This window comes from Gymnoscopelus braueri (genome assembly GCF_963280865.1).
Source record: "Gymnoscopelus braueri genome assembly, chromosome: 1".
Lineage (NCBI taxonomy): Eukaryota > Metazoa > Chordata > Actinopteri > Myctophiformes > Myctophidae > Gymnoscopelus > Gymnoscopelus braueri.
Window position 1 is genome coordinate 38477987 of NC_137603.1, and position 144179 is coordinate 38622165.

Consider the following 144179-nt stretch of genomic DNA (forward strand, 5'->3'; position numbering starts at 1 on the left):
CTGTTTAATTGCTCTGTTGGGATTAAAATCTTGTTAGCCTAACATTTAATTAACCCCCGGATAACAAAGCAAAGGTGTTTCCTGTTTTTCGTTTTCTGCAGAATTTGAGTTACAATAGTAATACAGAATGCATGGTGTGCCCACAATAGCGTTTTCCTTCATGGGTGTATTTTCCATAGGGGTCTTCAACGTTTTTTTTCAGGCCAAGGACCCCTTATCTGAGAGAGAGATGAAGCAGGGACCCCCACTACATATTGTGTAAAATGATGTTGCAGATTAAATTTATTCATAGATTTCATAGATAGCTTCATAGACTTCTTTGACAGCACTATCATCAGTGTTCTGTAAATTAATGTTTTTTTGTTTGTTGACTTATCTTTTCTATTAGTATGTTGGATTCCTGTTAATGTGTAGACCTTTAACCACTTAAACCCTTCTCAATACTTAGTAAACTTGACCTTTGTCTCTGTACTTGTTGTTGTTGAATAGGGATGCTAGGGTTCAAGTGGTTAACGTAAAAAAAAAAAGTAATGAGTCTGAGGACCCCCCTATGGGTCTCGGAACCCCCTGTTGAAGACCCCATAGAGTATGATTGTCATTGGACGTTATCCTTATTTCCATTGGACATCTCACAAACCTCGGACTGTCTCGCGGTAGCACAGGTTCCCTCCCCGTGAGAAGTCGACGCTCGTTTGTGTTCACTACTTGCCTGAGCCTCAGTGTTGTGGCAGCCGGACGGACAGACAGGCGGTGGAGCCTGGTGCGCTCCTCTCCGAACAACCCTACTAAAAAAACACAGAAATAAGCGACCCAGTTACAGAACCCAACACGCAAACCCGTCAGCAGCTCTGGATACTGGATAGGGCTTAACGCTGGACCTCGCAGTACTCTGGTAAGACATCATAGCTCGATACATACGCCTCGGAGCTTGTCTCTGCTTGCTTCCTCTCCAGCGTTGCCATGTCCGCTTATTATAAGCCACTTTGGGCTTGTTTTTCTTTAAAGTTGCTTGTAAATATATTGGTATTGGTAGTTGCGTTTTTTGGGGCTTGTTTCTAAGTGTAGTTGCTTATTTTGGGCTTGTTTCTAAGTGTAGTTACTTATTTTGGGCTAGTTTCTAAGTGTAGTTGCTTATTTTAGGCTTGTTTCCCAATGTTGTTTAAACCAGTGGTTCTCAAACATTTTCATGTCAAGCACCCCCAAATTAATGTATTTGTCTGCGGACGCCACATTTACTAGACGCCACAAACACTTTTAGTTTTTTCAAGATATATATATTTTTAAATAGCCAATCTACAAGGTTGTAGATCTGTTATTTTCAAACAGCCGTAGCCTAGTTGCTTCTTTTGGGCTTGTTTTCATAGACCTGGTAGCTTATTTCTCTCGCAGAATCTGGCAACGCTGTTCCTCTCGTGCAACGCTAAAGCTGATTTTAACAGTCCTTTTGTAGTTCGGTGTCGCCAGCATTTCGCTAGACAAAAATCACGCACGTTTACCAACGACCAAAAGTGTAGACGCGCGTCACGTCGACACTTTATTCAGATGAAAACCACGCGATTACTGTCGCCAGGCTACACGCTTCACGCGACGACTTATAGATTAGCCGATAGATCCCACTAGTCACCAATAATTCTTTCATCTTTACTCCTTGTTCTTCTAGGACATTAAGCCGTTTACAAACGCTTAAGACGATGTCATGTGTCAGTTGTTCCGCGTGTGTCATTGCACTGTGTGGAACTGACTGGAACTTCACAGCTGACTTGTTTGTCTGGGATTTCATTCACACTTAGGTTAGCTTACATGCTAACGTTATATATCTGCTTTAACGTTAGTGAAATCTCTTCGCTAACTCGTTGTCTCAACTCGGACGTTAACAGGCTTGACAGCACGCTAATATTGACTGCATCCTTGTCGGAAAAAAAAAAGAAGCATTTTAAGCGGTGTCATGCTTTCTATGAATGGAGCACAGCAGAGAATGTTTACTTGTGCTACACAGGTCGTCATATGAAACCTGTGCGTTCTCTCTGTTATTATGAGGTTCAAGTGTCGTGCAGTCTCCTGGGGACGTGCGAGGTCAGGCTGCAATTTGTATTTCAGGATAATTCCAACTGGAAGCCTATCTAAATCTAGAATTGTTCATTTTAAATTCCATGCGTTTCATAATTATGTAGTCAAGCATTAATCACTGTACTGGTCCTTCCTTTCTTTAAATTGTGTGGCTTACTGAAGCTTCAAGCCTCAAACCTACTGCACATTTTAGTACTTGTACAGCCGAGCCTGATGAAGCTTAAATGAAGTGTTTGCTTTTGAAAACATCACAGGAGACCAATTCTTTGCACAGAGCTTTTGTCCATCTCAGAGCAGTGAGCACAACCAGACTTAGATCTCTTTAAGGCATAGTATGTAACTTTGCCCTATGTTTACATTATATATATATATATATATATATATGAGACTCAGACTGCTGGTATTGAGGGAAATGATTGGAGATATAATATGTGTGTGTATTTAGTTTTCACTGCCCAAAAACGGTCTACCAAAACAAACCGTGAAAACACCAAAATACAGTGAGAGGGCAATGTGTTTCTGCAGGTAAACACCACCACAATACTACAATGGCTGTTAACTGCAGGTATAGAGGGAAATTGTGTGTGTGTGTGTGTGTGTGTGTGTGTGTGTGTGTGTGTGTGCGCAGGGAAAAGTTTAATAGATAGACAGCTGACATAACTGTTTAGTCTTAGCATGGTCATAATAACAAAGCTTTAAGGCTCCTTTACAATATCATCTTCATATTATAAATCAGCAACATAGTAGAGAACTATTTGACAATATTGTGGTTTTTATTGTGGCCTGAGGCCTGAATTGTAGGAAGTGGATAATGGAAATCTTTGCACTGTAGGGTACATTTCAATATGCACCTGCTGCCAAAACATGCTTTAGATAGAAAGTGTATGTCTTTTAATTTAAATTCTTATCTCCGCCAGCCGAAGGGTCTGTCTGTGTGTCTGTGTTCGTGGCTTATCTTTGTAAACAATATGGTATATAAAAAAAAAAAACGTTTTGTTACATGAATCATGAGATCGTTGTACAATAATTTGGTGGGGAAGAGGGGATCATACTTGTGCATTGTTTGTAAAATAGGCCCCTCCTGCAAATTATGAAAGCCAATTATAGCCAATCAGAAAGAAATGTGAAAAATCCATACAGTACATGTGCTTTATATATATGTGTATGTATATATATATGTATATATATCTATATATATATTGATTATATGTATATATTGAACACAAGTTACACTCAGAATATGCAAGCAGCATCATGACGCTGCCAGCACTGTGTTCACACTTGCTTTCCGCAAAGACTTGCAAAGGCCTGCAATGTCGTAGGTCCCAATGCAGAAATAAGATTGCTGCCACTCAAAATGTGGCGCACGTTCACACATGACACCAAAATCAAATATGCAGACACATTGCCTGCACATTTCATATATCTGAACGGGGCTACAGATCAGTCCAGTGGTTACTTACAGCTAGACTCTCTCACACTCACACATGGACATGGTCAAAAACATAATATCCGCCTTCTGGCCTGCCGGAAATAAAACATAAGGAGTTGGAGTACACAAAATAATTGATGGAGCTTAAAAACGCATAGCACATTAATTCAGTGGGAGAGCATAAAAACCTGCTTGAGATAAATGTTAACATGTCTGCTCTGTTCTGTTGCAGTCTGTAGTCTCTGTACTCTTATTGGTCAAATTGCTCTCCAGTTTCTGCTGTGCAGTTCCCTTTAATGATTGTCTTTGTTTGCATAATTATAATATATACACAGGAGTTTTGCTTGGTCTGTCACTCCGTGCCTGTCTCAACAAGAATGAACCTCAGTCAGCAAGATTATAAGATTCAGCTCCGTCTTGTGGCTTAAACACTAGGCTGGTTCTAAATCACTGGCTATTGTGTCTGTGGCACTTGAAACAGAATATCTGTCTAAGCAGGTGCTGATTGCAGTTGGTGCATCCAGGTTCTCTGTGAAGCATGGAGAAAATGGGTCTTTCGCTTTACTGTCAGATGATGGCTCTAACCTAACAATGACTTTCATCTTTTGTGCCTGGCTCAGGCTGTAAATAATGACTTGTAACAGTCTCAAGGTTATAGTTGGGAATGATTGTATTTTGACAAAATGATGTCTTCGTGGCAGTTTTTCTTTATGGCCATACTGTAGAAATGGCTATAAAACCGTTTGCAGAATTGCTTATGTGTTAGCAGTTGCTACTGTGGTAGGGGTACAGCGGTTTTCGGTTTAAACCCGAACCGTACGGCCTGCACGGTTAAATCCGCCTTTAGGAACCGCGGTTTTTCGTTTTTGCAAAAAAAAGAAGAAAAGAAAACATCACTCCCAGAGTTCCCTGCGACCCGCGAGTGAATCTGTTAATTTATATTCTTTATTATTCTGCTTTTATTTATTTTCATTTGAAAGTGAGCCTACTATTTGCTAAACACTGATTTAAGTTGTATATTTTGTAAGCCTATTGTCTATTTTATTTGCAGTTTGCACTGCTGGGTGGCATATGGATTATGATATGTGAATCGTCTCATTTATAATGCTATTGCGCATATAAAAAATGTTATAATGTTATAATGTTTTTATGGGTCACACAGCAGACATTTGTCAATGATTAATGATTCATGAATCAATAACATCAATTTGATTAACGATTATGACATTTAGGAAAACTGGTATCCCTAGCCATCACAGTTCCAACATAACAAGGTGTTTGTTTATTTTTATTTGAATAGTTGCTTTTATTTACAAGGAACAGAAGAAGCTTGTTGCATAGCCTAAATGGCTTTGCCGTAACTCCACAAAGGTTAGGCCAGCGTTCTGCTCCACTAGCCTAACCCTATCAGTCTGCCCATTTGTGTAGGTTAATCTGCCTCAGTACTTGAGCTGTCTCACGCTGAGGTTTTTGTTTCTAACACAGGCAGTTGAGCGCTAAGCCAGGTCCTCCTATGGTGACTAATAATAGGCCAATGCAAGAAGGGCTGCCCCGCATTGGCTCCTAGCTGGACACTTCCTGGAGCCCACTGCTTTGAAGCATGCAAGTCACACTGGTCGGTGGGAATGCTGTGAAGCCTTGAATAAACTGGGTTACTAACTATCCAGCATTACTTTCAGTGAGTAGGCTAGCAAGATTAGAATCATCCGACTCAGTTAATTCCTCTTAGTTAAGTTAAGCCCAGGTCTGTGAAAACAGTGCAGTGCAATATGTAACTCAAATAGGCCATGCATATAAAAGCTTTTAAGTCTGAATGGCATTTCATAAATGTTGCCTTTATAATGACTACTTTGCCTGCACAGCTGTGCTCACTTTATAGTCGGGTAGTAGAACAACAACAAAACTTGGTCATAGCTCTTACTTGATGCTTGTTTGTCCAAAATGAGAGAGGCAAGTTCATGACAATGTATTGTGCAATAATGAGCCCTGTGTGATAGTGAACATTGCCTGTTGATTACATCATCTACACGAAATCAAATTTTGGTCTTAAAATACTGTGTTGGTGGATAGGGAAAGGTGGGAAGAAACTTAAATGCAAGTAAATTTGTATTGCTCACAATAGGGTTCGACCGTGAGAACAAAGTTATGACTGACATAACATTGTCTGGATATTCATGCATGTGTTTGGTCTGCTGAAACTGCAGCCTCAACCTTTAATAAGGTAACGCCCCACAAACACTCTCATTCACTAAACACAACATAAATTATGTAGTGCATTGTAGCCTAATGTATAGTACGACGGTGTCGCTTGCCAAAAAGAACAGATGTACATGCTAAAACCGCATCTCATTGCAGCCCTTTGTTAGCTTGTAATCCTGTACTTTTTGGCAAGTGTGAGATTAATTGTAATTAATTTAAATAAAAAATAAATGAAATTAAATAAAACATCTAAGTAATAAAATTATGGATTAAATGATTGACAGTAGTAAATAAAGTCAAAAGCAAAAGTGTGGATGTGTTAACGGAATCTGCAATATGTTTTAAGCTAAATTATTTGTAATATCTTTTGTTACTTTTATAGCTTAGCATGTGGTGCTATGGGTGAGGGTTCCTTTTTTCCCTTGTAGGCTATTGGCCTACCCTAACGTCTGTGAACCGTTCCTCACATGGTTGTGCAACCTATCATTGGTTGACCCTTGTAGCAGGGTTGACCATGGCCCCATTCAAAGGCACAACCCAGACAGCAAAAGTCTCTGGACTCTGTAGTCCTAATCGTCCCCCATAGACACCCCCGTCCACACCCCTCCTCTTTGTTAAATACCATCACCCCCAATAACAAAAGAACAGCCACAGTTGGCCTGGATTCAAACTTCAAAGACAAACAAATATGGAACTCTGCACTCATTCCTTTATCCCTCTGCTCCAGTTATGGATGGTGCTGAATAGAGAGGGCTTTCAGAAAGATTTCTCTGCAGCACTGGCTTGAGTGGCTTCCTACAGTGGATGAAGCCAGGCATTTGTATAATAGGAAGAATGTCCAGACATGCTCTCCTTAGGGCTGTGGTGCTCCCCAATAACGGGACTGCTCTAGCATGAACTGGCTTACTGTTTGGTTGCCTCGTGATGATCATGTATAGAGGACATGGCACTTTTACGCCCAAGTGTCCATACCATCACACACTGTTGTCCCAACCACACTTTTGTAGAGGTTGTGCTCTGCTGCTCTCCTCAGCCTGAATTGTCTTTTGTGGTAGGGGTGGCATTCTGGCCACTAAATTTGTAGACCATTCAATGGCTGCGAAAAGAGAGGAGAGGAGCCTCTGTGTTGCAACACAGCTCTTAAGCTCTGCAACCAGATAATGCCCCCCCCCCCATGTTATACTAACTGACTGAATAGCTCTCACTTCATATCAGAATCAATCTAAATTTTCCCTCAACTGATTTTCCGTGCCATTCAGTTGTTCAAACAGGAAAGAGAGAGAGACCATAATGGGAAATGCTTTGCATTCGCTTGTGGATCCATGTTTGTCTTCTCTGTACTCTGCAGTTGCTGTTTGCAACTGTGAGGGAGTGTACTTTGTGTGCTGTCTGCAGTTTCCCTTTATTCTCTCGACATATGTTATGACTTAAACCAAAACAAAGCACGATGAAAGATGGATTGTGTACCCATAAAGTTTACAATATAAAAATGTTAAAGTGGGCATTTTATGCTGTGTAAAAAAAAAAGTATTGTACCGTATTTGTTGAGGTCCTTAATTCGAGTTTAAGCTTAATAAAGCTTAAAACCCATTTTCAACCTATCTTCATATAATCATGTCCTAACTATGCTCATTATTACTTTGAACAATCTCCCATCCCTTGTGAGGAGGGCTGTGCACAGTTCATAAACCTGCTGCCTACCAATGATATGTAGGCAGGTTTGGTCATTTCAAATCCAAGAACATGGCTTATATTTCAGCATGTTAACTTTCCAAGCAGAGAAAGTCTATTGGCTTGGATTCCTCATTGATGATGTCTTTGGCAGGCAGGTTATTCTGAACAGTCCATAGCCCACCAATGAGATGCAGAGAGAGTAAATGGAACTTGTGCCATCTTATAAAGATAATAAATGAAGACCAACAACTATATATATGAAGATAAGATTGAAAATGGGTGAAGTGCTCCAAAAGTTATATCTTATATACATGTAATAAGTTATATCTTTACAGCATGCAGTATGCATGACGATTGAACTAATATGTGCATCGGTAGACTTAACAAATCACTTATTGTATAACCTATAAGGTAAACCCTAGTGAAAACTTTGCGCTTGTTATCGATCTATTTCACCATGCAATTAATCGGATATCGCCCGAGAAGTTCAATATTAATTAATTTAATTTATTATTAGTTGGAGCTGACTGCAGACGTTCAAAGAAACTGTCAGATCATCATCATAACCTTTATTTCAACTCTGAGTACAGTCAGATAACATTTGACTGTTGTTACTGTAGGCTTGTGATACTCCCATACCCTGAATTCCTCTCGTAGCAGGGACATGCCACAGCAGATCATAAGTAGTAATTAAAATTGTCATCTGGCTGCGCTTAAAAATTTACTCACTTTGAATATATGTCCTTCATTCTTTAATCATAAAAATTGTTGGCATTTTTTACTGCTCAATCTGGGTGATAGACTGAGCTGTGGATGCTAAACTGAAATGTATGTATTTATTCATTAATGTATTCATTCATGTTTCACACAAGTATGACCTGTGTCATCATGGGAAGGACATGTCCTTTCTCAAAAGTACATTTCAGGTGGCTTCAAAAGCTAATAATGACATTTCCATGCAGAGTGAGATCTGTAACATGGAGACACTATAATGAAATGTCCCTGGGCACCCATTTTGCATCCACCATCATGAGAGCCACCCACACTTACAAGCCGTTGCAGAAAAAGGATGTCTCGCTTAATCGTTTTAATAGCCTTCTTTACAACTTTATGCCTCGAGAGCTCCCTTCAATATTGCAAAACTGGGAGCCTCTAAAGCTTTCTTATTGTCCTTGAACAGAAAAAAAAGCATCCCTACCCCTTCTGTCAGGATGCCTTCAGCGACATTCACACTTGATTAGGCTTGCAAATGAAGTTTTCCTCCTTTGAGGTAGGAAGCACAACCTTGGCCCCCGAGACCTGGTAAGTCTTTATTGTGTTAGCTGGGGCTGATAAGCTAAAGGGTATCCCAGCAGGCTTTTGCTGCCGACAGTACTCTTCCTACATCAGCACTCTCTTAAGCACTTCTTTGTGGCCCTACAAAAGCATCTTGGACAGTCTTTGTACCACTCCAGAGTTGCTAGAGGAAGGAAGTATGTTAGGGTCAAGAGAGCCACCCTTTGTCATTGGACTCAAGCCAAGCCTACTGTTTGTGCCAATTGCACTTCAACCCTTAATTTGTACGCAACCACGCACACACGCACGTACACAAAAAAGGCTGTCACAGCAAGCTGCTACTTGCTAATGTTTACTGAGTCGGCATTGTGCACGACTCGACCATCATGCTGCGCAGTGCCCATGTAGTATCAATTTGACACAAAACCGGAATTTATGACAGTGACCGGCCAAGCACCGATATTGGCCGATCACCCCAGAATCGGCGGCCGATTGCCCGGTGCATGTCAACTTTGAATAATCTCCCATCCCATATTAAGGCAAGCCCCCATTGATAATTTGAAATACAATCTTAAGACTCAACTTCTTTCTCACAGTTTGAGGTCATTGTTGTTGTTTTCCTGTTTACGTTATATGCTTAATTGTTGCTTTTGTTAATGGACAATGGTCTACATGTTGCTATAGAGCACCGCAGTCTGACGTAATTTACGCATCCTACCTGGCTCACCCCCCCCCCCCCCCCATTCAGAATTCCCATAGACTTGTTTAATATCGCGTCAAATAAGAACTGTGTTACAAAAATAAACAATTGATCCCGGAGGTTTGACTGAATGGATATGAAGCATCAACTGACGGCGAGAAATCGCTAACATTACTGCTGCCAAATTAGTACAATTTTCACCAGAAACAGACTATCAAATATGAGTGACTGACTATCGTAAATGATACAGAGCCACCTCCCTGTCAATATCGGCGGGACAATTTGTTTCTTTTTGGACCACAATTCTTATGAGACGATTCCATTTCACTTCCGTGAACCAGGGATGAACGAATGACGTTCGTTTTGGAAAGCACTTTGGGTCAACTGCTGTTGTTTTTCAACGTGCTATATAAATACACTTCACTCACTCACTCACACTCTCTTTCTTTTTTAAGTAGATTACACGTCATCTGCTAAAGAACCCACAGAGAACATGTTTATTTATAACAAATACAACATTCACATTTTGGTCAATTGTTTATTATTTACCCATGGCATTTCTGCCATGCTTGTTCTCCCCATAAATGCCTCATCTCTTGTTTTGTTTACATTTCTCTTCTATTTATGTATGTTGTTCAAGTCTGGGCATCTGCATTAAGCCCTGGTAATGCTGACTGCAGAGAAATTGAGTGAATCAACCATCTCTGTAGAGTTGCATATAAGGAAGAGCAGCTGAATAAATAGGCTTAGCTGTACTTCTCCATGAATGTTATCCTCTCAATGCAGCTAAACCTTCTGCCCGTCCCTATGCCTACTTTAGTAGTAAGTTTTCCAGCCTAATTAACAAGACCTTGTCATCACAGACAGATTTGACCGTGTTTTTTACATCCCGAACCTCTGTTGTTCATTTGTGTGTGGTTATAGCAGTTATACTGCTGTTGTACAAGAATACTTTTCACTTAATTGAACTCAACCTGGTTTATGATCATTTGTCAAACAATAAGGGTTAGCCTAATGGACCTGTTAGGATGATTTATGTTTTCACTATTATTACCTGCCTCTGAAGAACCTTTTTGGAAGCTCAAAAATGTAGGCTAGTTTAATAAGTGCGTGAAAATATGCTATTTGCCCTGTTGCTTAAGAAAGGGTTATTTTCACGTCAGTTATGAATACACAATAAATTGAATTCAAGCTTAAGTCCAATATAAAGGTTTGCAATGTCTTAATTGCACAAAGCTGCAATTACATTTTGGCCTAATTATTGTCAATATACCAACAGTCAGTTGCATTGCCACACACCTTGGGGAGAGCTTTAGAATCACATGCATTGGCATGGCCAATTAGAGGTAACCTTAGTAAACAATCAGAAGCCAATCCAAAACCAGTCAATAGGAGTATTGAATGGGCAGGCTGAGCAGAAAGAAAGAAGATAGTGAAGACAAACATGAGACAATAGAGATGGGATCTTGTTGAGAAATTGCTACAATTCTTACAGTAAATAAGGGTGTTTTGGTTGCAAAAAATAACAAAAACATGTGAAGATGTAATCTTGCACAGTTGCAAAAAAAAAAGGTTCCACTCCGTCACAAAACGCCACCAACCTGCCTAAGAAAAGTATGGTGACTAAGTCGCAACATGTGGGAAGGGTTCTGAACAACTGGGCCATATGCACAACTTGAGATTGAAAGGGCCATGTGTGTTAATCTACATTTTCACTATTCCCTCAAGTCTTCTGTTGACACATTGCCTCCATTACCTGACATGTTCAACCTTGTTGCAGGGTAGCCCGCGGACCGTTGACATTCTATTGAATTCCTGAGATTAGTGATCTAGGCTGTCGTAGTGTCAATGCTTGCACATTGGCACACCTAAATTGAACACACCCTGACCCATAATTCATTTTATTAGCCGCAGCTGCAATTGCTTACATCACAGTGTATTATAAGGTAAGCCTTCCATGTTTGTACCCTTCTCTTTTTATTTATTTTTACCTGTACAGGAAAACCAACTACAAAATCATGCCCCTTTAACTTTGCTAAATGGAAGTGCAGTGATGTTGTCTGTTTCTCTGAGGCATAGACATATGAAACGATGCATTAAACTCACTGTTGATGTGTCCAGGGGATACACCCGAATCCCGATTCGTACCCTGATAATGTTACATTGTGAACTCCAAAAACTAAAACAAAAATAATGTTATTGAAGACCCACTGAATTTCCTTAGGACCCATTCAAATGATTATTTGTGGGTCCGGGCACCCACCAAATTGAAAACCTAGCAACATGACCGAAGTTTGCTCCAGCCCAAAAGGCTAATATTCTGACCATCCATCATCATCCCTGCCGCTTCTGTTATGATTGGGGACGGTACTTTTAGCCAGACCCAAGGGGTCGGGCTTACATGAGGCTTTGTACCTGTTTCGTCCATACATGGGCATGGTTCATGGGCATGCCCCAGCCAAAAAAAGTTTGTGACGTCCCCTTTCGTCACGAACTATTCATGACATCATGAACTTCAGTTATAAAGTGGTTTGTAGGTGTGTTACATACTAGGACTTCATTCTGGGTCTGGCAGAACCAGGTCTCCTGGTCTTGTTCCTAATATTGCACCGATCCAGATTAGTATTTTTTGAGCGGTGTAGCCGCTCCTATAAGTGGGGTTGGGACCCATGACCCATCCGTCGTGAAAATGTGTCTTTCGCTGTACTGTGATTGGCTGATAAGTATTCAGACCCTTTGCTAGCCACTGTGATTGGCTAGCGAGACGCATGATGAAATTCATAACCTATAAATAGCACCACGCACTTCAAAAAATTACTTTTTTTTAAAGTGAGCTTCATCACTGTGATGACCACTGTTCTAAATAACACACCGCTCACTTCACACTGGGTGTGATTTTTTTTTTAATGTTTACTACAGTCCATCCTGCAGTGAGCGAACCCAACCCATGTGCAAACGCGACTATAGATAGCTTCACTAAGGTACAAAATGCAAGAGAATGGGACCACCTGCAGTAAGTGACTTACTGTTCCGTCCATTGAGCTGTTATGTCCCTGTAGCAGCTGAGTGCTGTGGAGAGTCTCCACAGTTGTGCGTTCTTGCTGACATTATTGATGAGCTCGTCTTGTAATAATGCTTCTGCCCTTTTATTAACTACACTCAAGTAGCTATGGACTGTGCTGCTTGCTCGTATGTGTTTAAATCAGTCCTTTGTAACTTTCACACGTTTCACACATAAAATCACAGTCCTAAAATGCTGATGTCCTCACATTTATAGTAATACAAACTTGTGTCGTCGCGGTCCTTTGTGTCTATTACTGTACATAATTGCGTCTATTACTGTACATATTGGCTGTTATCAAACCATACAATTTTATATTTGAAGAAAAGCTCAAATATGTATTCAGATAACGGTGTAATTCTGTACAAAGACGGTTTTGAAATGTATCAAACTAACTTCCTGTGTCCGTAAGGTTTATTTTTCCCTGAGTTTCTGTTGGTAAGGCATTACCATTGCCTGCTGTCATATAGTCTGGGAGGCATTGCGTCGGAGCTTGGACAGCAGGGGCGCGGCCACTGCGTTGTGATTCAAATCAACAGCCAATGAAGAAAAGGGGGCGGGATCCACATGCACTGGGTGTTGCATCTAAATAGGATCGACGGGAAGCAATTTCCCCTTGAGAAATTGCGGCCGCCATTGTTGTGTACTGCTGTTTGCCTCTCGTCGGACTTTTTAGACGAGTTGCACAGCTCTCAGACCGGTAAGAGGCGTGTCCGCTCAGATTCTGAGCGTAAGTTACATCCCGCCCACAAATACCAGGGCTCTGGCCCAGAAGTTCCTCGCCGAGCTGGCGAAAACTTCTGGGAACTCAGATTAGCTGTCATAATGCTGTTGTACATTTGTCACATGGCGGCTGATTACAGGCATCCCTTTAGGGGTAAAAAAGTACCTTTGTACTACATTTTTGATAAATTACAATAATAATATAAACATTTAACCTTTTAGTATTAGCTGGCTACCATTTCCTTAGGGTTACAGGTTAAACAGTTAACCATGAACAACCCCTCTTTGAATTGAAATGTAAGGCATTTGTTGTACATTATTTGCTATTTAATTAGAGGTGCTGTGTGTATTACAGCCTTGTGTAACATTACACAACAAACGATATTAATAATATGACTGCGCTTTCTTATTTGAAGCCTATCCTATCCTTTTATTTTTTGCTACGTAATTATTGGTAATCGGGAAATATCCAAATTAATATATCAGATTGGAATTGAAAAATCGGTATATATCAACCTTTTCCCCTAAAGTGGCATTTGGAGACAGCCACTGTGTTCTAGCACTGGAAACTGCATAATTGTCCCCTTAAAAGACGTGTTACGGGTAAATAAGGTACCTTCTCCACTTAAGGAAGTTGGAGGATCAGCATCAACAAGCTGTGACTGCTGTAGACTTTTCCTTTCAAAACAATGTCTTTATGCAGAATAAAAGCATGAGCCAAGAGGGAGTCAGAGAAATTGAAGAGGTGGGGGAAAGTAACAGTAACACAGCGATAGTCACTGAGCAGTAGAAGGAACAGCAATGTGAGTATGAGCTTGAGAGATGTTATGGGAGACATCGCTTTATTTAGAATTTGAAAGTCGTCATTGTGAATTAAGCTTTGAAGTATTTAGTACAGCCCTAATTGCAAGTTAGCTGTGTGGGTATAAGCAGGATAATGCACCGAGTCAGTCAGTTTTGAAAAAATAATAACACTTAAGCGGGATGAGCGTAGCACAGACCCTGCCGTGTGGTTATTTTCACATAACTAAACTGACTTGCTCACAGTAGCTTATCCCTTGCATATTACGAAATGAGTTGCAACTACCTTAATACAACTGCTAGGTGTCTTGACCAAATTAGGATTACCATTTTAACCATTTTAGAAGCTTTTCAAGTTTAATATTTGCTCTGGTATCTTAAAAAAATACTGTGTTTAAACCTCCCTCGATGGCCTCTTCTCATGTGACTGAGGGAAGGAATCCGAGAAGCCTCATTGTGCTAATTGTAATTTATCCAAAGTGTGATAATACATTTTCTTCCTGCAACAGGATTACTGTTATTGAATCAACATGTTTGTCACATTATGAAAAGCCACACATAAAAAAGAAAAACGCTTTAAGGCAAACTGTTTGTGTCTTTAATTAAACTGGCATATCCTGCTGGTGATCTAATCATTTCATTAGACCCCCTCCCGACCTTCCATTTCCTATTGAGAACACAAGCTGAAAAGCTCCCACACACAAATCATGGCAAGACACTCTGCTCTGCAACCCCACCTTCTGTCTTCTTCCTAAGGGAACATCTCTCCATCTACATCCTCATATTGCTGTTCCTTCTCTTGCATTGACTGTGTCTTTGAGTTACAGTTACTTTCCCTCGCCTCTTTCACTTTCTCTGGCTCCCTTCTCTCCCTCATTCAACTCGCTGTATCAGCACACTACAACTACAGAGAGAAGTTTGTGGAGTCTTTGCTCGTTCCAATCTGAAATGGAGCTGCATGTAACTTTTAAAACATGTTTATGCTAATGCTGTTCAAGTGGACTGTATTGAAGCTTATTCTCGGTTAGGTAACTGTGAAACATGGAGTCATTGGAGGCAGACAGTTGAGATCAGTGTCAGCCATGGAGAAATAATAATGAAATGTCCTGAAAACCTTCCTAGTGTCCCACTTTCCCTTTCCCTTCTCCCATGTCTCTCTTATCTCACTGATCCCTGTCTTTGACTTATATCACGCCATTGGTTTTTAAAGGCAAGCCTTTGATTTGAAGAATGTCATAGGCATATGTTGGGTTTAGACGGGGGAAGAATAATCCCCCCACCCTGTACTTTCCAAAGCCCTTTGTTCCCCATCTTCATTATTTCTCTCTGTCATACTGTATATGTGAGAGATGGAGCGATATATACCATCAAAAGCCTTTTTGATGCTTCCCACCCGCTTTCAAAATCCTTTTGATTTCCAATGGCTTCAGCTGCTTAATATTCCAAACTAGTCAGTGGCCTTTTCAGAGAACTAAGAAGGTTCTGAGGATGCAAGTCTTGTCTTCATGCAGGAAGCAGTTGGGGCACAGCCCTTTTTCCCTCTCAGGGTCTGAGAGGAATGGTGGTATGGTGGCCGACAGTGGTACTACAGTTTCGCTCAATTTCCCCCCACCCATACACACCTCTCTCGAAACGGTTTTGAAGGTACCTTGGAATCTGCATGAGGGCAAAAAAAAGGATTTTGAAATCGGTCATGTTTGTGTGTGTCTCTCAGCTGCTAATCTCGCAAAGGATTTGGCAGATCACCATCTATCGCATTTGTGCATGCTGCCAGCAGGCCAAGGAATTTCCTAAATATATTTCGGTCAAATCGGTCAACAACAACTGTCATTGTGAATTAATAATCTCAGATCAATTGTCCTTTCTTTTTTTTTTCTTTTTTTTTATCCCACGATTTTGTAACCCTATTTTTTTACACCCAGTGCCAATTGTCTATGTAATCCTGGGCACTACCTTCCCTCTGCCAACCTAGGGAGGCCAGGGCCGAGCTCATGCCTCCTTCAATGCATGAGAGCCAACTGACCTTCTTGTCACCTGACAGGGGAGAGTTTCCCTGGTTGGACGTAGCACGTTATTCCCATAGATATATATAAAGGCTAGATGGCTCAAGGGGGCGGCGCAAGCGTAGCTCAACCGCGGCCATCTTAAAACAGTCATTCATAACATTATGTCCATGGTGCATATACTTTGAAATAACCATAGCGTGCTCAATTTTCATCCGATTTTCAAACGGTTTGGTGTGTTGTAAACACCAAAGATGTAGTTATGATACTGCATACTTATAATTATAATGTTTTTTTTTTTAATATAATTCTAAGTATGCAGTATCATAACTACATCTTTGGTGTTTACAACACACCAAACCGTTTGAAAATCGGATGAAAATTTAGCACGCTATGATTATTTTAAAGTATATGCACCATAGACATAATGTTATGAATGACTGTTTCAAGATGGCCGCCATGTGGCAACGTCGTACTCCATTGGCCAGCAGCGCGGGTGAGTCATCTAGCCTTTATATATATCTATGATTATTCCAACCAGTTCCCTTCCCCTCCATCAGGCGCCCCGGCTAGCCAGGGGGAGGCAGTATAGTGACCAGGATTACTGCATGTTTTTGTGAGGGTACCTACCCTAGGAGACACGGGGAGAACATGCAAACTCCACACAGAAAGGCCCTTTGGCCAATTGTCCTTTCAGCCTATGGATTACGTGTCTGAGCGTATGGAGGGGAATTACTAGTCAGTTGGGCACAATTTGTACATCCAGTGTATCGATTCAGTGTTTCCCCAAGGATGGAGTTGTAACGGCGGTAGTGGAACATTTTGCACTGGCTTTGCGACTGCGAGCAAACTTTTTTTTTCTTGTGCTGGCAGATAAGCCTTTGTCGTAAGGCTTAAGTACACATACAGTACATTTTTGCACAGTAATGAACAGGGAAATGTGCGTCTAGTTTACATAAAAAGTGTAATAAAAGTATAATCTTTAAAACTGACATTCATTGAACGAGTGAATAACAAACAAACTTTTGTAGTGGAAATTATAACAGCGGATGCCCATGTGGATGCACATGTGGATGAGATTTGAAAAATAAAACAAGAAAAGTTAGATTTATTTTTTCCGGACAAGTCTCATATGCCATTGTCTTAAAATAACTTGTCCATAGGAATGTCATCTCTCCATTCAGTAGTAAGATGAGCAGTACCGTTTACACGTTGCTCTAGTCTGCTCATGCGTATGTGACTAACACAGCCTTTGACTTTTGCGAATTAGAGACTAAGGAAAACTCTTGTTTCAGAAGTTATTTCGGAGTTGAGCCTCACACGAACAGTTTCTGGCTGTTTCTTTTGTATTTATGACAGTGATATGATGTATGTTATCATCTTTACTGGCATTCTAATGATTATGAAAGTTGACTAAACACATTTCTTAAGGGATAAAAAGAGAGAGAAAGAAACATCAACAGCTGCTTCCAATCAGTGTAATCCACAACAGAGTAGCTGGGACACTCAGATTCTTTCACAAGCAGCAAAAGAAAGAGGCAAAGCTAAAATATATGCAAAGCTTCTGTGAAAAACATTGAAATTTACTGACTATATTCCTGAATACTTGTGACAGCCACGACACGTCTCTCAGTATTTGATGCATGCCAGCTGAAGCCCTCTTTGTTCACTAAATCCACTGTGAAGATTACCCTCATGCCTTGATATGGGGTGGAGGACTGTGCTACTAGAGTAAAGGACTAGTTCGAGAGTCTATTTTGGGGCATCAGTGTTTTATGGCCTATATTATTTCCCCTCTTGCCACTTGTGTAAATCAATGTCTGGTTTGCCCTGGAAATTCAATGCATTGATTGGACGATAGTGTAAATGAATGATGTTGGATTACTATGGAATCACAAAGATTTCATGTGTAGCAAAGGCTATTGGCATACTATATTGTAAATGACCAGTGGAGTTTTGGTCGCTACACTGGAAAATATAATTTTCACCCCCCTAAATTCACGAGCCAAGTACCCAAATGTCTACTTTGCATAACAGGTTTACCGCTGACGGTGAGTGCGCGTGCATGTGACGTCATTAAAACACTTTTCCCCTGAAAAGAAAATCACCATTACACCACTGTAAATGACAGACCTTTATCTTGATAATTTCTTGAAATGTTCTTGAACACTGCGTCATCATTTGTTGGATACCCTTTCAGTCTGAAGAGCAGATGACAGCTTCCTGTTTTCACCTTTCATCGGGCGGAATTACAGACTCTTATAGCCTTCAAAGATTGTGGATTTTGGAAGTCTGGCTTGAGAGACTATTTTCTGAGGAGTGCTTTTGAAAGGCAATTATGAATCAGGCATGAGCAAGAGATTCCATTAACTTTTGAATGTGCATATCAATTAACCTGGGCTAGTACATGCAGAATGGAAATTAGCCTGTAAGTACACACTTTAAAAAAAATATATGACTGATAATGAGAGTACTGTATTGTGATTGTCTGCTGATTGTCTTCTGCAGGAAGAGTGTTTTATTGTTTTGTATGTTTTGGCACATTGATAATTCAGCTAATACAGTGTGTCTGTATTTGTGTTATGGGTGTAAGAAATCAACTGAAATTCGCTAGCCATGCCCATGGCCCTCGTTGCCCCTCTCTTTGGCCGTGTGCCCCTCAAAAATATAGATGCCCCACGACCACAGTGGCCTTGATGCCCTGCCTGCACTGCCCCACCTGATTTCACCGTTTTCAGCACTATTTTCTGTCAATATGTTTTTTTAGGCACCAGTTGTCTGTGGTTGAGATCTAAATTCTTGTTGGACAACATCAATTGAAACGTTGCTGTGCATACAGTTTGATTTCGAGGCTGATATGAATTGGCGCAGCTTAAAATGTCTCGGAAGCTGATGCTTTTGACAGGGGGAGAGAGGGAGACGAGACGGAGAGATAGCTGCTGTTTGTTTTAACGTTACCAACTTTGTAGCAGACCTTAATGTTGATTCTACCTGAGCTGTGGCAGCTGTTGGCATAATAATAATTGGTAAAAAAAAAATGAATTTGATGATATTGTATAACCGCTCTGATTTGCACACCAGCATGCCACAGGTACATTGATCACTTTAAGAATATTTTCATTATGATCCTTGACCCTCAAAATATAGGTCTAGACACCTTATTTGTTCAGTAAATTGCAATATTGAAAATAGATCTTTTGAAATGGCCTCACAAATGTTTTGGTAGATGGGACATTTTGACTTTTTAACATAGCTCTTCATTTCCAGCAATTTTTTTTACAGTCACGAAACATTGATTAGAAGTATATTTCCGGGGGTGCATGATACCCCCTCGGCCGATTTTTGTATTTTTTAAAAAAATATTACTCCTATAGATTATGTCCAAACATCACACAAATCGGTACACATTATCTCTATAGACATGTGATCAAGACCTTTTGGCTAAGATTGCCCTCTGAAGTTTGCAGGAGTGGCCCGCTTTGAACAAAATGCCTCAAATCATGAACGCTGAGTCTGATTGCTGTGAAACTTTGCACGCACATTCCCACTAGGCCAAGGATGAAATGCCATCCCAAATTTCAACATCAACATCTTTTTTTCCTTGGATCATGACACAACTTTTAGGCCCTGTTTGTGCCAGATTACATTTTCTGGGGTCAGGTGAACAAGATGTGCAACTTAAGTTTTTCAGATCACATTCCAAGTGGCTATGACCAATGTTTGCGGGCCCTGGGTAGTCAACCCGGCCTGGTGGAGACCTGTGCTCCGAGGAGCACACTTTCACCTTCCTATGAAAATGACAGCAGTAACTGCAGTGAGTCTTGAGGAGCGAGTGACTGCTGTCAGAGGATAGATCTTGAAGAATATATGCTCTTTGGTCTCGAGCTGCTTTTCCCCCTCTTCACCTGCTCCCACATGGGGATCTGTGTTTTAAATGAAAGCTCAGTTGGTGTATGTGTGTGTGGACAAAAGTCAGAGATAGATGGTAAAAGCTGTATGCTGAAAAAATTAGTGGCATGAATGGATCAGCCTGCAGATCTAAGCATGCCTATTTACTTACCTTCCTTTTGAAAACTCATCAGATGGCCAGGTGTGCCTTGTGCCATACTGTATTAGCTTCAGTGTAGGGGTGCAGCAGTTAATCGAATTAATTGATTTTAATTGATCATTAAAAAAAATCGATAATGAAATCAAATGGATTTAAGGGGAAGAGGAAATGATTACCCATTTAACAGCTTCAAATTTATAGTGTTCCACTTCCAATTCTTTCTGCTCATTTCTTGTTTAATCTTATCTATATTCAGTTATCTCTCCTGATAGCATAAAATGGGTATCTAGTCCTGAAAAAGCATTTTCTGTTTACTAAAGAGCAGCAAAGATGGGGAGACCCCTGTTACTGAACAAACACTCTATAACAATGATTACAGAATATAGAGCTATTTAACACTTATTTTTAACCCCCCCAAAAAAATATATTTGCGTGACGAAGTATAACACAGGGCTTAAGTGGCTAATTAATTGATTATATATAGAAAATGTAAACAAATGCTGTATTTTACAGGCTTTCCGATTATCTGATTACTCGAAAAAGTAATCGATGGAATATTCGCTAAGAAAATAATCGATAGTCGCTGTCCTACTTCAGTGATGTGATCAGTCAGTGTTTGGCCAGCCAATAAACCCCCCCCAGAGAAAATGGATGCATTGTGAATGCTCAGCAGATGGGTCTCCATCTCTCTCATCACCACACCCAAGGTGTAGTACCTGATGGATGACTGCTTGTGTCAGGATGGCAGCAAATGAGGAGAGACGGGAGTAATTAATAGGCTAATATAATTTACAGTCCAGCTTCTCTAGAAGTTATATCCTTTGCCTAATGTTCTAAAGCTACTCGCACAAGAATCGTTAAAATGGAGGATCACAATTTGTATTGAATATGTCAACCCCTTGCATCAGGAAGGTCGACTGAAAAGGACACTGTAACGGCAAGGGAAATGGTGTCAGCTCAGTGCTCAGCTTGAAGAGACGCATGTTTAGCCACCTTGAAGCCATGGTCATTAGCAGTTATCCAAGCCGTTCTCGTCTTATAGTTCTTGATTGAACATCCTTAGTAATTAAGATTATTTTCCGTCTGATCCCAGATACCTGACTGGATTAATTTTGCTTTTCAGGAAGTTTATTTGAAGCTTTTGGCATGAGAACGTTGAGGTTGTCCATTATATTGTGAAATCATAAACTCAAAAATGTAATAATTAATATGATATTTGCTATAACTATTAACTTTAGCTAACTTGTCTTGCTATAACTATTAACTTTAGCTAACTTGTCTTGCTATAACTATTAACTTTAGCTAACTTGTCTTGCTATAACTATTAACTTTAGCTAACTTGTCTTGCACGAACTTCAAATACTTATGTAACAGATATCACTGACACAGCACACTTTTAATTTATTATTATTATTATGACATATATTATCCATTCTCTTTGTTACACCAACATTGTTCTTGTGAAGCAGTTAGTTTGTGCTTAATTATTAACATTATAAAGTTTGCTTGTGTCATTTTGACAGCAGTCTCGCCACTGTAGAGCTACGCTTTCCATAAAGTTCTATGTATAAAATATAGATTCCCTATCAAATTCCTTAGTTACACCAACATTGTTCTTGTGAAGCAGTTGGTTTAAGCTTACTTAAGATTATAAAAATCGCTAGTGTCATTCCTCCCTGCCTGTCTGTCTGTGTGCTGGCTACGTTGAGCCACGGTGGTGTGGACGGTACTCCAGTCTCCTCTGTGCCCAGGTGCGGGGGAAAAGTACAGACGGCTCGTTAAGGTCATTTGGCAGCTTATTTATTAACAACCTATACATTTTTGCGGATAAATAGGTCATGTAGTCAACCAATATTGATTCCTTTCTCATCTACAGCTGCTATTTCTTTTTTATTATTTAAAAACGCACCCCCGTCCATTTGTTCACCACAACAAGCAGACACATGAGTGACAGCTGCGACACTCATAACCTCGGACATGCCCAATTATTGCTTTCAGTGGCATGCTCGGCTTCATGCTTTTGCACCATGCTTTTATGTGTGAATTGTGTGTAACCCTCCAAAGTGAAGATGTAAAAGAAAAACAATGTTTGTTTGACATAAAGCAAAAGGCCTGTTTGAGGAAACCCATTTAGCAAACAGTATATTTAGGCCACAACATTTATTTTGTTCTGTTATACAGATATCTAAAAACTGCTTTGTTATGACCTGAATTAGGCCTTCTGAACACTTCAATTTAATTTAAACAAGCTGCGAATGAGAAATATGATCGCATTATGCTTCATTGCTTTTGCAATCATTTTGTCCAAAATGTAGACCTGCTCTGCATCTCTGTGCTACAAAAATGTGGAAAAGGGCTATATTTCAGTATATGTATCTTCAGGTGGCTTTTTTAACGGGAGCTATTTTTCCACCGACACTTGTACGTGGTTGGCACATAATTAATGAACCATCATCTGTGCGACATACTGTCTGGGAATTATTTTTGATATCTGTCCGATACCGATAATACATTTCTAAGTAGCCTAATTATTGGTCAATATGTTTCAAAGGAGTTGCACATGTGATGTCAGTGATAAACAAAGATGGTTAATTATCTTTGTCACACATTTTGTGGGCATGGTTGTTGTGATTTATTATGTTGTGATAATGATCAGATGTAGAACATTTCTTACCATGTCTGTCAGTTCATGAAAACAATATCTTGCATCTGGACATATTGGTTAAACAAATATAACATTGTTCTACTTTCACTCAGCACTGTACAAGTGGGGGCGACCTAGTTTAGAAACGAGACATCTTCATAGTTTTAATGGTGAAGACTTAGAGCCTCATGTTTATTGGCATGGCACCAAAGCACTAAAAGACTTGCAGGACTGTGAGATTTGTGAGTTAGTGTCGATTCCTTGCTCTGGTCAAGGTCTTGATCAATAGCTGTAGATCAAGTGTAATCATATTGATCAAGTGTAATCAAATATTACAATGTGATGGACATTTTACAACCAGAGTTACCAGACCTCTTATCACAGTCCATCAAACCAATGTCCACACTCAAAGAAAATGTTGGCATTCACAAATCCTCCCATGTGACTCAGGCACTTGTCTGCCCTCTCTGCCTTGTATTATTCTTGGCTCAACTCACTCCCTTTGTTCCTCTGCACTGTGTGAAACTGCAGTGGGTGCAACAGCTTCTGTTGGGTGACCAGCTGGTATAAGCTATATAATATCTAATTTAATTGCTTTGTCAATAGCCATGTTTCATAAAAAAATTAATCGATAGGCTCTCGTTGACATTGTGATGTAGCACCATCTTTAGTTTAACAGCCACTTTAGACAGGAGCTGATCGGAAATGTATATGGCTAAGATTAATCGCAGAGTAAAGTATTAATGTCGCTCTCTGCACTTTGGCTGTGATAAACTGGCAGCGGTACGTTAATGACCTCATTTTTAAACGCCTGTAAATTGATCATTTTGACAAAATAGTTATGCATTTGTTTCCTAATCATCATTTACTGGTGCATTGTGAGTATCGATGTATTGGTATAATTCAGACCTGGTCAAAAAGGATTACAGCAATCACTTTTGCTTCCCTGACAAAACTTGGTGTGTAAAAAGCTTCTCGGCATGGAATAGTGATCAATGCTTTGCGTTTTACCCTTTAGCTTTGTCAAAGGATTTCATTTTACATCATTTTAGATTTACACTAGTATGAGGCTTGTAGCCCAGTGTAAGGCTGGATGTTTTATGGACAATGTGCAGAATTGAGGGACGTTTCTTAGAGGGATAATAGTCAGTGGTACTAGTGGATTGTTTGAATTCATTGGAATTCCTGGGGAAATGTTCATCTAGAATTTTCTGTAGTGGGCTGAGTGTTGTTAAAGTGTACTGAACTAGCATAATAAGCATATCACATGACATGGTTAAGCTACATTGGATAAAAACAAAAAACGTTATAAATGCATGTGCAAGAGCAATAATTTCCACAAACATTTTGAGTTTTATTTGAAAGAAGTTAACTAATTGTAACTATTCTAATTATCTGTTGATTCCCCCAGCTGTTTAAACTGTTTTTATTTTTATGACGTCATACATTGTACATTTCTATATATTGTGTGTGTGTGTGTGTGTGTGTGTGTGTGTGTGTGTGTGTGTGTGTGTGTGTGTGTGTGTGTGTGTGTGTATATGTATGTATATATATATATATATACACATATATATACACACACATACATACATACTGTACATATACGCACACACTATATTCTATGTTTGATTTATGTTCTCATAATGTCTGCGTACAAAAAGTGATACATCTTTCAGTTGCCGGCTTTTTGTGATTTCTTCTAGAACTGTAGAACATAAATGGTGACTTTTCTACTTCTGAAAAACCAAAACACTAATGCAAGTTGTTTTTGGATAGACTGGAATTAGCCTAGTCAGTTCCTCAGCCATTGTCTTCATAGGAAAAACAAATGGCCAAAAATGTGTTTGCCTTATTCACCCAACTTTCTTTGTAGATCATGCTTGTAATGTGTATCCCATAGCCAGGCATTAAGCCAAGTGTTGGGGTTGATTAAGGAAGATTCTTATTTGACAATCACTGTAATGAAGTTCACTTTGTTCCTGTTATAGGTTCACATGCTTTGTCTGCAAGTTTAACCAGAGGAGCCAGCGCTGGACAGAGTTGGGGTGGTCATCAACAGGATGTCAAGCTAGTTAACAGTTTCTTGGTAAATGGAATAGGGGTGAGTACCTGCACAATGCATAATGCTTTTCCCCAGTCTTATAGCTGTTATGAAGTGAACTATGTCTCTGTCTCTTTAACTGAACAAATGTAAAAAGTTACATGTCCTCTGAGCCCTGTGTTTTCATTTTCTTATCTGTTAAAACGTTGGTAGCATAAAGGAAGAAGGAAGTCTTTGAACCCTCCTGGAGTCATTAGGCTGTATCAGGCCGGTAATTGGGAGGCTGCGTGCAGAAAGAGTTTTACTTGTGCAAATTCATAGACACTGATCAAAGCCTTGCCCCTCACAATTCCTTGTAGTATCCTCATAATCTCGGCACGCCATCTAAACTTTTCAAATCTGCTTCATGGTGGCCCTAATAACTGACCACTTTACACTTTGGTCTATATCTCTTGAACCGTAGGTCGTACAATCAAAAACAAAATCCCCCTGGATTCTTTCTTCAGGAATGAAGGAATCCATCATGACACAACTGCCCATATAGGCCATTTCCACACAACTATATTTTCCGCCATTTTGCATTTTCTTCAAAACACAGATTTTGTAAAGAATTCACACAAATTAAACATCTCTGGAGTCATGTGATTCAGATTTTTCATATTCCATTTCAATTGGATATGATTGCCTTCCAGAGTTTGGGGGAGCCGCTTATTTTACAAAAAAATGCCAAAAAAGCATATCAGGCTTGTATAATTTTTGCACATTAAATATTTATTGACAGTTTGTAAATGAACAAAACAATCCTTAACAGCAATCCGTGTCAGTCTGTTTAACAATATTGAAAGGAATTTGACTATATTGCCTTTTCACTACTAGCCTGGCTCCAGCCCCTGAATCGCAAGCCACGGCCATTACATTTTTTTAATATTGTAGCGATTCAAGGGTCTGGTGACGCTGTCCAAGACATGGGTTTTGAAAATCTAACCGGCCCGATGGGGATGATCCATTATGAACCAATCGCGAAAGAGTCCCACTTTGGCCACGCCCCCATCCCAGAAAACTGCTGCACTGAGAGAGCTTTCAGACTGAATAATGGAGTGACACGAAATGAAAATTCAGGCTGAGGCTGTTTAACTGCTGGTGGTAGGTTATTTTTTGCAGATTTAGCGGCAGGTGAGACAAACCTATTCATTAGAGGAGAGTTGCTATACAACACTGGCAGCAGACTAAATGAAGGCCATGCCTTCATTTAAAACATATTTTTCTTTTTTTCCCTTTTCTTTTTCTTTCAGGATCTGATTTATTACAATCACATTTGATTCTTGTGGATACCTAAGAGTTGAATTCAAGCATGTTCATCACAGGACTGCTTTCAGTCAACACAATATAAGATTTTACTTTGGTATACACTGTAATTAAGTGGTCAACTAAGCAAACTATAATTAATGCGGATGGATGATTAATATGTACGTGCCGATTCTGGTGACGTCCGAGCCCATCTGCACATCTCTAGTGAGCATGGTCATAAAAGGAAAGGCCTACGGTTCAGAACTGTGGTTGCTTGATACCGCGTTATACCTTAAAGTGCTATACCTTACTTTACATCTCTATACATTACATTTCCAGTTCTTGCATACGGAAGGACAGCCTTGAAGTATAATGCTCCCAGCTACGGCTATCGCCGGTGGAGGCATAAAATGAGTGAGAGAATACTAATATAAACAATTCACCTCCCCATTTCTCTGACATCTGTACAGTTGGAAGCCAGCAGAGTGGCCAGGGCCCCCACAGCCATGAATTATTAACAAGGCGTGGAGTCCATCATCAGGAGGATAGGGTGTTAAGAATGAAAATCATGCTGGTTCATTCCGTCGATCCATCTCTTTCTCTATCTGTCTCTCTCCCTTGATCATTCAAAATGGACCCATCTACTGTAGCAAATGGCAGTGAAGGAAAGTAAAGGAATTATTAAGAGCTACTTAGAGCCATCGGTTCACCAAACGGCTTTTCTTTTGTGAAGAGGCTCTGCCTTGACTTCACGCCCCCAAGTTGCTCTTTAGATGTTCCCCTCCACTGATTTTTTTCTGTACAGTATATGTTCCACAAGCACAGGCTGTCGTTCAGATAACCAGGTACTGTCTCATTTTCAGCTGGCTACATATTCACCCCCCACCCCACACATTTTCCCCCTTTTTTGTTTAAATGTGGGCTGCTTTTATTGATTGAATACTTAACAGTTTGTAAAAAAGTACAGTTATACAATAATGCTAAAAGATAACACAAAAAGCCCTGAGGGCTTGTTTCCATTGTGGTCCTGTGTATTCAATTCATCAAGACATATACAGCAATACAACTTGACGGCTGTATAGAGGAAACTTGATCATATCCCCTGCATATTGTACTGCATCCAACTGGATGGGGCTTATTGACATCTTTACTCATCCAGTGCTGAAGCTGAACAGAAACTGTTTTATTATACAGACGGTTCTTCTACTGCAATTACTTACTATGCAGTCAGCCATCCTAAGCCTCAGACATGATTTAAACTGTACATTTTATATAAAGGGAAAATAAGGGGGGAAATGCATTCGATTTTTACTTTACACATCATGTTAAGCTCTCACATCTTTGCCACAATATTTAAGGCCACTCGTTGTAATAAAAAGTATAGTACGTAAGTATTTTACATGCTTTAGTTTTACAGTTTATTGTAGAATCTATTTGTCCATCTGAAAAAAAGCAATGTTAAGACATTGAACAAGAATACAAAACTAAACTTTATTATATTTTCAACATTTCTTAAGATGGGGATCTTCACATTTGAGGTTTCTTTCCATGTTTCTTGCTCTTTTGTGTGGTTGTAGTATGCGATAGATAATTTGCATGTTGGGTAATGATACATGATTAGTAATGATTAGTGCTGTGTTTCCACTCTTGGGAGGCCCCACCCAACCAGCTCTTAATCTCTTCACAGTTGATATGTGAGTAAACACAACAGACGGAAGAAAGAAAAGTGAGACTCACACTAAGCGGATATCTAAAGATGCAAAAGCTGTCTTCTACAATGAGTTGTTTCCTTTGCCTCTGCCTCCCGCCTACACACACACATACCACACTCTCTCTCTCCCTCTCTCCCTCTCTCTCTCCCTCTACCTCCTTCCAAGCTAACAGCCCTCTCAGCTCCAGCATGAGCTAATAATTTACAGGCAGTCTGAAACCCCCATGTGATTTCACCCATAGAGGAGAGTGTACTGAAAATGTCAGGAGTTTAGTTAGGGCTGGAACACCTGCGCCGCACGCAAACACCAAGCCTCTACTCCGACGGCTCCCCAAGGGCAGCTCACTAGCACTAGGCTGTTATTGCAATGATGGCTGCTTGTGATTTTTACACCAGAGGACAGCAGGAGAATTAAAAACAACTCTGTCTGCCCATCCCTAAGCCCAGTGCTGCAGTGGGCTTGTCATGTTGAGTTTATTTTGCACTGGGAACCAGGAGAAAGGGATAAAGCCTTTCAACAAGGTCACTGATGAATTATTATTGTTCTTTAGTTATGTTTAAGCAATCTAATAATTGAAAACTGCATGTTTTTTCTATGCTGGGAGCCATTTGATAAATTACTGTAGGAGAGAACTTTTTAAATAAATCTTTAACATATCAGGAGCACATACTGCATCCATTGAGGAAAAGCTGGTAGGACTGCTTCAATTATCTTTGTGTGGTTTTGCCAAGTCTTAATAATGAGCTACTTACCAGGCAGCAAAATGAGTATCCAGTTCTATTGGTTGTTTGGTTGCTATACATCCACACGGCATAGTGTCATAAAAGTGTACTGATCTAAAAGCAGGCGTCATGGCTTGCCAGATCACAGGCACAGAACGCTGTTGCCACTCGACAAGGAATGCTACATTAAGCAAATTAAACAAGAGTCCGATTGGAATGTTGTCCTGACTGAACAGAGGATACAACACAACACAATGGCCCGAGATTATCGGATTTAATCACCTGGTAAGAGACACTATTACATTTTCTATAGATATGATCAATTAAACTTATCATAATATCAAAAAGCAAAAGCCATTCATTCATCAATGATGTTTATAGAACACGTTTTAGTGAATTCCAAGTACAGGAGACATCGACTCCATTGCAGTTTGGAAACGCAACATGCAGCGATTTACACACAAAACAGCCAAACCCTAGACTATCCTCGTTTAAAAACCTACAGAAAACACAATTGTTAATCTGGCAATGAACACGGAGCTAAAGCAGTGTGTAAATCCTGCATGATATTAAATGACGCACTTCGCCAAATGGTAATGGCGACGGTACGTGCCGTTCACAAAACAGTCTCTAAACTGTACTTCAAATTCACTATAAACATTATTGATGACTTAATGGCTGTTGGGTTTTGATATTATGGTAAGTTTAATTGATCATATCTTGTAATAGTGTCTCTACCAGGCGATTAAACACGGTGCATATGTAAACATGTTTTGTAACAAGGAGCGAGACGAGAGGTAACCAGAAGACTCGCACCAAAACACGCTCGCCCCCATTTTTCTCACCGACCAGCGGTTCTTGTATTCTTGTATTTGTTTTACGGTTTGAAATAAGTTCAGGGTTAGGCATAGTTTTACTGAGGTTCAGTTTAGGAATAAGGTTATGTTTAGCAGTTTAGGCATAGTTTTACTGAGTTTAGGAATACCAGGTGAATACCGGCGGGTTTGCCCCAGGGCGAGTGTGTTTTGGGGCGAGTGTTTTGATACTCAGACGGAGATGGAAAGAGGTAAACAGATCTCCGGTCTCAGTGGCGCTTGTGCTGAAACTTGACTAATGCAATAAGATATAAGGATAATCTGATAAACCACATGAACCCCAGTTTACGTATTCTGGGGGGAACATAAACCAAACATTGCCAATCTAGCTCACAGTTACAACGCGTCGCGTTCCGACGCGCTGTGAGCTCATAGATTGTCAATGTTTGGTCTTTTTAGTCACATATATCTTAATAATAAGTCAACTTTTCCGAGGGCGAGTGGACGATTGTGTTCCAGCTGTCCTTCTGATGGATTTTTCTTGGCTGACAATGTCTCCATCGTCCATAAAATAGCTCTGAAAGTGATCAAACGATCGTGTATGATGTAACTCTATGAGGCAGATCGTTCTGTTTTCCCCTGGGACAAAATCGAATGGGCGTTCCTGGGCGTTCCCGTCTATCTCCGTGTGTATCTATTGGTTCATCCGTAATTGCGCATAACCATCAACTCATGGGAAGGAAAAGGCTTCAAACTTGGTTGGCTCATGATCATTTCTTTGTGTTGTGTTTATGCAAGCTTTGTTAGTTTCTGGCAAAACATTGTGTGTTTTGCCAAAAAAATAATAATCTGGCAACCTTTAAAATCGGATTTATTAATTCTCATGAATTCGAATTTCTTCTTGTAAATACTTCAATTAAACTTGTGTGTGTGTGTGTGTGTGTGTGTCACTTTCCTTTGCATATCTCTAGAACCACTCAACACATCATCTTCGCATTGGCTGACATCCCAATGCAGCATCGAGTGTGTCAGTCGGATCAGTGCCACGAATGTGTGCAAATTTGCACCAGGTCTTGCCTGCAAATTACGCAGTGCAAATTACGCAGTGCGATTGGTGCCAACGGCGGGCATTGCAAAACAACAAAACTGTGTCCAATAAATTTGTGACTCCCTTGTGGATCTCTGACATCATATTAATGATGATGTCAGTCTAGCCCAAATATGGGGAGACAGCAGGATGCAGCAGGACTTAATGCATGTAGTATGGACCAAATGTTACAAATCAACTTTGTCCGTCGGGACAGTATGATCAAATAACCCACCCCTAGTATTTGCACAGTAATGCTTCCGAACAAGACCTTCTGGTATGATGTGCTTTCTATCATCTTCACAGTCGGTGAACACCACCTCTTCTACTGATGTCTTGAAAAGCCCCTAAGTTTTGAAATAGAAATAGATACTGTTGAGCCAGGGAGGGGATCACTCAGTGCAGCTCATGAAGCATCTATTAGAGCAAGGGATTCCTGATATGTTCAACAATGTGTCGCACAGCTGCTGCCAGTGCGCGGCCTCACAAGGAAATGCCTGTCATCTGAGCCAGGCCAGTGACTGATCCCTCAGAAGAGCAGAAACACTGTGAATGATCGGACCTCAGAGACCTAATTCCTTATGACCTCTGTGCTCTGTTTACATTTCTCTGGTCTTCAGATCAATGGCCCTGCCCCTTTCTGCATTACCTTGCTAAAGTTTCTTTTCAACACATCTCTGGGTTAAACCTGCCTTGAATACATCATCTCCAATGATGTGATGCAATATTATTTTGAGCATTTGCCATGGCATTAATGACGGTATTAATGGTGTTCAGCTGTGGTCGATGGTTAAATTGTGTTTTATCTATGAATAACAAAATGACATAATTTGTGTATACATATTTTTCTGATTTTGTGCTGTGAGAAGAGTGAGGTCAAGCATACTGTATAGGCCTTTATTCAGATCATGGTGTCTTTTGTAATATTAATATCACCTGTGAGACTTGTGTGGGACCAACTAAGAGATGGCCTCAGGTCCCTATTCTAGAAGTCTAAATACATTGACAAGCTGCAATCTTCTTAATTTTGCAGCAACGTTACCGCGCAGAGCAATAAAAACAGGCGAAATCGTAACGAGTAAATTGGATCCAACAACCATAAGGCTAATAGAGTTAAACCATCAAGCCCCAAGGGCCATAAAACCTTAAAGCAGTCCATTCAAGGTCCTCATGGCTTCCTGCGCTAGAGCCTGTCTTATTATCTCTGCACCCCAACCACCACCCTTTTTTATACAATTAAATTCTCTTTCAAGTTATCCAAGTGTCTGTTGCTCCTTTTGGCTTTCAGACTACATGTTGCGGACTACAAGTGCTAGCATTGTCGTAATTGGTGTGATTGTTATGAATTAGAGAAAAGTGACGGTTGGGTACTGAAATTCTATTCTATTCTAAGTAGGAACCAAATCCAAAATACCAAGTACCATGAACCCTAAAAATCATTTAATTTACGTTCTGCTTAACGGTTACTACACTAGATGCACTGATAACCGTTCATTATTGCAAACAAAAGGCTATAGGCCTACTGTAATCTGCAAAGACGTAGGTAGCTATACCAGGACCTGTCAGTGGCTACGTCACAGAGTGAAGAGTTCCTGTGTTGCATGCATGGCAAACGCTACAATCTGTAGCATTGAGGTGTAATCAGAATATTAACTTAAGTATGTAGTCCTTTCACCACAAATGCAGTTACCACTCTGCATGTGTCGTCACTGACTGCCGCTGGCTCTACTGGAAGTGCTAGCGAGATGCTCCATTTGCTATTTGCTAGACACATCAACACATCAAACTACTGTAGATTTATTCAGATCAACGCCATACCATCTCATTAGTCTAACCACCTTCCATGGTGTTGAAAGTTGCAGTCGCTAGGTGTACTAAGTGTGAAAATAATTGTCCCCCATCCTGATGATAAACACTTATGGCGGGTGTATACGTGCGCATGCATGTCACTCAACCAAAAATCATGTTTTTGTGTGGTTAATGTTTTCAAGCTTACCTATGAAAATCACACTGTTTTTTGCACTCTGCATATCACTAAAGCATTAACTCTCTCAGTGCCACGCCCCGAGATATCCCGAGTTTTTCCCGAGTACCCTCCGTGCCAGCACGAGAAATCCCGAGTTTTTACTTTTGACTGTGGTCGCGCTATTCTGTTTATTTTTCATGATCACTTTCGCTTCCTGACTCCTTCAGACTCATTGGGTTCCGGTTTCATGACGCAGATTCCGTTTCCGGTTCTCATTTTTTTCCCGCGATCATTTTCGGCCAGAATAGGGAAAGTCACGGTTTTTCACACGGTATAAAATACAAACGGAGAGGTCCACGTCTACTCTCTTTGGTCTGGGTGACGATCAGTCATCGTAGTCGTGTATCGCATCGTAATTTAGCCCAATCAACGATTGTCAAAAATGTCAACATCCGGTTATGACGGATGTGACGTGAGCCTGTTTGGGAGGGGTCGAGTGAGCCAGCGAGGTCATCAATGTGTCGATTTGTTGCTCTCTACTGGTAGAACTGTATTATGGGTTTAAACACCCAATCAGATAATTTATTTGAATGAAAAATTACAAAATTAAAAAATAATACGCAAATTGCTGGCACTGGGGGAGTACTTTATGAAAAAACTCTTGGCACTGAGAGAGTTAATATGGATTTTTACTGGGCTTTTTTTCTCGGTTGCCTAAAGGCACTTCCAGGCGCCCACAGAAAGAGCTGCTCTGTAAATGTATTTTATTCTTTATTTTTTTATATTCTTTTTACAAATGATTGCTAAAAGTCATACTGTGTAACTTTTTTTCAATTAAACAAAAGTATTTAAATGGTTTTCTCTGTTCACTGCTTATTCCTTCATCTGTGCTGGAAAGCTTTACAAGGGGCCTATACACTATACAGTATATATTATGTCCAATCAGACTATGCGCATTTCCTCTATATTCGCTTATTAGACACTTTTCTGGCAAACTGCTTGCCTTCATTAGATGACACAACTGTCCTTGAGAGAAAACGTTGTTACAATCACAATAATTTGCCTGGGCAGAATGCTCCCACTGGGCAATTAATTCATATTAATAATGCTGACCTTTATCAGAAGTTGGTTGTGGTATTGAGATGAACTTGGGGGCGACTGGTTTTCCTCACATCCTCTTGTTTTGTATGAAGGCTCGACTCTGTCACTGCTGTGTTTGTAAATTCTTCAAGCTGTGAGTTGTAATTAGCAAAGGGAGGAGGAAGCCCCCTTTTGCCTATTGATTTCTCTCTGGGCTGATGATAATGCCAGAGAAACATGGCAGACGTGGACTGCGGAGCCCAACTGATTGGCTCTGTAAGCTGCCTAAACCACTCAATGTCATTGTCAGGCTGCCATCCATCGATACTTAGTCTCTGGCATCCCCAGACTCCTCATTTATTAACCGTCTCATTGACTTGACTCTTGAGTCATCCAATGAGATAAACACACTCTTCTTAGTTGACAATTGGACAAAATGTTGTTTTTGTCAGAGCCTCCAAAGCAGCTCACCCATACAGTGATCATGTCTCAATATTGTTTGCTCCCAGCATTCAGAGCCCCATATCCCTTTGAAGGGACAATTACTGGAAAACTGCCATGCATACAGCCCCATTCTACATACTGATGAAAAGATTTGCATTTGGTTTGCGATCAGCTCATTTTCAGATCATTAATCTAAAATGATCTTACTATTTTTAAATTGTGTGTAAGCAATGCTCCCTAATCGATCTTCACAGACGCTATGCTGTCTGACTTTAGCAGTGTCTATTTTGATAGAATCGTATTAGTTTAGGCTTTCACAGACATGAAAAAGGCAATTCTCCTATGACGGTTGAAGGTCAGACATGGTGCAGCATATTGAACACAATATGCAATAAGAATGATCTGTATTAAATCTAAACCAGATTCCACAACATGCTGTCAGTTTAACCTGCTGAATGTTAATGTTTATTTTTGCCCTCACTAACATGACCCCTTTTCTGTGTTTTTCTTTCCTGATCCAGGAGAGCTGTCACCATGCGTTGCCTCGCTGCACGGGTCAATTACAAGACCCTCATCTTCATCTGCACCCTCTTTACCCTCATCACTGTGCTGCTCTGGAACCGTTGCTCGAGTGACGCCTCCCTGCGCTTCCTACCACATATTCTGCCAGTTGCCCCAAGCCCCAAGGAGGGGGATGCTAGTATCAGCAGTCAGCAGCAACCGCCACAGCCCCCTGAGCCACCGCCCGTAGTGGGTGTTGTTGGAGGGACCAAGTACGAAGAAGTCGACTGCCTGATCAATGATGACGTGACCATCAAAGGTCGCCGAGAGGGAGGAGACATCTACCTGCCCTTCAGCTGGATGGAGAAGTACTTTGAAGTGTACGGCAAGGTTGTCCAGTACGATGGCTATGACCGGTTTGAGTTCCAGCACAGCTATTCCAAGGTGTATGCCCAGCGGGAACCCTACCATCCGGATGGTGTATTTATGTCCTTTGAGGGGTACAACGTGGAGGTGCGCGACCGTGTCAAGTGCATCAGTGGAGTGGAAGGTAAGAGTTGCTCCTTTTCAAGGGGAGGGGTGGGGGGGGGAAAGAGTGCTGCTGAAACATTCCGGCACTGATACAGTGCTATTTCAGCACTACTCCGGGGACAATATTTTTGCGTCAATATAGTCAGCTTATGTTAAAGTCCCACTCCCCCAAAGGTTTCTGAAGCAATAGACTTTGCGTTAAAGGAGAATTCCGGACATTTTAAGTGTTATCTTTGATGTGTCGTTACTCACCTACCGACGTAAACAGTGGCATTGTTTATTTCCAGTTATTCCCCTGTCGTCATATTTTCAACCCCCTCCGTTGTCATAATGGGAGCGCGTGTCATAGGGAAATTCGTCTATTATAACCGATGCAAAGTTATTTTTTTCTCTACTACTACTCATTGTGGAGTCTTATGATAGTCAAACATGCAGTGAAAGTTCCTGAGAGGCTACCGCTAATGACGAACGAGCTAACGCTAGTTGCTTGTTTCTCTCCCAGAACCTGGCAACTTGGTGTTGCCATGTTGAGAAACAAGCAACTAGCGTTAGCTCGTTCGTCATTAGCGGTAGCCTCTCAGGAACTTTCACTGCATGTTTGACTATCATAAGACTCCACAATGAGTAGTAGTAGAGAAAAAAATAACTTTGCATCGGTTATAATAGACGAATTTCCCTATGACACGCGCTCCCATTATGACAACGGAGGGGGTTGAAAATATGACGACAGGGGAATAACTGGAAATAAACAATGCCACTGTTTACGTCGGTAGGTGAGTAACGACACATCAAAGATAACACTTAAAATGTCCGGAATTCTCCTTTAAGCTCCGCCCCTTATAGCTTAGCAACCGTTGGCATTGCTGCTGCTGCTGCTGGGGGACCTGCAGCAGTGATTCCAAGTATCCAGAGCCGTTGGAGGGGGCATTTGTCATTACTTTCCCCAACTCAAAACTGCACTGACAAAACGCAGGCTGTGGCTGTGTTGTCAAACACACACACACAGCTTAACGTCAGGGAAATTACATATCTCCCCCGCCCAGGTGATGACAGTAATACTAATGATTATAATTTTTTGAAGCTCTGGTTCCAAAAATGTATGAATATTTTATGTGGAAAATCTGTGATATTCCCATTCAAATCAATGAGCAAGCTGTCTGTGTTGTTCGAGTCTGGGGGGCGGAGCTTAGAAAAAAGTCTATTGATGTGTGCGTTTCCATGCACGCCGCACATGCTTGTCGTGTTAAAGACCCACACCCCCAAAAATGTCTGAAGCTCATCTGTGAAAATCCAGGTAATTTATTGCACTCTGCATAACTCCCAACGCATTATTAAAGTGTTTTCCAACTAAACTCTGGTCTTCAGACTAGCATTCACTGAAAACGGGGTTGACGAATAGAATGTAACTCGGGACGATCACATCACACACAAAATGAAGTATACAGAGACGTTTATTGAAACAAAACAAGCGCTCCCCCGGGCCGTAACCCAGATTACCCAAATTCTGGAGGATCAAATGAATGCATAATTCATGCGCTATGGAATACTAAATGAAGCAAAGATAAAGAAAAGAAAAGGGTACTACTGTATAAAGCTCCTTTTTTAGGGAACTTTTTTTGGAAAGAGAAAGATTATTGACAATTGAACAGAGATGATTTTTCTGAGGATGTAAACCACACGATTTAAGTGTTCTTTGGATTTAAGAAGCCTGTCCATTAGTAGACATTTAATTTCACAAAGCGGTTTGCAGGATTACCTACGGAGTCGCATGCAAACGGACAAGACAGCCACGAAAATATGATTTCCTTCCCTGGCCTTCGGCCTATTGGATATAGTTGAAGTGTAATTGGTAGTGCCGATTACAGGGTGTGATTGACTAGTGATGCACGGCTGCCCAACTTGTTGGAAAGCTGGTCAAAATTCTGGACCTACTTGTGCATCACTACAAGTGAACATCACCCTAAACATAGGATAGGATACCATTTTATACGGTTAAAGATTAATGGATCTTCTATTTTTATGACGTTTAATAGTTGGTAGAAATGTTGCTGAGAGTAGTAAGCAGTAATGGGAAGCTGTCTCTCAATAGACTAGAAATTGAGTGATTGAGTATTGCTGTATCACTATATCTGTTAAAATGTGCTTTACTTTAATTGTGCTCAAGAGACGGCCCATATAGAATATTGTGGAGAACCTTTACACATGAGCCACAAAGGGATGCAGGTGGTACGTTTCTCCCACACTGTCCTGGATTGCAGAGTACTTCATCAGCAAGCCTCAGTTTGCAAGACGGTAGAGCTGTGTAGGTGATAGAACTGAGTAGGAACGCCCTAAGACACCATTCTGTCACCTTTCCTGTACCCACTAGACCAGAGATGCACAAACCTTTTAAGCAATGGCCAAGAAATATTGATCAATGTTTTTCACAACCCAACAGAATATAGTTTTTATTCATGATAATTCATTGACAATTAATTGTTTGACATCTGACAACAGCCATGTTATTAAAGCAAAAGAAAACATTTGCGCACACTAAAAAGCCACCAAAAATACATAGTAAAAAAAAAAGTACACAGGAGCCGAGATACAGGATTTTTAAGTAATAAGTTAACCAAGAGGTGAATGGATAGCGCTTACAAAACAAATAAAAATAAACGACTTTATTAGGAGAGAAATAGTTAAAAGGCTAAGAATAGAGCAAAGAGAAAAACATTAAGCTAAGACTTAAGGCAGAAAGAGAGATTTGAAATGAGTTAGGCGGGGAAAGCAAGTCTGAAAAGGTGGGTTTTGAGGGAGGCTTTGAACACTGCAAGGGTGGTGGCGGCTTTGATGTGAGGTGGGAGTGGGTTTCAAAGGGAGGGGGCTGCAACTGAAAAAGCCCTGTCACCCTGAGGTTGGCTTACATAAACAAGCACATAACACATACAAGTGAACATCATTATTATCAGCACATTTATTTTAAAAACAGATTTTTACAGTCAATTTAAAGACAGTGATTTTCCAGCTTCCAGCAGGTTTTTTTTCTGTCGGCTGATTGCTGGTTTGGTACAGCCCCGCTGGCGCATGTTGGACAAAACATGTGGTCGAAATAACGTTAACTTGGGTCCGAATTGTTATACTCTGGGGTGTGGTCGCTGGGATGGTACCTTTTCAGGGTCAATGCCGGAGTTTTCGCAACAAAACAGTAGTGGATGGTAGGTGCAAATGTAGCAAAAGTTTTTAAATGAAAATGTAAACATCATTAAGGGGAGAAACTAACCCTCTCTACAACACTCTCTTAAAACAACATATTAGGTTTTTTTCTGTTTCTTTAAAACCATCTTCATCATAATTAAGCTTTCCCCCTTTCCACTCCTGACAACTACTTTCATACCACTTGAGGATTTGCATATGCACACACTAGTACTTACTCAGACACAAACACTTGTATCTTGTGCACACATTCACTAATAGAACAGACAGTCTGCATTGCGTGTACATTGTAGGGCTGAATGAATTACTTGGAAGCTCGATGCCATGCGGGGATTCAAATGCGGAAAATAAATATTCATATGTGTGTATACAGTTACATATAAATCCACTATCTCATCTCGTCTCACTGTGGCAAGATGAGACCTGTTACTCCCTCAAATGCAAATTATATGATGCTCTCCTTCCCCATGCTCTCACCTTTCTCTCGTCCAGGCATGCCGTTTTGGCACATTCTGCTTGTGGCTAACGGCTAGGCTAACCACAGCAAAATGCCTTATGACCAGCTTCACCATAGATCTGTAAACAAATGGAAGTATGCAATAATACAGCGCCAGAGAAAAGTGTTGATGGTGCTCGACATGCAGCTCACATGAAACCTAGATGCTGCAGGAGTTTTCTTTATAGTCTAAAGCTTAGTTTTTAAGTTTTTATTTAATTTTTGGTGGATATGTTTGCAGGTTAGAGCAGCTACACAAGCTAAGTGAGCAACGCATCTTCAGCTCCACAACTCATTAATTCCCCTATTGTTGTACGTATGGAATGGAATCTTGCTCCAGAAGTTTCGACTTCCAAGAAAAACTTGGGTCAGCTACTGTCAGCTCTATACTACTGTACATTGGCCCTCTGAATTAAATGTGTACACAGTCACACAAGCATTACTCCCACAGGCACACTTCCAAGATGAGTATGGTTCTTTTATCAAGTGAAGAGAGGACTGAAGATAATATGAATAGAATCTAGGGCAGACACTATTTTATTTAGCACTGACTTACCAAAAAGGTGGATAGGGAAAAAATAAAGACACAAAGGAGATACCACTGCTTCGTTGGCAACAGATCCCCCTCTGTAGGCTCAGGGCCCACTTTGATTGGCATAAGACCTAGTTTTTATGATTACTGGGGCAGTCTCTTCTCTGGAGTCACATATATGGAGGCTTAAGAGCTAATTATTCATGGCTTACTTGGTGTTATTTAGAAAGTGAGAGAGTGTTGAACTTCTTATCAGCCAGTGATGCCAGTCTGTGCAATATTACTTTGGCTGCCCCTTGAAAGTCGATGATTCGACTTAGCTGTCAGAGAACCCCCAGTCGACTGAGATTATTATTATTTAAAAAAAAATCAGGTTCAAGAACAAACACGACTGGTTACTTTTTCTTGTCTTTTTTCAGTGAATAGTTTAGCTTAACGAAACCAACAGCGCTCCTGCAATTTTCTTTTTCAATCAAAACCAGTTGCAGAGGCTCTTACCATATTCAAGCTAACACCATGAAAAGACCCGCAATAAGTGAAGTGGAAGAGAGAAGAAGGGAAAGGGCTTAATTTTGAGTCCTGCAGACAATTTGTTCATTTTCCAGAAATACCCGTCTCATTATTCCAACACATTATTCTGACAAATCCACACGCAGGCTAATGCATTGTCGGCAATTCAAATCAGCCATCTGCCATCATACGCCTTAACTGATTCGAGACCTATTGATTTTTTTGGGGGGCTTTTATGCCGTTTATTGACAGGAGATGGAGAGTGACATGCAGCAAAGGCCATCGGGATCGGGACTCGAACCCGCGACACGCTGTGGGGCTACGCTGAGTGCGTGGACTGCTATGCCAGCAGTCCAGGCCAAGACCTATTGATTTTAAATGCTCAGAAAATGTTCATATGACAACTAACTAAGTTGATCTAAACTGCACTGAAACGCAGGCCAATGCACTATTGCATATAAAACTAATTGTCATTGAATTGACAAATCGGATTCGACTAACAAAATTCTGGGCACAGTCCTAAATATGACAGGTACTGACATTAGTTATCTTATTATCCATAGAGATGAGAAAACGCCTGGCAGTTTTTTGTTTAGTCTTGTTTTTTCTCCACAAAACAGCAGTCATGCCATTGATTCAGTTTGGTAAATTTATGTGGTGCTTATTTCTGTTAAGGGTATGGATGCCACCCCATGTAGGAGATTTTGGGAGATTTTTCATTGTAATGAAAAAACTGCAACACATTGGATTTTTCCCCCTCTCCTGGCCCCAGGCTGACATCGTTCAGTTTGCTACTGGCTTCACATTCATTTTTTACGTAGCTGCACACATTCACATCTGAGACCTGTCCAATATGTTTGGGAACAATGACATGGTGAACGGCAGCGTGACAGTATTATTAAATCATGTGGATTTGGATGTTTAACTTGGTAGTTGGTACCCTGTAAGAATAAATAACACTAATAATGTCATTAAAACTCTTTTCAAATGGGTGGAGTAAGTACAGCATACTGTTTGATATACTGTTATTGACCTTCGTATTCCACCTCACATCAGGCTTAAGGCTTGTGTGTGTGCGCTTTTTGCCGTCATGACAAAACATCAGATCTTCTCCTTTTGTGTGTCCTTACTCAGACTGAATACATTGTGCTCTCCTTACCTTCACTCCTTTCGTCAGGTTATAGGCACCTATGGTGTTTTCATGAGTAGTACATTGTGTCGTCTCTTTCATGGTCTTTAAACTATCTGTTCATCGCTCCAACACAGGCTATTTCTGGCTGTCTGAATAGGGAAGCTGTCCTCCAGTGCAATGGGAAACGGATTAGCTTAGATTTCACCATACTGTCTGTGTCCACTTACTTACTTTAGCTGGTGCTCATTGAATTCATTTTCTGTCTCTTGTTCTTTTATTCCCATTTGTCATTGTTCCTAAAATAGGCCTACCTTCTTCCTTCATTGCAGCTTACTCACTTTTATTCTGCTGTTCATGTCTTTCACTTTACTTCCCGTTGCTCCATCCCTGTGTCCTATTCTCCACCCATTGCTCCATCCCTGTGTCCTATTCTCCACAATATTGCTCTCTATCACTGTCTCCAAGGTTAGAAATTACTTCTTTCTTTTTTTTCCCCCGGGGGCATCTTTTTTTTAAATTATAATCCACAAATGTGGCACACTGAACAGTGAATAAAAATAGGCCAGAAACCTGAGTCCTGTGGTGTTAGTGCTTGCCTCGCGACGTCTGATCCACAAGGTGAACTTTGTCATATTGGATTTATATAATAATAATAACCAATGTACAGTATGCATCACATTTGATGCGGTGGCCACAGAATCTATAATATATAACTTGATATAACTTCAAAACAAACCCGAAATTTAAGGCAGAAAGGCAGCTTTGTAAGAAAACCTCAAGACAGTGGGAAACATTTCCAGAAAGACCGATGATTGATTTTATATTAATGCTGTTCACTTTGTAAGCTCTATTGTATGTCTGTACCTAGATGGTTGGCTTGTCCACTCACTGCTTTCAAGTAATTACTTTTAGTAACTTTTGATGCATGCAACTCATTATGTGCACTGCCTATCTTTTTTTTCTTCAATCAGGACATCTTGAGATGTCGATGTTATGAGAGACGTACTGTGTTCATATACAACAATGTCTCCATGTCCACATTAATGATGCCTACAATGCCAAATAACTTACTACACAAAGCAAGTGATTTCTTCTTCCTCTTTTTTTCTCCTCACCAGTTCTCAAATTAAGTAAATTAGACCTTCCCCTTCGGGGGATATGAGCACCCAAAGTGCGTCATGGTCTGCTTGTTTCGCGGATGTGGCAACACTGGCTTTGTTTCACGCGCATGATTTGGCAACCCGGGAGCCAGCGAACACAAACGCTAATAAACAGCTGACATTTTGGGAAAGCGAAAAACGGGCTTCGGTGTTCCGTGCACATGGTAATGGTCAATGGCTGTGTGCAAATGCAGATCAATTGCTCCAGCCACTGAGGAGAACCGGGCAGAGAGATTTTGGGGACGCACGCACGTACGCACTCACAGAGCTTTGCAGCTAGAATTATAGGATGATGTCATCATGATGATAATTAAGGTGGTGGAAACTTTGAAAAGTCCATAGTGAAAACTTTTGTCGCACACTGATATGACTTTACTTTGCTTCTAAATATTATTTAAATATAATGCATTCCGTCGTGTTTCTGTAGACCTGAGCATAGAAATAGGTGAAGTCATTTCATTGTCTTTGTAGTGGATCTTTTCACTACATAGATATTTCTGTTGACAATTTAATGTGCCTGAGAGAATAACTTCACCTTGCACTATTGTGTGCTCTGTTAGTTTAAATCCCTTTTCCACACTGTTGGAGAAAGCTTAATTTCACTGCCTACAGTGTTGATTCTGGCTGTATTGTATGTGCATGTGACCCCAAAATACCTTGATTTTGAATTTCATCTCTCCAAAAAGGCCTCAATGACAGGACCATAACAGAGTCCTGCACATTTGAATAAAAATATGTATTTGTTATGTTGCAGCAGGAGCCCTTCTCAGTGTCATGCGGATACGGTAGCAGATGACGGGTATCTGCATTAAGCCGTCCTGAGAACGGCTTCTCTCTGTCAAAAAGTGATGCAAATTACATGATTGTTTGTCTCCTTTATTAAGTATTTTTCTTCACAGAGCTGTCATCCAATTTTTTTATTTTTTTTGTGTTGATGCGGCCTGCCAGCACCTGATTATAAGGAGCTGTACATTGGCGACTCCACTCAGCCTATATTAGACCTAATTAAATGGGAAAATATGTTTTTCACACTTTTAGAGCATATCCATAGTCATAATGAGGACATAACTAACAACCTATGGCAAAATCATTTAACAAAATACATTATTGTGTGTTTTTATGTCATAAGTCTAATTTGATTTCCTTTCAAACGCAAACCTATTGCGTGATTACATCAGCAAACCCTTATGAATCATGATTTCATTCACCAGTGTGATTCCCATATCTCATGTTCGTCCATACGCACTTGATATTCATTAGGAGACACTCTTGGGGTGCTATGTTCTTTTACTTCTTTATCTAACTCAAGATGACGGCCGGACAGTGCATTACTCGTTTTAAACTTAAACGGTACATTAACTCATATCCCGCCAATCGCGCATTAATGCGCATCTAATAAATAGCGCGCTTGTCCGCCAAGATCGCATTAATGCGATCTAGTGATTAATTGGGGTTTATATCTCTGATCGCGCTATTCTGCTTATTTTTCATTCTAGGTTTCGAGTTACACTTACTTCACCCACACTGGGATCCGGTTTCATGACTCGGGTTCCGTTTCCGGTTTTAATTTTTTTCCCCCAGTCATTTTCGGCCAGAATAACACGGTTTTTCACACGGTATAAAAAACTAACGGAGAGGTCCACTTCTATAATCTATGGTCTGGGTGACGAACAGTCATCGCCGTCGTGTATCACATCGTACTTTTGGCCGATCGGAGAATCTGAGAACACGTCACATCCGGTTTGACGTATTTGACTGTTTGACTCTGTGTGGGGGGGGGGGGGGCGAGCGAGTCAGCGAGCTGATCAAGGTGTCTATTTGCTGCTCTCTAGTGGCAGATTTGTCGTATGTGTTTTAAACAGCACTCAGACAATTTATTTGAATGAAAAATTACAACATAAAATAAACACGCAAATCGCTGGCACAGGGGTGAGTACATTAGGAATAAACTCTGGCAGTCAATGAGTTAAAATGTGTTGTATCGTTACATTAAAGTTATTTTTAGTTATCTGATATTTTCCTATTTTCTACATTAAAATATGTATCTGAAAATATTTTGAGGTGAGAAATGGGCAATGCGGTAAAATAAACGTGCCTCAGCATTGCCTCTCTCTCCTTGCCTCGCACTGCACAATGAGACACAAACAGTTGCACTCTGAGCTGTGTGTACTGTATAGAGCCCATTATCCCATAGCCCGAGGGGATGTTTGGCTAAGACTGTGATAGGTTGAAGCACAACACGTCTCCGCTTCAGAGGAAAGTTTAGCAAAAAAGGTAGCAAAAATGGCATTTCATAACATCTTTAAGAGTGTGTGAAATACGTTGAGTTGGTTCACCCAGTGGAAGCCAAGAAGTATTCTGTGTTTTTATTTCAGATCATTGGTATTAGCATATTGAGCCCCTAGGGACTTGATATTCACTCAAAATTGGTCACTCAAGACACATTAAGGCATTCTGATGCAAGGTGTGAACAGCCATCCATCTTAAACTGGATCTAAACACAAGCAAGATATATCTCAACACAAAACACCATGTCTGAACACTGCCACTGTTCACAGAGATGCCACGCACACCAGTCCTCTTTGTTGTGCCGAAAAGATCACTAAAAGCATCAAAGTGGTTGCACACACAGCCCAAGTGCCAAAGTTTATTTGAGGACGCAGAGAGATAAAAGACCAACGTTTCGGACAGATACAACTGCCTTCTTCACTGAACACTGCCACACACGTCAGATCTGTAGTGTCAAGTGGTTTGTGACTTCAGTATTCAGGGATTTTTTTATAGTCAGCTAAGCTAACATCTTTTCCTGCTCTACCTTTCCCTGTCTGTCAATTTCCCCTCTCTCTGTCTTTCCTATTTTGCCTTCTTTCACTCCCTCACCTCATCTACTGTAGGTGTGCCCTTGTCCACCCAGTGGGGACCTCAGGGTTACTTCTATGCCATCCAAATCGCCCAGTATGGACTGAGCCATTATAGCAAGAACCTGACAGAACGGCCACCCCACGTGGAGGTCTATGACACGGCCGAGGAAAGAGACAGCCATGCCAGCACGCCAGTCTGGAATGTCCCCAAAGGCTGCAGCCTCAGCCGCGTCCACGACAAAGCCCGGGCCACTTCTGTGCGACAGTTCAGCGCCCCAGGTAAGAAAGCCTTCTTCAAAACCAGATGGCCCAGAGCGTAAAAGCTCATGTAATGTTGATTTTAGCTTGAGGCAGCCTGATGTGTAAGCTTGCTGAAAAAATGCCTGTCCGAGGCTGGGCCTTAGTGACAAAGACAAACACTGAATGGACCACCACATGAGTGTTTCCGTTAGCCGGTATTTATCGGCCATTGACCGATAATAAAATGTTTAATTGGCCGTTAATTATAAACATCACCGGCCACTGTGGCCGTCTGGGAAAATGCTGTTGATAGGCTATTTTATAATTTAACCCTATTATTAATATTATTATTTAGATAAAGTAGTACAACCATTAAAACCATCATAATCATTTAGAGTTTTTATCATGATCTGACCATGTCAGTGTGTGTTCATTCCCGACAGCCGCTGCTGCTGTGTGCCTCACAGACAGTGCGCTGCAGTTATCTGATAGATCAGCCTATTCTTCGCACCATGGTGTTGCGCGTTGAAAATATCAGACCTACAAGCTCACAACACGTCGCAACGCACCGCGTTGTGAGCTTGTATGTCTGATATTTTCGATACACAACAACACCGGCATACGGCGAAGCACAAATTAAGCTTTACACAGCTGCATCACCTAATCAGCGCTGCGTACGGGTGGTTCGCTCGACAGAACCAGGGTCCCGAAGTGATAGAATCTGAACCAAGCCGGACTCCACTCAATTGACGATTATAAAACCAGCAAAACCAGAATTAACTTGTATGGGTCGTGGATATTATACAAGCAAGCACAGTGACTGTCTGTCTGCAATGGATAAAGTGGTAAAAGTTGGTGACACACATTGCAGGCAAGTTATCAACCTCCCTTGCGCCATCATTGATATAACATTAACAAAACAAAACAAAAGCTGTAGGGTTTGCATATAGGTTGAATGAGATGTAAAGCCCAAAACATATATTAATTTGTTTATACTATGTGACGTACGGTGTCGCACAGCAGTTCACTCACGGCCACTTATTCACTTATTGTTTGGCAATCTCTGCATGATGGAGCAGATAGATATTATTTAGTTAACTATAAAAACTAGATTGCATCTGTGACAAAGTGGAAAGAAGCGCAGCGCTAATGTAACGAGGTGTAATTATCAGTTGGGTGCATGCGTCTGCAAACATGCATGTGACGTTAATTATACTATGGCCGATAAATGTATTCTTTGGCCGGTAAAATATAAGGTGGCCGGCCCAAAAAATGCCTAGCGGAAACCCTGCACCACATATATTATTGATGTGGTTGCTGTCACAATTGGCCAAAAATGATGTTTGATTATTCCCTCTAAAATAACATATAGGTTCGAACTATTCGGATATCTATTTCTGTGCATTGTCAATATAAGAGGGCAAACAAATACAGAGAGATGTTACTATTTATTTCAACATAAACATGTTTTAAAAGATCTATACCTACACATTACAAAATAAGCAAACAAAATAATGTCCTATTGTAAACTTTAAAAAAAAACTAAACTGTAGACCTCTTCTCTCTTTGTGCACCGTGGTTGCTGCTAGAGTGAGAACACGCTAACAGAGACTAATTAATTAATTAATTAGTAATTGATATGATTTAATACTCAATTTTATACAGGTTATGTAATCATACTGGTTTAAATAAACAATTTGATAGTATTATTATTCTAACTTTGCTGAGCAAGAGTTTTGTGCGAAAAACTGTCCCAAATATATGCCTATTGATAAATTTAAGCAAATAAAAAGCCCAGGCTATTAATTTTAGTTTTCCTCCAGTCCTGGTTGGTAATTAATATGTATGATCACTAAGATTGTCAGTGTGCTATCAGAATAAGATACAGTGTGCGCCGGTCACATAATGCTAATATAAAAATGACAAGAAGAATTTTTACTTTTTTTCGTTACTTGTTCAGTAAGGGGAGAAATAGAACGCCATCACTAGTTCCATAGCATAGATTTAATAGTCAGTACGACTACCATAACTTTAGATACTGTCAAGTGTCAACGCAAATTGATATTTAAAGGACCATGCCAGTGTTGCATGTTTAGCCCACTGACTACAATTTGCATACGATACTGAAATGAATAGAAACCAATGGCTTCTTGGAGTCAAGAAAACTGTTAGCTGCAATGTAAAGTATACAGTATATGACTTCTAGACAGCAGTGACGCCACCCAGGATTTACATTTAGGGCAGGCGAGAATTTCGCCCCCCCCCCCCCCCTCTATTACCCCCAAAAAAGAAATTTCAACTCAATCGAAAATCGGTGATCGAAAACTGGCGAAAGTGGCCGTTTTCAAGATGTTTTGCCCATTATCTCTGGAACAGAATGTCCAATCTGCTCAGTTCAAAGTATGTTGGATGTGTGACTTTGAGGACATTAAGCACGCAATGACACCTTTTCGGGTTATTTGTTTTTTTTAGGGGAGGCGAGATCTCAGTTGGGCAGGCGACCGCCTGCCCTGCCTCTACAGTGGGTACGCCACTGCTAGACAGTGAGCTAAACAGTCCTTATACTGTTTCATGCATTTAAGGGTGAATTGGGTCCAAAAAAATAATTCTCACCAGTGCATTCAGTATAGTGGCCTAGGCCCACGTGAGAACTCAACAGGCAGACAGACTCACACATTCAAATATACATTTTCAGAGTCACACGTCTGGTTCAGTTATATGATTGAATTTGCAGCCCTTTTTTGTATATGTTATTATAAATATATAAACTAAAACTGTGGCTTGCTGCTCATCCCACACATTCACTTATAATATGTCAAGTCATATATAGTTGGTTAAAACAGGTTTCAATTATGTAATTGAATTTAGAATATTCATATTTGGCCTTATGGTGATGCTATGGTTTTGAGCTGTAAATTGTGAGAACAAATAATTTCCCCCTCGAATCCTTGGATAATGTGGGCATGTACTGTATATGCAATCACAACCATTTGCATAGATAGATAGATAGATAGATTTTTATTATAGTGTCCTGCACCACATGATGCCCAGCCCGCACAGGCTTATAAGACACTCACACAATGTACATACACCAAGATACACCACAAACAGAATACATAAACATTTTGATTGTCCAAGCTGCATAAAATAGGATCACTGGAGTCATGTGATAATGGCTTTCATACAGAATTTTGATATTAATACTACTGCCATGAATTATAAAAGCATTATTTGACCTTGCCATGATGTAACTCCAAAGGTGGGCGAGGTTATCAAAATAGTTGCTCCATTGATATGATTAGAAATTGATGATTCAAAATATGCTCTGCATTAACTTACATTGTACGGTGAAACAGCTCTCAATGTCACTGTTTAAGCCTGTGAACAGACACAAACAAAGCTGATTCTGACATAGCAAAACCTGGTGCTGTTTCTTCTCTCTTTTAATTTTTTTCAACTTCCTGCTGTTTTTACTATTTGAAGATTCAGATCCGCAGATCCAGTGTAGCCCGGTAGTCCCAATAAAAATAACACGGAAGTTGACATTTTTATTTTAAAAAAATCACACATCAGCTTTGTTTGCGTTCGTTTACAGGCTAAAAAGGTTACTTTGAGAGCTGTTTAACCGACGACCGTACAATGTAAGTCAATGAGGAGCATATTTTGAATGATAATTTTTTCATCAACGGAGAAACTTTAAAGTAAAACCAAAAAATAATGTGTAGACTGGAGATGGTAGAAGGATCACATTTCTCTTTCAGTGCCATTGCTTTTAGTTTCATCTTTGTCTAAGAGACCTAGTTTCTTCCACCTCACCTCAGTGTATCCAGACCTCATTTCTTATTGAGGACTCTCTACCCAACCTGGCCTTTGACTATACTCTCATTTATTGTAGCGGCAGTGACTCACGAGGTAGAGCAGCCGTCTTGGAACCTGAAAATTCCCAGTTCAGTCTGGCTCTTAACTTCTTGTCGATGTGTCCTTGAGCAAGACACTGAACCCCTAACTGCTCTCGATAAGTAGACAAGCACCTTGCATGGCTGACCGACTGATATAAAGGCAGTCCTTTTACCTATATAACTTCCTCACCCTTACAGGAGAGAGGGGGAAAGTGTTTTTTTGCATTTATAACATGTCTCAAGATCATTAAATGTTTTATAGGATCAAGATAATTGAGAATTGATGCAGACAATGAAATATCTATGCTATTTGTATGTTCCGGTGAATGGAACTTAAGGCCTTGTTATCAATACGGCAGTCTTTGTACTTTTGTTATCTTTAGTCCTGATTTTCCCTAGTAACTGTTCTTGCAATGCTGTGATTGACCAAGTGATCTGTGTGACTGCAAGTGATCAGGAAAGATCTGTATTTGAATATTGAGCTGTTGAATACACAGTATATGTTGTTTTCAATTCAAATAGACTAGAAGAACATCTATTTTTTATTGATAATCTTTACCCGAGTGATCCATTTTTCACCCCAACCCTGCTTTATTGTTAGATGTGAGGTGTAAGCTGTGTGTGATAGTGGTGTTGAATGTGAAAGCTGAGAGTTGTTTTTATTAAGTGGTTTTTAGTTAACGGTATTAAATGCCACTGCATACATACGTATACAAGTCGGATGACAGTACCGTTAACATTTCTTGTCTGATTTGGAGCCACTGGTTAACCCATTTTGGGCGGGAACTCCGATTTGCAACTATACCTTTCAGGACTGGAACCCCTTTTGGGGTTCCTGTTGCTATGTACAGTATATACAGTAGCAACATACATGTTTTGTAATTTTTGAATAAGTATTTGAAGTTTTTCAGAAAAGGATTTAGAAGGTGTTTTTAGAATCGGCCTCAGGTCTAAATGGGTTAAGGCTACCACTGCCATGTTTGTACTGTAGCCTCTGTATGCCTAGAAGCTGTCATTGATTGATTGATTGAATACTTAACAGTTTGCAAAAAGTACAAAGGTATAGTTAGTTATACAATAATGCTAAAAGGATAACGCAAAAAGCCTCAAGGGCTTATTGAATAGAATCCTTATTTCACAGGCTCTTGTCTGGTTGATATGTCAGACAGTTCTTATGGTGACATATAAAGTAGTGGTAGAAATTGAAATGATAAAAATGCCTTCCATCTGACTTTTACAGCTGTAAAATAATGTAGGCTACAAATACAAACACATTCAGAATCAGAGAACCCATCCTGATGAATCCTATCCCCCACCTCCGTCTTCAGGGGAGGGCTGATACTCACTCAACTGTTGGTGTAATAGTTAGAGTCTAACTGATACCATCACCTCTCTTTGAATGATACATTTTTTATCAACAGAGAAACTAAAGTAAAACCAAAAATAATTTGTAAACTGGAGGCGCTCGGGTGGCACAGTGGTAAAGTCCCTGTCCACCACCACCACGGAGGTTGTGGGTTCGAATCCACCGTGGTGCTTCCGGCTTTGTCGAGTGTCTACACGGACACAATTGGCCTGTGTTCGGGGGAGGGAAGCCGGGCGGAGAGGGTGATAATGGTCATTGCATGTACTACTACGGGCTGGGGCGGCACCTGTCAGCGGGGAGTGTTGGGCGGGAGGAGTAGGACAAAGGCTCTACGTCCTCCTGGTGGGGGCTCCTCACTGGCAGGTAAGTCGGTAGGATACGGCTGCAGTGACTGACAACACAGAAATGTGTGTAGGGAGGAATCAATTGGCATAACGACTAAATTGGGGAGAAAATGGGGTAAAAAATTATTGGCTACTCTAAATAAAAAAAATCACCACTCTTGTTTTACGATGCTTTTTGTGTTATGTTGATTCCTTCCTCCACTGAGAGTCTCACTGTTTGTGTTTAATGTTCTATGCTTATCTATGGTGCTGAACAGCCTTTTAAGTCCTCTGACCAGTGGATCAATCGCCTATTCCCTGACAATGAAAACATCTACCATCCACTTTCTCCAAAGCAACCACCACTGTCAGTTACTTAACACATAACTTTTCATTTATTGAACAGAATCCTTATTTCACAGGCTCTGCAGCTTGGTTGGTCCCCCATTATCTCTGTGAGGAGATGTAGTGGAATAATTGCTATCACAAACTGCACCCTGCGTCTAGTTTTCTTAGACAGGCCGGGAGGCGAAGAGTGTGTGTGTGTGTGTGTGTGTGTGTGTGTGTGTGTGGGCCTATAACGCTAGGCTGTACAAAAAAACTCCTCATATAGGCCAGGCCCATTTCTGCCTATTTAGATTTTCCGCCACTTAGTATTTTCTTCAAAACACACTTTTAAATTCACACAAATTGATACACATTATGTCTGGAGAAATCATGAGCGCAGTGTTCGATCTACCCCAAATTTGAGGGGCATGTCAAGGGGCCTCTATAGAGCCCACCTCCAAACCACTTTCTCTTCTGCCTGTTAGGTGGGGGTGCCACAAATATGAAAAGTTCAACTGTATGTCGTACAAACGCAATTCCCCCCCGCAGCTTCCTCGCCTCTTGCCAGCTTCTTAACTGACAGCTCTCCCCAAAACAGCCCTGTGTAGGCCACCCAGCCAGGCAAATACCCTTTTATAGTTACGTGTGCGTGTGTGTGTGTGTGCGTGTGTGTGTGTGTGCGTGTGTGTGTGTGCGCGTGCATGCGTGCGCACGTCATTCCGTCCTCATAAGTGTATTGACCCCTTGTGTCTATACTGATACTCCACATGTACACAGGTTTTGCATGCTTGTGTACACACATATGCTCCTTCACACATGCATCATGCACACACATCCGTCTGCAGTAGCTGCATGTCATCTCTGTCTCATCCCTCATTGCTAAGCAGCCAGAGAGCAGGGGAAAGGAGATGGGATCTCGTCTGTATTCCCTGCCCATCCTTTATTGATGGCAGAGTAATCACGGGGCCACAGTACAAATCCACTTACTCTCTGGATTGCCTTAAGTAATGGATTTATGAGTGCATTAAAGAGCCGTAGCCAACCAGAGGCCCCTGCCTGACTGGCTCTCTCTCCTTCCTCCTCCTCTCTCTGGCCCGACTGTCTTCTTTCTGTCTCCCTCGCTCTTTCTGCTTTTGCTTTCTCAGCTCGTCTGTCTTGTAATGTGAGATCTCCTTTTCTCTGCTCTCTTTATGCTCATCTCACTACTGACTCATTTTCACTCTCTCGCTCTCTTTTGATGAAAGTAAATGAGATAGCCTTCCTTAGCCTCGTTCCTACTCTATCTCTCACTCCTCTCTTTATCCTATTGAAGGTGCTGATGCCTTGATGAGAAAGGCCCTGGAATGCTGTGGAACGTGGCTGTCTTAGACCTAATTTGTACCTCATTGCATGAGGGAGAGATGAGTCTAAAAGCTGTGGGCACTTTTTGGAAATAGATTCAGACTGTGTGTGTGTGTGTGTGTGTGTGTGTGTGTGTGTGTGTGTGGAGTTTTGGGGATTGAATACAGCTTGAGTAGGTGTCTTTTGTGTGCCTGCCTAGTCTGTGAGGGAAGAAATGCAGTTATGTGCATCTCCTTTTGCACTCATTCCGATTCCTTCTTGCTATACAGCCCCTCTCTCTTTCTCTCCCCCCCCTTCTGTCTCTCTTCCCTTCTGCCTCACTTCTCCTGGGCTGACATTCATCTAATTAAGCCCACTGTGCAGTGACACATCTGAACTGCCATCTCATGGGAGACCAGCGTGCCTCTCTCTAACACATTCACTCACACACATTTCACAAACAGAGAAAAGAAAGCTCTGCAGCTTGGCCAAAGCCACAAGAGAGTCACAGGCATGAGACAGCTAGGTAGGCACTTCACAGGCAATAATACCAGATTCACAGTTTCTCAGAGAACAATTTTGACAGTGGAGAAATTTACCTCATGTTTGCTGGAGAATTGAGTGTTAATCATGTGAGTAAATCTTAGCAACATAACTAAACAACGGAAACTGTCAAACAAACAAAGTACCATAGGGTTCTGTAGCCAGACTGACTTCACTTTAAATCTTGACGTGAATATAAGCAAAGATAAGGAATGTCTAAGGCATTCAGAGTTAACTTGGACTTTGCATATGGCTATATCCAACTCAAAACAGCACCTTTTAAGAAAGTGTTTTATCGTTTTTATTGCCAGACCCAAGGGGTCGGGCTTACATGAGGCTTTGTATCTGTTTCGTCCATACATGGGCAGGGGTCATTTGTCCTCCGGCCCCAGCCAAAAAAGTCTGTCCCCCTTTCGTCCATACATGGGTATCTGTTTCGTCCATACATGGGCAGGGGCCATTTGTCCTCCGGCCCCAGCCAAAAAAAGTCTGTCCCCCTTTCGTCCATACATGGGTATACACAGGCTGACACGTCATGTGAAGTCCGGCTTAGCCGTGACGTAGTGCATGTTTTGTACCTGTTTCCTCCATGTATGGAGGCTTTGTACCATGAGGCTTTGTACCTGTTTCGTCCATACATGGGCAGGGGCCATTTGTCTTCCGGCCCCAGCCAAAAAAAAGTTTGTGACGTCCCCTTTCGTCACGAACTATTCATGACATCATGAACTTCAGTTATAAAGTGGTTTGTAGGTGTGTTACATACTAGGACTTCATTTTGGGTCTGGCAGAACCAGGTCTCCTGGTCTTGTTTTTGTTTATACATAGGACATCAATATATGCAAGTTGGAATTGCATGCCCCACCCAGTTATGTAATACCCTTTTATGCCCATATATGGACAGTGTCAAGTATGCCCAAATATAGTCTAGGCCAGTGTATAAATGTCATATTGATGATATCAGTGTACCCCATATATGGGGATTTGCGGTTTTATCGATGTTTTTTCTTCCCCTCTCATAGAGTCTTCAGAGGGTGTCTCTCTCCCCTTGGGGAACTCCAAGGATTTCATCCTGAGTTTGGACCTCAAGTTCACCTCCAACGGCAGCATATCTGTGGTCCTCGAGACCACTGAGAAAGGACCACCCTTTGTCATCCATTATGTCACCAGCACGCAGCTCATTGCCTTCAAAGACCGGGACATAACCTATGGCATTGGGCCGCGTGTTGCCTGGAGTACACTGACCCGGGATCTGCTCACTGACCTCAGGAAGGGCGTGGGTCTGTCCAACACCAAGGCTGTCAAAGCCACAAAGGTGGGTTTAAGTTTGATATATTTTGCTATCAAGAGGCCCTCTGGAGAAATGACAGAATTGCTGTTAATATTTATACACTGTGAACCCAGTTAGTTTATTTACTTTCATTTCAATAAAATGTATTGGTTCCAAAGGAAGTGCGAGTCCAATAGAAGTGTAAGAACTGACTTGTAGATGTCTTGTTGTGACCCATGTCATCCTTCAGATCATGCCCAGACGGGTCGTGCGTTTGGTGTTGCGTGGGCGTGGATTTGTCGACAACATCACCATCTCCACCACCTCTCACATGGCTGCCTTCTTCGCAGCCAGTGACTGGCTGGTTCGTAACCAGGACGAGCGTGGCGGCTGGCCCATCATGGTGACTCGTAAGCTAGGCGAGGGTTTCCGGCCACTGGAACCTGGCTGGTACTCGGCCATGGCCCAGGGCCAGGCCATGTCCACCCTGGTGAGAGCCTACCTCCTCACCAAAGACCAGGCTTACCTCAATGCTGCCCTCAAGGCAACGGGACCTTATAAGATGCCTTCAGCTCAGCATGGGGTGAAAGCTGTGTTCATGAACAAGTATGACTGGTATGAAGAGTACCCTACCACGCCCAGCTCCTTCGTCCTCAATGGCTTCATCTACTCCCTGCTGGGTCTCCATGACCTGACAGAGACTGCCGGGGAAAAGCTCGGCAGAGAGGCTGGACAGCTGTTCAGTCGTGGCATGGAGTCGGTGAAGGCCATGCTGCCGCTATTTGACACAGGCTCTGGGAGCATTTATGACCTCCGCCACTACATGTTGGGCACAGCGCCCAACCTCGCACGCTGGGACTACCACACCACGCACATTAACCAGCTGCAGCTGCTGGCATCCATAGACAATGCACCCATCTTCAGAGATGTGGTCAAGCGCTGGAAGAGCTACCTGAAAGGGGTCCGTGCCAAGCACAACTAGGTGGAGGTCTAATCAATATATAAATATATATATATACATTATAAATATACATACGTGTTGATGCCTGGATGCAAATGAGAGGAGTGTGTCTATGTGGGTCATGTGTATAAATGAATGTGCAGCGGATGCTCACATTGTGTGTCTGCGTGTTTTGTCAAGGCAGAGGAGATAAAGAATGTGTTCAGTCAATTGCAGTTCTCGACAGTAAAAGTGTCTGTTGAGCTCTGTCGCAGTCCCGGGTTTTGAATTTTCTGCAACAATAATTGCAGCTCTCGCATTCTTTTCTGAGCTAGTGTTTGTAATTATGTATAGACCTAGTTTCAGGAAGTGTGTGTTTGTGTATTTGGGGGGGAGGGGCATCCATTCATGGATGTGTGTCTGCATCTTCTTTGTGTTTTGTCTCAAAACAACTTATAATGCTAGATGGAAAAAGTCCTTGAATGGGGATTTATTGAATCTTGTCTTTTCCAACATTTTTTATACTGTATATCCACTGAGTCTCTTCTCCAATTATATTTTTTTACCATCTCACTCTAGATTTCCACAGCTTAATGAGAAAGTATACCATAAATAAAGAGTATTATATTAATTATTTGGAGCAGAGACTTTGAAAACGAAAGCTGAATCAATCTTCTGAAAATAGTTGCAGTTGGGTCATGTTTTTCCCCCTCTTTTGTATTATTTCTTTTTAAATTCGTGGTAGTGGTTTTAATGTTTGCACCAAGGAAATTGAAATCAGTGAGATCTTTCAATGGATGGTGAATAGCCTTATACACCATCTTTCAAAACCTGCATATTCCATAATTATCTGAAGCCTCTCCATAAAAACATAAATTGCCTTACGTTTTCATATCAAGAAACCCCCATGGGTTTTTCAGTGGAACTGAAAACACTTCGGTGGTAATTTCCTGGATGCGAATATCCACATCCAGTACTAAAAGCTGTTAAGCCTACTTGAAATTATCTCTGAACAGTAGCTGCCCCCCGCCGCCCCCTTTTCTTTTTTTTGTTTCTTTTTTTGCTTTCAAAAGCACCTGACAACAATCTTCAACAGTGTATAGATTAACTGGCATGTGTCTCGGATCTCAATCTGGTCTCGGGCGCTTACTTGCCTGCAGCTTAGGCCATGGTGATGGCTGAGGGACTAGGTTGCGTTTCAATTCAACAATGGCAGATATCAGCCAGTATGCTGTCCCACCTAATGTCTGGCCATTATATACATGTTGTTGTCCCCTGGTATATATATACCCTTCTGCTCTTCAGTGCTGAAGCCCATGGTAGCAGCTAATGGCAACACATTCCGTCATCTTTCATGAAACATGGTTGAGATATGGGCAACAAGATGCATTAAATCTAGGTGAAACATTAACTACATTTGTATCTGTCACATAGCTTAGGGACAATAGACGTCTTTTTTTTTGTTGTGGACTAAGTCCTCACAACAGGCTATGTCCAACAGGGAGCAAGGGTCTGAATTTTTCAAATTTGGAATAACAATTCCAGCTCAGATAAGTGAGGCAACACTACATTTCATCGACCTAAAGGCTTGAATAGACTGCTCTCTTGTCCTGACTAAGACCAGAGATTAGATTGAATTTCAAGTATGTAAGAGCAAGTAAGAAATTAATTCATCAGAAAATGAAATGGATAAATAGATAGCATAATGACTGCAATGAAAGTTTACACAATGTGCATACCATATGCGTGTTAGATTCAGGAATATTTAGATAAATAATTGTGGTATTTTTTCAATAATTAAATTTTCTTTACTGAATGATCTATCTCTACAAGCAACTTCGTTTTATAAAATGTGGTCCATTTGCTTTGTAAAGGGAAGTCAAACCCAAATAGAACCTATGCCATTTTAATTATCCTTAAATCATTGCTCAATATTCCATATTCCACAAAACTGACTCAACCCACGACTGACTCATACCAGATTTGGTGAACTGCCTAATAGCACTTGGACACACCCTATAAACTTGACTAATCGAGTTAATAATAAAACCACTCCAAATCCACCGATTCTGAGAAAGGCCAGTAACTACCAAAAACTTAATACTTTGTACAATCATCCTAAACTTGGTATAGATATAGGGCAAGGTCTCTGACTTGTGCACAAAGACATGATCTATTGCTTAGTACTCTGTAATTTCACACAGTCACTATGAAATTGAATAGAGACGTGCTATTTGGGGCCTTCATAGCCCGTCAACTGTTGGTATCCAAGGCTACTTGCATATTCAGAGCCTTCTGACAAAATTTCTCATTTCACACATCCTTCAATGCAGAGCTGAATGGCTACACTTTGAGTGCATGTCCATTCACGTAGGGCAAAAATTACAATTTACTGTAGGTTGTAAGAATTGAAGGAAAGATGCACTTACAACTTCTCTCTGGGCATGCAGACTGGCATCTCCTATTCATTATTCTCATAACCACAACAAACTGCCAAGAGGCCCAGCAAAATGACAAAATCCCAGACACCCTGCAGCTTTACCTAGACAATGTCTGTTCCACCCCAGTCCCCATACAGTCAATACAAAGCAAGTTTCACTGAAATTAGGAAACTTCCTGTGAGTGTTGTAACTCTTGGAACATTCCTGTGAAGTGCTTCACCCATGAGTCTTTAATACAACTCAATCCCTCATAGCTAAATCTAAAAATCTTATCGCATTGCTCACATATTTCTCCAAGATCTGTATAAGATGTAAGTGCACATTAAGTCCTCAGTGTCAGATTAACGAAATACTAACTGACCCCAAAGGGTCCAGAGTTAAACCAGCACTCTGGATTTTGCTGTGTGAAAGATGATCTTACTATGATTTGATGGAACAAAGTAGTGCACCACCAAGACCACCCGCAGTCCTACTGTATATCTTCCAATTGTGTAAATCTTGAGACACATTTCTGACAGTCAGTTGATGCTTTACACATCTGTCATGTATGTGTGGGTCTTATTTGATCTGTGTTCCAGCCTATTGACAGATCAATTCACTTGGGTTGGCGAGTCAGAGATGAGTCAGCATTCACTGATGCCATTTTCATACTGACAAAACAATACAGAGGAGAATGAGGATTTTCTCACATCTGCTGTGGTGGTTGTCTGGAGCTAGGAATGAATGGGAATAAATCAGTTTTTTGGGTTGTACTTTCCCATGATAATTTTCTCTTGATGAAAAGAAAACATCTGTTACAAGGTAGTCTGCGTTCATGTCCCTTCATGCCGACACCTGATATGTGCTAAAAGTTTAATTGAAAGATTTCCTTTTGCTGTAGCCTGCAACATACTGCATTGTGCACTAAACTTTATTATAAATCAGCAAGGCCTGGATTTGTGTTGGCCAGACTGCATTCTCAAGTGCTACATGATGTCTTTGAAGCGGTTTTCAAAGAAAAGGGACACAACTGGATATTGCATTGATCCCATTATTTGCATACCTCCCATCCTAGCTTTGTTTTGTTGATTATTTCTCTATTGCAATTCCCTCATTTACTTCCTTCTCATGGACATAATGCATATACAGTATCATGTCTTGCCGTTTTGATGGGACGAACGAGCATGGTGTCATGTAATTAAAAGGGAAACTGAAAATAGATGGAGCTGTGTAGCTGTGTATATAACATTTCATTTGTTCATACCAAAGCCGTTGATTCAAATCAGCAGTGAGGGAAGTGTGATTTTTTTTTCCTGTTTATAATGGTGAATATTAATTTCCATTTAGCATTTGATAACATATCTCATTGACAGTCATTGAAACACTGCCTTTTTTTATGTAGGTTCTAATAGATGTTAGCGAACATATGTAAACACTGCTATCTAAGAGGGGAAGTGTGCAACTAGCTATTAGTATTGAGTAGACAACAATTTCAAAGGGAAAGGCTAAATGGATGCAAAATCTTGGATTTGTTTTTGTATAGCCTTTAATCTTCCATGGAAACATTTGCAAAATAATGATATGCTTTGTTAGACTGAAGCACAATGGACATATTGTCACATGTTTTTAATAAATATTCTTTTGGATTAGGTCTTTTTTGTTTTTCTTCACGACAATGTACAACGCCTTCCTTTAGAAAGCTGCTACTGTTGTTCACTGTGTAATGGATATAATATAAAACTTTTTTAATTTCCCTCATTTAAACATTTTTATTTTCGTTCCACCACCCTGTAAAAATTAAACATATGGCCAATGGGTCACATGTGACTTATGCAATAAAATGTTTACTGGGGTCCTAACACCTTGGGAGACCCAGCCGTTGTACAGATTTAGCAATCCAAGCACAATGTGCACATGCTACCATTTTTTATTCAGAGGGAGGGAGGTGTTTATATTAAAGAGTAAATCTTTGTGCTTTAAAATTTGCTTTTTAACGTTGTACAAATAAAAGCATTTTTCTTAAGCTAGTTGTCCAGCTTTTTTGTTTAAAAACTGTAGTGTGTCATCAGTATTCATGAATGGGCAATGTATCTGGCAGTTGCTATGTAATGTATGTTTTGTATTCGTTGCTCCGTTATTATGTTGTCATTTGCCATGGGCAATGTGTTGAGGGATTGATGTGTTATTTTGATTAATGTCATTCATGTTAATTTAATTATGTATGTGTATTTGGTGAAAACCATGAGATAGTCATGTGGGTCGTCCGTTTTCTTTTACAGAGTGAGTTTGTTTGGTGTTTTTTGTGCTGTTTGCCACAATTTATGGTAAGAATTATGCTTAATTTAACACACAGTTCATTATTTGCTGTCAGAAATGGGATGTTGTAAATTTTTTTAATCACTGCCTTCCAGCGTTTTGGCCAGCATCTCAGGAAAGAGACTGGCTCACTGCTACGGGTGATGGTACCAGATTACATCTCGGAAGATGCCAGCCTCTCTTACTGGCCAGAAGGTGCTGGCAAGGCAGCGAGTTCTGTGGCCCGGCACCGGGGAAAGTCTAAATAATTCCTCAACCCTAGTCTCACATGGCCCAGACTATAAGAGATCTCCATCTACAATATATCTACATTGGGATAGTCATAGACTCTAAATTGACCTTCAAGAAGAACTGTAAGGCAGCATGTAAAAAGGGTTTACCGTATTTGGTCTTATAAGCCTCCCATTTTCACATTGATGAAACCATGTCTCTCTTTTATCTGGCTTTTATTGATCAATCTGGTCGTAAAGTGCACAGCTGGTAAGCTTATAGTGAGTCTCAACTCAACCTATCAATTCTTTAATCCATACAGTTGCAATGTAAGGCCAGCACTCTTCTTCAAGTTTCAATAGTTAATTTCAGCTCCTTTGCTTCAGCCATCGTTTTGTGGCCCCTGGTTGGAGAACAAAATGATACAGTAGTGCACTACTAAACAAAGATAGCACAAGATGATTCAGTTTTGATGATGCAAGGCTCTGCCCAAGGCCACCTTAAGGCGGTTACACACCGGCGAATATGCGAATATACGCAAAATTCGGACTCGTTCCGAATAATTAAAAGACGCTTTTTTCGCTCCGCGAAACTGGTGTGGAAGCTTGCATTGACTTTATAAGGTTTTTAAAAAAAACGTATTATTCGCATGAAAAAATTCGCCCCGGTGTGTAAGGACCTTTAGACCGCTTATGGCAATTCCAAGTCATGCCCTTCGGCCTATGCAATGTCAATGCCACGTCTGAGCAGCTAATGGAGAAGGTCCTTCCCAGGGTCCTTTGTTGCCAGGGTCATTTATGTGTAGTCTACCTCGACGACCTCCTTACTCCCACAGCAGATTTTGAGGTGTTGCCAGGCAGGCCTGTCTCCACCTGGGAGAATGAAACCTCCTGCGAGAGACAGAGTTCCTGGGGGGTCATATCTGTGAAGTGGGAATTTGCAGCAATTGCCAGCCCCTAATGGACAAGAGACAGGCATTCTTTTGGGACAATGTGTACTACACCACCTCCACGAGCTCTGTTGTGGCGTACCCCAACCAAAATAAACTGTTCATCGTGGACACGACACCAGCCGATAGGCTGTCCCTACACCCCTATGAGGAGTTTGAGTGTCAGTACTGTCAACACTGTCCTAGAGGAACAGAGCACAGCAGTGCTGCTGGTAGGAGTTCGGGTGATGGAGGGGCCCCCAAATCCCTCAACTAGGCTAGTGATAACAAGTCCTATTCGCCGGTGCTATTTTGATACCAGTACCTGATTGGTCAGAACTGAAATACTGGTAAGCTCCTGGACAAATTGTTGCGATCAGTATCTTGCCTAGCCGGTGGTAGAATTTTTGAAAATAAAGTAGACAGGTCAAAGCACTCAAAAGGCACACACGCCTGCCTCAAAAGATGAAGCGAATTTGAAAAATTACCATCTCAACCTCATCCTCGACCAGTCAAATTAACTCTTGTTATCGGATTAAACAGAGGATATTTATTAATTAGGGAGACTAATACAGAATCATTTTCTAAAATCTTTCATCTATGTACAATGTACAAAACATTTACATTCCAAAATCCAAATAGGTAACATTACCAGTCAAACAAACCCTTTCACCATTGCAAGACAAATTAAAATAACACAGGAAAGGATGGCAGAATACCACAGTCACCAAGTGATCAGCCCTGTGGCACTGGTGGACGAGATGTTCTGCCAGTGCAATGCGTCAGAGTTAATCCACACAGTGAACAGTGGTTCAACTTAGAGTTATTCCAAGTGGGCTGTCAGTAGCTGGGCATCAAGAAGACAAGGACTACTCCTCTACACGCCCAGAGCGGTGGGTGGGTAGAGAGGTTTAATCGCACCCAGGCTCCCCAGCTCACCATCCTGTCAGACGCACAACAGCAAGGTTAGGGCCCTCCACTTGCCCCTGCTCCTGTGGGCAGAGAGCCTCTCCCCACACCAGACATCGCTTCCCCCTGGGAAGTTGGGAGCACCAGAGCCTCCGTAACCTCCAGGGAGGGGAAGGAGTTGTCCGTCTTGTCACCTCCGGGAATTTGCGCTATACTGGCTAATGAGATGTTCTAGGACAGGCACCCCTCAGGTGGAGGCTGTGTAGCATCTCGGGCTGTTAATGGCTGAGGGAATACTTCCCAGCATGCCTCGGGCGCACATACTTTTGTTTTAATAATGTTATTGCGGTATTAATCGTCATGGAGAATGTGTACCGCAATACCCATAAATGTGATTTATGGTATTGTGACTCATCTCATGTATGGATATTTGGGATATGATAGGAGTAGTCATATACTCGTGCTGCCTCCCCACATGTTACTTGACCTTCTAGTGTATACAATGTAGCCTTATTTCTCTCACTACCCCCCACACCCTTCACCCTACTCCTTCAATCTCCTCTGCAGTGCCATTACCTTACATCTGAATATAAGAAACAATGCGCTCAACTCCCACGTCTAGACTTATGTCGTGTTACAGGTGCACATTCAAAAACGTGGGGACACAAACAATAGTCCGCTCTCACAAACTTCATGTATGATTAATTGAAGTGCACAGCAGTAGTCAAAGCCATTACCTTCCCTCTGACAGTGACTTTGTCTCCCACAGTGTAATTATCTCTAGACCCTATGAGCTCTATCTCTCTACAGGCCTATCCTGTTCCTCTGCTGCCATTCAGATTCCGTCCAAATGGCTGTGATAACATTAGAACATCTCATAGCACACCAGAGACCAGGGGCTATGTGATGCTCATAAATTTGCCCACTTGATCAAATTAACACACCACTGAACTCACCATTATTGAATTTGTGTGTGTGTAAGAGAGAGAGAGAGAGAGAGAGAGAGTGACTGTGACTGTGAGTTGGGACTGTACAATGAAGATGGAGCAGGGAGTATTGTCAGTTTTACATTTTGTCTTCCAAACTTTGAGCTTTTCCATTTTAGTTCATCGAAGCAAGCATCCTAGTAAGTATTTACTAATCCAAGTAATCAGTGGATCATTTTTTGTAATTTGTTTGGCTTATGATTTGATCTGCCCATGCAAATCTGTCAAATCATTATCGAAATTAACATTGTATCTCTCTGATTACATTTTCTGCCCATGAGTAAACATTGTTTTCAAATTGCTTTCTCGTCAGCTCTTTCATCTCTCCTGTTTAATTGGACAAGGGACAGAGAGAGAAAGCATGAGAGGGAGAGAAAAAGAGACGATTATAAAAAAATCTTTGCTGGGCAATGCAAATTTGGCACGTTATGCAGAAGAGATAATGCACGCAATATTGTTTATGTGCAGCATGTGAGCATTAGATGTGTACTAGATGAGCTGGAATAGGCCCTGCAGGGTGCACATTGTTCCTTTCTCCAGAGAAAGAAAATGGAGGGCTACAGTAAATATCAACATAACGGGATGAATAGGAGGAAGAGGGAGGACGAGGATGTTGACTCTCAAATAAAGAGGGATGCACTGGGATAAGAGAACAATACAGAGAATGGATGCTTGGCTTTACTCCACTGCCAGTTCCCCTTTCTTATTCAATCCCATTCCTTAGATCTCTGTTTTGCAACCAGTGGTCCACGGACCATTAGTGGTCCATGGCATAATTGCAGGTGTTCCAACATGTTTAAAAATGTTACTTTTGTTAAATGTATAAAAAGTGTTTAAATAATATTTCATATAAAGACCAAGCAGAGAAACATGCTTTAACTGGATAGAAAGCCATTGCAGCTGTTGCCACCATTCCCCCCAGGCTGCAAATAATGAGTGGTAGTCAAGTCAAGTTTCACATTGATGGGTAAGATAAACAAAGGATAATTCAGAGAGTCCAATTAAATGTTCCACCAATAATAAAATGTGGGCTAAACAAGTTACAGTCAAATATTACTGTGTTACTGTGTGTGAATGGCAGAAAAGTTCAAATTTAACATTGATGGGTAAAATAAACAAAATTGATGATTCAAACAGCAAATTAAGTATCAGGAGTGGTCCTTTTTACTTTACTTTATTTTACTTTATTATGGATCCCCATTAGCACTTGCCTAAGCATGGCTATTCTTCCTGGGGTCCATCACACCCAAATACACATCATACACAACAACATGCTACAGATACAATACACAGACAATAGTTCACCTACAAAGGTTAAGAATTACATTTCAGACATTTACAATTTTACAATATCGTACATTTCATGATCAAAAGAAGACCATTGTTTGAAATGTACTAGTGATCCAGAGCTCAAAAAAGGTTGAGAACCACTGCCTTAGATGATGTAGAAAAACTGTTGTTCTTGATTAGGCCTACCATCGAGTCGGAAATAAAGAAATAACTCAAAAAGTAATGTTTGCACCAGCAACAATTCTCCATGAATGCCTGATGTGAAGAGCTTGTCAGTAGTTGCTGAGGCTACACAATCATTTAAATGTAACCACAGGAGGTTTGTTTTGTATGCATTACAGCCTTCTAGTTCTGTCGTTAACAATTATTAAAAGAATCAAGTGTTTGAACAAAGTCTACTTTTCTCCTCAGTAATACACTTGAATTCACTTTTTAAATTAAAACAGCTTTGGAGGCTAGGGCCATTGAATTAATTCTCAAATTGATCTTCTACTTTTTCTTTGGCTAAAGGAAACTTTGCATCTAAGAACTCATGAACATTTTTTTTTAAACAGAAACCGAAATATCCAAGCTTAAGCCATTTAAGCTTGGATATTTCGGTTTCTGTTTTAATTATTATTTATCTATCTTTATTTTGCTTAAAAAAAATCAAAACGATACTTCTATTTCACCCTGATAAACGTGTGCATGAAGTGAGAGCAATGATGACTTATTGATGGTTTTGGGGCCAATCCAACTGAGTATAAACTCACTGGGCTTCTGCTTGAAAACACTGACATCTTGTGGCATGGTGTGATAGTACAAATTCAGTATGCGTTCACTTCACTCAAAATTAAGGTAACACCTTAGTAAAATGAGGTATACAAAGTATATTGAATGCTTGGGGTTTCTTGGGGTTCTACAGTGGTGTGATTTGCATTTTCCTAGCATTGAGGTACACCCAACAAAAGCGAATTCTAATAACCTGTCATCTGCATGTAGAAGGCATCAGAGGCTATATTGCTTGACCTTGAGAAGAACCAATTACCCCATACCTACATAATTTCTCAATTCAGCTAAAAAACTGGTGAGTGATTTTGATTGGTCAGACCTATGTTCCTTCAGCCCTATGTTCTGTCAGCCCTACAGTAGTTCCCTCAGTTTAGGGGCAGGCTTGAGGTTATTAGGGTTAGGGTTGGGGGTTATGGATATGTAGGGATCCAGGGCTGAGGGAACATAAGTACGCTCCTGTTTACATTACTAACTGTTAGCATAAAGGCAGTGGTGTAAAGTAACTAAGTACATTTAGTAAATTGCTGTATGAAGTACAATTTTGAGATACTTTTACTTTACTCGAGTATTTACAAACTTTCCTTCTACTCCTGCTACATCTCAGAGGCAAATATTACACTTTTCACTCCACTGCAATTATTTGAAAAGTTCATATTCCATCCTTTTTTACTTTGTAGATTTGAATTATTATTACAAAACATACGTACATTAACCACTTCAGTACTATTTAAATTTGGGCTTTTTGAAAATAGCCGATCTATACAAGCTTGTAGATCTGCTATTTTCAAAGCATTTTTATACATTTGAAACCTCTGAAATGGGACATTCTGCATAATGAGTACTTTTACTTTTGCTTATTAAGTATATTTTGATGCCTATACTTTTGTACTTTTACTCAAGTAAATTTTGATTACCGGACTTTTACTTGAAACTGAGTGTTTCTACATTGCAGTATTGATACTTTTACTTAAGTAAAAATGTGAGTACTTCTTCCACCACTGCATAAAGGTGAGTTTCCCCTGTATTTTGGCACAGCCTTGACAGTGAACCACCAGCTTCTCCTGGAAATCCTTTCTGACCTTGGCATCACTGGGACAGCACTAATGTGGTTCTCCTCCTACCTGATTGGTTGGACGGAAAACACCCTGGTCTCCCTCCTGGCTCCCAGACTGTTCAATAAACTCCCCATTGCAGTCAGAACTGCAGAATCACTCCCAATGTTCTGCTATATTCAAGATTCACATCTTCATACTCCACCTCACCCACTCTTTATGCTATAGCTCGTGTTTTGTTTCTGAGAATTGTTTTTTTCTCAACCACAAATGTTAAGAATGCAATTAGATAGCATGTTGTTTAGACAGATGCTAGGTGCATTGTTTACCTTGTATCCAAGTGTCTTCTAGCCAGGCACTACATTGTTCTCCCTGCACTCTATTTATGTGACTATTTACCTTGTTTTTTTATATATAGAGCTCATGCTTACACTGCTTCTTCCGTTCTCGCACATGCCACTCACCACTACCTTGCATTCCTAGAACCGTTATATGGTGTGGCTCTGCAGGAGTCTTGCCATCTATAAGAGGGTCTGTCTGTGTATCCGCCACTGGACAGTTCTTTTGCACACTGCCAGTAGGCCACATCTACAAGCTCACGAGTGTGAGCTTGTCGATCAGCAATTTTCACAATTTTTGCGTCTTATAGTATTTGACAATTTGTCCAATATTTTTTTTTTATACCGGTCTTAAAAGTCACATGATGCAATGTTTAAATATGACTTAACCCTGTAGAACCTGAATTATGAAGGAAAGGTCAGAAAATTCCCAAAATTTGAAAAGGGACACTTTATTGGGTCTTAAAACATTTTTGATTTTGTTCAATTTTTTTAACATTCCTTTTTATCATTTATTTGTTGTATCATATTTGATACAAGGGGTATTACAAGGGGTATTTCAAGTCGGTTTTACTGCCTCCCCCTGGCCAGCCGGGGCGCCTGATGGAGGGGAAAGGAACTGGTTGGAATAACGTGTTCCTTCCAAGCACTACGTCCAACCAGGGAAACTCTCCCCTGTCAGGTGATAAGAAGGTCAGTTGGCTCTCATGCATTGAAGGAGGTATGAGCTCGGCCCTGGCCTACCTAGGTTGGCAGTGGGAGTGTAGTGCCCAGGATTACATAGAGATTGGCACTGGGTGTAAAAAATAGGGTTACAAAATCGTGGGATAAAAAATAAATAAAAAATAAAAAATCAAGTCGGTTTTAACATTACAAAAAAAATATATATATATATATATTTTTTAGACCTGTAGTATCAAATATGATACAAATCGTAAAGGACTATAGACCTGTAGTATCAAATATGATACAAACACTTTTGACATCATAAAAACAAACTCAAATGCTAAATTTTGAGAGCTCATAAGTGCATTCAAGTTATCCAACACTTATTTCAAAATATTAGTAAAGATATACTAGGAAAACTTATCAGAACTGCTTAAAAAATTATTGTTTGTTAGTAGTGCATCAACCTCTCCTGTTTAGTTGATGGCAGCCATTTTGGGTCAGACCACCTGAGGCTCTGTAACTACCTGCAGTGCAAATGGTATGGTCCAGGGGGAAGTGGGGATGTGTCAGATATGATACAACAGGTTCTTGGTCCAAGTATTGATTACACTGATTTATGAAAAAATCAGTGTAATGTGTGTATCATATATGATACGTTTGGTGACATAGGGTTAAATATGCCAAGCATAGCTGCAACACCATCACCAAGTAACAGCAACAAGAAGACCTATGTTGAGGAGGTTGCAGACCTGTCACTGTTGTACCTACACCCACCTTGATCAATGGGACACCAGTGGAGAGGATGAGCAGTTTCAAGTACCTCAGCATCTGGTTAGAAGATAATAATTTGTGTGTTCTTCTCTGCAAAACAGAGTCGATACTCTTTGGGCCTAATGCTTAACTAAAGAAGTATCCCGGACAGAGTGGGCACTAAAAGGTCAATCAAAAAGTAGAATTTGTTGCTAGAATAATCACTTTAATACATAGAAGTGCTCTTGGAATATTGGTATGGGTACTTATTTAATGTCATTTTGATTACACCTGCACATACTGGTACACTAGCATAAGATCCTTAAAAAGAAGCTGCAGACCTCTCAAAGAAATGTCATTAAGTTGACCCTTAAACTCTACCCCAGAACACATCTTCTCCCTGCTCATTTTATTAAGTGGCTCAGAGGGGAGAAGGGTGTATCGCATTAACAACTAGAAAAAGTGCTCCTCGGAGCACAGGTCTCCACCAGGTCAGGTAGGTTATTGTGGGCCAGCAATGTTCGGAAGTCGCCAATCAGGATGGAATATGAAATATCGGACTGAACCGTCTTGATCACTTGACTATAGAGATAATGTGTACAGATTTGCATGATGTTTGGACAAAATTTGTAGGAGTAATATAAAAAGAATAGTTTTGTAAAATTTGGCCTCCTGGTGGCGCTATAATAGGCCAATGTTAAAAGGGTGGCATTTGTTCCTCAACGTAGCGAGAATGTGCGTGCAAATGTGCGTGCGGTTCCATATACCCATGTTGTTTTTGTTATTTCAGTTGTCTTTTACGTTGGAAATTGTATGAATGTATTTATTATTGCTTCTATTGTCCTGTAATAATTTACAGGACAATAGAATCAATAATTTGTTACTCCCCAGACCCCCATCCCCCCACCCACCGACACATAGCACTCAGTTTACAAACAAACACACACACACACACACACACACACACACACACACACACACACACACACACACACACACACACACACACACACACACACACACACACACACACACACACACACACACACACACACACACACAGGTATGTGAATTACTCCTCCTGGGACCAGAGAGCCCTGCAGAGGCTGGTGAGTTTGGCTAAGTGCACAATGGGGACTTCACTCCCCTCCTTTCAGAAGGTGTCTGAGCAGAGCTAAAATGATTTTAAAGGACCCATATCTCCCCAGCAGTGCGGTCAGGCAAACACCTGCGCTGTCACAAAGTCACTACAGAGAGACACAGAAAGAGCTTTTCCCCTCAGGCTCAACAATGCTCCAACTGATGGGTTAACTGTCTTCTTTAACCTATAAATACTACACACGGTACATGTATATATATATATATATATATACTCATCTCTTGCACAAATTGGCCGTCTAGATTCTAGAAGAACATTCACCTGTATGTCCCCTGAATTTATGTATCCGTCTTTGTGTCTGTTTGGCCGTCCGTCTCCATCTGTCTGTCCAGGGCTAATCTCATAACCCACTACACCGATCCGTTTGTGCATGCTTGCCAGTAGGCCAAGGAAGTCAATGCCTGAATATTTTTCAGATGAAAAATGTTTTGTGTGTGTGGATATTTCTTCCCAGTTGTACGAGATGGAAACTACTACAGATGTGGAAACTGTGTTCAATATACATACACAAAAATATATACGGTTTTCTGTCATCCTCATACTAGCTGAGATATATCTATATGTGGTGTTATAGGCCTATAAAACACATGGTATATCTTATGCGTTGCCCCTGCGGGTTGGCATATAGTATATGGGCAAGATGTGTGTGTGTGTGTGCGTGCGTGCGTGCGTGCGTGCGTGCGTGCGTGCGTGCGTGCGTGCGTGCGTGCGTGCGTGCGTGCGTGCGTGCGTGCGTGCGTGCTTGCGTGCGTCTCCCAGTCCCTGGCATAACTTGGGCACTGTACGACAGATTGACTTGGCGTGTGTGGCGTGTGTTTGTCGCCAATGACCCTGGGGTGTGCACTGCTGTGTGGGAATCCGGTCAGACCTGCGGTTATCCAGAATTGAAAAAACACTATTGAATGTATCTGTCTGTCCACGGGTCTGTGGAGGACGCACCGAATCTCTGTGTCTGTGGAGAATGGTGTAGGCATCGCTTTCCGTGATTGGCTTTGCATCACACTGGTGCCGCTGCACCATTATGAGTGGTAGCGTGTACAATGGAACTCCATTCATGTATGCTGCCTAAGTATGTCATCAACACATCGTCAGCAGTTTTTGACGTTAGAGATCTCTGTATCTCCATATTGATGGTAATATCTAATGTTATTGTGGAAATCTTTACCCATTTGGTAAAACAAAAACAGTGGAAAACAGTTCTCAAGAATCTTTCTTGAGAGATGAATACTTTTTAATAGGTACTGCACTGGGTACTCTAACAACGGGTACAACGAGTACTCTGACAACATGACCGGGTATTCCATAACCGGGTGGGGTATGCATTCCCAACTTGCACTGTTCCCTATTTAAATTGTCCACGAGTGTGGTCCCCGAGTAGGCCGGTGCCCAGGAGCCACATAGCTCGGGAACCACTAGTTCTCAGGGCTACTTACCTACACTTGTATTATAAACTTTATTACTTTCTTGTATTATATTTTGCTTTGATTATACAGTATATGTCAAATGTGGTTAGCACAGTCTAGTGGAGCAAGCCACACCAACATTGCACTGCACTTACTGGTATGAGCATGTGACAAATAAAACCTTCAATCTTGAAACTATCTTTCTAAGCCAGTTTCCTTTGCACTGGACTGTAGCCTAGGTATTCACTTGTGGAATGTGTTACTGTATATTAATGTCGCAGTTCACAATCACAACCATTGCTTTGTGAATTTGAAAATGTATAGGGTGTGTGCTCCTTGAAACTTAAACCGACAAAGTTAAAACCATTCAAGCCTAGCATCTCAAAATAGAGTGGATGTTCTCTTCTGCATAATATCTTCATGAATGTGACTTCTGACAACTGGCAATAACATAAGACCTTCAAGGAAATTATTGTTGTGCTTGCTTGACCTTGTTTTCGCAGTATCTTGCCCCATAGCCCTCTGCACTTTAGTTTGTTTATACTCTTGCCACTGCAGTCTTATATGTAGAAGACTAACATATTAACAAATCCAGGCAAGCTAAACAGACTGAAAGACAAACACCATCTTCTGCCAGCTAATTTTCTCTCTCACCTACAGAATTGTGTTGTTCTGGTGATGACTGTAGTCTTCACCCCCTGCGAAAAGGAAAATTAAGTCCCAAGGTGAGCTTCATGATCTGGAATATATTTGCTGGCCCAATGCACAGAGCTGTTGTGATCATGGCTAACACAAGGTGGTTTTACTTTTTTATGCAATTTATGTAATGGTTGAGCAGTTGAATAACATTGGCAAGTAAGCAGTGTGATGAAGTTGATGTATCTGTAGAAAGCACAGTTTAAGCTCTACTTAACTTCTACGACAAAATAAATCACAAATAACTAATCAAATGTAAAGGATGAAGACCAACTTCAGCATATTTTCTGACAGGGGGAAGAATCATTAAATCGTATTAATATGTATTACTAACACACTGCTTAAATATTAACCATTTGAACCCGAGCATCCAAATTCTGGGGGGAACATTAGCCAAAAATAAGAAGTAAAAGCTACTTGCTACTTGTAGATCTTTTTGGCGAAGAGATTTGATGTAGAAATGCAACTCCAAGTACAGTTAGAAAGTGTTAAGGTTTAAGTAGTTAATCACTTCCAAGTTCCTAAAGTTATAGTTACAGTGAGCTGTGTTTGCTCTCTCTCCGTTTAAACAAGATAACGTGCCAAAGAAGCAGTCACCTGGCTTGGCCATCTCCCCGTGTGACAACAACCATCACTCACATGCTGACTTGTCACAGTGAAACATGCAGGGAATGAGAAAGAGGCAGGAAAGAGATTCTGTTTACATTTCTGTCAGGGAAACTCACACCCTTCTACTGCACCCGTCTTGACATCAGCCTTATCTACACAACACTGGCTGAAATTCAGACAGAACTTGCAGTTCAAGTCTAGGAAGTGCTGCATGACTTCTAGACTTGTGTGTTTCTGGGAGGAAAATGGCTACAGAAGCACAATGAATTGGCCATGCATGGCTCCAGACAGATCATTAATGTCAATCACAGCTGTTTTCATTTGTTTGTTGATTTGTGTTGGCATGCCATTGACTTGAAAAGAGATTTCTCACTGAAACCTGCTTGACCGGCTGTCCTCTAGAGACATAGGATAATGGAGTCATTCATTTGAAAAGGGCCTTTCATAGTCTTGATTTGGGTTTCAGCTCAAACAATTGCCTTTCATAGTGAAATCTTTACCAAAAATAAATACTTATTGGATGAGTGTGTGTGTGTGTGTGTGTGTGTGTGTGTGTGTGTGTGTGTGTGTGTGTGTGTGTGTGTGTGTGTGTGTGTGTGTGTGTGTGTGTGTGTGTGTGTGTGTGTGCGCGCACACACACGTGCGTGCCGTGTGAGTGTGTGTGTGCCTTGAAATACACTTGTGTGTACACACCAAAATCTCCAGTGTAAATTTGATTCTTGGACTTTAACTCTTGAATTAAAAGTGGGGGTTTTGTTGTGAAATAGCAGAAAGACGACCACGAGGAATTGTGAGAGAGAAAGAATGGGAGGGAGGTGCGGTAGGGCCGGTGTGGGAGTGTCCCAGGTATACTGGATATTCTTGCTGGATGAGGATAGGTGAGATGAAGAAGAGGCAGGACCGTCTGAATGGCATGGCAACAACACACTTATATAGACTGAGGTCGTCCCAGCAGGTGACAGTTCAGCTCACTTATATTTCAGTGAATCAAGGCACCGGCAGCACCTTCAAATAACAATGCTCAGCCTTATCAGGTTACCACGCGTTTTCACCATCAACCAAGTGCCCAAAGTAAGTTCTTCTTCACTACATCTTTATGCTGACATTTAACATGCTGGTTCTGAGAGGAGAATCAATCAAGAAATATGGTTGGTGGCTAGATAATGGAAAGAAAATATTGTCCTATTCTCAAAGCATAAGAAAAGCCATTGTTGATATAACAATAATAATGTTGTTGACAATATAGCATTTTGGATATTTCTTTCATAGAGAGTAATACAAAAAAGTAATAGGGAGAAAAAAAATCGTATTCCTCTACCTGATATAAATGACATCATGTCAAAATGCAAGTTATAAAAATGCACTAAGCAACTAAAACTGAACACCCCGTTAAAAAAATGATATAACTAACACAGAGTTTTCTTGGTCAGGTGTTCCATGAGGACAGCATAATTTCTGGCTATCGCCACCCCAGCAGCTCAGCCACTGACTGCATCCTCAGCCTCTTCCAGATGACCAATGAGACACTCAACATCTGGACACATTTCTTGCCTACCTGGTCAGTCTGTCACAAAGTTAAATGTTTCATATTGTCGCTGATGGGTGGTAGCCTTGTACTGTATGTCCAAAACGATTACTTTACAGAAAATGGGGGGGAAAAAAGAACCTGTGTTCCAATGGATACAATGTAGTCATTATTTAGTCACAAGCTCTTGTGTTGTCTACTGTTCAATGGTTCAATATATATATATTTTCCCCCAAACAAATTGCAGATCTACAAACTTACAACGCGTCGTGTTGCGACATGTTGTGAGCTTGTAGATCAGCTATTTTTGCTACTTTTGTGTGACACTGTAGTATGACAAAGTGAGTATTAATTTACATAAAAACATTTGAAATATGGAAATACAAGGATTCTGCATGTTTCTCATTGTTTTTGTAATTGCTTGTGTATGGAGAATGATACCTAGACTTCTGCATTCCATGTGATTGTCCATGTCCATTGTGAGGCCTGCCTTAATTTGTTAATGCAAGAGGAATTGGCTGTTGATGTGATACCTCATCTCAGTGCCTTAACTTCTAAAATAAATTATTAGAATAAGAATAATAAATTAAATATTTGCTTGATGAGCTGATGATGCGATGCAATGCGAGAGTGTGGTCTAGCCAACACCAGCTCGGGACTCCTGAATCGCTGCCCTCCACACCCTCCTGTCTACCATCAGGGCATGAGCTCTGCAGTGTTGTTATCTCCGCTGTCACACCACAGTATATCTACGTAGGTGGTGTGCTTCTTGCCTTTCTTGGCTTTGCCCTGGGATGGCTCCCATAGTGTCAGTTTGCTTGCCACTAGTTCCGGGTGCCTGACGCAGTGCCCTGCCACCCTCATCCTTCTCTCTCTGACCTTGTCTGTGACCCGTGGTATATAGGTGCCCATAGAGGACCACATTTCTGATGTGGTCCGTCCATGTGACACCTAGTGCCATTCGTGGTATTCTTGTGTAGACTCCATCCAGGGCCTTTTCCTGTTGTGCTGAGGAAGTGGATTCTTACATTATCTGTAACCTCGCGTCACCAGTCTTTCCACCTCGGAGGAAAGCCTGGTATGCGTTACTAAAGACCCATATGATCCGGTCTAGGTCACGCCTACTGAAAAAAAAGAAAGAAAAAATAATCCTCTTTCCGGATTGTCGCGATCCGGTTTTGCGGTGCCGCTTTGTTTTGGTTCCCCAATCCCTATTTAAATGGAATAGAATTTCGCCGTGGGATAATACGGATAATACAGACGCTAAATAGTCTCCGGAAAGTACACTCACATTTATATTTAAAAAATAAGCTAAACTACGCCGCATCAAGGATTTTATAGGACGGACCTATTTTGGGGTGAGACGTCTTTCCGGTTTGTCGCGATCCGGTCGGCTGATGACGCGGATGACGCGCCCAGTGACGTAGGGCTACTTCCGCTCCCGACCGGATCATATACCCGAAAAGGAATGCTGCCCAGGCTACAGTATCTGTTGTGATTCAAGAAGGCCTAAAGTTCTCAGTATATAGTGATTCTCTCTCAACTGCAGTAAATATATGATGTTTTCACAGAAATCACTGTTTAAATATCTGATGGAGCGGATCCCTCTGTCCTGTCATGTGGGAGGAAACTTGTGAAACTTGAAAGGCTTGCATAATTAGGGTTCAGCAACTGATCATACCTTACTTCAGCGATTTTTCCGTGTATAATATCCTTTATTCTGGCACTTCACTGGCATGTGAATAAACCAGTTTCTCATGTTCCACCTCTCGCCAGCTCCTCGTCAGAGGAGAACATGCATAATAACAATAATAATTATAATTATAAACTATTATTATTACAATTGTTATTATTGTTATTGACTGAAGCCCATGTATATTTTCATAATGATATAGTATAAAACCAGTGATATTACTGTAACTGGTTTACAGGAGATATGTGATATAAAGTATAAGTCAACATCATTGATTGAGCATGTGGTCTTGAACTTGTCTGCTTGTGGTGCTTCTAATAATAGTCAATGTGATAAATGACCATAAGGCAGATAGGTCATCAAATAATCTTGGGCTAATATACTTCAACCTTCAGGTTGGATGTAATATCTTGTGTAAACGAATCAACATGAATTACAAAAAATCTAATTGATTTTTTTAAATATAATAGACTAAATTGATTAGTCTGATTAGCCCTATTTTATAGTTCATTGTACAACGGTGTTGCATTAAAAAATTGCATTATTTTATTAAAATAGATATTTTTTTACAACCTTTAGCACACTTTCTTTGTTTGTTTGGAATGACAGCACAACACCCTGGGTGACTAAATCTGCAGATCTCCTAGATTCACAAGGTTTTGTTCTCAATGGCCTCTTGTGTGCAGCAAGCCCTCAGGCCTAATAGCTCTCTAGTATTACACGTCCATTCTAATTCAACCGTTCGTTACAGGTCAGTTACTCGGTCCGGGGTCAGGAATCACTCTTAACCTAAACTAAAGGAGCTCAGAACTTGGATAAAAGAGGGAGTATACTTAGTTACAGACAAAACAATAAAAGCAGTTCAACCTTTAGAATTAAATTAAGTAATGGATAAAGTAAATAAAAAGATGATTATGATTGAGACAGAGAAAGAAAGAAAGAAAGAAAGAAAGAAAGAAAGAAAGAAAGGGAGTGAGTGTGTGGCGATATGTGTGTGGCGATATGTACAATAGCATGGATTCCATAATTGCATGTTTCATTGTGATCTGCTGCTGTAGATATGTACTGTATGTAAGTTCCCTTACCTTCTTTAAGAAAGACTGCATTCTTAGTGTTTGTATTCTGAGAATGGGGAGTGTGTTAGTGGTTAGTGATCCCATCAGTCCTCCCCAGAGTCCCCACTGATGACAGTTGTTTTGACTGTATGGTCCAGGGAGTGTGTGTGTGTGTGTGTGTGTGTGTGTGTGTGTGTGTGTGTGTGTGTGTGTGTGTGTGTGTGTGTGTGTGTGTGTGTGTGTGTGTGTGTGTGTGTGCGTGCGTGCGTGCGTGCGTGCGTGCGTGCGTGCGTGCGTGCGCGTGTGTGTGTGTGTGTGTGTGTGTGTGTGTGTGTGTGTGTGTGTGTACACGTGAGTATCAGGGCGTGTGTAGGTGAATGTATTTGCGTGAACTGAGGGTGTGTGTGTGTGTGTGTGTGTGTGTGTGTGTGTGTGTGTGTGTGTGTGTGTGTGTGTGTGTGTGTGTGTGTGTGTGTGTGTGTGTGTGTGTGTGTGTGTGTGTGTGTCCTGGGACCTGGTGTGGAATTGTATGCCTGCAGTCAGACACTAATGAGCTGGTCTGTGCTTAACGCTCTCCAATGTGTTGCCTCAATTAGTCAACTCAACTCAGCGCTATGATGGGGAAACTCTCAAATATGGTTGATTTGTTAATGAGGCGCACTGAGATATGGAAACAGTGTCCATTATACACACCCGGCACGCCTGAGCTACCTGATAAGAACTGATAGTTGTTATATGCACATGCAAAACAGTATATCCTACAATCATGGTGATGGTTTAACTCTTAGAGGGTAAAATGTTACCCTTACGAGTCCACTTTTACGCTCTAATTAGAATTAAACTAATACCCAGCATTATATGTACATTAAGTACGTACTGTTTTGCGTGTGCATCGTGTATTCTGTGTTCTCTCTTCCCGATTCTAACTCTTCCTGTAACTGCAATGTTGAGAGCTTGCACAAAAATAATTTCACACTCTCTTACACCTGTAATCGTGTGATCCGACAATTAAGTTCATTCTGATTCTGATTATACTTGCATTATATATACTCCAGTAAAAAGGTACCTGTTGTGAGCGATGCATTCAACTGCATGTGTAAAATGTGATCAGTAGAACACAGACCTCTGCCACAGTGCTGATATAACTTCATAGTGCATGTGACCAGTTAGTTCTTCCCATGGGTCCATTATACAACTTTTGTCTTTAAAGACCAGAATGTTTCTAAACAAAACGTGTATTTCCGGGTGGAATGTCTATAGACGTTTGAAGAATATTAGCTATGTCTAGTTTGTTAACATGTGGATATTTATACCAAATTAAAATATTTCTAATTGTCAATAACAATATCATAAGTGTCCTGTTCTTACAGAAATAAGGCTAATGAAAATACTGCTCTAATGCGACGCTGCCAGCATTATCTACCCGAAACTATATTTTTGGTTGTGGCATGATGATTCGGTCTATTGTCTATTGTGTTATGTTGCATTGCATTTTTTGTTGAAGGCCATGTCCACTTCCATGCCAAGCTAATCCGTTCTCTCTCGTCTCAGGACCAGCCTGTCCAGTGAAACCTTTCCTCTCTTTAACTTATTTCCTCATTATTTATTTCCTGACTTCTAATCCTGGTTGGAATTAGAAGTTTATTTCATGTTCCTATGTGAAATGGGACCTTAAAATGTCAGGCATCTCGGCTCTCTAAAGAAAGAAAAGGCTCTATGAATTGTGCCATTTCATGTTCTATATTGGGAATTTTTCTTAGTTATTGTACCTTTGTAGAAAATGTTACATGATCAAATAGCCTTTCTAAAAGCTCACAAAGCATCACAATGCAACGCATTGTGATGCTTTGTTTGCAGATCTGTTATTTTTGCCAATTGATTGATTCATAAGAAGAGTAATAACCTATGTTTACCCAGGATATTATACAGATGTTGCTTATATTTCCTTTCAGGTACTTCTTATGGAAGCTGGCATCAGTGGTACTGATGCAGACAGCATGGCAAGACTCCTTCACCTGGCCCTTTTTGGTCTACCTCCTCGCCTGTTGCACATACCCGCTGGCCTCTAGCTGTGCCCACACCTTCAGCACCATGTCCCCACGTGCACGCCACATTTGCTTCTTCTTCGATTATGGTGCCCTCAGTTTCTACAGCCTCGGTAAGTATGTGCAGGGTTCAGCACAGCCTGCTGTATTAGCTTTGTCAAACAGAAAACCAAACCTATGACAGGGAGTTACGGTATGACAGTATAAGTAAGCCTTGCCGAGCCATGTGGCCCATATAGGGCAGGAGCCTATCTCCTGTTTCTGTAGCGTGGGGCGGCTTGATGTACAAGTACATCCCCAGCCATCATGTACAAGTACACCCCCTGGACATGACACTTAGGGATCTCTATCCTTTATTAAAATTAGCTAATGGGTCGGCGGGCCGGCCGACGACCACCGCGGCCCGTCACCATGACTCAGACATACCGCCGTCACTATGACTCAGACATACAGTAACCATGCCCAAAAATGGCATATAATGATGACATCAGGGAGCTCCATATATGGGAATAAAAGGGTCAAGGACTGACAGATACAGAGATCTCCATACTGTATATGGGAATGCCCATATATGGGCATATACTGACGGCATCAGAGATCTCCATATATGGACATATCGGTTGATTCGGTGTTGCAACGTAGGTGTGAGGGCCACGCAGCGGCCTAAACTCTAGATCTAGATCTCTCTATGGGCATAAAAGGGACACAGACAGACAGACAGACAGACAGATACTCAGAGATACGTGGATCTGTCTGTCTGTCTGTCTTTCTGACTGTGTCCCTTTTACGTATGGAGATCTACCACTGATTCGACCATATATGGACATTTACGTTTTTTTATTATTAAAAATGCAAATGTATACAATGTATACAACTTGTTAGATTTGTTTGTGGATGATTCAGGTTTTGACACAATAATTGATACAAATTGGGATCATGCTGGTAGAGTCAAGACAGACAGACAATCAGTCTGGGGGGCATATGGAGGTGTATGCATGAACCTTGATAGTGTGCTATGCTTCCTGTATACTCTAGTGTGTGTGTGTGTGTGTGTGTGTGTGTGTGTGTGTGTGTGTGTGTGTGTGTGTGTGTGTGTGTGTGTGTGTGTGTGTGTGTGTGTGTGTGTGTGTGTGTGTGTGTGTGTGTGTGTGTGTGTGTGTGTGTGTGTGTGTGTGTGTGTGTGTGTGTGTGCACAAACATACAAACCTATTTGAAACCCCATATTTCCTCCACAATCTAAACTTTTCTTAATTCTTTCTCATTCGCAGGGTCAGCGGTTGTCTACTCAGCATATGTTTTCCCTGACAGGTGGCTTAATAGCACTTTCCACCAGCTCTATATCCCCATAGCTGTTCTCAACACTGCTGTTTGCACTGCGATGGCCTGCTACTCAAGGTACAGATACTAAGTTCATTTGACACAGGGACACAACAGTGCGTCATCTCTTGCATGTACAAACATGGTGCCTTTGTTATTGTTTTGGTAATACTTGATAATGCTTTAATAACTTTTCCTCCTGTCTCTGTTAAGGCTTGGCTTACCATTCCTACAATATAACCATTACATTGTGAAAAGGTAAAGGCAACATATTCACTGTTCTGTTCTTTTCAATTTGCCACATTGCTTCTCCAGGCTTGACATTTTTTTTACTACCAAGAAATGTTGAAGAAAATAGATACATATATTATCACCATTTTCGCTGAGCAACACAGTCGTACTGCAAAATGTAAATGAACCATAATCCATTATCTTCAGAAAGTGATATGTGATTGCACATAAAACTTATCTTGTATTTCATTTAAGAAAGATTTACTCTTTGTGGCATTTCAAATCCAAGTACAATTGAGCAACTTGCTTTTCAGTGGAGTGGGTGTTACCCAACCTTGAACAAAGAGACCCGCCCTAAAACACAATTAACTTTAAGGTGGTTTCAGCTGGGCGTAGTATAAGGACTGAAACAGAGAACAGTGAGAATATATAATATATACAGTAGCAACCTATATGAACTATCAATTGGAAATAAAATGAACTCTAAAACATGTTTCATTAAAATCTGGCTTAGGTAATCTGTTGACAATAATAATAGAAGTGTCTGCGTTTGAAAAGGTTGTGCGTCAGAGATTCCCAGAACTGGTTGTGTGATTTTCAGAGTGATAACTCCATCTTGTTATGAGCAATGATAAGAATAAGACACATTTTGGCTTAGTCTGTCACATAGAAGATGTGAGACAATTGGTCACACATTTATAACAATAAATACACATATTTCTGCACCTTCCCTCATCAATAAATTCTGAGTATGATGATGCAAAATAATAAACAAGAGCTTTACCATGTGTGACAAAACCAATTTTGTTTTAGATGAAAGGCTCACAAAATTAATGTATCTAAAATGTCACAGAGAAGCCTTTTAAATTTGGTTGAGATTCAAGGCAAACAATGAGCTGAGGCTGAAATAGCATTCTGAAAGAATTTGATGATCTCACTAAGGTGAATTAGAAATCAACTGCATGTGAAGTACTTTTTTAAATGTGACAAAAAGGCACACCCAACCTCAGTGGACCAGTGTGTCTTGCCACCCCTAAATCAGATGGCAAAAACATGTTGAATACCTACTTTATCAACACGCGTTGTGTAACAACTAAAATGCTAGTGTTATTCACAAAATGTTGAGTCACTTGGGATGCCAGATACTCAATTATTAACCAGTATTGTTTTTGTTAGTTTTGTTTGTGTCTTGTCAAGATGTTTTTAAGCACCTGGCATTTTATACTATACCTGCAAAAAGTACACATTTGTATCTCATCTGTTTTTGTTATATTTGTTGTTTGCCTTTTTTTCCACTGTGGATGGTAATAGTTGTTTTTCTTGTTTATACAGATTCCCTGAGTGCCAGAGTCCAAAGTTTGGAAAGGCTCTCCGTGTTGTCGCCTTTGCTTACCCCTACCTGTTTGACAGCATTCCTCTATTCTATAGGGTAAGACCACTACCATACACTTCACACATGTTAACTAGAATTGAACGGTTAGTGGAGCACAAATCTCTTCCAGGAGGCATGCCCCTACCTCCCTCCATTGTTGTGTCTGTGCATGCGATTACATTATTTTGGCGTTATGTGCACATGTATGAAAAGGCACAGGGCAAGGGGGGGAAGGCTATGATACAGGATGCTGATCATTAATGCCTTGTGTCAATTATGTTTGTACCAAGCGAGGCCGGGAACGCAAATCAGGGCGGAACATTTGTAAATGACAGTGGCCCCCATCTCTTTCCAAATTATAACAGGCTAATCATGTCCATGACTTTCAGTTCTGCTTTGGTCCTGTTCTTCTATCAAGAACAAAAAAAATCACACCCAGTGTGAAGTGGGCGGTGTGGTCATCACAGTGGTCATCACAGTGATGGAAGCTCACTTAAAAAAAAAGTGTTTTTTTTTAAGTGCAAACTGCATAGTCCTATTTATAGGTTATTAATGTCATCATGTGTCTCGCTAGCCAATCACAGTGCTGAATAGAGTCAGCCAATAGAGTCAGCCAATCACAGTACAGCGAGGGGTGTACTAATGCTAGGGGTGTACAAATTATGAGCCAATCACAGTACAGGGAAGGGTGTACTAATGAGGTGTCCCAACCCCACTTATAGGGGCGGCTACACCGCCCGAAAATATCACTTACACACCTTTAAAATACTAACATTCTCATGATATACGTAAACATCACTGGTGATGCAACTGTTGCATAAAAAAGTCTCTGTTTTGACAGGTATTCCTGTGTGTTGGCGAGGGCTGCACAGACAATGATAGTAACATGCAGCATTACTACCACATTTCCCTGGCCTTTCTTACAAGCTTTCTGTTTGCTACACACCTACCCGAGCGGCTGGCCCCTGGTAGCTTTGACTATATAGGTAAGAGAGAACTGTTATTACACAATACACAAATGTACAAAAAATAAATACATTTATTGAAACACTCTTTATGATGGAAGAAACCATAACTTAAAAAAAACAAATTTATGGGTTTTTTTAAGTTATGGTTTCTTATATAGGGCTATGCACATGTGTCATGTGACACTGGCCAATCACAGTCCTGAATAGACTGTGATTGGCCAATCACGGTGCAGGGTTAGGCGGGGTACATTTTTGGCCAATCACAGCGCAGGATTTGTTGTACAAATATCCAAACCTCACTTATAGGGGCGGTTTCACCGCCCAAAAAAAAGAATAATAATAATAACACCTTCATTCAAAGTAATATTAATCTCAGAGGCTATATTATGGAAGGAAAATACAAATTAACTAATTCCTTTCATGAATAAAGATTTATTATTGCGAAAATGCAGTCAGTGATCATTTACTTTCACATCACTTATTGCAGGTCACAGGTCACCCACTTTCTTATTTATGACTACTTTCTTCATCCTAACCTATAAACTATAAACCAACAGTAAATGAAAACAAATGATTTTCCAGTCATATTAAAACTTAGCATGGAACTTCTTGATTTTCTCTTCCTCTGTGTATTCTATTGAGAACAGTTAGTCAGTGTCCTTAACACTCAACTACATTGCTTTTGTGCCCTCTGCAGGCCACAGCCATCAATTATTCCATGTTTGTGGCATAATGGGCACCCATTTCCAGATGAACGCCATTGAGCAGGACATGGACATACGACGCACATGGCTCCTCACACACTCATTACCCATAAGCGTTGCCAACACTCTTGTGGTAATATTGGTGTCATTGTTGGTGAATCTGATTATCATTATGTTATTCTCCCTGCCTCTCCTCTGGTCCACAGTCAGTCAGGAAACAAGTCACAGTAAAGGTCAGAAGACAGCCATCACCAAGAGCTGTGCCTGCTACTAAACTATAGATAAACTACAAGAATGCACATGTGAGGAATTATGAGTGGGGAAATTGAGGCATTATGGGGATGTGAATACACAGAAGCCTTGACAGATGCCTGTTAAGGATAACTGCTGAGACTTTCTTATATTCACCTATATATTCAGGATAGACCGTTGATAGATTGAAGCTACATAAGATACTATTCATTCTCATATCCACTGTTGATATATAAAATAGTCTGAATATCCAATTCACTGGTGTTAGATGTACAGTATATTCTATTGAATACTTACACTCATATATTTATTCATGGACTCTATGACACCTACATTACCTCCTAGGGATATTATCATTGTATGCTCATAGATGAGTTATAAACAGAAGTAGGCTAATATTTTATTAAATAGATGTGTTGCCTGGCATTCTAAATGATTGTACATACACTTAGTTTCTATGTCGAAGTAGCTGCATGCTGGGACTTATAATTCTATGTTTTTAATGAGAAAGAAAAACAAAAAAAAAAACAATTATGTCCAGATAATGCTCTTCCCTTTTCTAATGGACAGGAATTTTTGTATGCCCCTTTTGACAAAAATGTTATAAATAGTAAATAGTTCCGTTCTAGGAGCTTCGTCCGTTCATAGATGGAACAGGTCGTTGCCAGGGCCATCTGGTGTAAAGTAGCCTACATTTTTTTTTTTTTCAAAATGTCATGTTTAATGCCTCAACTGTCTTATAGGGGCCCCTCCCCCTTTGTAACAAGAAAATGTTAAAGCCACCCTTTCAATACAATACATACCCTTATATTTCATTAATCTTAGATAATAATAAAAACTTTGATGCCCCTGTTTTTGAAGTCCAATCCTGGCATGCATCTATTTATAGCGACATGTCAGAAGTGTTTGTTTTCACCAGCTTTAATCACTTAATCCCTCTATTCTTAGTAAAACAGACCTGAGTTGCAACTATGCTTACTTGGACTGCATTTTTTCATCTATTCTACACCAAATTTCTTCGCCAAAAATAACCGATCTATTTTGGGACTAATATTCCCCCCAGAATATAGATGCTGGTGTTCAAGTGGTTAATGTCACCATCTTCAACAAACCATACATTTGATCAGGTCACTATGGATGAGATTAGATGTTTTGAGGTGATTCGTTGATGAGTGACACATTGTTTCTTAGGAAACGTATGACTTAAGACAGCTACAACTGTAGCATGTTACTTACATTATGTGATGTAATATCTATAACTGTTTTTGTTGCTTTGTTTTATATTTTTTATCTGTTGTAGACTGTACATATTTCTCTGATTCCCTTGTCACTTGACCCCAAGTAAACAAGCCATAGGGTTTCTGGGGTTCCTCTTAGCAGACCTTGTATTGAACTGTACTTTCCAGTGCTTATTTTTTGCAAATTGCTAATAAAGTATTCATTCAATCAATCAATCAATCACTTGTGGAGTATGGAGAGATATTGTAGCCTAGAATGTAACAGAAACTGTGTGAAATACATGATGATAATGTAAGCCTACAGTAAACTTTTTATTGCAAGCTAAAATTGCATTTAGCTAATGGGTCTTTGTACTATCAGCAGAACAGACTCAAAGTAAGTGTACAAAACATTAACTGGAGTTTCTACCCATTTTCTTGTGTGTCACATCTCATGCTCAGTAGTTCCCTTAGCAGTCATGCCCACGTTAGGTTGTGGCTTTAGTGCATTCCAAAAGCAAGTAATTCCACAATCCAATGGCATGACACATTTGTCCTGTCAAACAACTGTCATTTGCCTCTGGTGAACCTGAACTGTAGAATAGCCTCATGATCAGAGCTGCCTCTAGTTCTCCAAGTTGGAGTTGATTAACCCAGCAGGTAGTAAGGTGGTGGTGCACTTGAGATATCTGACATCAGGTCGATAACTGTCGCTAAAAGTCTAATAAATGTAATAAAAGTTCTCATTTCATTCAAGGATGGTGTGTCAAAAAAGTTGCCAAAAGTTCTGCCAAAGTTCTTTACATTAGACCTGTATGCATTTGTTACATATTGATTGTGTCAGTCTGTCATGACCTCATTCAGACCTCTCTCAAGAACAGATTCAGAGCTGTGCTGCTGCAAAAGTGACAAACAGCAGAGGACGCTGTTTTAATTTTTTTTTAACCTGGGGCTCTCAGATTGAGACCTCCCAAAACAAACTGATATAGGACTACTTCTCAGCCTGAAACCCATGCATGACCTAGCCTTGCGTAGCCAGACTATCACTGCGTGGCAGAGTGCAATTTTTTCTCGCAGATTCGTCTGGTCCCAGGGCCCAGGCTATGCATGACCCACCTAATTCCAACACACTTTGCTAGTTTGAGATTGCTCAGGGTAGAAGACAGGGTTATGTAAATATAACTGGGATTGGTATTTAAGATAGTCAATGAGACAGTGCCCTCAATACCCTCATACATGTCGAATTACTTCTCCAAAGTGAAGTGAGTGACACCCACAGCTACAACACTACTCCTTTTGGTAGGGCATTCCACATTTTTGATGAATAGCATGAGATTGAGAACGAGTTCATTCCCTTAGTTGAGCCAAATCTGGGTTGAACATGATTTGTGGAGCTGCCTCTGGTGTTATGATCATGGACTTCATTAACATTTTGGAAGTATTTTGACAAATACAGGGGGATCCCAATGTTGTGGTGTATCTTGAAGACCAGGCCCATAGCAAGTTGCTGTACTCTGTCCTCAACCCTAAGCCATCCAATCCTAGCAAAATGAGCAGGGGTTAGATGGTTTTTGTGATTGAGGCCAAGAATTAGCCTTACAAGTTTGTTTTGGGATGTTTGGAGCCTTGTTTTTAAGGCCTTGGAGGTGTTGTGATACCATGAAGTGCATGCATAATCATAATGACCTTGAATGAGGGCCCCTGCAAGAATCTTCAGAGTATTCTTACTGACTAGACGATCAATCCTCCACAAATAGCGTGTTGTTTGGTTGACATTTTTGATCACTTTTTCAGCGTTTTTGTTGCCAGAGAGGTTTGCCTCCAAGATGGAGCCCAGGTAGTAGTGATGAGCGGGTCGACCCGTAACCCGCGGGACCCGCGGGTCAACCCGCGGCGCGGGTGGGTCGAGTCAGGATTTCAGAGGAAATTATGCGGGCTACGGGTGAGCGGGTCAGCCGCTCTCACACGCAAAAAAAAAAAAAAAACCCTATTTTGAACAACATGCTTGTTTATTCAGCCCATGACAATGTTGTGCTACTGTAGACATTTAAAGGGACTTTGGGTACTTAAAAGAGCGCTATATAATATATATTTATATTCCCACCGCGGGGCGGGTTGAGCCATAGATTTATATGGGGTCGCGGGTCGCGGGTTGAGGTGGGTTGGGTTCCGTGGCGGGTTGGGGCGGGGCGGGTCATGAAAAAACCTGACCCGCACATCACTACCAGGTAGGTAATTTCATCCTTTCTTTTGATGACATCATCACCCACTTTGATCGTGAAACTCTCTGCCTTGCTAAGGTTAGGACTGGACCCAAAGAGGATGGATTCAGTTTTACCCAGGTGTAATGAAAGTTTGTTGTCAGAGAGCCAGATGCAGATCTTGTCGAGTTCGGAGCTGAGAGTTTTCTCAACCTGCAGCCTGTCCCTGTCCGAGACTAGCAGGGCTGAGTCATCTGCGAACAGGAACAGTTTGCAGTCGCAGGCTGATGACATATCATTCACATATATCAGGAACAGTAAAGGTCCTAGTATACTTCCTTGTGGGACACCACAAGTCACAGGGAGGGGGGGGGGGGACTGGGTGCCGTTTACTTCCACCACCTGCTCCCTCCCTTCCAGGTAGGATCTCATCCAGTTCACTGATGTATCATCAAATCCTATTGCTTTGAGCTTATTGATCATAATTGGGTGATTAACGGTGTCAAAGGCCTTCTGGAGGTCCAGCATGACTGAATACTTTATTTAGAAGTTTGCAGAAAAAAAACACATGAAAGTACAGTTCCTATCAACATCTATTTTAATTAATTATTGAACCCATAATGCATTACAATATTTTTACTGTGGGCTATATACGACGTGATTTATTTTGATTTTTGTTATAATAATTAAAAGTAAATGTTACATCTATGTCTATCTGGGAAGGCAGTGTTTTATTTTCATATTGTCTTTTCAATGTTTTGATAGATTAAATATATACATAAATGCATGCAGTCTGAACTTTCTGTTTCACTCCAATGTTTACAAACATTACAAACGTAAGCAAATGTATTTCAGACCCATCCCCCCCCCCCCCTTAAATTGTGGTGGATTGACCTGTTATGGTGGGTGACCTGTTATGGTAGCCTGGTAAAGCCCCTCCCCTCCGTAATTCTCATTTTCATTTGAATAAAATACAAATTAGATTTCTGGAGGGAGGGTTTACCAGGCTACTGTTATGGTATCAAGCGCTCAGCAGCAGATCTAAGCCCACAACACGTCACAGCAGATCTACAAGCCCACAACACGTATAGCAGCGCATTCTGTTGTGGGATTGTGGACAGAGAGAGGTCGATAATAAAGTACATTTTCTCCTGATTTGTCTCTCTGAAAAAAAATTGTATGAAAATCTTTGGGAAATTATGTGGCTTGTGACGATCGGGTCGAATATTTAGTTCAGTGATCATGGAGCTAAAGAATGGTTCGGAAGCTGTGTTCAGTGTTGAGTGTGTTCACGTTCACAAGAGTGAACGTTGTTCACTTAACTCTTGAGATGAACAGATACTTGGGTGATACTCCCAATCCAATCAGTTATATTATACCTCTATGTCCCAATCCATAGATATCTATGGATACTCCAACTTGCTTCCGGTCTCCTAAAAAGGCGCCCGCCCATTTCACGCAGATACGGGAGGTAAACCAGACATGGTGAGCAGTGTTGCCATTTTTTTGTGAGAGAAATAAGCAGCCATGTCCAGGAACGAAAACAAGCCCCAAAGAAGCAACTTTGAGCCACATGAGCACTTTATCGGCTATTTGAAAATAGCCAATCGACGAGATCTGCTATTTTCAAATACGCTTGCAATAAAAATGTATGTGGAATATTTGGAATATTTTTTGAAACATTATAAGTTCTAACAACACAATATGCTCCCTGCCACAAAAAAAATTGAGAACCACTGGTCTAAAATTTTAATAATGATTAAAAAATTTGAAAGCAAGCCTAAATACGCAAGTACTTTAGAAACAAGTAAAAAAAAAACGCAACCCGCAACTACCAAATATTACAAGCAACTTTACAGAAAAAGAAGCCCAAAGTAGCGTGATAAGCCGACATGGCAACACTGATACTGAGTCTTACTATTTTTGTCTTGGAAACTTGCGTCACCTGTGGGCGGGCCTTTCACCAGCTGATCACACTAACTGCCTTGTGATTGGTTCAAACGCCACAGTAACGACCAACCAACAACGTTCCACCAAAGAGGAGATTATTTTCAAATTCAGAGACGAGGCGCTTCAGAGAGAGAGAGAGAGATTGTTGTCTTTGTGGAGTGTGGACTGTGAAGCAGTTTGAGACTGTTTGGATAAGAGCTACGACAATGCAAAGGCCAGGGTGAGTGACACATTTAGTACTTTTCAATAAACTCCGATGTAATGGAATATCATCGTCACTAACGCGCACACACTTAATATATGTTTATTTGCCGTTTATTATGTAAACAGTTGGAGTTAGCGATTGCTAATTGCTACTAACGTACACTTTCGAACTAGGCTAGCTTAGCTTAGCTCGTTAGCTATCACGTCTAGTGAACTAGTGGCTGGTTGTACAGTATGGTCGTTGTAAATTAGACGAAAATCAAGAACTTAGAGACTTGTTTTTCAAGACCCGAGTCCTAAGACGAAGCGAAGGCAGCGACGTGTCTTTTATTCCGGTTATTCCGGGTTAACGTTGGCTTGTACTGGGCCAGTGGTGGAAAGTAACGAAGTACATTTACTCACGCACTGTACTTGATTACAATTTTGAGGTATTTGTACTTGACTCGAGTATTTCCAATTACCAGTACTTTTACTTCTACTCCACTACATCTTGGATCCAAATATTGTACTTTTGCTCCACTACATTTATTTGAAAACTTTGCTTACTAGTTTCTTTGTAGATTTGGATTATTATTACAAAACATATATTACCCACTTGAGCCCTACTGTATATACATTTCGGCCATTTAAAAATAGCAGATCTACAAGCTCACAATGTGTAGCAATGCATTGTGAGCTTGCAGATCTGCTATTTTCAAAAGATGTTTATACATTTGTAAAGAATGAAAACTACATTCTGCATAATGAGTACTTTCTACTTTTGGTACTTTAAGTACATTTTGATATCAATACTTTTTTTTGACTTTTCCTCAATTACATTTTGAATTCCGGACTTTTACTTGTAACAGAGTATTTCTACATTGCAATATTAATACTTTTACTTAAGTAAAACAAGTGAGTACTTCTTCCACTACTACTTGTACTCAATATACTGGCAGACATGTTACTTACAGGTAACGTTACACACCTAGATCCATGTTGCCTCATGTCTTTATTCTTTACAGAAAGGGGAAGACTCCACGGAGGCATGGCCAGAAGAAAACCTCCAACACAGAGAAAGACCCAGTTGGAGTAAGTTACAAGACCTCTTCTCTGCTAGCCTTGGAGATCAACACTATATCATAGATGTATTTGATCGATCTTGACATTTGCATGATACGAAAGTAAAAGTCAGACTCGATCAGTGGTGTAAAGTAACTAAGTACATTTACTTAAGTACACTTTTGAGGTACCTTTACTTTACTGGAGTATTTCCAATTTTCAATACTTTTACTTCTACTCCACTACACCTCAGAGGCAAATATTGTACTTTTACCCCACCACAATTGTTTGAAAACTTTAGTTACTAGATACTTTGTAAAACATACATTAACCATCTTAGCCCTATATACTTTGGCTATTTGAAAATAGCCGATCTACAAGCTCACTACTGTAAGCTTGTAGATTGGCTATTTTCAAAGGATTTTTATACATTTTGTGACGACGTGTGATATGGGACCTTCTGCATAATTAGTACTTTAACGTTTGGTAATTGAAGTACATTTTTATGCCAATACTTTTTTACTTTTACTAAAATTTTGAATTCCGGACTTTTACTTGTAACAGAGTATTTCTTATATTGCAGTATTGATACTTTTACTTAAGTAAAATATGTCCGTAGTCTTTTTCCAGATAAAATGCATCTATGATATAGTCTTGATCCAAGTCTCTCTGCTCTTGTCTTTTTTGGCTGTCTGGTCAAATGAAAAATAAGTGGGCTAAAATTGTATTCAAAATGGTTGTAATAATGTGTTTCTCTGTGTAGGTATACTGCCGTATACGTCCACTGGGAGAAGAAGATGTGGAATGTTGCATTGAGATGATCGGCAGCACCACAATTCAACTGCATCCTCCTGATGGTCTCAAAGCAAACCGTAATGGTGAATTTAAAGAGGTAAGACTGTCTAATAATGCCCACTGTTGAACTGTGTTGCCAGGTTTTGTGAGAGAAATAGCAACCAGATCTATGAAAAAAAGCCCAAAAGAAGCGAGCCCTTTGCTATTTAAACATATTACTCTTTGAAAATAGTCAATCTGCATTTTGCTATTTTTAAAAATAGCATATCTACAAGCTCACAACGTGTCGTGAGCTTGTAGATACGCTATTTTCAAAATAAATCTAGCAAGACTATTTGAAAAAATTAGGAAACATTTTAACAACACAAATCTTATATGGGGGTCCCGGGCATAACATATTTTCAGATGGGGAGCCGCAGACAAATACATATTAATTTTGGGGTCCTTGACTTGAAAATGTTTGAGAACCACTGGTTTAAACAACATTAGGAAACAAATAAGCAACTTTTTTCACAAGTTCAGTTCACTATGCAAACACTATACAAGCAACTTTACAGAAAAAGAAGCCCAAAGTCGCTTATAACAAGCAGACATGGCAACACTACTCTTGAAGGGCACGCTTGACATTGGCTACTACTTAAATACAAAGTTTCCAGGTAATGATTTCCTCTTGTTTGGTTGCACTCTGGGTTTAGAACGACATAAAAAAAAAGTAACTAAATACAGAAATGATCCCATGTAGAAAATGAGGCCTGTATTCTAGAGCACTGGTATCCAGGTGTTGGTGTATTTACTGAACCAGGACAGAATATTGCACTGACATTTTGCAACAGTATTAACAGAGTCTATAGATGGTTTGAGGCTGTAAATAATACGGCTGTCCTGTATGTTACAACATACAGGCAATGACCAAGTATTGTCCATGAGTTCAAGTTAAAATGTATACTATTGTTTTAAATTAGCTATTGGTGGTTGATTGATCGAATACTTTTTTAACATGTTGAAAACAGTATGGCAAGTACAATTGAACAACCTATGCTAACACAAAAGCTGTGGGGGCTTGTTTCCATTGTGGTCCTATATGCCTCGTGTAAATCTGTCAGGATGTTGTTTCCTAGCAGGAATAGAATGTTGAAGCGTCTATACAGAATGTTACACAGAATAGTGTGCTGTATTCATTGCATATTGCACTTAAACAGTTGCATTGTGGATACCAGGTTTGCAGCGCAGGATGCTGGATGCCAGCATAGCATAGTGTTTAGTTTAACCATGTTTTTATCTAGATAGTGCAACTTGTAAACATGAAATCTATTGCTTCAGATTTCATTCCAGACAACAAACACTTTCTGTAATCTTTGAATTTGTCAGAAGCTAAACAATAGACTAAACAATAGTAATACGTCGTTGTATTCCATTTTTGATTGATAGATGTATGTACGCACCGGACCAAATAAAATCCAAAAACATGCACAGGCTCATTTATATTCAATGTAACTAATCTCCTGAGAGTGGCAGTTCAGTTGAGTTAAAACATGTAATATAGGTAACATGATCTAGTCAGTGCATATCTGATTTCCATTATTATATTATATTTTGCAATGGCTTTCATACGCATGTTCTTCCCTTTGTTTGTCAGACGCAGTACAGTTTCAAAAAAGTGTTTGGCATCAAAACCACCCAAATGGAATTGTTTGAAGATGTTTCCATGCCGCTGGTTGAGGATCTCATTCGCTGTAAGAATGGTAAGTGAGCAAAAGGAGAACTGGAATGTGTTTATGTGTTTATTATCTGATGAGCTTTAAGGATCACAATACTGAATTGGGATATTGCTTGTTGCACACACAGGTCTGCTGTTTACTTATGGCGTTACGGGCAGTGGGAAGACATTCACTATGACTGGGTACCCTGGGGAAGGTGGACTACTTCCTCGTGTCCTAGACATGCTGTTCAACAGCATTGGTCCCTTGCAGGCCAAGAGATTTGTAAGGATTCAATTGTATTTTATGTTATTGATCTCAAGTACTAGTAGTGAAGATGTTGACCTTGAACATTGCTTGTCCCTGTCAGGTGTTCAAGCCTGATGACAAAAACGGGATGGAGATCCAGAATCAAGTTGATGCCCTCCTGGAGAGGCAAAAGAGAGAGAGTCAACCACTGCCGCCCAAAACGCCATCCTCAAGGTAGCTATGGTTGATTTTATTTACTGTTTTAAAGAGTATTTTTTAGGCAGTTCTGCTTTAGACAGGAAAGCATAGGGAGATAGGTCGCTGAGGACAGAGAGGGGGAAAGACGTACAACACGAATCAAACTGGGGACTGGGCCTTATTTATCCAGTTGGCCCAGACCGAAAAACAGCGTTCGCCGAGATCACCGCAATTTCCGGCATAAATATCATTCTATCGTCACTTTGACTTGAGTGTACAGCACGATCAAATCTCACGTCGGATCTCCAGGATGTGTCGTGTACGCAAATGTTTTACATCTTAACACATGTATCTATCTCTAAAAATGTGAAAATATAATAATAATATAACCATATCGACGACAAAAGTAACTCTGAATGCAAAGGGAAAAATTCATATTCATAATAATAATGACATAGGACACCTTTTATGAAGATCTTGGGTGAATACATCCATTCTAAATTCAGAGATGTCTCTTTTTAAATATATGCTATCAGTAATATTTTTTTTTCCTTAAAAAAAAAGAAGAAATGGCATAATACCCTCTTAGGTTTTGTGTTTGAACATAGTCACCCATCACAGAGCTTTGCGAGACTTTTATACAACATAGTCAATAACAGAATGCCCGACTAGGCGCCGTCCTAGTATTTTATAAGCCTCAGAAAAAGTTAATAAAATAACATGTATAATAGATGTAGCTGTATGTGTGATATTTTATTTTGCTTCTGTGTTTCAGACAAAAGGCTGACCCAGAGTTTGCAGACATGATCAGCCCAGAAGATGCGTGCAAATCCACAAGTGTGGATGAAGATAGCTGTTACAGTGTATTTGTATCTTACATTGAGATCTACAACAACTACATCTATGACCTCTTGGAAGAAACGCCATATGACCCCATCAGACCAAAGTAAGCAGTACTATGCACTGGGGTTGGGGCATAATTGTTCATCTTTGTTCGCAGAGTCAGAAGTTTAGGCCTCGTGCACATGTGATATTATATGCCGACATACTTAATTGTCATATACAACTATGTTTCACATGAAAGCCTGTACAAGGGGATATATGAATGTTTTGTTCTGTTTTGCTGTATATTCCTGGGATTATGTCACACGGTTTAGTTCAATTCTGACATTATTGTCCAGTGGCTGAATGTACAAATCCTTTTATTTTCAAACGGTTTTCAAATGTTAAAGATTTCCCCCAATTGCTCAGTTTGTACTTTAAAACCTCCCCTTGAGGGTTGGTTTAAAGTTCTTTTCAATAGCATTTGCGTTGAAAAATCCTATTTTTACTAGGTGGCTTGGTGGAGGAACACCTGTACGGAACACTGAGTTCACGTATGTCACCAGTGAATACATACTATATTTCCTAGTTTGTAACTTGCCTGTAGCTGACATTTCAAATGGCTACTACTCCACTAATCGACTTCCACGCTTCCCCATTCCCTTTAAACGACATCCTGCATGTAGCTTAAATGAAGTAGTTTATTAGCCCTTTGCTTATACTCTTCATAGACAAGCTATTTTTCATGGCTATTTGGATTGGAGACATGCATAGGCTTCCTTAAGTGGCTCAAGTTTATGTGCAGTGTCTGAGGAGGTTTTCAGTTTGCATGTGTGTCTATAGTATACCAATTGCCCTGACTGTTACTACAGCTATTCCAGTTCCATGTAACTTACCTTTGAGATTAGCTAACTTTAACCCAAACTATAAAACCGGGATAGCATCTGTGTAATTTTTTATTTTAGTGTTGGCTATTCAAAAATAGCAGAAATACAAGCTTGTACATCTGCTATTTTTGAAAAATCTTTAAAACATTTAGAATCATTTTGAATTACGAAAATGTTTGAGAACTACTGATTTTAGAAGGCATTTGTGTCTGGGCAGAAACCTTGTATCTCCTTGTATCTTTCAAATGTGTATGTGTTTTTATAAATTAAAGCCCTATTTCATCATACAAGAGTGTCGCACAAAAGTAGTGAAAATAGCAGGTCTACAAGGCAACCACACAGCCTCGCGAGGCGATGTGTGCGCCGGCTATTTTCACTATTTTAAATCGTTTTTAAAATGATAATAAAAAAGGAACGGTTTTGGACATACAAGGTTTCCACCCGACAACAACGATATATTATCAGAAAAACTGATGTTAGGATTTAGAAGGTGTTTTTAGAATCCGCCTCAGGTCTAAATGTGTTAATAACTGCTTTCAGACCGCCCCAGTCCAAAATTCTGCGTGAAGATCAGAATCACAACATGTATGTGGCTGGCTGCACAGAGGTTGAGGTGAAATCCACAGAGGAAGCTTTTGAAGTCTTCTGGAAGGGTGAGTGTCTCATAACTACTTGCCTAATGTTTCTTAAAGTTAACCTGCATTTGTTGTTCATACCCCTGTCAATACCATTCTATACAAAAAAATTATGCTTACGGCATATTAATAAGTTTACTATTTTCCAGGTCAAAAGAAAAGAAGAATAGCCAATACTCAGCTGAACCGCGAGTCCAGTCGCTCCCACAGTGTCTTCACAGTAAAACTGGCCCAGGCACCGCTTGATGCAGATGGGGACCACATTCTCCAGGTGAACACAACCATTCCGATTCAGCAACACGTTGAACAACACTTTGTCGCACAAACATAAATTGGGTTTTGATTGGGTTTGTGAGTATCTGGCACTCGTAATTCTAGCTAGTGGCTGTTGTATTGCAGGATAAGAACCAGGTAAATGTGAGTCAGCTATGTCTGGTGGACCTGGCTGGCAGTGAGCGCACCAGCAGGACCAGAGCCGAGGGCAGTCGCCTCCGCGAAGCAGGTCAGTTCACTGTGTGCTTTCTTCTGCAGACTTGTGTTTACCATGTCATTGTAGACTATGAAGTAACTTGCCTGTCGCGATGTCCCAAATACAGGAAACATCAACCAATCTTTGATGACACTACGCACATGTATAGAGGTTCTGCGAGAGAACCAGATGTGTGGGACGAATAAGGTTGGTTTTCGTATATTTTATATTACGTTCTCTTGGTTATTTCTCAGTAACTGTGGTTATCACTGACTGAGCCTCTTCTTTTGAGCAGATGGTGCCATACAGAGACTCAAAAGTGACACATTTGTTCAAAAACTACTTTGACGGTGAAGGAAAGGTCCGGATGGTTGTGTGTGTCAATCCTAAAGCTGATGATTATGAAGAAACTATGGTAAGACTGGTTGATTTGTAGTGTAAAATATTCTGAATATTTAGTTAAAATCAACATGAAGACGTGGTACTTGTATATTCTTAAGAATGATAATTTGTCATACTAGTCGGTCTGTTACAAACCTGAGCAGTTACACAGACTAATTTGTCATCATTGTGTTGGTTTGTTTTGTGTTTGTAGCTAGTCATGCGTTTTGCAGAGATGACACAGGAAGTAGAAGTGGCCCGGCAATTAGACCGGCCAATCTGTGTCCTTGCTTCTGGACGTAGACACAGGAACCAGGCCTTCAGAGATGAGCTGTCACGCAATCTGGAGGAGCGTGGGGGACCCTGCAACCCTGGTAATGTGCTTTTGCAAACTAACATTAGCTGGGAACAGTGCATTCATTTATTTTCGGAAAACATTTTTAGATGATGTATTTGGCTGCGGACCCCCATCTCAAAATATTTGTTCCAGCCCCCCCCCCAGAAGCAAAGATTTGAGTTACAAATGTTCGCCTTGCAAATATATTCAAAGATTTGCACACATTTTCATGATTTTTCTAAAATAGCAGATCTACAAGCTCGTAGCGCGGCACTCCGTGCCGGGCTATGAGCTTATAGATCTGCTATTTTTGAGTCGTCAAAAACATCTTAAAATGACACGGATGCGTTCCTGGATTGAATGGGTTAATTTCTCTAATTCTGAACTGTTCACTGTTAACAGATGACCCAACATTACTGAGTCGGCTCATTGAGAGCCTTCCTCCCCTGCCTCCCTGTGAGCTGGTGGACCCTGCAGATGATCAGACTTTGCCCCGCCTCATAGATGTTCTAGAGAAAAGGATTCGCATTCGCCAAATGATGACGGAGCAGTTCAACAACAACGGTAAGGATCTGGTCTCAAACTTGAAATTGATGGGCAATGTAATCTTCAATGCATTTTGCATGACCAATGCCCTAAGCAGCTTGTTCTGGAAAAATCTAATGGTTAAACAATTGCCTATGTGTTTACTTCATAGTAAACATGATGAGGTCCATGCAGCAAGACTTAGACGGCCTTACTGCGACTAAGGAGAACTTCATTCATGATCAGAGAAACAAGCTGGAAGAGAAAGACAAAATCATGGCAAATCAGAAGGCCGAGATGGAACGATTGGAGAAGAAATCCAAAATGCTCGAATACAAGGTTTCCTCCCGCATTCCTCCTTTTTTCTATACTTTAATTATCGTTTGGCCTGCCATACTACCTTTTCAAAGCATGCATGATTCTAAAAAGAAAATGGAGCTTAATCTGTAGTAGTTAAAACATTTTAAATGAATTATTTTGTATTTCTGTTTAAAACTTGGAAACTTTGTAATAAATGATCCTCGTCCTTCAGATTGACATCCTGCAGAAGACCACCAACATCTACGAAGAGGACAAGCGTTCTCTTCAGCAGGAGTTGGCGACGGGCGAGCAACGGCTGCAGACAGAGTTTTCAGAGAGGAAGCGCATGGAGCAGCGCATGCAGGGCATGGTCGTTGACACCAAGATGAAATGGGAGAAGGAGTGTGTAAGTTGACGTCAATGGTGACATGCTGTATTTTGAACATATCATAATATCATATCATAATTAGAGTTTTGGGGATGGATGGGTCAGAATATTCCTGCTTAACTGAATAGAAACCTACAAACCTTTCAGTTGTGTCACCTTTTTTGGTGATAAACACAACCAATGTATTCTTGATGTAACGCTAAATCAGATTAAACTACAGAGACTACTGTTGCAAGGCATTGTCGGAGATGTTAAACCACAGAATGCATTTTGCATTTCCCTCACGTCTCAGGATAGGAGAGTGAACGCTAAGCAGATGGAGATGCAGAATAAACTGTGGGTCAAGGATGAGAAGTTGAAGCAGCTGAAGGCCATCGTGACAGAGGGCAGCGGCTGTCCCACTGATCAACTAGAAACACCCAAGCGACCCACCAGAGAGAGAGACCGCAACGCCCCACAGAAGAGGTCCGCCTCGCCATCAGCGCCGGTGAGTCATTTGTTGTCATTTCCAGCAGTTTTGTTTTGAAATTAATGTTGAAGGGTGTCTATTCGTTTGTTGTAGTAAATGTTGTAGGATACAGTGATGTTGAACCGTTTTCAGTGTAGTGAGTACCCTGACCATGGGTGATCATGTGGGTCCCAGTAAAATGTTGTAGTTTTTTGGACAAATTGTTGTTACATTCATTTATGCTGAAAATGTATTTAAAAAAATTACGAATAGCCTAAAATCCCAAATTTGAAAACATGAATTTTGTTTAAAAAAACCTATATACAATTGTCACATTGTCTGGTTGTAAACTGTCTGCCATCATTACCAAATAGATTGCCCGTTCAGCTTGACCTGTGTTATCACTTTGAATCAATTAAAGTGACATTGTGTGATTTCCATGATGTGCCCATTCAGTGCAGCAATCGAGTTGGGGTTTGTCTGTCTGCATTGTGGTCAGCAAGGGAGAGGCGTAACTTGAATCTGTAACTTGCAATCTGCAAACGAAATAAATCTTCAAATCTTGCAAGTCCAGTGCTTTGTAAGGTTAGAAAGGCCCAGAGCCTGGTGAGACTTTTTATTTTTGCCACTTTTTTCCATATTCCATGGAATATTAATTGACAGCCCTATTCCTGAATATGTCAGACGATCACGTTTCAGCCCGATGTTGTCAAAGTTTGTTCCCCGTCGAAAATGTTCCCCTCGTGTCTGTGCGAAATGGATGTGCAGGCGGTAATAAAGTGGCAATCTCAGGAATCGTTTTTTCTTTTTTTGACAGCAAGGCTTCCATAGTTTCTCTTTGATTTCAGCACAGATTTGTTATCAGGGTAAGACAGGGTGTGTACCATGGACACATCGATACTGAGTCCTCTTATATTTTCAGAAGCAGGATGCATCCTGTTCAACATCACTGAAGATATTAAAGACTGTTTGACTGTTAGCCTCTTTATGTGTGATTTGCAATTTTGCATGAACTTCAGCGTCTATTCTGCTTCATTCCATTTCATTTTACATTTAAATTTTTACTTTTTGAGGAAAACCCATGTATCTTCAATACTTGGCTCCCTTCCTTCACTCACTTTTAGGACCTCAGCCAAACTCCTTTCTGCCAAAACCCAGCCAACCTTAGAGCAAGTCAGGAGCCCTACCCCACCTCCTGCTCCACCACCACCAGCACCACCACCACCTCTACAAGTAGTCTCTCAGTAGCATCTTGCATCACTGACTGGGAGCAGAGGCTCCCTGTAGATCCCAGACAGGGTAGGCAGCCTGGAACCCCCCAGTATGGAAGCCAGACCCCTGGCGTCTGTTACGGCAGCAGCAGTGTGGGCCGCAGGAGAGGCCAGCGCTGGGCTACAGACACTGAGACCCCTGGCAGGCCCTATGCCAATGGGCCAAACCTAGAGTCAGGCCCAAGGGTTAGTGAGTTTTACTATTCCTGTAGAATGTCCACTTTAAGGCGTATTCTTTGTAGTCTGCTTTATGTAAAATGCATCCATAGTACAGCAAGTAGATGCCTGTTCTTGTTTTGATTATGTTAGTGACATGTTCCATAGCTGCTTTTATTTCTGGTAGGGCAGATTGTGCTGCCATGCTTGTAGAACCTCTAGACCTGCATCTATAGCTGCCGTACATGTATTTGTATAGTACATAACTTCATGATTCTAACTTGAAAACTGGGTGCTCGATCCTTAAAGTAGTTGATATTAAAGAAGGCAAGGACTGTACTCTAAATTGACTTTTTAGTGCCACATGGATGTTTTGGGGAAAAACGCCCTTTCTCAGCGTGTGCATTGGCAATTTCACAAACAATAGACGGGTCGGTCAAGATGTCCACAACTAGAAGAACATGTTTCTATTCCAGCAAAGAAAGCTATGAACACATAATGCATAATGTAGGTTAATACAACATCAAGCAATTTCTTGAAGTGAGTCATGTTCCCCATTTCTCAAAATGCTATTTGATGTATCTGGGAAAGGATCTTTTAAACGTGCATTCTAGGGGATCTTTGCATGGCTATTGAAACGTAACCGTTTATGTCAGTGGCTTTACTATTGGTATAAACATAATTACCGAGGGTTTCTATTAAATTATTTAAGCTGCACCCACTTTCACCTTTCAGAATCACACTTTCTTTTAATCCAAGAATGATATGAAAATGAATGTGTTGCTGGAGGATTAAGCTATTCTCTCTTTGAACAGTTCTCTTGATTTGACTAAACGACTAAAAGTACTCTAATTGGAACCCAAAAGTGTTCACTAATGAATCAGTTCATGCTGTAGATCTTCCAGTAATGCTGATATTTTCAATTCACCAGCATTAACACTTGCTAACACCAGCAGTAGCTACTAACTCCACTAAACCCTTTTGTGGCCCTCTTGTCTATCATGTGAAATTAATTTCCTGGTTTTTCTTTCTCACTTGGGATTTGGTATCACCAGACGGCCCCACCAGTCCGTCCGCGGCACAGACGTTCACACTCGGCGGGTGGGGAGAAATGGGTAGACCACAAGCCACCTTCTAATTTGGACCTAGACACTGTCTTGCAGCCAATCATACCCAATGCAATCAGGGTGTCAGCCGCCAGTGAGAAAGCTCTGTCTAAATGCCACAAATATGTGCTCACACACCAGGAGCTTGCCTCCGATGGGGAGATTGAGACCAGGTTGATAAAGGTAAAATGGCATGACTCTTCATATTGAGACTTCTGGGGGACTCATTCTTTGTTTCAATGATTTTTATTTTGGTATATATATTTCATTTTAATCCTTTAAATGATTTCTGTCTTTTGTTGAGAATTGCCATCGTAGCAAGAAGGCTTAAATTTTTTAGTGACATTGGACTGTAATGTACTTTTACTCAAGTGTGAATATGGTCAATATTACGGTATTTTTACGTTTCTTTTGTTGTTTCTCTGTCTCTTATCTGAGTTTGTTTTCTTCCTCAGGGAGATGTGTTCAAAACAAGAGGAGGGGGTCAGTCTGTGCAGTTTACTGACATTGAAACGTTGAGACAGGAGAGTGCAACTGCTCCATGGTACGATATTAAATAGATATGCATTCTATGTAAGAAGAGTGTCGTGTGTGTGTGTATATGTACGTAAGTATATTTGTAGTTGAAAGCTATTTGAAAAACATTTTCTTTGCAGGTTGTACTCGTCATGCCTTAACTCGAAATACAGGTGCATTTAACACCACTGTTGAGTTTACATGATTAAACATTATGCAGCACACAGCTGCTTAAAACGTTTGCATTTCCCAGTGGGTTGATAAATCTAGACTCTAATTTATTTATAAATGCACCCGTGAATCTCATAGTGAATGTAGGTAACATGCAAGGTAAATATGGTTAAGTTTAGGAATGTTTTTGGTGTGGTCAGAGTAAGGATTTGGGGAGCAGGGGCTGGATTTACTGTTGGAAATATATCTATACAATTACGCAGGATAACTACAGTATAATAGAAAACCGGGAAGTTATTGATTTTACCACCCTGGAAAGTGTACATAAATTACCGGTACATTTATAGATTTCCCATTTTTTATTTACTGACTAACATACTCATATACTGTAAGAGATGCTCAAAACTCATTAGATATTTTCCCCCTCCTTTTTCTTTCCTTTTAAACAGTCGCAAGAGGAGATCAGGGTCTGGAGATTGTCCTGCAGGGCATAACAATGAAAATGTGGTAAGCTGTCCACTTTACTTAAAAGAAATCTGTGTTTTTACTGTCAAAGGAGTACAGCTGAGGCCCCATATATGTTTTCTACGCAACTAGTTTGTTTGTTTAGGCCTCAACTGGTAGCCTGTCCTTCCATCTGCTTTTAAGAATATTCTCCATTGTTTTAATGAGCATGTCTTTGTGTAACATGTTTTTCGTCTCCCCCCAAATAGATTCCACCTGCCAGTGTAAATTCAGCTCATGGCTATCAAAAGTAAGTGCCTCCAAATACATGTACAAATATGTACAGTAGGTGGGGAAACAAAATATAACTTCATATACCTGTAGTTATGCACAATGCAATATCTTCACTGTTCTGTTCCATTCTTCCAGACGCAGAAAACCTTAGGTCAACGCAGTGAACGGACACAAGAAGCCTTCCTTATCTGTATTTTCGTTTGGTTAAGTAATGGACATGATTAAATGCTGGATATTTTACACCGGAGTGCCCGGATCGTCTGTTGTTTTGTTCACAACTTTTTTTAATTGTTTGACTTTTTTAATCGTTTTTTTCTGGGTAGATCATTAGCACCTGAATTGCATCGGGATAGGTTATTTTTTCTAGTTATTATTTTAGACTATATAATATATGGAAAATGCCACAACCATTACTTTGTTTTAGCCGTTTATCCATACCCAAAGACTGTATATTAAGGGATGCTATATTTTGATGCCAGTTTGAAGAAGAGCATAAATGTCCTATTTGATTTATCAATAAAGTGGAGATAAATGTGCTGACCTGCTTGTTTGTCTTTGTTACTTACTAATGCACTTGCTTTTTAATTGAGTTTGAAAACTGACTTTTTGTCAAGCAAATTGGTAGCACTTTCACTTCTGTGCCAAGTACAGTGTATGCTAATATGGTGTGTATTCTAGCACTCTTTGTGTATTAATTCACATGATCAGTTCAAAATATTGCACAGGTGAAACTGCTACTGATCTTATCCCACAAAGGTAAATTAATCTGTGAGCCTTTCCAGAAACAGGAGTGTTTTTGTGATACAGAAGGTGGAGCAAAAGAGTTGGTCTAATTATGTGTGTGTGTGTATGTATGTGTGTGTGTGTGTGTGTGTATATATATATATATATATATATATAAATCATATAATCTACACACGCATACACTTTTTGCTTGTTTTTTTAATTGTAGTTGTATTGAAACTGTATTTAGAAGTATGTCTTGGGAATGGATAGACTGAAAATGATATGTCGTTTTCAATTCATATTTAGGATGCAGTTGTGCCACTTGCACATCAAGGTACATGTGAACAAATTATAATGCACACATTAAGCAAATTATTTTATAGAGCACTTAAGGAGAGTATTGTAGTGTACTTTGTGAACAGCATCAATAAGAATATCAATATGAATCACCAAGTATTTCTGACAGAAGGAACACTGTAGTTGAGTTTGATAATTGGACAATTTCCTGACTTGCATTGTGCAGATCAATGCCACAGAAAACCATATTTTACTTGGCTTACCAAAAGGTGTGTTATTGTAGTTCTGTCCAAATACCACTGAATATAACCACACCCACCATATTTCATACCTGAAAGTGATCAGATATTGTTAGGAACTTGTATGATAGTCAGTGACCCATTAAAAATGTGATGTGACCCTGCGACTGACTGAGGTTCTCTTTCTGCTTCACTGGACTCATTCGGCAGTGGATGCTTGAGCAGCCATTATGGTCAGAGCATAGCTTTTCGGATTTACCTTTGTTCTTGGATGATGAGCTTTTATTGATGTCTAACCAAATCTGAAAGTACAGTGTGATTGCTTTGTAGTAAATTAAAGCTTGGGAATGGCTGTGAATAAGGAATTGAGTGAATTTAGTACATTGACTTCAGAATATAAATTGAAAACCAGAAGGGTATGGATGAGATTTATAGGCTCATTATTTCTTCCCATTAGCAGGGATCTCAAGTAGAGCAGTTTTAATAGGGCTATCAGATTATGTGGATTTTCGGTCCATTTATCTTTTTGACCAAAGGCTTTGAAGTAGTTTTGAAGACGAGCATAAATGGACAAGGAGACGCTGGATGTTAAAAAACAACACCAGGCAGTGTTGTCTAGCCAGGGCTGTGTAAGTTGTGGGTTGCAGTCATCAGGACCAGAGGAAGCTGTGAGAGGAAACAGTATTTATACGACATATAAATGCTGCATTAAAAACTTCTCACAACTGTGGTGCTTCCTATGGGCAGAAGTAAAAGTGCTTTTGGATTTACACTATATTCTATATTTATATTTGTTTCCAGTTTTATTTTTCTTAACCTTAGTTTTTAACTATTATTCCCCATTAGCTCCTATCTTAGTACTTAGATACCTCTATTCATCCCGCAGGGGAATTTCAGTCACCCAGAGGGAGTACAGCAGTTAGTTACAAAGTTACAGGTACAGAGTAAGGAAAGTACTATCGTGCACAATCGTACAGCAATACAAAGGCAAGAAGTAACAATAATAAGCACCATCAATACAGAACAACAGTATACAATACCTTTACAACTATCCTGCCCCCCCCCCCCAAAAAAAGTGTAGCCGTGCAACCATTGCAATCAGTGCAATGCAAAAGAAAAGTGACTGTCTACAGTCTAATAAGTACAATATCCAAACTCTAAAGTGTCATTAGAGGTCAAAGTCCTTGATCCATGCCACCAAGCTGTGGTCCACCCCATCAACGCAAGCTTCTCTGCAAGCAGTTGTGGCTGTTTCGTACCTCTGTTTTCGTATCTATGCTTTGTATTCCCTATGTAATGTAATGTACTCTATTGTTGCTTGCTTGTTTAGTACAGCCCTTATGTCGTACCTCAGGTACCTCGGATAGATATACTATGTAAATATGTATACATTGTTGTTTTTATTGACCCTCCCCCCTTCACAAAAATGGTGGAGCTTGCACAAAAACGAATTTCACCCACTGTTTTACACCTGTAAACCTGTGATGTGACAAAGTGTATTCTGATTCTGGAAAAGACATAACCCCACACATAAAGTATTTTAATGAAAGTTCCATGCGTCTTCTAGAATCTAGTCCATACTTGCTGATAAGGAATAGCCTACAATAGATTAGTTGTCTGCAACAACACTGAGAGTGTTATTTGCTGCACTTGTGCTTTCCCTGAACATGAGTCTTCAAATGTTGACCACAAGATGTCAGTATATGTCTGAGGCAAATGATGACCCATAGCAACATTATGAAATACCAGCCAGAAATAGCATATTGTATTGGGCAGGGGATGACATGGATATTCACCCGCTGGCCTGGCTGTGTTTTCTCACAGCCCAGGGCCACTCATTTTGGATTTTTTGTTCAAAACAAAACAAAACTAGAAAAAGTGCTCCTCGGAGCACAGGTCTCCGCCAGGTTAGGTAGGTTATTGTGGCCTCCTGGTGGCGCTATAATAGGCCAATGTGAAAAGGGTGCCATTTATTCTTAGGCCTTTCACGGCAATCGGACCTTGCATTCATGATTTGAGGCATTTTGTTCCAAAAATGTGTTTTGCTAAATTAGACCTGCTGGTGGCGCTATAACAGGCCAATGTGAAAAGGCTGGCATTTCTTCCTCGGTCTACTGGGAATTTGCGTGTGAAATTGCACGGAAAGCGCAAGCTGCGTTCATGATTTGAGGCATTTTGTTCAAAACGGACCAATCCTGCAAATTTTGGAAGCCAACCTTAGCCAATGAGGATGGAATATGGACAATCGGACAGATCCGTGTTGATCACATGACTATAGAGATACTGTGTACCGATTTGTGTACGTTTGGATAAAATCTGTAGGAGTAAAAGGGTTTTGCACAAATCGGCCTCCTGGTGGCGCTATAACAGGCCCATGTGAAAAATTGGGGCAGAGGTTCTGAATTGGCATCCAGGGAGGAGTGTGTGTGCACAGTTTCACAGCGACCGGGCCAACGGTGCCTGAGATTAGCTGTTCACAGACGGACGGACGGACACACGGACACACAAACGGACGGACAGGGGGTAAAACATACTCTCTCGCCATGCCTTTCGGCCTGGCGGAGACAATAAAACAAACCTAGGCTTCTTTTTTGTGAAATGCCTTCCCATGTGCAAATGATAACAATAATTAGTTCACTGCCCTGTCAGTCAGTTAGGCTGTCTCCTCAAACTCTTTCTCTTTCTGACCAGGGCCATGAACATGAACACTTTTAGAGGGGCAAGGGATGTGTGCAATGATAAGGACACACATCAATTTGCCTGCCTACAGCTGCCCATGACTACGCAGTAATATAGTGTAAAAATGTCTCATAATATTACAGCTAATACAGTTACCCTTTATGTATGTTTTTATTAAATATAATAACCTCATTTATTTAATATTACTATTATAATATCTATCTAAATTTGTGTGTGTGTGCATGCGTGCATGAGTGTGTGTCTCTGTCACAGCACTTATCACAGCGTCTCATAGATTGCATGTTGCCAAAACTGTAAAAAGATAAATCTATTTTAGATTGGAATTGCTTACACAGCAGCTAGAATGATGGTAACATGTCTGTAAGGTCAATTTGAATATTTTGTGAGTTATATGATACAAACAACTTAGTAAGCCTATTTAGTTGGCATGTATACGTACCAGGCATTTCTTGTCAAAGTATGAAACTAATTAATTTAATTTATTATTGAATTAGAAATATGATACTGATCTGACAAATGAAATCTGATTTGTTTATGGCTGGGTGAATTCCTAATAGTAGGGGGTACTAAGTGAAAAATCGTTACGCGGCGGATAAAAGCATGAAATTTGATACAGATGTCCCTTGGGTCATCCTAAAACATCCTAGAAGGGGTGCCCAAAAAAATCTTAAACAGGAAGTGAGTTATGGACAAAATCCAAAATGGCCACCTAAACTGTTGACCGTTGACTCAAAAGACACCAAAATAATCTCCAAAAAGCATAAAATGTGGCACACATGTCCTTTGGGTCATCCTAAGACATCCTAGAAGGGGAGCCCAAAAAAATCTGAAACAGGAAGTGAGTTATTGACCAAATTGAAAATGGCTGCCTAGTGTTGTCGATTGACTCAAAAGACAACTAAAGAATCTCCAAAAAGTATAAAATGTGTCACACATGTCCCTTGGGTCATCCCAAGACATCCTAGAAGGGGTGCCCAAAAAAGTCTTCAACAGGAAGTGAGTTATTGACTAAATTGAAAATGGCCGCCTACAGTGTTGGCGATTGACTCAAAAAGCCTATAGAATCTCCAAAAAGTATACAATTTGGCACATATGTCCCTTGGGTCATCCTAACACATCCTAGAAGGGGTGCCAAAAATAATTAATAATAATAATAAATAAATAAATAATAAAATAACATAATTGTGTTGAAGTCTGTAGCCAGGGTGTCTAACCTCTTGCATGGCCAAACACCAGGTAGCTTTAGTTAGCTAAACCTGGGAAACAGCTATCAGTTGATCCAACAGGCATGTGTTCCAAGCTTGCTTGTGAAAATATTGACCCTTCCTTCCCTGCCTGTTTAACCAGCCAGCCTTTAAGCACTGGAGCAAATATCACATGACAGACCTTCTTTTCTAAATGACTCCTTTTACTCAAACACTTGCTAATGGCTGCTTAAATACTGCCCCTCTTATCCATTGTGTACCTTGTGTTTGCTTTAGAACACTATTGGATCTGTCACCTTTTTTGTGTAGCCTACTGTTGTGTCATGGTCTGTCTCTAAAAATGTAGGCGGAGATCTACTTAAGTATACTGCATATACTTATGTACACAAACATTTTTGAAGACAGGAACAATCTCTGCTAATGGCTAGAAGTCCTGGTATGGTCATTTAACTGGACCATGAAAGATTGTTTTGTCTACACCAAATCTCTAGGCTGAAAGTTTCTGACACATTTTTGTGAATGTTTTCCCCAGAATTGTGATGCTAGCATTCAAGTGGTTAAGAATTATACATGACCCCTGTTTGACACTTGAGGGAAATGAATGAAGATAGGTAAATCATGGCATCACAGAGGCAGATGATTGTGTTGACTGGGGTGCACAGTTGAGAAAACCCAGTAGGCCAACAAGAGACACAAGCTCAAGACAGTATACCATGGTGATTTTTACTTAGTTATATCATTTTGGAAGAGTGGCTGAAAGTGTCTGAAATTGAAATAGTAACGTTTTCTTTTCTTTTAAAATGATATCAGCAATGTAACCCTTCTGACCTAAGTCTTTTCTTTATTTCTTTCTCTTTGCAGTGCTAAATGAAGAGTGTCCTTGAGGTTAGTTTAAACCCTAACACAATATTTTTTAGGATTATACTATCATACCTCTGGGAAACAGGGTAACTAGGTTGATATGGTACAATGATACTGTATAGTCCTGATAAGGGACTTAACAGACTGGCCATTTTTCTTTTATCTTTGGTTTAATATGTAATATATGTAGATATGGCTAGTGTGTTTAAATAATAGTATCAGTTGCCTTTGTGTGTGTATGTTTATGAAGAAAAAAATGTATTGACTTAACTCTCTAGTTCTTTTTTTACACACACTCTGACACCATTGTCATGGAAAATATACGACTGCCTTCTTCACTGCCTCCTGCGTCTCCTCCTGATTCAACATCTTTGTTTGTACAGCCGTGTGTGTGTGTGTGTGTGTGTGTGTGTGTGTGTGTGTGTGTGTGTGTGTACATATATGCACATTTGTGTTCAAAGCATACAATGGGGGTTTGATGTTGAACTCGGGTCTTCGTTTCCCATTTTCTTTCTTTCGTTTTTACCAAAATATCAAAAGCCTATACACATAATAATCAATACATTACCTTTGTTGGGTAAATTGGAAATGGTAATGGCATAGAAAGCATAGCAATATTTTTCATCAGCAGGTATGAGATTGTACAATTTTGGACCCATTAAATGTAGTTAAAAGTTATAGGCTATAAGAAATTAAAAAATCTATTCAAACTACACAGTAAAATGATGTTACTGTAATTTATCAATTTGTAACTATGAATGTCTGTAATGTGTTAAATTAGCACATAGGATTTTACAGTGTTGATAGCAAAATTGCCATGTTCTTGGCTAAAACAGTGGTCTGTAAGCAGTATGCTGTGAGTCTATAATATGTTCCTCCCACCAAACCTGATCAAGATCTAGTAGGGTTTGTCCTCTGGGGAGCAGTGTGTGTGTGTGTGTGTGTGTGTGTGTGTGTGTGTGTGTGTGTGTGTGTGTGTGTGTGTGTGTGTGTGTGTGTGTGTGTGTGTGTGTGTGTGTGTGTGTGTGTGTGTGTGTGTGTGTGTGTGTGTGTGTGTGTGTGTGTGTGTGTCAGATTAACTGAGGCACGGCTTCATGTGACCTGAGAAATCCCCTCAAATGCTCCTTTCCACTTTGAAAGGTAAATGCAGTCTTTGTGTGCTGGGTAAAGCTGTAATATCCTACACAGGAGACAAGCCACCGTTGAGCTTGTTTACCTGACTCGGGTTCACCTGTTGATCTAACTAAAAGCCTCTCACACCCCCTTAATACACACACACATAACATGAGGGAGTATGTGTACCTAGTTTAAACACACACATTAATAACATCTGTAATGCCACTCTTTGTCGAGTGCTTTAACAGGTTCAACATTGACCTTAGTGTTTAATCTTGCTGCACAAATGACCGTCACTGACTCTGCAAACAAATCTTTTGTCTTAGTCACCCGACTCTCACTTTAAACACCTGTTCTTTTGAGAAGATACACACAAGGACAAAGCTGTAACTATTCTGTTGTTAGATTCAACACCAGCTACACCACTCACAAACTAAATACTTTCAGTAGGGTGTGTTTCTTTCTCAACAAAACACAAGCAACGTTTTTCAATACCTTTTTCAATTCACATATTTTCAACCTTACAGTAAGCATAATTCTCTTAAAATTATGAATTAAGCCTTTAAATGCTTGTTATTGCAAGTTTGTATTTAAATAATACTATAATGTTTGTTTTTTCTTTTTTGCCAATGCTTCCAAAATAATTCTAAAATAGTTATGAGAGCCAATGTAGCCTGTGGGCATCGCTCTCAGAGAACGGTTTCATACTTGTTTCTTCTTATTAAGAAAAGACTGAACAGCTACAAGAGAGATAGATGAGAAAATATGAGAGACAAGCAAAAAGATGAGGATGATGCTGAGCTGGCAGTTGTGCACAGCAATGTGTGGGGAATAGAGAATGATGAAGTGTCTCTTGCTTGTCTTGTTCTTACACTCTGTTGCAAGAAATGTCTATATTCCCACTTAAACCATTTTTTCAATAGTTTCGCATTGAGATGTGTTGTGGGCAGCTTGTATGCTATAATTTTTGTATTTATTTTTTACAAAAATACGTTGTTTTAACCTTTTGCCTTCAATAACATACCCAAAATAAGGTCGCCAGGTTGACAGTGGTTAATGCACACTTCCTGGATCTCTGGCTCACATGTCAGCCACAATCTCATACATTCAAGCTCAAACTGTAATGATCACAATTCCCACAAGTTTTGATCAAATACATAACATTGAAGCAATCATTGAATTCGAGCACACTTCTGTTTGATGGATTTTGACCATGCTAGACTTGGTTCTACATGCCCACACTCCCCTCCCCACTGTGATCCCAAGTGCTGCCATAAGATGTCAGTGTGGTCTGTTGGTCCTTGCACCTCCATTCTGCCCCTCCTCCTCTCCACACTGTTGACTGTCATTCCTCCAATAGGAAACAGATGGGGGAACTTTGCTGCAGGCTAAAGCCAAATGGAGCAAATTCCCATTACGATGTCTGCAAACTCTGTTTACTCTCGCTCTCCAGGGCCTCACCTCCACCATGATGCCTGAATCTGATTTGTTGACAACTTGTTTCTGAAGCAGAAGTGTCCCTTTGACGTAGCTTATTTTGCTGACTGCAGGACATTTTAGTATAGTGTGTGTACTTGATCATACAAAACAGACTTTGAATTTCTTCAGGTTTCAGGTTTGTTTGTTGGATGAGAACGGCAGCCTTGTTATTTGAGGTACTATTACAGTAAATGACTAGTGGTGTGAGGAGAATGTTTGATGTCTTGCTGGATATAACCAATCTCCAAGCTCTTATAGAAAAAGGTCAGCTGTCAGAAACACGAGAAGATATAAACCACAAATGATTTGTATTTCATGACATGGAGATGTTATTGTTATGCTGTGTCATACTTTGTGATATCATGAAAGTTAAGAGCAAGCAGAACAAGCCCACTAGACAGAGCAGTCAGAATATACATTCTAAAGCCAAATATATACTACTAGTCATTCAACCGTGTCACTCAGACAATCTGATATCTTCTGCGAGTTACGTATATGACGAAGTATAGATTAGGCTTAACCGAGCCCTATACTGTATATGAACTTCTCCCTAAACCTCATCATTGTTCATACAGCCATTATCCATAATATACAAATTCCCAGCCCTGTTTAGCTTCCCTGTCTGGGAAGCTCGGTCTTCGAATAGAATATGAACATCATTATCTAATAATATTAAGTCTGTTGCTGTTGCAATATCCTATTCTATGGGATGCTCCCCCTTTCACCACCCACTCCATATGCTCTGGACTTGCTAGTCCTCCCTTCTTTTTCATGGAGAATATTAAAGAGTTATTAAATTAATCTGTGCTCGCCGGTGCGTGTTATTGCAGTGCAGAGATTTGTGGGCCGAATGAAGCTGTTAGGCTCTGCTCTAAGCAGATTTATTAAGGGTGCCAGGGAATCGCCAAATAAACCTGATAACCTGTTTTATTTTGCACAAGTGAACACTTTCCTCAAATCCGCTTATGTTCCACTCCCCCATTTTATATGTTTCCCCATTTCCTGCAATAGTATTTCTCTGCAGACTGAGGCAGTGTACTGTAACTTTACCATTGTCACAGTCTGTTTGGCAAAATATTTTTTTTTTATCAGAGCTTAGTATTTTGAAAGGAGTGAATGGCACAAAGCAACCTGATGGAACATATTATTTTCCTATTTTATTCAGTGTTTCTTAGTGCTGCATGTTTAGTTTTGCTTAATATTGTGATCACAATTATTAATCACAATTATTGTCACTGATGATTGGTGGAAAAATATGTGTTATTTTAATAATAATTTTCTTAATAACTTGTGCTTATCAGTGCCTACCATATCAAATGGTTTTATTGCTCTTCTGTGAGCCTGATGGATGGGGAGATGGGTTGTACATTGTTGTGGTTATAGTAAACTTTGTGTAAAGGTGAGACAAGGACAAGGTGCAACAGCCAACCAAATAAGGTGTATGAATTAACTGCCAAGTTTACAAGATTACATAATAATAAAACATAAAATCATGATTTTATGAATCGTGCAGCCCTAGTGTTGGGCTGTGAACTGACTTGTGCATCCATACAATTGTATTGCTTTTTCCTTCCAAATAATATTTCTTATTCTATTGTTTGATTCACCTTGCTGAATGGCAGCAGGTAATGAGATTGTATTGATATATAGAGTATAACACATGCGGTTAGATTATCATTGTCACAGTGTGTCTATCTGTCGATACCATGCCATTAACCTCTTACTATCCATCCATCCATCTTCAACCGCTTATCTGGAGACGGGTCCCGGGGGCAACAGTTCCAACAGAGAGCTCCAGACTTCCTTTTCCCAGGCAACATTAGCCACTTCATCCTGGGGCATCCCTAGGTGTTCCATGGCCAACGAGGAGATATAATCCCAACATCTGGCACTTGGTCTGCCCGGGGAGCTCCTCCCAGTGGGACAAGCCCAGAGGACCTCCCTATTGAGGCGCTCAGTAGGCATCCGTACTAGATGCCCGAACCACCTAAGCTGGCTCCTTTCCAAGTGAAGGAGCTACTCCGAGTCTCTCCCTCTCTACCTCTTTCTATTTGCGGAGATAATGATGTCAAGAACATGTTGTCAAACGTAAAATAGCAGTAACAATTAAAAATATAGCTGCTAGCAGCAATACGGGGGCCAAGGAATGCAATATTCAAAACGCAATGTACAATAAGCCATAGAAACATAATAGACTGAACTTAAGAGAAAGAAGACCATGCAATTAACAAATGAGCATTGGAAGCAGCTGAGCAGAGTTCTGAGGATTTGTAGATATTAAAATGCTTGTCTTTATTATGTTGCTTATAATTGTGGATTTCAAACTGTTGTTAAAATTATCAAGACTAAAGTTTGCCAATTTCTCTGCTTCATCTACACAACAGAAACAATTGTAGTATTCTAATTAGGCAATCGGTTTTACCGTGGCCTGGAATCAAATCTGTGACCTTCTGTTTCCCAAGCATCCTCTCTACACATTCAGCTACAACAGACCTGTTTAAGTTTGCTGAAAAGCATGTTTTGCCTGCTGTCATGCGCCATGCCCCTGTTTCACTACTAGGACATACATCACAAAATTAAAAATAAATACTGTCAAAATGCCCTATCATGTTTGAAAGTTTGTATTTTCAAATGATTACTGTAGTGCCACCCTTCGGCCAATTGGAGTAAGATTGGTTTCACCGCTATTTGGAATGACCCTTTACCATACTGCAAAGTTTTATAAAAATGGGACTCTGCATTTATGTAGTTAGGGGCAGAAGAATAATTTTCATAAAACTGCAATTTAGAGTTTCTTCACTTAAAAACATTTCAGTACGGTTTGTTTTCGATATTGGTCCAAAGTTCGCGTACCATTATGCAGAGTTTTATAAAAAGCAACTGCACGGTTTGGCCTGGACCGGTGGAAGAAGAATAAGAAAACTAACAAAAACAATAGGGGTCCTACACACTATGTGCTTGGTCCCCTAACTAAGAAAAACTAAAGGAGTCCTACGCACTACGTGCTTGGCCCCCTAATGAAACGTCATCTAAATCAAATCTTAACATCCTGAACAATAGACTGTTAAATAGGTTTGAGTACAGGCGACACAGTGGTATTAGTGTGGTTCCTCTAGCTGTAAATAATAGCTCAGTGAATGAAGTATGTGATGACAGCTCTAGTTAGTTAGGTGAGTAGAGACAAGGACCTCTCGCCTGTTGTATGCAATGCAGTCAGAGACAGTTCATTTATATTAGTCTAGCCCAACATTACATTTTTACATGTGTTTGTGCAAATGCACACACGTGGGTAGTTGTGTGTGCTGTGCTCTCTCCCTGACAGAATCGACAAGTTTCCCATCCTAGATTCCTAACCTCATTTACTAGAGTGTAAGCCAGTAGTGTAAACATTTAATCCACCGTGAGATTTTTGGGCTACTTTGGGTCAACAGTTTAGTTTTTTTTTTGGTGTGTGTTTTTTTTCCAAGCCTCTAGACAAAGTCTGCTTTCAATTACTTCAACAAAATTGCTTTACAGAGTCCATGCATGATTAAATATTCATTATGTTAAACTAGGCACTTTCTTTGTATATAAATCCATATTAGATTTGGCTGGCAGGCTGCCTGAAGCCACATGAGATGGATTCTTGGTGGAAAAATAGAAAAAGCCCTGGACCCCTTAGCAGCTCCTTTCTCCAGGGCTTGTTTGTTTTTGTTCTGATGTAAATGACGACTTGTTGATATTTTCGACCTACCTTTTTGTCCTCCTGGCCCGGACACACATAGACCCTTTCAGCGAGGGGAAATGTTGGAATTTTCAGTAGGCATGGGAAAAATAAACAAGCATGTCTGCCAGTCTGGCAGCAGGGGAGCAACACTGATCCATCCGAAAAAATTGCCAAACCCTCTGCATCTGGAGAAAAGAACGTGCAGTGGTTCATAGAGAGTGTGTATTTGTGTGTATGTGTATATTCAGCAGGGAGCTGTGTTGGTGCATCAGTTTGCGTGTGTATATTTGTTTGGAGAAGGGAGGGCAGGGGGTGAAGAGGGAAACCGTTCCATTTCAAATAGGGCCAGCTTCCCTGAAAATATTTACCCAATATTTTTCTCCTTCCAAGCGAAATTCACCTCTTTGATTGAAAAGATTACTTAAAAGACCTCATGGAAAATGAATCGAAAAGTATTTGAAATTCCTTAGTGGATTCGCCAGGCCTGCTTAGCGTGAGCCTGTATTTATTTGCTTTCTGATTGGTGGGCGGGGGTCAGCGTTGTGTTTGCTTAGATAGTATGTGCTTTATCTGTTCTTATATAGACCTCATGACGGAGGTCTTGCTGCAGATGAGACAAACCTGAAGCAGCTGTGCATGATTGTTTGCTGAGGAAGAAATGCAATATGTTTTATGTTTTTCTAGTGTGGTATTTTCTAACCCTATACAGTATGTAGTATGTGTGAGTATATATATATATATATATATATATATATATATATATATATATATATATATATATATATATACATATATATATTTTTTTTTTAATCATTATTATACATTTTACTAAACCATATATACAGTAAAAACAGCCAGTTTCTTCTCATTCACGTTTCAACCTTTGGCATTGCAGTCTGCCCCTGAGTTCTGGAGGCCACTCTAAGCTTAAGGAGTGTGGCTGGTCTAGTGGTATGCAGGCCAGGAATGCAAATCATTCTTGAATGAATTAGACAGGCGCTGAACCACAGAAAATAAAAAGCCTAATTCTATGTAGAATAACATCTCAGGAAAAGGAAAACTTAATACCAACAGCCATACGTTTCACTCTGATGCTGTGGGCAAATAAACGGTAGGGATTCCAGCCAGGCTTATAGAGAACCAATGATATACTACTGTATAGAGAGGTGAAGTGACCTATAGGTTTCAACACATGCTATTTAAAGCTATAGGACCACCCTACAGATACTGTGGGTGGCCAGAAATACAGAGACCCATACAGAGAGAGTGTGTAGAACTGGTAACATAGCACATCCTTCAGTCTCTGTCAGGCTGAGCTGTAGCAGAAATGTAGAAACTGGCATCATCACACAATTCAGTCGCATGCATGCACGCACCCACACACACACTTCCCATCAATGGACTAATGACCTCCGAAGCGTACCAACCCACACAGACCATTATGAGCGCTTTGTGCTACCAACATGTCATTTGCATCGTTTGCTACTGTACAGTGTCAGGTCTGCACTTACTGTCCTGAAAGTGTGCAGAGATAAATCCTGACTCTTCATGTATCTATGAGAGTTAAATGAACACATGATTTTACAGTACATAGCAAAAAAAAATTATTAACATTGTTTCATTCTTATTTTCATATTATCATTCCAGTGCATAGAGTGTGTTGAAGAATTACACTGCCTGTATTCATTGCAATGATAACATTACACTGACCAAAGCAACAGTAAAGTGAAAAATACATGACAATACATAATGCTCAAAGATAAATTAACTCTAGGTTTGACTGTGTGTGATTCATCAATGCATGCTGTATGCCCCTCTTACCATCACCTTTGCTATCACTTTGCTTTCCATTCCCCAAACCCTGCACAATAACATGCCACCACCGCGGTCAGGGTAGAGATGTGACCAGCACCTGGAGCGAGGAGGCAGTGAAAATGGCATGAACAATGGAGGAACAATGGGTTTCCCCATTATGAAAATTAATCTAATCGCAACACCGAGCAAGCAGGCTTTGTTAATGGGGCTTGTACGGTCAATTATCTTAATTGCTCCATTTACAGAACCTGCCGAATGTTCCAGGATCAGGCACTGGAACTTGAGGGATGAGCTCAATCAATCCCCATAATTATAATTGTCAATAAATTCGCTAGCAGATGACAGGGCAACCACAAGGGCTGGTTGAGGGTAATGCCAGGTCATTGTTGGAGGGGAGGATGTTGAGATCAGAATGTATATGCAGGTCCATTTGTAATTGATCTGAAACTATGGTGAGATGACAGGATAGTTAATCTAGGAGGGTAATTGACATTCACGTTTGGCATTTACTGATCTCATTAGGCAGGCCTTGTACAGTTAATGTCGTTTATCCTCGCAATGCGGCCCGGGCATTGTAGTGCTGGAAATAAGCAGCACACATGTATACACATCTTCCCCATTGTTGTGAGTGGTCCTCCCCCTCCAGAATGTAATATTTGTCACAGATTACTTTAATTAATGATTTATACAGTATTTGTATTTGGTGGCACAGCATGTTGTGTTGTGAGCGTTTATATCGGCATTGTAGATCCCCTATTTGATGTATGATGAAGTATATAGGGCTTAAGTGGTTAAGAAAATGTCCCCCGGGAGCACGGTGGCGCCCTGGCGCAGTCGTTAGCGCTGTCGCCTCACAGCTAGAAGATCCTGGGTTTCATTCCCAACACTGTGGGCGCTGGGGGCGTGTCCTCTCCTCTGTGTCGTCAGTGCCCATACCCTAGGTGGGGTTGGCGAAAGGGCCTTTCTGTGTGGAGTTCACATGTTCTCCCCATGTACCCTAGGGTAGGTACCCTCACAAAAAAACATGCAATAATCCTGGTCTCTGTACTGCCTCCCCCTGGTCAGCCAGGGCGCCTGATGGAGGGGAAAGGAACTGGTTGGAATAACGTGTTCCTTCCACGCGCTACGTCCAACCGGGGAAACTCCCCCTGTCAGGTGATAAGAAGCGGCTTGCTAGCTGCTCATGCATTGAAGGAGGCATGGGCTCAGTTCTGGGCTCTCCCTAGGCTGGCAGAGGGAGAGTAGTGCCCAGGATTACATAGACAATTGGCACTGGGTGAAAAAATGGGTTACAAATTTGTGGGATAAAAACTTAAGAAAAAAAAAGAAAGAAAATGTCCCCCCTACAGTATGTTGTTTAATCACAAATCTAACAGGAGATGGATTATTTTCACCTGCTGTTGTGCTCTGATGCCATTTCACCATGTGAGCATCAAAGCCCAAAAGAAACAGTCATAGTGTAGGCAGGGCCTAGCAGTGGTGCAGAGCCTTCAGACAAGATTTGGATTTGGTGGTCCATCAGCCATAGTCACACAGCGGCCATTTTGCTCTTACTTCATCCCCCTCCGCCCGAGAATGAAGTAGGAACCCCACCCCCTGAGTAGGAACTAAATGGCTGCTGTGTGAAGTGAATAATGGTCCCCAGTCCTGCCCTCGCCTTTACCTACAAACATACACTGAGAACTACTCCTGGCCAATGTATTGATATGATGACATGAAACTAGATACAGGTATTTTCTAGGATTTTGGAAGTGATGTCATTTTCGGAACTGACCTGACTGTTCTAGGTGTTCTATTATTAGGTTTTACCCACTTAGTTATATAGGCATTACTGATGATTATTTATTGAAAAATGTCTTTGTGCAGTATTATGTGTAATAATGTCTTAATGTAAATTTTAGTCAAGAATATCAGCCCTACGTCCTGTGACACATGGTTATACTGACCCTCACCCTACCCTACTGGGAGTGAGATTTTCACCAGTTTTCACCAACCATCCTTGAAAGAAAAAATAGAACACCTACTGGGACATCCAGTCTCCCAGTCATACTAGGAGAGAGTAGAATGGGACACTAAAGAGAGTTTGTTGTATTTCCTCTCTTGTACTCTTTCTTTGTCTCCCTTCCTCTCTCTGTGCATATTGTGGAGCGGATGTGGGTCCGTTTCAATTTGAAATTGCTGGAGAGTGACTAACATGGAGGCCCTGTGGAGAAGGTCAAGCACTGGCAGCCATTAAACTCACTTGTCTGAGATATTGAGTGCTCTGTTATTCTTCTTTTTTTTGACCATGTAGTGTTTGATGAGCCGCACTACAATATAATCACTTGCTCTCAGCACCACAGAGGCCTTAGTGAGCGATTCAAAACATAAAACTCTAAGATTTAAAGGAAGCCTGTCAAATAGAGAGAGAGATAGAGAGAGTAATGAGTGATAACCAGGCAGATTGAAATCAAATTTTAGACAATCAAAGTTGTTGACTACTATCAAAATTATGACTACTCTATTGCAGTGGTTCTCAAAAATGTTCATGTCAAGGACCCCAAACTGAAAAGGACCCCCGTAAGATATATATACAGAATATATATATATATAGAATATACATATATATATATATATATATATATATATATATATATATAATTTTTTTTTACATTTATATTTATACATTATACTTTCATACAATCAGAGTACCAACCGTTTTGTCTATCCAGGTGAGGGACTCGCCTTGGGAATTTTCCCTCTCAGTGACTTTGAACTCCAGCATCCAGCTTAAATACACAACACGATTTGGCCAGGACGTAGCCTAGCATAATAATCACATTACCGTTGAGCTGAGCTTAGCCGAAGACATTTTTTTAAAATAAATAAGCAATCAGCACAGTGGCAAATTTAATTCAACATTTCATAATTAACCAGGGAGAAAAACTCATTTAAGTCTATTAAATCATCAAATGAGCTCAGGTAAAGCCAAACTTGATTATGCCTGGGGAAAAAAGAGATCCCGTTTAGAGTCTTTGAGGTGAGAAAATAGCAGCATTTGTGTGAGTCAAAGAAGCTCTCTGTTTAAGCTGTTAAATTGTGGCACACATCAGTGCAATTAAACTTGTCAGAGGAATACTGACTTCCTGGTTGAATTCACAATGTTAATTAGGCGGTTGGGATTTTTTGAAATAAATTATTGGTCTTCTTTATCTCGTGCTCTGGGTGAACGATTCTCATAAAGACTTGAGCCTTTCTCTATGCCTTCCTATCATAATCGACATGTGGGGTGCTTGCAAAATAATTGCAAGGAAGTGTATAGCTAATGAGTTCCACAGAGCTGCAGCGCATATAACTTGCTGTTTAAAATGCAAATTACTACATATTTATACAGGGAGCATATTCAAATTCCAGACGCATGCACCTTGTAGTAGGCTACTCCAACTTCTGTTTAGTCCCAACTCTCAGCCCCTCACTGGTGCTATTGTCCTTTTCTCCTACAAACAAACATTTGTGTTCTTAGTTGTGTCAACTGCAATGCTATGAGTTCTTTTCTGTTGGCATGTTCTTCAAATATACTTCATCAACACATTTGTGATTCTTAGCTAGCTTGTTATGATCATCTCACCTGAAACTTGCACTTCAATTCCATCTTTGGCTGTTACGTTATCTCTTAGTTTGGTGGTAAACAAACAGGGGTTTCCAAACGGACCCTTACAGGTGTGTAACTCTCATAGTTATGGGGATCCTTGAACTTGAACAATTCGAGAACCACTGTTCTGAAGAATTACTATAGGTGAGGATGAAAAGGTGTTGGGGTAAAAGCAGGTGGGCCTCCTTTAAGAACAGCTGAGGTCATAGCAGTTGGCCCAGCATTGCCCATGACCTTTGGAGCCGCCACAAGCGGCCAGCTATCATCTATCAACATCTAAACTTTCCCCTGTGCTCGGTCAAACACACGCGGGAGAGCAGCCACTGACATTAAAACTCAATTAGCCGGGCCACTTTCTAAATAATGCATTAGCAAAGTGCATTAGCTGCACATCGCCTGGTGCCCACAGTTCTTGCACTACATCTCAATATGTCAGGGCGGCAACTGCCTGGGAAGTAATGTGTTGGAACAGAGGGACATTGAGATGCAGATGAGCTCTGGCAATTAGAGTGTTGTCATCTAGTGTCAATAGAGGAAACTATTGCTGCCCTGGATATATTTTTGGCTGGGAGCCTAGCCCTACAGACAAGATGAGCAAAGAAGTTGTTGGGAAGCGTATATGTCATTGCAAAGCCAGCCGAATGCAAATCATGGTGGATGTGACTTGTGTCCGCTTGCAGCGAGTCTGTTTCATTATGTAGCTAGCTAGTTAGCCCACTAACTACATTTCAAAACAGGTCTCATAACCTGTCCTGTCCACCGCGGCTGGCCAACTTGGACGGCGCACTGGTTGACGCGCAAGGCCATTGACTGCTTGGTGCGGGCACTCGCTCGGCTAGCTGCTCACTTGGGCGTGCCTCACAAGCCTCCAGGCCTCGCTGTCGGCATGCCGGCCTTACTGATTTGCACATGGTTGGCTTTGCAATGACATTGACACTGTTGTGCCGAAAGTTGCCAAATCGCCTGTGGTTATAGATGCAAAAGGTAAGCCTTTTGCATCTATAATAGCAGGTTTTTTTATTTTAATTCCATCTATTTTAAACCAAAAATATTCCCAAATAGGCAACTGAGCTAACAAGCTTAAGGTGGACCAGCTATTCTCATATAATGACAATCTCAGTATCTGTTATGACAAAAATGTTGAAATGGTCCCACTTGTCATATTTACATTTAAGTTGTTGATTGATTCATGGCCACAACTCAACATCCACAACGCTGGTAGTTTGAGCGGCACAGTGAATGAAATATTTTCTTTTCTCCAGTATATCTAAAGTTAACTTGTATATCTGAAAAGGCAGCAAACATCCTTTCATTGTTTGGAACAGCTAACAAGGGTGGGAGAGAAAACAGCCCTCTATTGAAGTTTTGCTATTTCTTATTGTTACAGTACATCTTATATAAGTATAATATACGAGTAATGTGCAATTTCAGATCTATTGAGCAACCAACTGAGGACAAAATGCGTAAGAACCACCATGTAAATGTCCCCATCTGTCAATTGGTTATATCACTGCAGTGCTACTGTGGGTTGTTGCCAACACAACTGATGAGACCGTTTTGTAATTAAAGCTTCTGCGCTTTATTGACTACACACATATGAACAACAATACATTGTTATATCGTGTGCCAAGTCTATATAGCTACATGCAGCCCAGCCTCACTGGGTCTGCTGCTTTCTATGTGTTTAAATCCAAGTGGTTTATAATAGAGCCAGCTAGCTCTCTCTCTCTCTCTCTGCAGGCAGTGTATGAACTGTACAGGTCCAGCAGGCTAGAGCACAATTACACAATTGGAAACACCTGCCTTTCGATCAATTAACCCTGGCACTGCTCCTGTGAGTCACTGCCACCATTTCCACCCACAGCAGAATCTTGAGTGAGAGTTTGCAAAAATACTAGTCTTTAAGAGATTTCTACCTACTGATCAATCAGGTGATGTTCTAATTCTGTGTGGGCTAGAGGTTGGTGGTAACAATTCAGAGATTTAAAAAAGCCCTATATTGCAGAAACAATGCAAAGGACTGAGGGCGGTCCTTAGTAATCTGGGCGGAGGCATTGAGTCGGTGTGGTAAAGGCATGTCATATTATAATTTTTTGAAGTGTGCTCCTCTGAGCGCAGGTCTCAGCCAGGCCAGGTTGCCTACCCAGCGAGCCGCACATTTTGGAAGTCAGCCATAGCCAATATGAAAATCTGATTTGCATGAGTTTTGGACAAAATCTATTGGAGGAGTAGCAAAAAGTGTGTTGATTGATGATTGATGGTTGTTGCCTGTATGGGGAGTTGTGTCATGATCCAAGGACTCCAGGGGAATAGATTTTTTGACTGCACGACCACGATCTACGTAAGTTGTAGGCCAAAATGTTTCCAAAAAGCCTGTTATAGCGACACCATGAGGCAGATTAAAGAAATTGGGACAGAGTTTCTTCCTTCGCCTACTGGGAGTGGTGCCTGAGATTAGCTGTGCACAGGTACACGGAGAGACACACACACACACACACACACACACACACACACACACACACACACACACACACACACACACACACACACACACACACACACACTGTCTTGTATGATATGCTACTTCTGTACGCTTTAACAACAAATGTTATGGGACCACTACAGCACATTGCAGATGAACATTTCATATCCAGAAATTCATATTAACCCATTAAAACCGTGAAAGCATCTGTGTCATTTTAGACTTAAGCTATCAGCAACATCATTTTTCAGAAAACTTTTAGGATTTAGAACATTCCCTTTACAATGACAACCCCCCCCCCCCCTCAAATTCTTGTCATATACTCCTCCCATATGCTTTTCATAAACCCCACATTATCCTATATGTGATTTATACATTATCAGTTTAGTAACTTTGTAAAATGATAGGCCGGTTTATTGTTCATTGGCTTGTGGCACAAACTCCTAGTCCATACAGTGTCTTCTACATTTTCATTCTTCCAGTATATCCAATTCTACCATGCAAAATCCCATACAGGAATGCATCCTCACAGCAGGGTTACACCGTCTCCCCTGTAAATACTATAAATAGATTACAGTAGGCCTCAGCCTTTATCCATGCAAAAAATGGGCTGTTCATGTTTGTACACACTGAGTGAGATAATGTGTTAATCTGTCTTTGTTTCAGTAGCAGGCCATTCTCCATCCTATAGTGACATGCCTCGGAGTTGTCCTCGCCTGGTTCTATCATGTGTAACAGCTCATTGTAAAGCAATGGACACCCCTCCCACACACGCACACACACGCTCGTGCACACGCACACGCACACGCACGCACACACACACACACACACACACACACACACACACACACACACACACACACACACACACACACACACACACACACACACACACGCACACATGCACACACGCACACACACAAACACACCTCTTCCACCGTACTGGGAAATAAACAGGTGAGACAGGTGGGTGAGTCACAGTGATTGTTTTAAGAGAGTCCCATATAATAGGCTCAGCTCGCTGTCCCTGGTTCCATCCATGGTGAAAAACAGCGTCAATCAAGAGCTATAAAGAATAAATACATTTGCAAGTGATTGCCATTAAGCCGGTTTGTCGTCATCACCGACCAGGAAATGGTGCTTGCTGCCAAGAACAATGAAAGCTCTGGGTTTTGCTTCCACAAAAAATATTGGAAGGCATTGTTGAGGGATAAACGCTCTCTCAGCCAAAGTGGGTTGGATGTTTTCTCGTGTTCCTGGCACGGCCTTCACTACAGTATCTGCAGCTGTCAGTGGTGTGGTTTCGCTAAGGCGCTGTGAATCCTGGGTAGACTTTTTACTGGCTGTGGCTGTCTTTGTGATGACAGTGTGTTGGGACAGATCTCTATCCACCCACACTCATTAAGACCTAGTATGCCTAGTTCTCTCTCTCTCTCTCTCTCTCTCTCTCTCTCTCTCTCTCTCTGTATTTTTATATCATTCTAGTTTTACATTTACAGTCTCTGCTTCTGTAGATTGTCTTGTTTTCATTTAACTGTTGTAGAGTTCTCATACCAACAGAAGTGTAGTAAACAATCTCCTTATACTGTATTTCTACTAATGCTATTACAATGTCACTCAACAATCACATTAACAGTGGTACTGTCGCCAACTTTGGAGACTATAGCTAATATTATCTTTTCTTGCAAAGTATTCTTTCATTTTGAAATAGTAATGGAAAGGAGGCAGCAGGTAAGCACATACGGTTAACCTGTGTTGACTTGACCTTTTCTACTATGAAAAGAAACTGCCAAAGTAATTTTCCCTCTGTCTACTTCTGGCCAATGTTCAATTATAATGAACTTGGTGAGGAGAAAGTACTGTAGCAGTATGAACCTGATGTGTCTGGCACCTTGCATATATTTGCCTAAAGTGAGAAACCATGGCCTAGCTTTAGCTGAGCTTGCTTAGTTTAATCAAGCCACATTGACCTTTCAACCATTTTCTTATCTACAAGTAGCATTGCTGCAGCAACTGAAATTGACAAACTCAGCTAAATGTACTATGTTTGATATCCTGAGCCTTTGATGTGGACTCATAACCGTCCAATAAAACCTCATAAAAAATGCAGGAGAGCCAACAGTGCTCTAATCATGGAATAAGTAACTTATTTATCACACCACAAAGGAAAATGGGTATTCCTTGTTTCGTTTACGATTGCTGATAAAAGGTTGATGGATATTTGCTGGGTCAGGGGTAGGTTATTTTACGGATGATTGAGTTCCAGAGAGGAAGAGGGATGGAGAGACCGGAAGGGGGAGGACAGGAAGACGAGATGAAGGGAGGGTTATGAATGTGTAGATAATGTTGCATTATAAAAACTGTTTTTATTTGTTGTACTGCTGTTGGCAGTGTGCTTTTGCAGGAGTTTCTATGCTGTGATGGTGGTTTTTGGATCATGGGCAGGTTCATCCTCAGCAATCTGAAGACTGACTGCTGCACATATTTGATTGATAAGTTTGGAATTCCTTTTAAAATAATGTATCTTTCTTTTTTCTTTTTGAAGATTGAGAAGATTGAAGATTGAAAATTATCCCAAAATTACATTAACCAAAAACATGTAAATGAAAAATCACTTGTGGCTCTTCTCTATCACAGGTCAAAATATGCTGGGTTCTACATTACATGAAACTTTCAAATTGTATGAATAATCATTTATTATTATGACAATTAATTTCACATACAATATACAATACACACAATGCAGTCTTATCGTGATGATGTGAAGCCTGGGAGCCAGACAGTTTCATTTCTTACCACTTTATTTAATTTACTTTCCTCTGCTGGATATTGCTTTAACATCTCTATTAATTCCCTACATGTCTCTTTCATTTCCTATCTGTCTTTTAGGCTGCTCAGTCTCCCAGCATGGGGCAGAAGAATCAGTCACTTAGCCAAGATAACACCTGTATAACCAACAACACAGAGCAAAAGACAGGTAGGCTTAACCTCTTAAACCCTATATACATAATACAGTCCCCCAGGGGTCTGTAGTTAGTCCCATCATTTTGTCCCTCTACAGTAGCCTGCCCTACACCAAATATCTTCCGAGAAAATAGCCATTCCACAAGCATACAACTTGCCGTGATGTAGATCTGCCTATTTTCGCGGAATGTTGGCCTTTTATGACATGCCCAGAATTCAGATGCTAGGTTTTAAGTGGTTAAAGTACTGCTGATAATTCACTGAGCTCTTGGGAGCATCTGAAAGTAGTGGCACACTGCTACCTTTGCTCTTATTAACTAATATTTCCTTGATAATATCCCTTCACCCAAGCAAACCGCGGCTGGCAAATGCTTATGATTTTATCTGTACAAACGTTTAGGCTTCACTGATCACCCATAATTTTCACTAGCGTAATTGCAGTCGTGTGGTATGGTGTGTGTGTGTGTGTGTGTGTGTGTGTGTGTGTGTGTGTGTGTGTGTGTGTGTGTGTGTGTGTGTGTGTGTGTGTGTGTGTGTGTGTGTGTGTGTGTGTGTGTGTGTGTGTGTTTTTTCCACCACCACCAAGTATGGTTATTGAGCTGAGCACTCTTATAAATGATATGTTTTCCTGTGACTGCTGCTAGGTGCGACCCATTAATACAAGATGCTCCTGCTTTTCTGTTAGACGCGGTATGATTGACAGTTCTTTCCTTCATTATCTAAACTGTACACAAGGATGAGAAACACTTAATGAAAACAACCCTGTGTGAACCCTGGTGCATCAACACTAAACCACCTCACTCACCAAGCCGACATAGGTAGCAGAACCGTCAATGGGGTTGAGATTGAAAGTTAATGATCTTCTCCAGGCAATGTTCATTGCCTTGCACACCTCAGTGTCATCCTTCTGTGAAAGCACCTATTCTGCCCCCCCCCCCCCCCCCCCCCTTGAAATAGACTATTTCAAGACACCAGCTGTTAACACATGAGGTTATTAGGATCCAAGTTGACTTCAGATGGAGAGGATAAGAGTGTATGGTAGAGCCTTGGACTGAGGTATAATTGGCCTGAGAGCTGACAGAAGTGGTAGATTGTGACACCTTTTCAGTGAAAGGGATGGAAATGAAGTGTAGAAATGAGTCATCTATGAGTGTGGCTACTCACGGACCACAGATGAGGGCTGTCTGAGTGGGTTTGAAAAGAGACATAATTGGTTTTCTCTCTACAGAGCCCACATTCCTGACATGTCAATAGCATGCTATGCTATTCACAGTACTGTGTCTGGTAGAGCAGTGGTTCTCAAACTTTTTCATGTCTAGGACCCCCAAATTGATATTTATTTGGCCGCTGACTCCCATCTGAAAATGTTTCTCGCCAGGGACGCCCAGAAGAGAAGATTTGTGTCGAAAAAATGCAAAGATTAAAAGATCTTCCAAACATTTTCGAGATAAAAAAATGTCAAAAACTGTACATCTGCTATATTTGAACGTATACATGGATAACGTGGTTAAAATGATTGTGATGCTTTATAATTTCCTTTTGCTGGGGATCCCCTGGAACCACTGCAAAACGCATTGCAATTCGACACATGGCTATTTTTTTCAGCAGAGAGATTTGGTGGAGTGGTAATAAAGGAGGAGGGGACCAAGTGCAGACCCCTGGGGAACCCCGGTCAACCAAGCACAGTATATAGGGTTAAATATGGACAGAAAAGTGAGAGATGATGATAGTGCTAAACTCAGTGCAGGCTGCTTGTGTTCCCCATCATTCTGTTTTGAATATCAAAACTGATTGGACAACTGCAAAAGAAAAGAAAAAAAAAACATTTAAAAATCTGGTTCTAACATTGTTAAACACAAGCAGTCATATCGGCCCTGTGCAATTTGTGTTTGCCAAGCCTAAAAGGCAAACAAAATTGTCATTTAGATTTATACAGTAGGCTATGTCTCAATGTTCAATGCCAAAAGCACAAAATTACATCATCAATCACAATTATTTGTATGACAATTAATCATCAACTAAAATGTCATGATTGTGACAACCCCACTACCCAGAAGGGGTAGTAGGGTTCTTTTCAGGGGGGCAGAATGTCTACCTGCTCCCACACCTGCTCTAACTCTGGTCAATCCCAGATTGAATTGGATATCTATTCTCTAGCCACATGATATAAAGCAGAAACCACATTTTCTAAGCTAACACCATCGAGGAATCCATGTTTGCCTCACATTACCATTGTTTGCTGAAACAACTAGTACAGAACAAACCCCCCCCCCCCACTTCTCTCTCACACACGCCTCTTTCTTTCCATGCAAGCATTTCCTAGCACTCCGTTTTTTTTCTTCGGCAGCTGAATCTATAAACCATTCAATACGGCCAACGACTTTCACTGATGTGATAGGCTGCTGTGTCCTGCCAAAGCTAATATTTGTCAGAGCCTTTATTGGCAGTGGCTGGATGGAAACAGTAAGAAGGGGAGGCAACATTGTCTTAAAAAAGACACCACCAATAATAAAATGTTACCTGTTATGCTATGTGCCAAGTGCAACTAGAGGGGTAATTGCATCAGGATTTTATTGGAGTGATACGAAACATTGTTGTTAATGTTATTGGCCAGGTTTTTATTGCAGCGCTATTCACATATCCCTTGGGGGCACGGCATAGTCGACCAAGCCTCTACTATTCAAAATCGATCTCATGTCTTGTCCGTTTATTTAGTATAAAATACTTATATACTAAAGTTATTTCATATTATATATTTAGTATACTACTTTTATAGTTTATATGTGACAGTCTGATCTATGTTTTCTTTTTATGCAGTCTCATCTGTCACATGATCTATGGAGTCATGTTGTCCTTGTACCATGTCGGTATGAATATGATACCATTACTGTAGATCATATTATATTTCTTAAATCAGTGGTTCTTTTCAATTAAAACGTTTGAGAACCGCTGTCTTAAATAGAGGGATTTTGGTGGTCTGATGGTCATAGCATGATGAGTGATATTTACTATCACCATGTGCAGTATGGGGGGGGGGCATACTGATGTGTTTCATGTGGATTGAACATAGGCCTACCGATGTGAAAATGAAAACTTGGATCACCCACACGCACGCACGCGCACACACACACACACACACACACACACACACACACACACACACACACACACACACACACACACACACACACACACACACACACACACACACACACACACACACACACATAACTACTACTGTATGTATTATCATCTTCAGCTCAGGATATTTATGACCAGTAGGTGGCAATACTGCCCATGATTCTGCTAGGCTGTTGCATCCACCTCACTCCCTCATTTCACGCATGCACGCTCACACACACACACACACACACACACACACACACACACACACACACACACACACACACACACACACACACACACACACACACACACACACACACACACACACACACACACACACACACACTTCTGGTGTCTTTCATTACTATATTATCACTCACACTCTTATTCTCTCTCTCTCTCTCTCTCTCTCTCTCTCTCTCTCTCTGTCTGTCTGTCTGTGTCTATCTCTCTCTCTCTCTCTCTCTCTCTCTCTCTCTCTCTCTCTCTCTCTCTCTCTCTCACACACACACACACACACACACACACACACACACACACACACACACACACACACACACACACACACACACACACTTATAGAGCTTTTATTGTATATGAGGCCAATTGACAAATGACCAGGTTGCCTTTTTACAGCTTGCTTGAGAGTAATGACCCTGCAGTGTGCATATATACTGTCTCAGTCAATCAGCTCTACTTGTGTACTAGGCACTGATTAACCTGTTTGTACGCCTTTATGGCGTTTATTCCTTAGAAGCTGTGATGGCAGACCTATGGACAGTGCACTGTCTGCTGGCAATCAAAGATCATTATCAGGGCAAACACAAATTCAGGCTAATGTTTCACAAAGTCAAAGCCATTCTCGTTCCACAAACCCTGAGTAGACGGCTAAACTAGTGACCAGCTCAGTGAGCTGTTTAACACACAAACAATTACGTTTGTAACTGTATAAAACCTTTTGTCCAGTTGTGTAAGGCCTGGCATAATGATGTGGTTTACATAGATGACACTTTATTGTTTTTATTAACTTTTATTTAGCTATTTTTTTTTGATTGATTGAATACTTTATTAGACAGAAATGCAAACAGCACGAGTACAGTCACTTGGTCTAAAAAAGGATAAGAATGGCAATAGGCAACAAACCAAATGATACACGCACGCACGCACGCACACACACTATTATATCAAATTAAATATATGAGTCTTTGAACTACCTGGCCAGCAATACGCAAGCCTTTATATGCTAAAAAGAAGGAATGTAGAACAAAAAAAACAGGTGGCCCTCCGGACATCTGCTCACCCTTTAACGTAATTTAGTTTTAATTTTAAGGTGATTGAGATGTTATTTTGGTGTATGAAATACAAGTTCCAACACAATATAACTTAAACCCAGGATGTACACATGAATCCCTTCCTGAGCTGGCCTTCACCCCTACCCACAATGTTCTTCTCCTGGCCATAACCCTATAGACCAAGCCCAGACTGTGTTCCTTCACTGTTGTTCTAATGCTAATCAAACATTATTTTGAATGGCCAAACTCAATAGTGGCAGTGTTCGGGCTAGCAGTGTAAATATTAGCAGAGCACACAGCGAAGCAGGGGTTGCTATGTGTTTAACTGTGTACTAAGTGTCCTCTCTCTGTCAACTCTGTCTACACAGCAACAACAATAAAGTTGGTAGGGACAAAGATGAAGGGGGTGGCGGGGGTGGTGGGGGGGGGGGGGACAAAGACAAAGGAATTCGGTCTCTCTCTGGCCTGAGGTGGTTCCTTGTTTGACAAAGAGAGACATTCCATTTTTGTATTATAAGCCTTCTTTCCATGTTCCAGTTATTGTTGGCTTCACATTCTTGCCATTATCTCTGTTATGTCTACATGGCTTTCACTTGTTGAGGCAAACCAACCCAGCTGTGTAGTATTTGAATCCTCCTTGTGTTGATCTGTTTACCTTAGATAGTAGTTATTGTTAAATTCAAGGTGAGGAATGTACTGGAGGTGCAACACCATGCTTACAAGTTTGACATGCAAAGAGCTAACATGTCTTTTTTTATTTACTTATTGTGAAACATCAATCAATTTATTGTGAAACATCAATCAAAAACAACTGTTCTTAGAAATGATTGTTTAGCCAGAAATAAACAACTGCTGGACTGTGTCAACAAAACCTCTCTTTGCAACTTTCATACATCTGTAAAAAGTTCAGTGGCCATCAGGTTGTGAACCAAGTCAAGGACTCCCCTCATCACTAATTCCATGTACCTATGTCCTCTTTGGTAAAGTGCCATGACAAACGTGGAAATACTTGTGTTTACTTGTCCCTGCAGTGAGAAGTTTGTTTAATGTTGGAGTCAAATAACTGGTAATCAAACACATGGCTGAACTAGAAGCCTTACTTGTGTACAAATGGAAGAAGTAAAAAGAGTAGCTGTGGAAAAGTTTGTGGAGTTTTACCTACAGCATGGTGCAGAAAAGAAACGTTCTGATACACAACAGACATATGAGTTCAGGGAAGCATGTATTGCTGCTCTTCTAGGTATTCACATCCAATCAAATTTGCAACTAACCAATGTGCTTATTGGTTAGTTGCAAAACATTCTCTAGATTTGTTTGTTCTAGGCACAGACATAATACACCAATGTAATTAAAATACTATAAGCAAGCAAACAAACAAACAGGCATATTTTAAAGTAGGTTTTCTTGTTGTTCTTTTTGTTTATTTTGTTCCGGTATACATCCGCCTGAAATATAGTTGATCTCACTAATTGTGCATCTTTGATGTATTCATAAACATGTATGTTTTAAGTTCAGTCATGGAATGGCAGACTTTCGTTATTGCACTGACAATGGCATTTATTAAATCGTTTTCCTTTCCTTTTCCTTTGATTGATTGATTGATTTGAACGTTATGATAAAAAAGAGAAATACAAGTACAATACATGCATTAACTGAAACAACACGTCAAGGATAAAAACACAATAAAGTCAAAGACTTATTTCCATTGTGGTCCTTAATTAATTAATTGTGCCTATTGTGCTATCGTATATTTAGCTATACATACCAAATACACAACAGACATATGAGTTCAGGGAAGCATGTATTGCTGCTCTTCTAGGTATTCACATCCAATCAAACTGTCAATCCAATAACTGCAGTACCAATGCAAGAGGGAAACAATTTTAATGTAAATCTGTACAGTGACATCATCAGGCTTCAGCAGAACCATCCAACTGTTCTTACTGTCTAGCTCTTCCTTGGGGCCTTACCTGTCACACTTTACCCAGTCAGTCAAAGATTCTTGAGTGCAGGGTAGCTCTGTCCCAACTAAGCCCTGTGCTTCCCACTTCTGTCTCTGCTGCTGACAAGCTGTGTACAGTACCATGCAGTTATCTCATCCAGATAGTTAGTTTTAGGAAAGGGCAGTCTTGGAGTACGGTAAATATCATTGTTGAGTGAGGGCATGTGTATCTGTATGAATGTGTGTTCTTGGCGCTCCATCTGTCAAGTACTGCATGTACAGGACAGGTCTACAGCAGGTGTGCATGAATCAGGTCATGTATGGTATGTTGTGTAAAGGTTGTGCATGTGGTACACAGTGTGCGAGTGTGTGTGTGTGTGTGTGTGTGTGTGTGTGTGTGTGTGTGTGTGTGTGTGTGTGTGTGTGTGTGTGTGTGTGTGTGTGTGTGTGTGTGTGTGTGTGTGTGTGTGTGTGTGTGTGTGTGTGTGTGTGTTTGTGCGTGTGCATGTACGTGTGTGTGTGTGTGTGTGTGCGTGTGTGTGGTCGGGTTTTACGAAGGGATAATGCCAGAAATCGAGGCTCGGCCCTGGGCTGATTCTCATGCAGGCCCACGGTGCAGGTCTGAGGCAGGGAGATAATTGCTGCTCTGAGAAGTGGGTGCCCTGGGAGGTTTATTCTTCAACCAGTGCCAGCCCCCAAACTGTCCATCAGACGGAACTGACTGCTGCTACAGGCCCTACTCGGATTCTCAGAGGACAAACAAATGCTGCTAGTTGTGCACGTGCACAGCCGAAATCCAGGCACACAGAATTAACTTACCACATACTTGCAAACTGTGACACAAATACACACACACACACACACACACACACACACACACACACACACACACACACACACACACACACACACACACACACACACACTGTCAACACTCTGCATGTTTTCGTCCCTTCTCCACCCATTATCCCTCTTTCCTCTTTCCCCACCCCCTTTTGATTTGCTTTCTAATCTCTCTTCACACCTGCTCTCTCTGACATACGACATGTTCCCCCTGAGAGAAGAGAGTGAAGCTTGAGTGAAGGGCTAAGGCTTAGTGTGGGAGGTGGAGAGAGAGAGAGACAGATTGAGCCTATTTTACACCAGACCTCCCCAGCGCTCTAGTTATGCCTTCAAAGATGGGGTTTATCCACCCACAGGGCGACATTGGCGCACGATGAAACCAAAAGGGAATGCTACAATCAAAGTGGACGCCTCGCCTCTGTGATTTTGTGATATTCTCTACACATATTATGAACTGTGTGTGGTTGGTCGCACAATGGAAGAGATACCATATGAAACTGCTGTATGGGCAAATTAATGTAATAATAGTCTATTGGGAAATTTGCTTTATCGGATGTTAATCGTAGCTCTCCCATTGTATTTTGATGAGGTCATGGACTCATACATTTTTGAATAGTACTTTATCTACAAATGAGGACACATAGACCTGACACTATATGGCATCTGTAGGTTGTGGTTATGTCTCCACTTCAGTCCCAGCTACCCCTGGCTGGTTGGCCATGACTTAGACACTGGGGTGTATTTCAGGTCTCTCCACAGGGTGTGGATCTCTAATGAGGGGGAAATTTGTGCTTGCTAAGCATGGCCAGATTTATGAGCCAACGAGTCGCCCCAGCTCTGCAGTGACAACAGATATAAATATAAGCACTCTCTGGAGAGACTGTTTCACATGGGGACTCATGGCAGGAGGAGAGAGAGTGTTTATGCGAGTCAGTGTGTGTGGGCATAAGGGGCTGTATTCCCAGAGAGCAAGGTTGTGAATGTATTGCAGTGTATTCATGCGCACAATCATGTACGTCGAGGCTTTGTTTTTCAACATTAGATGGATCAAATATTCCGACATGCAATAACACTAAGAAAACTGTCTAGGTGTGAACTTAAGTCCTGACTTCTTGTTGGTGTAGCTGCCTATAGTATACAGCTTTATATGCTTATGATAAACTAAAGGCACATTTGGTGATGAGTTTAGATTGGAGATATTTCTTTAGGCTTTAGACAGAATATTTCAATATCTTCTGACATGGGGGGGGGGGGGGCATTGTCCTCACTTGATTGGCCAACCCGACCCATCAGCTTCACGGATTGGCTGAGCTTTGCATCACGTTTGTGCCGCTGCACCAATATAAGTGGGGGCGTGTCTTATGGTAGTGGGAATTGCACTGGGTACCCTGACATGCATTCCCAGCTTGCATCCTTACTAACTTGCATCGGACAATCAGACATTTTTGGTCAAGGATCACAGCGTATAATTCTCACAGTTGTAATACATAATCATTTTATAATGTATTATAATCATTGTTGTAATGCATTATGGTGTGATTATTAGTCACTATAAGTGGTCACTTAGCGCTTTAAAGGAGTAGTTCACCCCAAAAATTAAATTTCTTTTATCAGTTATACACCACATGAAGCCTTGAATTCATGGAGATGTTTTAGTTTTTTGGGTCACATTCCTAAGCCAATAATTTGAGGACCGGTTCGTTGGTCAGTTAGCCTGAAAGAGCGAGCCCTATCGATGGTCTTGAAGGGCGGATCCAAACCCAGGCGGTTGGATTCCAGCGCCGCTTCCTATTGCTTCACCAATCTATGTCCCCGCCTCCCCTTCCCTCCCCCCCCCGGCCTGTGCACAGAACGCGCTGAAGTCACCAAATTTAGAGCGACGCCCCTCTGCACTCTGATTGGTTAGGAGATAACAAGGTTCCCTCCCACTCCCGAAACCACCGTTCCTGCATGGTTCCCCCAGACTTTTTTCTTTTGTAACAAAAAAAAAGGCATGGGTTTCCGAGGCTATCGGTCAGTAGGAGACTCAGTAGGACTCTCGTACTCTTTGAGTCTCCTACCGGAGACTCTGCCGGTCATCAAATTAATGGCTTGAATTCAAGGCTTCATTGAGTGTGTAATTGATAGAAAATAAGTATTTTTTGGCGTGAACTACTCCTTTAAGTAAAGTAACAAGTAAGACGGGCGAACGCTGGAAGCTAACGCAGCTCGAAAATATTGTGTATTTACGGACTTGTAATCCGTGTTATTTCACCGTGATGGAGAGAGAACATTGACTGTGTGTGTGTGTGTGTGTGTGTGTGTGTGTGTGTGTGTGTGTGTGTGTGTGTGTGTCAGAGCATTGTCTAAATTCCTGCACTCTGGCGCACTCGGGTGGCTGCTTACAGGCAGTGCACGCATGTGAGTCATGTCACCCAGGGGCAGGCAGGCAATGAGAGCGTGAGTCACATGGGTGCATGCAGCCAATGAGAGGTGAACACAGAGACACAGAGACACACACGGAGACACACACACACAACCCAAGCAGAGTTACATAGTAAGCTCCACTTGGTCGGAGGCGCCGCGCCTCCTTCCGCGTTCGCAATGACATTCCCGAAGGAGTTGGCAGAAACGCTTGGTGTGTTGTGACATGCTCACACTATAATGCATTATAAAATAATTATAATGTATTACAACTATGAGAATTATAATACACTATGATCCATGAGTATTTACAGTATACTATACTATAGTGCTTATAACTGTGCTTATAGAGTGTTATTTGCTGTTGTTTATAATGCATAATGCATTATAGAAATTGACTTCATAGAAAGTGTTTGTATAGAAAGCCATTTAGCTCGTGGTCCAGATCAGTGTTAGGAAAGGGTGGTCTTGGAGTACAGTAAAATAATTGCTCAGTGAGGTCAGGTGTATCTGTAGCCTATGAATTCTATGTTCTTGGCTCTCAATCTGTCATGAATTGTATGTACAGGTCTACAGTATGTGTGCATGAATCAGGTCATGCATGTTGTGTACGAGTTGTGCATGTGCCACACATTGCAAGAGCGTGTGAGTGTGCGTGCGTGCGTGCGTGCGTGCGTGCGTGCGTGCGTGCGTGCGTGCGTGCGTGCGTGCGTGCGTGCGTGCGTGCGTGCGTGCGTGCGTGCGTGCGTGCGTGCGAGCGAGAGAGAGAGAGAGAGAGAGAGAGAGAGAGAGAGAGAGAGAGAGAGAGAGAGAGAGAGAGAGAGAGAGAGAGAGAGAGAGAGAGGCTCGGCCCTGGGCTGATTCTCATGCAGGCCCACGGTGCAGGTCTGAGGCAGGGAGATAATTGCTGCTCTGAGAAGTGGGTGCCCTGGGAGGTTTCTTCTTCAACCAGTGCCAGCCCCCAAACTGTCCATCAGACGGAACTGACTTCTGCTACAGGCTGTACTCAGGTGGATTTAACAATATATTTCTGTGCTTTTTAGGCATCATTAGAATTGGTCTCATGTCAGAACTCGGAAACATTTATTGCCACACGGGCAAATTGTTTTGGCATTTGTACAGAGACACTCATCATGAAACACAAAACGGTAACCCATGGACGGACTTCTGCTTGCTTGACTTGCATAAAAAGCCTATTGTGTTTTTTTTATTAGTCGAGCCGTAAAGCAATTTAGAAACTATTGTAATAATGAGGCCTCTGTATTTATTGTATATTACTCCACACTGTCCACAGTGATTCAATACACAATATCATCGTCAAGTCACAACACAAGACCATGAAAGGTCATCAACTCAACATCTGACATACAGTATGGTGAAATTTGGTGGTCAAAGATCAAGGTCAGCAATGAGCCACGTGGCTCAACTATGCACTCATCATTGCCATTGCTTTCAGCACATAGTGTTTTACTGTAAAACTGTTAAGACCACCGTGTCCCAGTTTGTGTTACCTTCCTCCAGAGGAAAAGCTGTAATTATTCTTTCAGGATTTTAAACAGGAACGAATATCACACTGTCTGTATTGCTCTGTTCCTACAGTTACCAGCTGCAGGTTCTCAATGAACGTATTCTTTCCTTGACTGGCAGTCTGCATATGTGGTGTTACTCTCGTTGGGAATGGACACTTATCCTCTTGTTTTCTTTGGACTTTCAGGCTGAAGTTTAAGGTGGAACAACACAGAACCATATTTCCGCCCCTTGCAAATTGGCGGCAAGTCATGAAAATGTCAGTGGTTCCACTTGATTAACAGTATATTGTTATCCTTTTTAGGCTGTTTTGACATATTCTAACCTTACACATATGCCCCTTTTGGAATTATCTCAACCCAATCCTGACCTTGTTCCAACATTTTACTCATTCTCCCTCAGGTGTGAAAGCAAGGTGTGGTGCAAATATTTGAAAACATTGGCAGAAATTGATATATGTCCATGCTGCTGCGGCTAAATCATGATATAAGGGTAATTTGGGGGTGGGGGATTGAGTCTGTGACCATGAAATTACTCCCTCGTTAATCATGTGCAGATTTGAAGCAGAAAGTGTGCAAATTAATTCCTGTTTCGTCCTAAATAGCTTTTGGTCCACATACTATCTCAGCCAAAACTAACCTCTCCATAAATGTTTCCTCATTCTCACCACTATTTAAAATTGAGTGTGCACACATTAGTTCTCCCACTTGGAGTGCAATTTGGCTTATATCAGGTTTATTCCCCTGTCACATTATGTTGCCTCATATATTCCATTCACAATCTCAATTCACAATAATTACTGAGAGTTTGTATTCCTTGGAGCAGCATGCCTTCATTTAGCATTTTTAAGTATCACAAGCTAATTGTAATATATTTGTATTATGAAAAAGAAAAATCTGTTTAGCATGAGACCTTAATGTAACCGTATAACATTAATCCAAACTAATCCAATCCCATAAGTGCTGTCATAATAAAAGCACTGGCAGCATTTTTATTTAAATAGGATACATTTCCTTTAGTTACTGTGAACAGTGCTATTTAAGGTATTTTGTCTTAATGCTCTTAATGTTTTGTGTAAAACCCCTTGCTGTTCAAATGTGTTATACAAATAAATTGCCTTGCCCATGGACCCAGGTGTGCATGCTAGACCGGGTGCCTTAAATATATAGGCACTCAACATAAGTAAACCAAGTAAACCTTGTTTTTCTCCCTGCTGTCCTCTCCAGCCAGAAAGAACCATTTAGTTGTGCATTGGCTGTCAGACAAATTAAGTTTTCTGCCTTGCCTCTGTCTCATGCTCTGACAGGGGAAGACTTGTTCTCCCACGGAGAGAATGGCTGATAGAATACTGTTATACAGTATTGTCCCTGAGTTGACAGCCCTGTTTTAGCCTAGACCCTGAACAGCCACTGTCATCAAACCACAATACTGTAGCGAAAGCACAGTGTGAGTCAGTGGTACACAGTGTTGCAACCAAGACATCACTACACATTCTTAATTTAGCCATAAGCCATAACCCACTGAACCTGTCCACTCAGCTACCTTCAATATTTGCAGTGGTTATGTGCAGAGCTTATACATACATACATACATACATACATACATACATACATACATACATACATACATACATACATACATACATACATACATACATATATAAAGTTACTATATATATATATATATATATATATATATATATATATATATATATACATACTAAGGGTGTCACAATACTCGATACGTATTGAAAGAGAGTATGTTTTACCCCCTGTCTGTCCGTCCGTCCGTCCGTCCGTCCGTCCGTCCTTCCGTCTGTCCGTCTGTCTGTCCGCAGCTAATCTCTGGCACCGTTGGCCCGGTCGCTGCGAAACTGTGCACACACACTCCCTGGATGCCAATTCAGAACCTCTGCCCCAAATTTTTCACATGGGCCTGTTATAGCGCCACCAGGAGGCCGATTTGTGCAAAACCAATTTCTTTATATTACTCCTACAGATTTTATCCAAACGTCATGCAAATCGGTATACAGTATCTCTATAGCCATGTGATGAACACGGATCTGTCCAATTTCCCATATTCCATCCTCATTGGCTAAGGCTGGCTTCCAAAGTTTGCAGGATTGGTCCGTTTTGAACGAAATGCCTCAAATTATGCACTCAGCTTGCGATTTCCGTGAAATTATACACGCACATTCCCACTAGGCTGAGGAAGAAATGCCACCCTTTTAACATTGGCCTGTTATAGCGCCACCAGCAGGTCTAATCTAGCAAAACACATTTTTGGAACAAAATGCCTCAAATCATGAGTGTCCGATTGTCGTGAAAGGCCTAAGAAGAAACGGGCACCCTTTTCACAATGGCCTATTATAGCGCCACCAGGAGGCCACAATAACCTACCTGACCTGGCGGAGACCTGTGCTCCGAGGAGCACTTTTTCTAGTTTCATTCTGTTACTCCCGCGCATGCACACGTCCGAGGGAAGCCATGAGACACTGTTGTTTTTCTGTGCATCATGCGCACACGTGCTTCCGACGGGGGAAAAAGGAGCCGACACTCCGACAGACGAGTTGACAGAGAGCTAGGTCCATTGTCTGCATTACTTTTCATTTCATTTCCCCATCTGTCCGGTAAAAAGATGACAGCCAACAATCCCAAACTCCCACGTCATCCGAACCGCGGGCTGCGCTCAAGAAATAACGAACACAGTTGGGGTGACATGCAACCCTTTTCAGTGGTGGAGAACGCTGGATTTCAACATTTAATCAGCATTCTAGAACCACGTTACAAAGTGCCAAGCAGATTTGAGCACAAGTGTGTGAGAAAGTGAAAGCACGAGTTACTGAAGGGCTGAGCCGTGTAGAATTGATTGCCTTAACAAAGAAAGTCTCCTCAGTGCGCAGATCTCCACCAGGCCAGGTGGCCACAACTTTGGAAGGCACTCAAGGCAGTCATAGCCACTTAAAAATCTTAACTTTTCAAATAATGTTAATTCATCTTCCTAAAGAAGAATCTGAAACTGTCAATGACCGTTGTTATGGCATAAAAAATATTCATAATGTTAAACTTTTTATTATTCTAGATTCTCATTTGTTATTTATAGTTATTATTCAAATGAAAGTTATTGAGAAACAAGTGTTTTTCTTTACAAATCAAGACTCAATAGCCTAACAGTGAATAATGATATAATCATCAGTGCCGTAAAAAAGGAATCGAATGGTGACCTTGAAATAGTCAAATCGAACCGTGGATTACGCATACGCATACACAGACAGACAGACAGACAGACAGACAGACAGACAGACAGACAGACAGACAGTCAGACAGACAGACACATTTAGGCATTTAGCAGAGCGAGGAGCAAGGTAGACACTATAGCAACAATGACTAATATAGTAATAGCATCAGGACCAGATTGAGCCAGTCATTGCTTACCACTTCTGTGTCTATCTAATCACCACATGGCCAACTAATTTGGCCGACAGAAAGTGTAAGAGCCTTCTGGTTTTGGCTCGGCACTCTGGGAACTTGTAGGACTGAGCGGGATATGGGGGGACTGCAGGCATCCGCATGACTCTGAGGATTATGGGTAATCCCTCTCATAAAACCAGTGACAGGGCCTGTTTAGAGGAAAGAGCTAAGGGTGAGTGGAAGAAATTGATTTGTCACTGTAATGTTATCCCTTCACTGGCTGTGGCAGTGTGTGTTGCTGCTAGTGGTGAAGAGGCTGGATAAACGCGTGGGCCAGAGTGCATCCAAGCCTTAATTGAAGGGTTTGAAAAATACAATGGGAAGGATAATAAATGGAGAAGCAGAGAAAATGTGGGATTTTGGTCTGTTTGCATTTGTTAGAAGATAGTTTATGTGTATGTGCAGGTCTTTCTCTGAGTTTTGTATATCTATGTAATACTATGTGTGTGTGTGTGTGTGTGTGTGTGTGTGTGTGTGTGTGTGTGTGTGTGTGTGTGTGTGTGTGTGTGTGTGTGTGTGTGTGTGTGTGTGTGTGTGTGTGTGTGTGTCACACAAGTATGCCTCAAGTATGCCTCTCGACTCAACCAAGATATGACACAGTCATATTATACCAGGTTGCTCTCTCCAGCGTCCCCGCACGTAACCTTTTGCTCGCGGACTAACAAAAACAGCCAAAATGGCAGTAAATAGTAAATAGTTTATGAACGGAGCTAAATCAGTTTGTGAGCCTCAGTAAGGGCTTGTGTGCGTTGTCTTGTTTTTTCTGGGTCGCTGTTGGAGGCGGCGCTGTGTGTGTGTGTGTATGAGGAGTCAAGTCAATAGTTTGTTTGGTGGCGACGACCACACTTTTGCAACAGCGCCATTTCCCATAGAGATACATACAGTGGCCGAACACAGTATTGTGGGTCATCTTTAGATCCCATATTCTGAGAGGACATTGAGCCCTCATTGGCTGAAGGACCAGCCAATGAGGAAAAAGTCACGCAAAAGTCAGGACTAGCGAGTGTAGATGTAGACCAGGTTCGGTAACCTGGTAAAAATAGTTCACCCATGCCCCTCATGACAGCTGAAGTTTTTTGACCACATACTTTGTACTACACCAGCAGGTTGTAGTACAACCTTGTATAGGCTACTGTTGCAGCCTTCTCCAATGCAACCTAGGTAAAATGCAGCATAATTAAATTCTGATGCCAACAATTGTACAGTCAGTGGGAATTGGGAAAGACCCATATTTACACCATTGTTTAGTGCAAATTATTGCTACAGTTGTGAAACATTGTTACAGCTGTAAAACATTCGTGCTTGTGCACACCCAGACCGTGTAAGTGAGGTAGATTTAGCATTCTTGTCGAGAAGACTGCACTAAATAATTATATTTTAATTATAATAATTGTAAATATAGGTATTTTCCACTAACAGTGACTTGGAATGGGATGAGGGTGAGTAGACCTTTGGTTGAACTATTCCTTAAAGGGACTACACCATTTTTGTGTGTGTTTTTGGTCTCCCCTACTGTACCTCTCTTCTATCCCAAAAAATACCCCAGTTTGAACACTCAGGCTTTCACAGCATATCTGGGGTTTTCTGTAAATTGGTCTCAAAACAGGCCAAACTGATTTGCACCCGAAAGTGACGTCACGAGTGATACAATCCCCCGTTTTTTTCAGTTCCAACTTAAAAAAACAGAACCAGGAGATAACATGCATACAAACTGGCTCAATAGCGCCACGTGCCAAACAGGACAATGTGGTTTTGCAGGTGAAAGTGCTTCATAAGCCAGAGAGAAGTTAGTTGGAATGAGTATATCTGAGGCTTGATTTAGGCTCAAACCTTTTGAAAAACGCTTGAGGGACATAAACAATATGATATTACATATTAATTTTTTTTTTAAAATTCATGGTGTAGATCCTTTAACGATTAGCTTCCAACCCTGTAACAAGAGAACTTCCAAAATGAATATCAGTGTCCTGCCTTAGGGAATGAACCCTTTTCACAGCGGCAATTTTGATTGTTTACCCAATTTTGACAGGTAATAGCGTTAATTGTAGATTTGTTTAATTCATAGAATAACACCTAAATGAAACACTCCCACAATTAAGGTTATTACCGTGGCTGCTTTGAAAAGGGTCCATTGGACTGCTCTGAGACCTTCATGTGACAACTAGCTCAGACCACAGAGGAAGTCCAGCAGCATGGACAAGACCAAACAGTGAATGAAATTAACTGACCAACCACCACAACTTGATATGATATCAAATCATGACTTTGATTTATTGTCTCCGCCAGGCCGAAAGGCATGGCGAGAGAGTATGTTTTGCACCCTGTCTGTCCGTCCTTCTGTCTGCGAGCAGCTAATCTCCGGCACCGTTGGCCCGGTCGTTGCGAAACTGCGCACACACACTCCCTGGATGCCAATTCAGAACCTCTTTGCCCCAATTTTTTCAGATTGGCCTGTTATAGCACCACCATGAGGCCGATTTATGCAAAACAAATTTTTTGATGCGAAACTGTGCACACACACTCGCTGGATGCCAAAGCCGAACCTCTGCCCCGAACTTTTCAGATTGCCACCAGGAAGCCAATTTTTGCAAAACATTTTTTTTGATATTACTCCTACAGATTTTGTCCAAACATCACGCAAATCGGTACACATTATCTCTATAGTCATGTGAACACGGATCTGTCCGATTTTCCATATTCCATCCTGATTGTCTGGCTTCCAAAGTTTGCAGGATTGGTTCGTTTTGAACAAAATGCCTCAAATAATGAACGCAGCATGCGATTTCCATGAACTTTTGCACGCACATTCCCACTGGACTGAGGAAGAAATGCCACTTGAAAAATTCCAAATCATTCTCATGGTGGTGCTATAACAGGCCAATTCGCGTTTTTACCTATAACTGCACCGATCTGCCTGAAACTTGCACGCACACTCCCTAGGCCAAGGAAAAACCTTTGCCCTGCATTTTTGTAAATATGTAGATACCTTGTTTGGCTTTTTTGTTGTTCTCTTGTTTGATCTCCCTTCCCACTTGCCCCCCCCCCCTTCTTCTTCCCCCTCTTCTTTCAATGGAAATAACGTTGCGATGGGAACGATGTACGAAAACGAATTTCACCCACCTGTGATGTGACAATAAACCTGATTCTGATTCTTTTCACATCTGCCTTTTAGAGCGCCATCAGGAAGCTCACTTTTGTTAAACACATTTTTCTATATTACTCCATGTCCAAAAACACGCAAATCCGTGTGTGAATGTCTTGGTTTAATTCAAACAAAGTTGATAATGAAGATACAGTAAACAATACAATTGCGATTGGTCTGTGTCAGAGTAAGTTACTACTTGCATGCATCGTAGTCACACTCAAATCTTCATGCCTATGTTTCTATGAGCTTTGATTTGATTCATTATGGTGACATATTTACAAGATACTTTTCTATCTTAGGTTGTTACAAAGCCTCACCTTCATTGCATATCAAAACAGATTGGGTTTATACAAATGCAAACTGGGCTGTACAAGATGGAATTGCTTAAACCACACGGATAAGCAAGTTTATCTCTGAGTTGAGGTTTAATATTGGACTGCCTTGGGCAAAGTCTGCAGTTTTCAGGTCCCCAGACCCCACCATCAATAAAAGATCTGTCAGATCTTGAAATAGAGGCTGTTAGGAGAATCTGACCCATCAACCCCACAATGTGCAGGAGGGAGGAGCATGGTGAATTGTTGGTTCCATGACAGTCTACAGCCACCTCACCAACTCCAGACAGTACAAACAAACAACCCTCCAGGCCATGGCCGCCGCATAGGAAATCAACAATATTGCTCCATTTATTACATCCATATCAAAACGAAAATACTGCAACACTAAAATCCACACCACTGCATCCAGATGCTTTTACTGTAGGAGAGCTGAAAGTTCAGAAAGATAGGAAGAGAAAGATAAAACAAGTTGGATGTCACAGGGTCCATTAATAATGTAGTGCTGGCTGGCACACTATGAAAGTGGTTTTGCTACAGCCAAGTCCCCCGACAAGCAGTGGATGAAAGACGAATGGTGATTAGTTAATTCATGGAAGAATCCAGACCATGCATAAGAGATGAGGACGAGACCCACCTTGTCCCTGATGAAGGGGTCCCTCCTCCTTTCTGTTATCTATCCCTCCACTCATTCCTCCCTTCCCTTCTTCCTATTTTCTTTCCTAAACCCTTTGAAAAGGACTGCCATGGTCTCCACTGTTTGCCAACGCATTCTTCTGCTAAATAGTGCATTAAGTAATGCTACAGTGAATATATATTGACCTTATTATCACTGTCTGTCTGTTTCAACTTGGAGGCAATGAAGCATACTATTTATGATTAAGGTCGTCAGTGAGTAATTTATGGTTGGGGCGAGGGGAAAGAGAAAGAGGGGGAACCTCTGAAAGTGTGAAAGTGGGGAGCAGATGGGATCAGTGTTTTTGGATGGCTTGAATTAGTGCCGGCTTGTGTGCATATGAGGGGATTTTGTGTCAATGTGTGTTCCAAACATCCATGTTCGTGTGTGTGTGTGTGTGTGTGTGTGTGTGTGTGTGTGTGTGTGTGTGTGTGTGTGTGTGTGTGTGTGTGTGTGTGTGTGTGTGTGTGTGTGTGTGTGTGTGTGTGTGTGTGTGTGTGTGTGTGTGTGTGTGTGCGCGCGCGCGCGTCTGTACATGCGTGTGTGCATGCGTGTTTGATGGCGCAAAACAGACAACCGTTGATTGGTTTTATTGAAAACTGCATTTCCATCTGGCAGTTTGTTCATTCTGACAAAGAAAAAAATGACTTGTTTTCATAGTTTTTTTGTTTGTTTGTTAGTTTTTTAGGGGTCATGTAGGTTAGAAACAGGGTTGGGCAGCAGTACTTGTTGCCAGTTCATAATATTTTCACCAGTGCTATGCATATGTTTGTGTCTGAGAGGGTAGGAGGTGTAAGGCAGCTTGGTTTGGTCTGATGAAATGGGAAAGCTCATGCCTGACTTATGATGTGGTTTGTTCCAGGTGTGTGCATAGTTCTAGCTGTCATGGCTATGTGGTTGTAACCACAGGT

General features: G+C 40.8%; 3 protein-coding genes across 6 annotated transcripts; all 3 read left to right on the forward strand.

Annotated features, from left to right (window-relative positions):
• The first annotated feature begins 731 nt into the window (after nucleotides 1-731).
• glceb (glucuronic acid epimerase b) lies at nucleotides 732-59364 on the forward strand. The gene is made up of 6 exons (XM_080426024.1): nucleotides 732-892; nucleotides 24616-24728; nucleotides 34303-34832; nucleotides 44730-44975; nucleotides 53734-54026; nucleotides 54232-59364. The coding sequence occupies exons 3-6, from the start codon at nucleotides 34316-34318 to the stop codon at nucleotides 54961-54963; spliced, it is 1788 nt and encodes a 595-aa protein (XP_080282150.1). The 5' UTR covers nucleotides 732-892; nucleotides 24616-24728; nucleotides 34303-34315; the 3' UTR covers nucleotides 54964-59364.
• A 13006-nt stretch (nucleotides 59365-72370) lies between these two features.
• Nucleotides 72371-84562, forward strand: LOC308086520 (membrane progestin receptor gamma-B-like). The gene is made up of 8 exons (XM_080430078.1): nucleotides 72371-72498; nucleotides 72858-72985; nucleotides 77653-77858; nucleotides 79014-79140; nucleotides 79276-79320; nucleotides 80626-80722; nucleotides 81507-81651; nucleotides 82331-84562. Exons 1-8 carry the CDS (start codon nucleotides 72445-72447, stop codon nucleotides 82609-82611), a joined length of 1083 nt encoding a protein of 360 aa, XP_080286204.1. The 5' UTR covers nucleotides 72371-72444; the 3' UTR covers nucleotides 82612-84562.
• Nucleotides 84563-88094: 3532 nt separating this feature from the next.
• LOC308082029 (kinesin-like protein KIF23) lies at nucleotides 88095-101787 on the forward strand. 4 transcript variants are annotated; one of them, XM_080423640.1, is made up of 23 exons: nucleotides 88095-88177; nucleotides 89166-89232; nucleotides 89966-90094; nucleotides 91634-91739; nucleotides 91843-91979; nucleotides 92065-92177; nucleotides 92917-93087; nucleotides 94391-94503; nucleotides 94635-94756; nucleotides 94885-94987; nucleotides 95082-95161; nucleotides 95250-95369; nucleotides 95550-95709; nucleotides 96075-96236; nucleotides 96370-96536; nucleotides 96730-96903; nucleotides 97178-97372; nucleotides 98458-98790; nucleotides 99816-100049; nucleotides 100322-100410; nucleotides 101003-101060; nucleotides 101267-101307; nucleotides 101427-101787. In XM_080423640.1, exons 1-23 carry the CDS (start codon nucleotides 88164-88166, stop codon nucleotides 101440-101442), a joined length of 2904 nt encoding a protein of 967 aa, XP_080279766.1. In that variant the 5' UTR covers nucleotides 88095-88163; the 3' UTR covers nucleotides 101443-101787. The 4 variants fall into 4 exon arrangements, with proteins under 4 accessions (XP_080279766.1, XP_080279763.1, XP_080279764.1 ...); XM_080423637.1 differs by lacking the exon at nucleotides 99816-100049; XM_080423638.1 differs by lacking the exon at nucleotides 98458-98790.
• The last annotated feature ends 42392 nt before the right edge of the window (nucleotides 101788-144179 follow it).

Bases quoted from the DNA above. Each gene is read 5' to 3' on its own strand.
- LOC308086520 (XM_080430078.1), top strand. From the start codon at position 72,445: ATGCTCAGCCTTATCAGGTTACCACGCGTTTTCACCATCAACCAAGTG. The intron at 72,499-72,857 runs GTAAGTTCTTCT...TTTCTTGGTCAG, and splicing joins CCATCAACCAAGTGCCCAAA to GTGTTCCATGAGGACAGCAT. The intron at 80,723-81,506 runs GTAAGACCACTA...CTGTTTTGACAG, and splicing joins GCATTCCTCTATTCTATAGG to GTATTCCTGTGTGTTGGCGA.
- LOC308082029 (XM_080423640.1), top strand. The intron at 89,233-89,965 runs GTAAGTTACAAG...TTCTCTGTGTAG, and splicing joins CAGAGAAAGACCCAGTTGGA to GTATACTGCCGTATACGTCC. The intron at 96,237-96,369 runs GTAAGGATCTGG...TTTACTTCATAG, and splicing joins GGAGCAGTTCAACAACAACG to TAAACATGATGAGGTCCATG.
- glceb (XM_080426024.1), top strand. From the start codon at position 34,316: ATGCGTTGCCTCGCTGCACGGGTCAATTACAAGACCCTCATCTTCATC. The intron at 44,976-53,733 runs GTAAGAAAGCCT...CCCCTCTCATAG, and splicing joins GCGACAGTTCAGCGCCCCAG to AGTCTTCAGAGGGTGTCTCT. The intron at 54,027-54,231 runs GTGGGTTTAAGT...GTCATCCTTCAG, and splicing joins AGGCTGTCAAAGCCACAAAG to ATCATGCCCAGACGGGTCGT.